Source organism: Lygodium microphyllum, chromosome 16 (genome assembly GCF_053477565.2).
Source record: "Lygodium microphyllum isolate KBCC chromosome 16, Lygodium_microphyllum_v1.1.10, whole genome shotgun sequence".
Taxonomy (NCBI): domain Eukaryota; kingdom Viridiplantae; phylum Streptophyta; class Polypodiopsida; order Schizaeales; family Lygodiaceae; genus Lygodium; species Lygodium microphyllum.
In genome coordinates, this window is record NC_141150.1 from 80559361 (window position 1) to 80703539 (window position 144179).

General features: G+C 42.3%; 1 protein-coding gene across 2 annotated transcripts; it reads left to right on the forward strand.

Moving 5' to 3' along the window:
- Positions 1-25110: 25110 nt before the first annotated feature.
- LOC148023031 (phospholipid:diacylglycerol acyltransferase 1-like) lies at positions 25111-68002 on the forward strand. 2 transcript variants are annotated; one of them, XM_087696033.1, is made up of 6 exons: positions 25111-25823; positions 51205-51427; positions 51503-51786; positions 65378-65723; positions 65871-66133; positions 66380-68002. In XM_087696033.1, the coding sequence occupies exons 1-6, from the start codon at positions 25156-25158 to the stop codon at positions 66861-66863; spliced, it is 2268 nt and encodes a 755-aa protein (XP_087552159.1). In that variant the 5' UTR covers positions 25111-25155; the 3' UTR covers positions 66864-68002. The 2 variants fall into 2 exon arrangements, with proteins under 2 accessions (XP_087552159.1, XP_087552158.1); XM_087696032.1 differs by having other exon boundaries at positions 25703-25823; positions 51164-51427.
- The last annotated feature ends 76177 nt before the right edge of the window (positions 68003-144179 follow it).

Genomic DNA, 144179 nt, shown 5'->3' on the forward strand with positions numbered 1-144179 from the left:
TGGAGTGGCACTGCCACTATGGAAGGGGCTAATGTTGGTTTAGGAATGGGGATTGAATTTAGCTTTGGTGTGGGTAGAAGACCCTTAGCTTGGAATGAGGTGATTTTGGTTGTGGGTCTAAGATCCTTGGCCTTTGAGTGACAACTATCATCTACATGGCCTAGCTTTTCGAAAAATATACAAAACCTACTCTTTTTATGCAAGAAGTGCCAAGAGGGTCTTTGTGAGGGTGTGAGTGTATTGCTCCCTTTCTCCTTCAAAGAAGGAGGCTGATCATCAGCATCGAAATGTGATATATGTTTAGGGTCAATCAGGAAAGGCAAAATGTGGAGGTGATTCCTTTCCACTCCTTGTTTCCTTCAAAGAAGGAGGTGACTCATTAGCACAAGATGGGGATGGATGCATTTGAGTAATCGAGGAGGGTGATTTTTTTATTTTATTTTTTTGGTGGAGAGGGGGGGGGGGGGTTGCCACATAATAGGACAAGAAGACAAAGAGTAATGCACTTACGAGTATGTGCAAGGCACAATGTTAAAGGGTGGCATTCTTGCTAATGATGTATCAAGGGGTATTTTGCATCTCATATATTCTCCTCCTTTTGTAATTGTTTTTTTGTAAATTGTAGACGTATAAATAGGATTAATGCATGGCCTAATTCCATTAGCTCACCCTTTAAGATCTATGGATAACCCTATATTGATTGTTCATTGTTTCACAAATTATATAGTAAGATTATTATTACGGCTATATGATATTAGTGATAGTAATTGAGATTGTGTAACACCCCTAGGTGGATGAACCATCAAAGTGCTCCTACATTGGCATTTCTGATTGAGAAAAGGCTACGACCTTGGTGGATGATCAAACATATTATCCAAACCGTCAGCTGGTGATAGAATTACTCCAAAGGCCATTGATAGCCCTAAATTGAATTGAATAGGTTGTGATTACATCTTGTTAGTATGACATAGATTCATAAGCATTAGTCTTGTAATTTTCCATAAAAGTGGCTGCAAACCACATAAGTGGCTTAGATTCTATTTGACTATGAAACACATGTGCATGTGATACCAAAGTTAGATGGGATTCTACCCATATTATTAAATAGTATAATAAAAGGTTTGAAACAAGTTTCAAGTGGAAACTCATTGTCCACAAAGATTGGATTTTCAAAAGCATATGAGAATTGGTCAAAATAACACTCAATATCTCTGTTTGGTTAACAGAGTTCCCACATCTTGAGTCTCTATTGCTCCCTTGCTCCATCTGCCATAGCTCACTTTTCCATTGTTTTCGCTTACTCATGCTCTCACTCCTGCTTCTCCCTTGAAATTCCTCGGTGAAAATTTCTAAGAAAATTTTTGAGCCCCTTCGTTAATTATAACCCATAGATAATTTTTGTAAGTGCCAAAATATATTATATGTAGAATATGCAAGCTAGTGATGTAAAGCAAGATGATCAGAATTGCCTAATTGTCAAGCCAACATCTACAATAGATATCCCTAAATACAAACAGAGCTTTATGTTTAACACCTACATGTGGTGGAAGCACAAAAAAGTTGATCAAAGTTGCAAGCTACAAGCTACTCGTGCCCTTTCTTTCACTTTCTCTTGCAGGAAAGCAATAGAGAATATAACAAAGAAACTCAAGTTGAACTTTTGTAAGAGATATACAAATTCTTACCTCTCTTGTTGTACTCTATTTGTAGAGAAGAAGCCTTTGATTGCCTCATGATCTTTTAATACATTCTTTGGAAGGTTGAAGGTACCGTCTCCCCTTCAACCATCTTTGTTGCCACATCAAAAAGCAAGGAGAAGAGGAAGAACAAGGGGAATATGAGATATAGGAGAAGGGAAGCCTCTCCTAGGCTCACACACACGCAATCACTTTTTCTTAATCTCAAATAACATTAACATCTAGGGGGCCCATAGCACCCATAAGAACTGCTTAGTTATTGTGGAGCTAGAATTTAGGGTTATTTATGTAAGTATTATAGTAAGACTCCCAACAACACAAACATAGGGGATCACATCTTTTACAAAACTGCTTGATTAGTGTAAAGCCAGATTGGGAGCTAGAAGTGTATTTATAATTTACTATGTTTTTCATAATTCTATATTAATCTTACCCAATCAAAGGTTAGTAGAGATAATGAGGGGTGTGTGTGTGATGTTCGATATATAAATTTCTATCATAAATTGAATCACATAGGATTATTCAAAACTTTATATATGATCATAAATCCAATAAGTAATTCAAATACATTTAACCTAAAAATAATTTTGAAATTTATTATAAGTCATAATTAGAAAATCTCACTTAAGCATGCAAAAATTAAAATTTATACTTTGGGAAAGTATTTAAACAAAATGTTATTGAAATAAAAATAATATACAAAAATGTTGAATTCCATTGATGATAATTCTTGGGGATAGTCTCTCCAAGACTTGGTAATTGAAGGGTCCAACTCTTACTTAAATCCAAAAAAAAAAAAAGAAGGTTATGACCTTGCCTACGAATGTGTATTACAAGTGTCATTGTGAGACCCAATCATCATCCCACTCACATCTAGAGAGACTAGAAAAAACATATCCCAAGGAAAAGAAGTAAATCTAGCCATGTAGTTTCATTACTACACTCAAAACAAAACGTTAGGGTCCTAAAGCTAGGCTTAACATAAATAGTTGCTACATTCATTATACTAGCATCTCCCACATTAACAAACCATCATCATACAAGGCCAAGAATCAAGGGACTTTGAGTAAGACTTTTCAATTTTAGGGTGACAAACTGGACAATCATTGTAATATATGCAAATGTTTTTGCCATACCATAATGTTTGAAATCAAAGAATTTATAATTGATAGAGAATAGGAGACCATTAGTGACCAAAGAACTATTTGTAACCATACAATTAAAAAAACTAGATAATGCACTATTGATAGGAACCATATTAGTATGGCCAACAACAACATATGCCTCTTACAATTGACCATCTCATATAACTAAACAAAATTAAATCAATGACGTATCACCAAGGGTTACAATCTAATTTTCTAGGGTGTATATGAACGAATTACACAAGCAAGCATATTCAAACCTAGGTTTTTTTTCAAAAGAGCTAAACCATACAAGGATACCTTGAATCATTCAATAACAATAAACTAAACAAAAGTAAGTGTACTACTATGTATATTTGTATTAAAAAAGAGAGCCATACAACTTAAACCTCATCACCTTAGCTATTGAATTCATGTATGTTCATTTGGTCATAGGTTTAGGAGCTTATTTTATGATATTACCCAATTAGAAACATACTTGATACCAAGGTTAACCTAGATGAACTTTGAACTATACTAAGTTAACCAATAAGAGAACTTAAGTTGGAATTCTAGTAACACAAATAAGACAACCCGTTTTTATTTGTAGTATATGCAAGAAATTTTTACTACCATAGCTAAGAAAAAATGTCTCTTTCTATACTAATTAGCATATAACTACCATTTGTATATTACCCAGAGAGTGTGTTATTTTTGCGAGCTTTTGATTTCGTGCTTTTGCAATTGAAATTGATTTTTAGAGCTTTTTGAAACAACATTGGATGCTTTCTACAAATGACATGTCATGCACTACTGCTATTCTTTAACATAAACATATATTGCGCATCATGCATGCATCATCACTTGGGAGCTCCCAAGGAGAATACTAAACCATTCACAATAAAGGGAGCAATGGTGTTGAATAATCACAACAAATAATAACATTCCAAAGTTTTGCATTACCCAAAAGGAGTACAATATCTAGAAAGGTTCCAAGATCTTCATGTAACAAAAAGGACATGTCACACCCTAATGAAGTGCATGATGATGAGTCCTCCAGAACAATGAATGAGCCATGCTTACGTTGGGCTTCCTACATAACAGGGCATATCTTACGTGTTTGCCCTAACACAAAGGCAAGGTCAGTGGGGGTTAGTGCAGGCTTATGTATGACCATGTGCTCCTTGGGTTGAAGGCCAAGTATGTGCATGTACACATAATACATATATTTGCAAGCAAGAAATGCCTTTTGGGTAGATTCTCTTTTTTGAAAATCAAGACAAGTGCACCTAGGCTCTTCTTTGATGTGCATATCATAACAACTCTCTGTCAAGACTCGAAATATTGAATGTTGTCTCTCAAGTTGCACTACCTCCTCCAAGAATGTCACAACCATGCAACCAGCTGCCTCTATTCTCTTTTGTGCATCTTTGGATATTCCATGTCTCCACTTGTGTCTTCTCCCGCTTGAACCACATTCTGTAGAAATAGGAGGTTTGCTCTTCTCGTTCCTTGGTGGTGCTGTAAAGCAGGCAAACTTGAAACCAGCCTGTCTTAGGCTGCTACACTCTTCCTTCGATATATTTGTTCCTATATCAACTGGCCACAAAGATGGAACAATTGGTGATGCTATCACTTGTTTCTGCACAGCGTTTGTATGCTTGACATCATGATTATAGAACCATATCCATTGTGCAATGGCCTTGTTCTTATAGGCTCTCTCAGACCAAAAGCATGGCACGACTAACCCCACTTGCCGACTCTGTAATTTGCTGCTGCAATTCTTTCTACCCTCCATACCAAAACACTTTCTCACATAGTTAGGTGGTGTCCTTCGTAAAGCCCACTCCTCCTATGCCACTTCTACCTCTTCTACGTGGGTTGACATTTCCGCATTTGGTGCACTTACTCCACTTGCAAAGGGCTTGATTGGTATCTCCTCATCCTCTTGGATGCATATCTCTTCCATCTTTCCATCGTCAAACTGTATACTCCGCGGCCTGCCCCTAATTTTCCTTTGCCTTGACTCCATCACGTATCCCGGTCTATGAGAACTTACAGTTGCTCCACCTCCCTTCTTTTTTCTTTGCACAATCTCCCTATCACCTTGCATTATAGGCTCCTCATACAAAGGACTTCTAGCTGCAACGCACGTGCAACAGAGGTGGGATTTGGGGATTCCCTTTTGTTGGCACTAGCCAACAAAGACTCCATAGAAGGCCCAGATCCAATAAACCTCCCTGTGGTATAGCCCAACCTCTTTGCACATTGAATATATGCATTCAAAACATCACTAACACATGCATCATAAAGTGATATCTTTCGTTTTCCACCCTCACCTACTAACCAACTAGCATGGACACTTTCTAATAAGTTTATGCTTGGAATTTGAGCATGTTCCCAAGGACTTTTGTTAGCATGCGTAGTCAAATCCAAAAATAGAATCAGTAGCTCTCCCCATTGCTACATTGTGCAACAAATCTTAATGAGCTGGAAAAAATGTCACACTTACATGAGATTCAATTCCTCCCCAGTGGGCAATTCTTTGCTCCCACCATTTCAACCACCTATCCAAAGCCTTGATGTGTTCCTTGTTTACATTTTGTGCCCACCAATCTCGGATAGCAGAGGCCTGAAGTGAGGCTAGTTGAGTTGTCGTTGCTAGCCTCCATGCTTCACACAATTCAATGTGGTGCATTTGTTTATCCACAGTGACTAATTTCTTGGTATGCTTTTGCAAACTTTGCTCCCAATGAAAAAGACAAGAACGCTCCCTCCCTTCCATTATGTTATGAGGCCCTCCATTGTACACAGCCCTTATTGCCATCCAATTCGCACTTGCCTCATCAGACATAAATCCAGCAAAGTCAGGTGGATCATGGACACATTGAACCATGACAGAATTCAAATTTCTCCAAAACAGGATTTGAGACTCTTCGTCCTCCTCTTTAAATTCACATATTGCAATTACCTGTAATGCTCTCATGCTAGTTCATGATTGATACATTAGTATAGTGTTCATTAACAACAATTTAATTTCAATAAAAGCTTTAATTATGTTGCCACATACCCGTGATCATAAACTGAACAAGACATAGTTGCCCACCCATCAATCCTATGGGTATGATCAAAGTGCACCCATGCACGTCGTAAATCTCCAGTCCCAATTCGCCTCATACGATTCACTAAGTCCACCCCTGATGCTGGTCCCTTGGTGGACATTTTAAACAAGTAGCACTTCTCCTTGGCATCACCTTGTCCCGGAAATCTACTTCCATGGAAAAATGGGAAGACACAACATTTTTGCAAAAGAAGTATGTTGTCATACCCATCACCAACCACCTAACCTTGTTTGGCTCTCTCTTGTGAAACAATGCCTTTGAACCTATGTGTTTATTAGAGGGTTATTTCAAACGCAGGACATACATTGTAAGCAGAAAATAATAATGCACAAGCTTACACTTTATTCTGCACAAGTGGCATCATTTCTTCTAGAAAATGATTAAGGTCCACCTCAGTCGCCTCCGACTTGTCTTATTTTGTTAAAGATTCAAACAACATCTGCCGAGCGACTAGCATCTGTATTTTTCGTGGGCCTCCCTTTTCGATCTTTAGGACCGTGCTCACAAGCCTCCGCACCTTGTCAAGGGTTGCCCTCTTTGTGCCATGTTGAACACTGTGAGCATGCTCCCCAACATGGATCACCAAACGTGTCATTGTAGGATCCAGGGGCAACACATAATAGATCATGCATTTGCAAATGGCTGCACAAGTAGCAACATTTTGACAATAGTGACATGTTATCTTGGAGTTTCCCTCACTTGCAGGATAACCCATGCTCACAGTTCTATCCAAGTGACCATGGAAAAAAATATCATTGTATTTTCCCTCTGTTATGTAGTAAGGACAAGTGATCCTGAGACATTGAAGACTTCCAAGACAATAGCTCAAGCGCACAGTGCACTCAATTGCCATATTTGTTTGTGAGAGCCGCAACCACAGGTGACCATCATATTTTTGTTCCATACCCATCATTCGTTTCTTGCTATGTGTGGCTGGAAGCTCAAAAGCAATTGTGCCATTATACTCGATTGGGAGCTCATCCACCCTTCGTGGAGGTCCACAGAGCGCTAGTAATTTTTTCAATCTACCCGTTCTAGCTTTCTCCTCAATGAAGGCTGCAATGGAGTTATCATAGGAAGATAAGTCCTCGCTTTGGCTGCCCACACATAGGTCCTACCCGACATTTGTGTCATCAACATCCTTCTTGTTATCTGAGGGTACGTCAAGACACACTGGAGTTGATTTGCTACAACCAGGAGTACAATCAATGTAGTTGTCAATCTCATATTCTATTGACTCAATACTATTAGAGATGCACACATAGTCATTTGAGTGCATGATAGAGTAGGTGGCTGATAATGTACTATCAATCAGATAGTGCGCATGCCCTTGATGATCCCATCTTGGAGACACAGTGACGTTGTTTGCTCCACCATCATTCTCTATGATGGCTTGCAACCCCTGGAATTTTTGTGTTGGAGGCAATAGATTCTGTAGGTAGTACTCACTCAAAAGAATCTCTCCATTTCTTAATGAAACCCTGTGCTCTAAGCAATCACTGGCTAGTCTCCATGTCAAAATAGCAAAACTCGACATGTTGTGCCCTCTGGTGGGTTAGTATTTGATGAAGAGAAGAAAACTCTGAATATAGCTCACAGTGTGTATTTGATGAAGAGAAGGCAACAGTTCACCGTCGGAGCTATAGCAACCGTCACTACAAGCAGAGATGACTAAATAATGAATATTTAAGAGTCATTCATCAACATTTAAGAGTAATAACAAATAAGCATAATCATCAGAAATCAAAAGAAAAATTTACGACTCAACCACCCACCATCCTTCACCTTTATGCACTCATAATTTATTTATGTTGTATTAATTATTTAATTATTTAACGGCTAACTAATTACCTAATTACGTAATTAACGGCTAACTTCTTTATTAGGGTTATTAAGTATGGCGAAACTCTCTTCCTCAACTCTCTCCTCTCTTTGCTCTCTCTCTCTCTCTCTCTCTCTCTCTCTCTCTCTCTCTCTCTCTCTCTCTCTCTCTCTCTCTCTCTCTCTCTCTCTCTCTCTCTCTCTCTCTCTCTCTCTCTCCCCCTCTCCCCCTCTCTCTCTCTCCCCCTTCTCTCCCTTCTCTCTTTCTCCCTTCTCTTTCTCCCTTCTCCCTTCTCCCTTCTCTTTCTCCCTTCTCCCTTCTCCCTTCTCCCTTCTCTTTCTCCCTTCTCTTTCTCTTTCTCCCTTCTCTCTTTCTCCCTTCTCTTTCTCCCTTCTCCCTTCTCTGTCTCCCTTCTCTTTCTCCCTTCTCCCTTCTCCCTTCTCTCCCTCTCTCCGTCTCTCTCTCTCGCGACACACAATTCCTGCCCCACAACTCTCGCAACGGTGCCAACTCCTGCCCCACAACTCCTGCGCGACACACAACTCCTGCGTGTGCAGCTCCAAGCGTGCAGCTCCTATGGCTTCGTGCAGCTCCTGCGGCTTCGTGTGGCCTCCAAGGTAACACATTGAAGCCCCCCAATCGTCCGCGTCCACGCGGACGATGGGTGGGCTTATGCTTCATCCCGTGGCTACAAGCGTGTGGCTTCGTCCCGTATGCCGTCCGCGCAACCGTCCCGTATGCTGTCATGATTGCCGTCCCATATGCCGTCCGACGGGCCTCCAAGGTAAGAGATTGAAGCCCCCCAATCATCCGCATCCGCGCGGACGATGGGTGGGCTTATGGTCGCGTCCGCGCAACCCTTGGGTGGGCTTATGCTTCATCCCATGGCTACAAGCGTGTGGCTTCGTCCCGTATGCTTCATGAGAACTCTCTTTCTCTCCCTTATGCTCGCGTCCGCGCAACCGTTGAGTCCGTGCCTCCAAGGTAAGAGATTGAAGCCCCCCAATCATCCGCGTCCGCGCGGACGATGCGTGGGCTTATGCACAAGCGTCTGGCTTCATCCCATGGCTTAAAGAGGTTGATTGTGTTATTAATCTTAAAGAGATTGATTGTGTTGTTAATCTTTAACCTTAAAGAGATTGATTGTGTTGCTAATCTTAAAGAGATTGATTGTGTTGTTAATCTTAAAGAGGTTGATTGTGTATCTATTTGTAAGTGTGTAGAGAAAGTTATGGCACCTAAAAGAGTGCTTAAAAAGAGAAAGAAATGTGTGTCACCTCATAGTAGCCGTGAAGTCTGTATGAAGCTACGTTCAGGATGTGTTCCTGGGCGGATCTTAGAGCAAGAAGCATCATCACATTTGAGATTAGTGGACACTCCTTCAACAAAGAAAGGATGTGGTCCAAAAAGATGTGTCTACATTGATGACGAAGCACAAGTGGATGGGGACTCCAATACAATTGACGGGGTTGCGGAGCACACAGGTAGTCACTTATGTGTCCATTTCATTTACATATGACTCTTTGTTCAGTGTTATGTATTATATATCATTGGTTTAATGCTACTGTTTTTTATTGTTACTTATTAATATCTGCTCCTACAGAGACTAATGTGCAGCATGATAGTCTAGATGACAAAGAAGAGGTGAGTGGTGATAGTGATCAAGGGGAGAATGATGATGAAAAAGAAAAGAAGCACTCAAGGAACTTAGGCAAGCAAGTCTCTCTAGGACTGATGAAGGATGTGCCGAGTCAATTTTATATAAAAAAGAGGACGATGCCTCCTCTTGTGCCTCTTTGCAGATTAGTGGCTCATGAGGCAGTCAGATTTGCTACAGATGATGCCTAGTGGTTGATTCCTTCCTTTGATTCCACTGGTTATCTTCAGACTATGGGACACTTCCTTGTGTCAGTTGAAGGTCCGAGAGGGGAGACCATGTCTGTGACAGCCAGCAGTCTAGATGAATGGGGTCCAATATGGCGTCAAAGAAATGAGGATTTTGAGAGGGCTCTTGGAGGAGAGTGGCAAGACCTTAAGGGTAAAAAGTTCTTGGTTTGGGATGGAAACCACAGGCTTAAAACGTGGTGGAAACGCATCAAAGAAAGTAAGTTGTCCACTATACATGCAAGTATTGAATGTTTGTATCCCATTCTTATGTTTGTTGGTTTTCAATTACAAATTACTCCGACTGTGCTCACTACCATGTTAGTGTACGGTGCCAATTCATTGAGGTGCCAAAGGCGAAGGAAGCAGAGCTACTACTCGCACTAGACACCACCAACGCGTAAGTCTTCTTCCTTTAACTATGCTCCTCTTTGTAATATGTTACACTTACATTCTCATATTATGCTTTTGTTTGTTTTCAATAGTATTTCCAGAGCTCATGTTACTCCAAATATTGCACATGAGGTGTATATGTTTCAAAAGTTTGGTATTGCAAACAAAGACTCCATTCTAGATAGATTGAGTCCGGCCATGAGGAAGTGGACTGAGGTTGAGATGAGTATAGAGGCAAGGTATTATCATGGTGTTGCTCCATGGTATAACTCTCCTTGCCGTTTAATATCTCAGCTTGTATGGAAGGCGATTTTCTTTCTATGGCTCACTTGTATGAGATGTGCTTTTCTATCTCTAATTTAGATATTTTTTTTGGAATGATAGGATGAATTTCATGTCTTCATCTCAAAAGAAATTGCGAAGCTTGAGGCTCTTGGTCTAGATGAGGTAGAGAGGAAGAAACGTTTGGAGAAGGCTACAAGGGTGGAAGAGGAGCGCCTTAAGGATAGGGGTTACAAATACCTATCCATTGCTAATCCCCAAAATGGTGATGAGTTCTTTAAGTTGTTATTTGGGCTAAAGTGGGATGATGCAAGCATGCTCAAGATCACAAGAGACAAGCTGTATTGTCTCACAAGCTCAAAAATCCCTGCGGAAAGGTAATTTGTATATATAACGCAAGTTGTGTGTATGTGATGCTTTTTTCTTCAATGCTTTCTATTTGTGTATATTGTTGTGCATCACAAGAAAAAAATATTGTTGCATCTTATGAGTCTCACAAAGGCCAAAGACCCCCAATACCCGCATTTTGGTGATTATAAGCTCTTTCGGGTTTACATGAAGAAAGAGACATATTGGGCTCACTTGCATTCGGAGGCACTACTTCAGATTGATAGGATACAAGTAGAAGGTCCACAGCTACCGAATTCATTTGAGGAGTTCTTTAAGCTTAACATGAAGAATCATGTCATGCAGGTTGACTCAATGCAGTGCATTCATATTGCTTTCTTAAGTTCTTTCTTAAAATGTATATGTGCTAATGTTAAGCACTTGTGAAACTTGTGTAGGCTTTTGTACACCTCTTGGATGGAGTGAAATCTTCAGATGTTGCAGAGAAGATGCCAGAGCTTACGTTTTCAGCCAAACGTGTGATTTATAGGTTAGCATGCATTTTCATATTAGATTGTGTGTCTGATTTTCATATTAGATTGCATGCATTTGCTTGCGTAATTGGCAAGAATGTTGCAGGTGGATACTACAATGTGTAGAAGAGAAAAGGCTGGATGCAGCTCCGCAATTCACAAGAGAGTGGATTGATGTTCGTGACGAGAACACTATGTATTCTCCATCATTACATGAGAGAAAATTGACGGCATGGGAGGCAAGTGTTTGCCCTTGGTGGCTGGATTACCCTGTGGGGGTTATCCCTAAGCAAGAGAAAGATCTGCATGAGAGTAAGTACTTCAATCTATGTAAACATCTCGTCGCTTTTGTAGCAATAGTTTTTGTGCTCATGCATGGGAATCTAAGGGTGAACGATACTATGTAGGATTCAAGGAGGGAGTTGATACTCATGAACCGCTTACCGCACCCACCACTGTAGAGGAGCAAGCAACCAAGGCTACCAAAGGTGCCACCCAAGGTACTCAAGGTAATCCAGGGAGAAAAAATGTGCCAGAGTCCTCTATGGCGCCCACCACCTCCTTTGTTGCAGATTCATCTCTTGGTCGAGAGGATTGGGAGAGGCGACCTATGACCCGTTTAGTAGGTGATAAGTCTTATATTAACTTGAAATTCATGTGCTTTATTGGTCGCCCATGAAGATAGTCGTGTATGATTATTAAAAATAAATTACTTTGAAATAATTGTTGCAGGGTTCCAGTATCAAACATATGTCGATGCTCTATTAGTGGATGTGACCCAAATTGATAGATTTTCCCTTGATAGGTAGACATGACAACTACATATTGCAAGAACATCAATTTACATGTTGCATATAGCATTGCATCATCGTTTACTTTGCATTAATGACTATTTTGTTTTGTGTATAGTATCAACAAGTTTTTTGCAACACAAAAGATGCATCTTTATAGCAAAGATGGAGTTCCATGTCAAGAGGTGGCTCGATTGATATTTGCGGATTTTCCTACGAGCTTGCTTGTGGATGCTCTAGGTCCCATCCCATTGGGTAAGTTATGCTTTCTATCACACAAGGTTTACATCAAACTCACTTCTCATATATCATAAAGCCAATGTTGTTTCTAGAGGGCACGACTATTCCCAAGTGGAACACATTCTCAAAGGGTCTAGTTATGGGTTGTATGGACCTTGCTCGCGAGTATTTGGCCGACCAGGGATTCTTAGTCACTATGTGCTTAGCAGAGCATATAGGTGAGTTTATTACGGATGCGGCAAGAGTGGGGCTTGTGCTTCACCGCACTTGGACACTCATGTGTGACTCCAAGGCTTATCGACATCCCGTTACTAGAGAGGCGGTAAGATAACAAAGTTGGATACGTTGAACGTATGGTTGTATGTTCTAAATAAAGTTTGTGTTACATGCTTTTAAAAAAAACATGGATCACTTATTCTATTTCCACTCGTGAATAGGTACTTGATCTTACTGTGTGTCTTTGGCATCGTGCTAGTCATGTTGTTCCTTGCTACGACAGAGAGGCTGGGGAGAAGATTTCAGAGAGATTGTTTCCAGCGTATCGTAGCTATATGATGGATGATTGTGTCTTTCCCATGGACGTTGATGGTGTCATTGTCAGAGGCGAAGCAGAGAGGTCTCATCTTTTCTTTCGGTAAGTAGTCTTGCATGTTTTTGCTCTCAGGTTACCTTGTATGGTATTTTCATTGTTTCTACTTGCATGGCCGCAAAGATTCTGTATCTTGATTGGTGATATGTGATTGGTGATATGGTTAGGTGGTTACTAGCTACATTTACGAAACGCTACGACTATGTTTTGGATGTGTTTGCGGGGTGTGGTGGTTTGGCGCGGGCCAGTGCAGAGGAGATGAGACATTGCATGTGTCTAGAAATAGATGATGTACTCTATGGGGAGTGTTTGTCCACCATAGTGTGTGGACCGGTACCATGCTGAGAGAGAGTGTGCTTTTTTTTTCGAGAGACTCTAGACATTTCATTTTGTTACTACTTTTATATGTTTATTATACACTTCGTCATGTGACTATGCCCGATTTTGTCTAAGAGATTACATGCATTGGGATCTTTGATTTGTTTTTAGGAAGAGTGTACCTTGCGACTATTTGACACGAATATATTTTACTAGTTTTCTGTTGGTTTTGTTTTCTTGATGTGTGTTCATGTAAATGCAACGTGTCGTACTCCTTAAGTAAGACTATTTATATGCAGAATGGATACGTTGCACAAAAAAGCTAAAAAAAAAAGAGATTGATTAGAAAAGAACGAAAATGAAAGCCCGCAAAAATAAAATCCCCTTACCCAGATAGCTCTATAGTCTTTGAGATTATGAGCTGACTTTCCAAGCTTAAGATCAAACTAGGAAAGTTACCAAGCCATGATGAAGCATTGTGGAAAGTAGTGGTTATTACACTGTTAATCATATATGAAGCATTAAATGAGATATCCAATACATGCTATCATGGTCCTTTTGATGTTGGCTTGGCCTTAGATGCTAGCATAAAAGAAAAGTCACTGTCATAGTATAGCTAGTGTGTAGGTTGAGGTAATGGCACCACCATTCACAATATAGTTAGTGTGTAGGCCAAGGTACCCAAAATTCTACATTTATTACAAGCATTTTAAATGATCACTAGAGTAAGAGGATGCATACTTTAGAAAATCGTGCACCTTTTTAATGATGGCCTTGAATAGTTTGCCTATTCTATTTGTGGATTATTATATTGATATGCATCAAGATTCTATGCATGCATCTATTGACTAGATAGACTTGTTGAGGATAGAGACCTAGTTGAATTGCATGATAATATGAATATATTCATTGGCATGAATGAGCAAGCATGGGGTTCACAACCATCAAGCCATATGATAATATGAATATACTCATTCACATGAATGAGCAATCATACTACAAGCATGGATTTCACAATCATTAGGCCATATGTTGCTTAGAGTCAAGCCAACCACTACTAACAATTAGAATCAAGCTAGATGAGGAAATCTTCTTTTGAGTAAGTTGATGAATAGGAATCCCAAATATAACACACATGGACACAAATACACACCCACCCATAAGACTCATTGAAAAAGAAAAAAGCTTTTCACCATATTCAAGTGATTGGCTAACACTAGTCTTGTAGTAGAAAAGCCACTTTTGTGGCGATTTGGATCCTCTCCAAAAATTCGATTTCTACACAATAATAAATAAAGATTAAGAAGAACCAACTTAAGGAAAATGTGAATAACATGAGATAATAGTTGAAAAAATACATAAGGGATCAAAATGAGCTAGGAAATATATATCTCTATGTCCAGCTTTTAGACTATTTTAATAGAAAATCAAATGATCAAAATCATATCAAAAATATTTTTATCAAGCTGAAACTGTCATGAAAATTACTACGAATTATATATGACATGCATTGAGAATTACATTTAAATCAAATTTGTTAACTTTTCACCACAGTCCGCAAGGCCACGGGTAGAAGTATTAGCAGCCAAATCTAAGGAGGGGGTAGTGCTCGGCCACCGCCCACCAATTGTTAAGAACCACTACTCATGGTAGCAAAAGCTAAGGCCCAACAGCCTAGGTTTCAATGGAAGCCTAAACAGCCGCAACCGCCACCTAAGAGTCGACGCACACATCCTCATAAGACCCGAAGCTCTAAATCTAGGAAACCAAGGCGTAGTCACAAAAATCAGAGCATGATCAAGCAAAGGTGGGTCCCTAAAGCCCTCTTTCACACGCAAGGCTACTATGAGGGGAATGCTTGGATATGGATCCCTAAAGCCCACAGGTTCAAAGGTACCACTCGTACGCCGCCCTCAAGCTTGATCACCCCAAGTCCCATAGAACCTCAAATCCATAAGCTGCAGCGCTTTCCAATCCCACATCCATCAAGCTCATCCATGCACATTCCCAAGAGAGTCAAACAAGCCTATTGGCCCAAACGACAGACATCTCACATGAGCCATCACCCGCTAGAGCCAATCCGACTACAATGATCCATTCTGAAGGCAGCAATCCATCGAATGTAGCTGATACTTCCCCAGCCCTAATCCAAGAGGTCCAACCGCAATCTCAAGAACACCCGCAACCACAAGTATTCATTGTCAAAGGCTCTAGTGCTATCAAACCCCAACCACTAGCACATCTTAAACCCTCCTATGAGCGAAAATCATTTTTGACACTGGCCTCAAATCTAGCTAAAGATACGAGGGATGACGTGGTTGATTGCATTAGATGACTAGATGCCACTTTCAGAGAGCTAGCTCTGAGCTACGACCGCTTGGACTTAGGCTTGTTGCCCGAACCTTTTGTAACCGAAATTCGTACGATGCCTTGTTCTTGGGAGACGTTTGAACTTGCCTTCACAAAAGCAGCTAAATCCACCTGCTGAATTTCTCAACAGCGAGATCTCTAAAGAGTAAGCCCTCAAACAGCCCCTCATCACGTCATATGATCAGCGAACCACTTCTGCCATCACTAACCAAGAAATTGCAGAATTATCAATACTTGCTGATACTGAATCCCTGTTCTTGAGGCACTGGTACACTCTTAGGTTGCAATGGGAAGTTGAAGGGTGCCAAGTCATGACAAATGCTGAGCAGTGCCACGCAATCAAAACAGTGGAGTACGACCCTACTTACATTGGGCCAACCTCGTATAGAGTGTTAACCACTCTTCGTGACCGACCCTTGGAAGAGCACATCAAAGGACACCCTTACCTTGATCGCCTATTGACTGAGGAAGAGCTACATATTGCTAGTTGCATCGCTTCTAGTGACTTTCTAACAGATGTTCTCACTTACATCACACACGTTGTCTAAGGGGGTTTTGTCGAAAGGTCGAATCCACCGGGGATCAGAAGTAGAAGGAAGTAGAGATAGGAGATGGAAGAGAAGATAGAGAATACCCAAGTGGTAAACACGACAAAAACAAATCACAATGAATTGAATCAATATGTATTGAAAGAACCTGGAATCTTTGCACTACTCAGAAGCAATCTCCAGGCATTAGTTCTCCTGGAGCTCCTTCGTAGACCAAAAACGTGGATCAGAAAAATCAACTCTTTCTCTGCTGCCCGGAACTCGAATCTAATGGCTCCGTTGGCTCCAAAAGGGGGGTAAAACTGTAGGACACCTACTCACGGATCTCCCAGATCACTCCTTCTTCTTTTTTCAGTTCAATTTGCAGTTTTCAGCCTATTTATAGCGATTGCGACGCGTGCGATTTTGTCCATCTATCTTTTTTATGAAAAATCTCCTAATTGGCTGAAAAAGAAACTAGCTTTTTGCATGCCATCCTAATCTAGAAGCTTTTTCTAACTTTTTTGGATTTTTACAATAAATAGTATAAAAAATAGACTAAAATTATCCAAAAATCTAGTATTTTCGGATAATCCATGCAACTCACACTAGTACTAATGGCTCAGATCACATTGACTCTCTAGATCAATATAGAAGTCGGATGATGATGCATTTCATACTTTTTCACACCGTGTCCTCATAACATCACGACATCCACCCTCTCTGAACCTGCACATCCTCCGGTATGTGCCAATATCCTAGTTGTCACCGGATTGTGAGTCCTCCTCATCCTATGCAACCATATCCTTTACTTCTTCATCTTCCATATCTTCCTAGCTAGCCCCTATATCATGGCCACTATTTTCTTCCAATTTTGGCAACTCATAGGCAGTAGATTCCCGCCTTTTGAATAATTTGATTCTTTTCCTTGCTACCGGAAGTTTTATGGCTATCCCATCCAGCTCATTTAATGCATAAGTAGCATTATCAAACACATGTCTTACCACATAGGGTCCAAACCATCTTTTGGAAACTTTATGCATGGCACTATGCTGGTTATCTAAACTGCTATCATAAACCAATACCCAATCCCCATCTTGTATGGTTCTTGGTCTCAATCTATGTCTTTTGTCAAACCGTTTCTTGTTCTGTATCCTTGTTGCCCTTAACTTTCTAGTTGTTGCCTCTATGTCTTCTAACTTTCTTTCCAACTGTCTAATGCGTAAGGCCAACAACTCCTCTCAATTCAACTCCTCCTCCCAAGGTAACACACTTCATGTGACGGTCATCTCTTCTATCGACATGATAGGTTTTTGACCATACATCAACTCTGCAGGCATATATCCTGTAACAACACTATGAGTTGTTCTGTCTACCCACAAAGCATAAGGGAGCAATCGTGGCCACTCTTTTACCTTCTCTCCACATGCTTTTGCCAATGCCTTCACAATAGGTGGATGACCTCTTTCACTTTTTCCATTTCCTTCAGGGTTATAGGCTGAAGTTAAAGCAAGCTTTATCCCCAACCGTGCAAAGAAATCACGAGCTTAATCTGCATCCAACTCACCCCTATCTATTGTAATTTTTCCCACACAGCCATATCAACAAAAGATCTCTTCTAAGAGAAAAGTACATACGGCATTTGTCGTCTTAGTACGTAGAGTTCTCCCTTCCACTTGATAAGTCAAGTCTTCATGAGCAAGCACAAGATACCTCATTTTCCAAAGACCTGTAGGCATTGTGACCAAATCCACCACCCACTTAAAATGAAGAGACAATGGATATGTGGGTTGCAATCCATCTCGATGTCTTACAGTTGAATACATTTGACATGTTGTACATGTTTCCACAAAGTGAGCAACATCCTTATACATACCCTACCACCAATATCTTTCTTTGATTTTTGTAAAAGTACCCCAAACACCTCTATGACCAGCCCACAAGCTTTCATGAAATTCTTGCATTACTTTTACTTGTGAAGCTCTGTCACCCAAAACTCGCAATGGCATACCCTGTTTCTTTTTAGAATGTTTCCATAAGTATCCATCTTTTAAGAAAAATCAATAGGCTTTCCTCTTGATCTTCTTAAACTCCTCATCTGACCATTCATCTCTCTTTGTTAATATACTCAGATATTGACCAATTCTCAGCCACTCTCCTACATATTTGTCTTTCAAAAACACTTCTACACAAGATGCAAAATATCTAAAGTGTCTTCTCTTTGTTGTCCAAGCTTTTGTTAATGCTGTAGCAACACCTTACATTACTAAATTCACTCTTGCAATATCATTTTCAGCCATAAGAAAGTCATCTTCTTCCTCCTCGTCCATCATCCCATCTTCATTCTCATAGTGTGCTCGAGATAACATGTCTACCACTAGGTTATCTCTTCCTGCAATATGCTGAAATTCAGGGTTCAAAGATTTGATGTATGCAATCCATCGGAGTATAGCAATGTCCGGGGTAGCACAACTAGTAATCATACCCAATACCGGCAAACAATCAGTCTCAATGACTACATGAGCACCCATAAAATACTCCTTATCACATTTAAGGGCTGTCACAATTCCCCATAATTCTCTTTTTACTTGTGGATATTTTCTCTGTAGTTCAGTCAATACTTTAGCACCAAAGTGAATTGCATATCTTTGTCCTTCCTCATCATCTTGCCCATTTTCCCATCCAATCCCGATTGGGCTTGTATCAACAGTAATAATGATAGGCTTTCCATGTGAATAGTCAGCCTTTCTCAACATAGGAGCAGATTTTAAGAGTTGCTTCAATTTCTTCATTGCTTTCTGATGCTTCCTTTCCCAATGAAAATTTTGACCTTTCCTTAGAAGCTGATCAAGTAAAGTGAGGAATCCATATCAAATAGAACACACATGCACCCAAGAATCTACGCACCTCTGATGCATTCGTGCATACATCTTGCATTCTATTAATCCCATCTATTTTTGCTGATGATGGCCTTCGCCCATAAGGCCTACACATATGCCCAACAATCAAAACCTCTTCAACTCCAAAGACAGACTTTTGTCCAAAAAAAGTTAAATGCACCTCTTCTAGACGTGTCAAAATCCTCTCACAATCCACAATATGATCTACAACAAATTGTCTGCATCCATGAGCATCCATCTCTTCATTCTTTTCATCCACTGCTAATACAAGACACGTGTCGACCTTCGTATACATCTGTGTAGTCATACGAGTCACCCGAGAAGCACCCATGACACAATAGGTAGAGCATAGACTGACCAAATAGGCTTCATCCCTAGTTATTACATCAATAAATTCACTATCAAAACTAAGTAAATCAGTCCTCAAATGAAGCTCAAAGCCACCCCAAATCATGGGCATATGATATGCCAACGTATTAGCATCAATGGTACACATCAAGAGTACATATAGAACACCCAAATCATAGCTAGAAGAAGCAATAAGGATATAAAATCCATGTTAAAAGAGGTTCGGCCCTACTATATACAATAGTGAATACACTGTCAAACCAAGCTATTTTAGTACCAAAATCAGCTCCAAACACAAGCATAGCATTCCCATACATGTAGATATCACTTTAGCATAACCGGGCATCATAAGACCAACAAAGTTGACCATAGAAGCATCAAATAGAGTGCTACCTTGTATTTCCAGTCAACAAACCTTGGCCAAAATAGAGTAAATGAAGTGGTTAAATTAGTCCAAAATCAACTCCAAGCAATGATATAGCATCCCCAAATATATAAGCATCAATCGGGCATAATCGAGCATCATCCAAACAATGGCAATGAGTGTAGACATCAAACATAAGTGCTACCCTATTTTATGACAGTTTGTGGACTATTATAATAGTCCAAAACTAAAGCTTAGCACTCAAATGGAATGCCAAGAGTGGAAGGATCAATGCCAAGTATCAAAACCAAGTGTATAAGTGTTTGTATGGTTGCCCAATGAAGAAGATATACTGTACGAGATGAAAAACGTGAGCTGATACTAAAAAGGGCCTATTCCACACAATGTGATGCTAGATCAGCAAGGTAAGGGCTATGGGGGCTGCTCCAACTTACTTGAGAAGGCTCAAAGAGTGCCCAAGAAGAATGCAATCGATAGAAAGCTCAAATGGAGTGGCTATGGCTGCCAACAAAGAAATGACTACTGTAAGTATTTGAATGGAAGTTGAGAGTGTGTTGAATCAAGTTGATTGAGCTCACAAAGAAGAAGGCTTTGATACCAATTGAAGGGAGGTGAGCCTTGAGGTGGAAGCACGAGTGTGAGCAAGAGCTATGGTGGAAGGAGCAAGAATAACAAAGAGAGACACACACAATGTGGGAACTCCAATAGTCACAATGTGTGACTAGCCTTCCCTTTAAGACTGAAAAAGAAGCTCTTCGAACCAATGCTCTGATACCAATCGGAGGGAGGAAGCCCTAAGTGGAAGCCCGTGAGCGAAAGCAAGAGCTATGGTGGAGCAAGCAAGAGAGGAAAGAATAAAGAATGAAGTGATGGTGATGGGCATCTACCACATGCAGTGTAGAGGTGTGTAGATATTATCAGTGTAATGAATACACGTGTGGTTAGGCATAGGTGCCTTTACCCCCCAACTAATAGACCTCTTCAACTAAAAAGTGAAGAAGCTACAACCACTTATAGAGACCTTTGAAAAAGCATTAGAGAATAAGGCTTGGCTCATCTTATAAAAAACCAAGACAAACCCCAAATAATTTTAAGGGATTATGGGACAAATTCCACCTTGTTCAATCATAGACCTTATTGTGTACGACAAGTACTTTTGCATACATAGAAATTGCAAGCTTGTGCGGTCTAGGCTGGAGGAGAAAATTGGTTGGGATATCCCTCTTCTTGATTTTGAGGGCTCTAATCCTTAGTGAGACCAGAGTTTTGCTAATCTCGTTGATCTTTTGTAGTTGTTAGCACATGTGATGTACCGTAAGCTGGTATATGATAAAAGATGTGTAACCAAAAAGGCTAATAAGGTGTGCTCATATACAGATGGATGCACAAATGATGGGATAATTTGCTACAATTATGAAAGGCAAGGTTTTTATCTTGAGAATTCTTATTGGATGCCTCCCTATTGGTGACATGTTGTGGTGATGTAAGATTGATGATGGCCATTGCATATTTTCCACTACGAAACTATATGTCCTCTTTTTGTCTCCTGCTTGGTTTTCACATATATTTGGGATTTTATTTCCAAGGTTTGGACTTTGTTGACATCTTGAATGATTACTAATTGCATATGGCTCTTGGAAAAATTATTGTAGATTTTGACACATTGCAACCGCAACATTCCCATTTATTTCATTTTGTGCATTGGATTGGATTTTGGCACATTTGTTGGACTAGAAATGCTTTTATCTTGGACTTTGCTTCTAGAGTTTGTAGTCATATTGGTCTCATTAGAGGCTTATTGTTGTGGTAGGTGGCTTCTAAGATATCAACAGGGGTTGTCATCCACAATATGAATGGTCCATGGTTACATATTATTCACATGACTTCGATCACTACTTGTATGTGATGGTTAGAACCCTTACTATTTAGGGGCTTTAACAAATTCTCCTTTTTCTATTATTACACTTCTTGTGCTTTGTTTTGCTTTTTTTTTTTTAAATGGTGCTTTTGCATGTTGGCAAGGCAACCTTTGGTGCATTTGATTATTCTTCAATTTTAGCAACCTTAGAGAGAGAGAGAGAGAGAGAGAGAGAGAGAGAGAGAGAGAGAGAGAGAGAGAGAGAGAGAGAGAGAGAGAGAGAGAGAGAGAGAGAGAGAGAGAGAGAGAGAGAGAGAGAGAGAGAGAACACGAGAGAACACTTGCTATTTACAAGAGGATGCTACAAAGTGATAGGTATCTTTAAGTATTTTTTTGGTTATATTGATTTTGAAACAAAAAGAGATTTATTAGAAAATATGATAATGGGGAGGTTCAAGATCATCTTTTTACTTCTCGGTAGGCTTGGGTATTTGCTAGGTAGACCTTCTACAATTCGTCTCCTTAGTCTCATCCCTTTTTCCTTGAGTCCTCCCTTACCTTAGCGAGAGAGTTAATTGATGAGTACAATAGAGAACACTTGCTACTTGTGAGAGGATGGTGCAAATTGATAAGTATATTTTACTTTGCTTTTGCTTATACATATTTTTATACAAAAGTGACTTATTCGAAAAAATGGCATTAGAGAGGTTTGGGATCATCCTATTAGTATCGCATAGGCTTGGATATAAGCTAGATGAATCCTTAAATCTTCTATTATTATTAACAAAAGGTTTTGTGTGTGTGGGGGGGGGGGGGGGAAACATGATACACATGGAGCCCCTGCAAAACCTTTTGATAGCACCATGTGGTACTCGTGTGGCATGCCCACCCACTCGACCATTTTGTATAACCCAACTTGTCCACATGACCACCCATGCAAAGCTGCGAAGTGCCTAGTACTCTATTAGATAGATACATATATTAGTATATATTTTAACATTTGATAGGTGAAACTATTGGAATGTTGACCAAGCCACCACATACTTACAAACGTACAAACAAGTTTGAAAAAGTAGTATGTAAGATTATTTAGGAGTTGCTTAGTTAAACCTACGATACTTAGCATTGGGTGGAGAGGCTAATATGTAGCTAACCATCTACAAAAATACATGGTGGATGTAGAATGTTGAAAAACAATCTAAATAAACATATGGTTCAATGATTGAGATGTGTCCCAATCATCTAAACTAGCATTCCACATGCGTTTTGTGTGCACGGAATGCTAGGCCGCTTCATTGCCATGAAGCACCAAGTAAAATCTCTCTCCTCTTTTCCCTATTTGTTTCTAATTTTTGTCTTTCCCCCCAATTCTCTACGTCTAAATTCTCTCTCTCTCTTTGCCTTTTATTTTAGTTTGTTTTATCTCATCACTTTGTCCTCTCTCTCTTTCTCTCTCATCAAATGTAAAACTAAAAGTAAATTATAAAATTTGTAATATAAAATGCCAGATACACATACAATCTCTTTTATGCATCAAACTTATAAAATTTCATCTATACACAATGTTGGTACTAATTGGATCTCACAAAGTTTGAAGTATAAGTCAAACCTTCCTCTCTTTCTCTTCTCACCTCTCTCTCTCTCTCTCTTCTCACCTCTCCCTCTTGATTTTTTCCTCTCTCTCTCTCTCTTATATATATATATATAATTTTTTTCATTTTTCCTTTTCTCACCTCTCTCTCTATTTTTTCTCACTTTCCTCTTTCTCCCTTGATTTTTTTTCTTTCCTCTCCTTTCCAATATTTTCCTCTCTCTCAAGTCTTTTTCTCTTGCTCTCTCTCTTCTCTTTTTCCTCCCTCTCTCTCTCTCTCTCTCCTCTTTTTTCTTTGCCTTTCTCTCCCCTTCTTTCTCTCTCCCCTCATTTTTCTTTTTTATTTTCTCTCTCCTAGTTTTTCCTTCTCTCTTTGCTATTTGTCTTCTTCTTCTCTCTCTTCTCTCTCTTTCCCCAATTTTTTTTCTCTTCTCACCCTTCTCTCTCTTTTCTCTTTCTCTCAATCTTATTTTTCTCTCCTCTTCCCCCCTCTCTCCTCTTTTTTATTTTCTTCTTATTTCTCTCTCTCTCTCTTCTCTTTTTTCTTTTCTTATTCTCTCTCTTCCCCTCTTTTTTTTCTCTCTCTCTCTCTCTCTCGGGTTAATTAAACGCGAAGTGGGAAGAGAGATGGAGAAATTACACGTGAGAGAGAGGGGAGGTTTGGGAAGGGGGGTAGGTTCGGGAAGCCTTCTAGAAACCTATAACATAAATAGTACAATAGTATGCTTAGCTTACAATGTATAAAATGAAACATTGATGTGATTTTTATTCTTTTGGGCGATTGAGAATGGTCTTGTTATAATGTGTGCACCCTGTCTTTTAACAATAAATTTGGTTTTCCAAAAGGATTGTGCAAAATCTTGTATGTGGTGGACTTTATCGATTATTAACCATTTCAATCATTTTCCAACAGCTTCGACATGGTGCTAGCTTTCATGAGTTAGATTGACTTTAACCCTTGTGACTCCTCATTGAGGACCGACTTACACTTTTGCATTTATCTAAGGTGAAAGGGGAAGGTTAATTTTTCTAATGTGAAGGGAAAGCCTAAAGGTCTAAAAAACTCAAGGATCATGCGCTGTATTAATGCAAGAGGAAGAAGGTTAGTTTTTCTAATGTGAAGGGAAAATCTGAAGGTCTAAAAAACTCAAAGATCATGCGCTGTAAGGTTCCAAGGTTAATGCAATAAGGCTAATAAACGGTGTTTGGTGTGAATTGTCCTTTTTTGTTCCGACTACTGCCACGACGACGGCATTGATCACTCCGATTCAGCGAGACATGTCACTACTAAGTAGGTTGCTAGACGTGCGGCCCACTGACACGTGTCTGGGGGCCTCACTTTTTTGAATTGCGCCCCCGTCCTGTGGCCTCTCGCCCTCTCTCGCCCCAGCCCCCATCATTCATTCACGATTGAAGACAAGAAGACCGGAGGATCGATGGGATGGGTTTCACCTTGTCATCGTCATCAGCACCAGTGTCATCATCATCATCTCCTGTCCTTTGAGCTAATCGGTCAGCTCCTGTGCAGAGAAGAACAGAAAGAAGCAGACGAAGTCGAAAGACAGCTTCTATCCCAGTATCATTGCCATTTTCGTCTTCAATCAGGTTGAAGAAGAAGAAGAAGAGGAGGAGGCGGCGGCGGCCGTGGCCGTGGCGGCATCAAGAAAGAGAGGTTTTCTAGGATTTTGTTCTTCAATCAGGTGGAACAAAGAAGAAGAGGAAGAGGAGGGGGAGGAAGAACGTGAGTGAGAAAATATAAATATTTCTCTACATCGTTTGTTATTTTCTGCTTCAATCAGGTTGAAGAGAGAAGCCGCAGCAGCAAGGAAAAAGAAAGCATACGACTCATTTCTTTGTCTTCCGTTCCAGTATTTTCCTTCTTCAATAAGGTCTGTAGAAGAAGAAAAAAGGAGAAAAAGAAAAAGAAGAAGAGGAAGAAGAAGGAGAAGAAGAGCAAGAAGAGGTGGAAGTGCAGGAGGTGGGGAGGAGGAGAAGGGACATCAGAAGATAGAGTTCTGTGTCTCCTACTCCTTCCCTTCTGCATAGGGCTGACAATGAATGTTCTCCGCAGACGGAGTGTGGGTGACCAGAATAGAAGCACTGACCAGCCAGCAGACTCTGCCATTCCGACTCAGGAACTTGAACGCCCTGCAGCTGAAGTAGCAAACCTCTCACTGGACAAATTGAGTGACAATGAGAAGGAGAAGGAGAAGCAGAAGCACAAGCCTAAACAAAAGCCAATGGGAGGGGAGAGAGAAAATCAGAAAGGAGATAAAGGTCAGGGCAGAGATAATGAGAAGAAAGCTGCAGATTCGCCCTCCACCGATAATAAGACTGGCATCAGTGGGGTTTCTCATGATGGAGGAAACTCAACATCATCACCTTCTTCTAAGCCAGCTTCAGCCAAGCACACACCCAAGAAATCCCGGGGCTGGAATTGCATTGACAACTGCTGCTGGCTAATTGGTTACATTTGCTGTGTGTGGTGGATGCTCCTAGTGCTCTATAAGGCCTTGCCTTCCCTGTCTGAGGCCATCACAGGCCCTCTACCAGATCCTCCTGGTGTGACTTTGAAGAAAGAGGGCTTGAAAGCTCGCCATCCTGTTGTTTTTGTGCCTGGCATTGTGACTGGAGGCTTGGAGTTGTGGGAAGGCCATCCTTGTGCTGATGGATTGTTTCGTAAGCGCTTGTGGGGTGGAACATTTGGAGAGGTGTACAAGCGGTGAGTGTACACATTGCATTAAGTAGACTGCTTGTTTTTGTTGGTGATGATTTTGAACATGCACTATCGCATAACTTTTTCCTACTGTTGTTGTTACTGAACTGAAGAACCATTGTTGTTACTCAACTGAAGGACCTGTCCATGACTCAAATTGAAAGTCTCAAAAAAGAGTGGTATCTGCTCAGTTCCTCAAAACAAAAGGGCCTATGTAAATGCAGCAAAGCTTCACGTCAAGTCTGCTGTTTAGTGCATCGTCATGATATTTCTACCTGGATGATCGTACCATTCTTGAAACATTTGACATCATTTATAGATGGCATACCATGAAAAAAGGAAATGTGTGGTTTACCAGTCATTTCTCAGAGACTACAGTTCATGACAATACTTTGACATCCAGAGGTAGAACTTAGAAGTCTTTAGTCAATCCTAAGGATAGTCAAAGTACCTTTGATATTCGTGGTTCTGACTGTTTGCAAGCAGAGGAAAGAACAGGCATTGTCATGGCACTTTAAGAATTGCACGACCTTGGCAAATTGTGTGTGCAATGGCTGCCGCTAGATAGGCAAATATAAACTGACACTCGAGAAATACACGAATTTAAAACTAGACCATAAATGTCCCACAACTTGCAAAGTTGAGATGCACCAGCTCATTGAAATTAGTTCCCATACTGATCAAAAGCCATATGTGTGCCATTTATAGGCTATCATAGGCTCTGCAAGACCAACCCACCAAAGCTTAGGACTTCGCAGTCTACACCTGATGTGACAAGGTAGATGGAAGCATTAGCAGCTTAACAATTCTGGGCTTGATCCATCGTCTCTATGTTTAGCTTATTGGGTCTGCTTGGTAGGTGTGCAGGCTGGACCTAAGTGGGCAATTTAATATGATAAAAAGGCATTCAAACCTACAGTCATTCAATATTTTGCCAGTAATGTATTTACACAAGCAGGATTTTCATGCTATAAACCATTAGAGGGCAGACAAATCCTGTGTTTACAGAAAAAGCTTTCCACAGAGAGACTTCAAATGGTTGGACTGAGTGTCAACTTGTAAAGAAATGGTATGGCAACAGAATCCAAAAGTGTATGACAACATGGAGAACACATTTGGTAGAATGCTGAATGTTAATGAATGAATAATAAGTGTGAAGATGATACACTCAGTGGGCCTCAAACCTTCATGTCTCTAGGAATGGGGCGGAGGTTGCTGAAGGAGTGTATTAGATTGTGTCGTACTCAAATGGATCCTGAAAATGCATCAGCAGTCTTTGAAAATGTCTGAGTGTAGGTAGTAGTAGTGTAGTTGCCCAGATGATTAGAAACATTGATTAACGTGGTAGATAATGAACCCACCTGTTCGGAACAAGCTGTATGCACCTTTTTTGGGATGCCTTGGTTCCTTTGGGGTATGACATCTTGGGGTAAAAAATGGGCTTGAGCTTTTCTTGCAATCCCTTCTTGGTTTTAGTTTTGGGCCCAAGAGGGGGTGTTGAAATGCATTGCAAACTGATCAGCTCTTTAAAACATCCCGAAACACGTACATTACTGAAAGTTTCATTAAATAGTACGTGGTCCTAGAGAGTTTCCATGTCCCATAAGCAAAATCCTAATTTGGGAGGATTCTTTTGCATCTATAAATAGATAGATGGCCCACCATTCAGCCCATCCTTTTGTGCAAGCTTCTCACTCTACGATGCAAATTTCAGCCATCGGCCATCTTCCATCTGTTGTTTGGCGATTAGTGATTGCAACCCATCACCATCTAGCCCCAGGCAACATGTTCCCAGCCATTGTCCTATTTTTTGGAAGTCTCCATTTGCTACGTCATCATAGCATCTGAATAGCTTGTGATTTAAGCATCTCGTGCCGGGCGACAAGTTGTTGCCATCTCTCCCATTAGGTGAGTGTTGTAGTATATGTATTTTGGTTGTCTAGTAGGTGGCCTATGTCAGCACACACCTCTCCTGCTGTTGCTTGACTACTCTCTGTCTTAGGTGATCAGTTCTCAGCTTGTTCGCGTGGTACATTGTTGCGTTTACCAAATTTTAGTCTCTAGACTGCTGGGTTTTGGTGTGATCAGCCTATTGCCCTTTCACATCAAACACTATCTTAGCTCCGATTGGTGGTTATAACACTCGAGATCCGTCTCCGGTGGATGTCACTCTTCGACATCATTCATTGTTTTGCCATTGAGCAATGTGTACACTCTTCCATTCATCCACAACATTGATTCATTCACTTTAGAGTTCTCTTCTCTCTTTGTTTGTGTTTGTGTTTTTGTGTTTTGAGTTTTGCATTTAGGGTTTGTGTTTATTGCATTATTGTCTTGGTTATTGTGTTTCAGTCATGGTTGTACATTTTGTGTTTTCTCTATGCAAACCCTAGCATATCTTAATAGGAGCAATTGGTATAAGGGTTCATTTGATGAACCATGGATGGATTACTTGTGGATCAAATTGAAGACGATGGAAAGGAAGACCACCAATTATTGCGTATAATGAGAAGACCTTCTTAATAATAGTTCTTAATATGAAAATCAACCATACCACTACTATTAGGATATGGGTTGGATTCCAAATGTCCTTAGCTGATTAGGTCTTCAATGATTGGCTATTAGTACAACATTTTTTAGTTGTTGATCATAGACTTCAAGTGACTATGGATTTGGGGATTGGTTTTGGGCTGGACAATTTAGATGCTTGAGGAGAAATTCTCGACTTGCATTTTGCTATCAAAGCATTGCAGCCTTTATCTTCTCCAAATAGATTGTTTCAAACTTTCAGGTGACAAAGGAGCTATAACCTTGTAAGAAACGTTTCTATTCCATGGGTACATGATTGAGTTCTAGACATTAAAATGGCCCTAGATAGTCATTTGATTGGTCAAAAAGTGGATTTCCTTGCTTTCTCTAACTTTGTAATTATTTTTTAAGTTTGGTATACATTGCTTTGGCTCTAAAGTCTTGAGCTACTTAAACCACTCTTGGTTCTCAAGGATCAATCAGTCTTCAACAAGAAGAGGGAGTTGGATGATGACTTTAGGACCAATGTACCATGAGCAGGAGTGTTCGTGGCTGATCAGGGTGCATTGGAAGACTGGATGTAAGCTGGAGTGCTGTGTGAATTTGCCGGTGGCAGCCTTTTAGCCTTGTACACATAATTACTGTTGTTTTATATAATAGGAGTTCTCTTATCTTGTTTGAGTTGTGTCTACTATCTAGATCAATAACTTTCAAGTCCATATGTTGCTGATTAAGCATGATTAAAAATATAATATTTATCTTATCAGCTTTCAGTCATGGCAGCATGTACATGGTGTGAGGTTGGCAGTAGAGGTTTGCTTGTAAGATTATGGCCAACAAAATTCTTTCTTCCAAAGCTCCAAGGGTTGTTAGATGTCTACACTTGGACATGTGAAGCATGTACGTGGCTTGTAATCTAGAATGTTCACTTTATGCCCAACTATTTCAAGGATATTGAAAGAAATAATGATTGAGACCGAAGGTCACAATTAGTAAAGAATGATTATGACCATAGACACATAAAAGACGTGGAGATAAGTTCTGGGTTGAATATAAGCAACTCCCTTTGTATAGTTGCCAAGAAATATGTTTCCTACAAGTACAAAATGTTAGAAACGGCTCCACATTTTTGAAATGTAGGAAATGCTTGAATTGAATTTTCATGTTCAAGTGATAAGAGACCGGCCAAAATTTTCATGTCCATACAAAATTACGATATCATATAGAGATATGGATTGTTATTGCTATTTTGACAATGATTGTACATTGTATGTTTGAGTTGGTTTTAATATATGGCATTATTTTTCTTTTATATTCATGGATGATGGATCGTAAAACATGGTGTATGTAACTTGTTGGTCTATTGGGTGTTCACTTATGTTGTATACAATGTTGAATCTTGTTTAATATGTGTTTTGCTATGGCCCATGGGGCTTGAAGTATATTTATATGTATATAATATTTCATTAATTTTCATCTTGAATGAAATCCGTTTTTCACATTTTATGAAACTTGTATTAAGCCTTCGAAACCTGTTTCATACCTTCCCTTGGCCAACCATGCCCCTTTGAAGGAACATATTTTCGTTTAATTGAAGGCCCTTAGAGCTAGGCTTAGCTACACTCAAATTAAGAGTGAAGAGAAGTATTACCCACTCTCATAGATCATGCAAACTGAAACCGGCATTCCTTCCTGGATAGGGTGGATTTAAAACTATTTACAGCAAGCAAATAAATTCACAAATCTGAAATACATACATCACCATATTAATCTTGGACAGTTGATACCAATTGGCCCCAAAACTAGTGTCGCTTATGGTATTGCTTTAACGTGTGTCCCTTGAAATAGTAGTATGTTATAGACTAATCTCTCTACAAATTCCATTACACTTGGCTTTCACCTATGACCAGTTGCATGAAGATGCAAATTTTCCCTTGATTCTAACATAATTCAGGCACAAATTGAATCACAAACACTTACATGTGGGTCAAGTTCAATGTGGACCTACAATCTCTACAGGTCTGCTGTCATTGCTTCAATTCCAATAGTTGCTCTGATCTTTGGGCTTTTGTTTGATTTGCAAACACTACAAGGTGGTTGAGAAACCCTAATTTTTGTTGTAAATTAGGGTTTTGATAGCATAAATATTGCTTTCCACCTTAAAACAACTGAGCAAAATTGAGAACGGCTGAAATTCAATGGCACATTTCTCTAGATAGCTGGTAAACCGTAATTACAATAGTAATTAGGTTTGAATTCAGTAAAATAGTGTTGAATTATCTTCAGATTTGTGATGCCAAGAAAGTGCTGTGATAGCAATCTCCTCCTATTTTAGAGAGAGAAAATCAAGTCATCTGCTGGTTCTTAGGGTTTTGTTGCTGTTTGAAACCCTAACTTCTTCACCAACAACTATCAATGACCTCGTTTTTAGGGTTTCTTGCTTTTTACAGACCCAAAATCTGCACTAGATCAGGTTGTCCTATTGTCTTGAAGCTTTAGTAACTCTTCCTACTCACCAGTGAGTTCTCCGCCCTTAGATTTGCCTTAAAGCAGCTTAGAATGGGAGAAAACAACTAAACATGGAATATACATTTCCAGCCAAGAACTGATTCAAACTTGACATTTGTCAAATTTCCATTTTCATTGGGGCCTCTACATGCAACAACAAGCTGCCTAATCCTTGGCCTTGTTCTCATTTAAACTAACATGAAATTGTTTCTAGCCTCAATTTTAAATTCTTAACCTTGTTGAACTTGAAAGTCTTGAAACTTTCCACAAACATTAGTTCAGGACATTAAATCATTTAAAACTTGAACACCCATGATAGCAAAAGTCATTTCCAAAGGGAATTTAGTATTCCTAACCAAGATCTTGTCAGTAATGGAGACAACTTATATGTGAGTCTTTGACCTATGTTAGGCGTGGCAAGGGCAGAAATGTATTCACATATCGAAAGATGGAGTTCTTTGGGGTAGCTCAACTTGCATGGAGTCAGTATTTTGTACGAGTCACTGTACATGAATTGAAAGCCCGAGTTATTGAATTATACATGCAGGATGCTGACTGGGTAGCTTTCAAGAAGACACTCAAGGAAGAATTTTACATTGAAGGCACTAGTTTGATTACCCACAAGACTTTCCAAGAGTAGGTTTTACAACCCAATAAGGGTCTTGTGGCTACGGAGTTATTAAGAGAATTTGAAAGTTGATTTGAGCAATTAGATCTTGTAGAACAACAAGCTCTTGCTATTCAGAAAATTGAATTATTTCTACAAGCAATAGATCGTGAGCTTTAAGAGAAGCTTGATGATTTGTTAGAGGATCAGACTATAGAGATAGGGCTTAAAATAGAGTGGAGGCATGTTAAGGAAGCTATTACTGCACTAGTGAAAAAGCAAAGAAGAAGAGAAAGATTGCATGTCTCTAGCTTACCCATTGTTACATGCAAAACAATTGATATATCCAGTAAGCCATCCAATTCTGTGGCTAAACCTATGGCTATATTTGCTGTTCCCACTGTTAGGGAAGATGTATTAGATGAATTGGTCACTAAACCAAGAAAAAGATGTATGTGGTGTGATAGTTGGTAACATGAAAGCAAGGATTGTGCTGCATATCAAGAGGCCTTGGCACGACATCTCATCTTTTGGAAAGATGGCAAGATCCATGTATAAGAAACGGGATTGTCTCTTGCTTTGAACTTTGGAAAGAGAGGTATGCAAAAGTTGTTGAAAGACTTGGTTGTCCGAAATGCTTATGTAGTTGAACATGCTTCTACTTTTGGTCTACAATTGAATAGAATGCATTGCCAAGTGATGGTTGGTCGGAAGGCTGCAATATGGACACATGCTTTTCATACAGCTGAAAAGAGGAAAGTTACTGATAGTGAAATGTTTCATGCAGGGCAAGACATTTATAACATAACTGGCTGGGAATTACTGGTAGATGCATATTCAGCGGATACATATTCAGCAAAAGGGTAAAATGTACTTGTGAAAGAGAAATAGAAGAGAGATGAAGATAATGTAGGGATATCTAACAAAGTGACAAGAAAAACGTGGATCCTCCTAAAGCTACAAATCAACCACCTCCCCCAGCATTGCATCTATAGAAATGTGGAAGAGTCAGCCATTGCATCTATAGATTTTCTTAATGCATCTAAAGAGGTTTACGAAAATCATGTTTTACTTGATGCTAGGACTCAAACGGAGATTGGTGACTTGATATTTATGATGCTTATTTGGAGCATTTTATGCTGGTTGATCTACTTCTATTTTTGCATTGTCTTGTCCTTTATATACCGGCTCCCTACTCAGCCAGTCATATCATCACCTATAGGTTTTGTGGAGAGAGGGAGCCGGTGCTAGTGCCTACGAGCCATTGACTCACTACTGTACGTGTCATTCTTATGCTTGGTATATGGATTCCATTTCTCGAGCATTCTTTTGAGTTCTCTTCTTTGTAATGTTCATTTGTGTTTTTCTCGTGTCCTTATGTTTAGTAGTTTATTATAGCATTTGTTTACGCTTCCATTGCTACATCCACTTTTGACATGGTATCGGATTTGAGGATCTTCGCTTTGCGTGTTGACTATTGCTGATTACAAATCTTCCACTTGCTTCTATTGATCACGCGATTGTTTACTGATGCCAATTGTGCTGGTTTTAGTGGTATAGATCTGTGTTTGTTGCATTTAATGCAGTGCCAATGTGCGTTTTCAGTCTGCCTCCCACTTGCTGCTCAAAATGGCTCCTGACCTGCAAACAACTGCTTAGTCTCTTTGCATTTTGATCATCTACTTATTTGTACAACTTTGGATAGCATCTTTTGGCTTATTAATTGCAATTTTTTTGGATTATAGTGTTGTGTTTTTTTGTGATAAGCTCTTATTCATTGCGTGTGAATTCTGTTGTGTAGTCTATGTTGTTGGTTGGCTATACTCTCTCTCTCTCTCTCTCTCTCTCCTCTTCTTTCCTTTATTTTCTATTCCTATCTTCTTAGATGCCTCCTCCTTCTTGTTTCACTGATGAAAAATTACATGGCCTTGATTATCTCACATGGGTGTGGTAAACAGCATAAATCGGGATCATCTATAACTTAGACTCTAGGTCAACGCTCTTACTGTTCGTGTTCTTTGAACGATCTTCTTGCTGTCCATCATGATTGAGAAAAGTTCCCGGCCAACGGGGACCACCCATCCGTAGGACGGACCTATGGCCACATCCTCCGCACTTTCCTTAGGTTGTTTTAGTTATTTAATTACCTAACACATTTAGTTGGACATGTATCAATCAGCTTCCTGAATTAAGAGGAACACCGATACCCTAACTTTCCTTGGAGGAATGAGTCTCTCTTCTCATTTCAAGCACGTGGAGCTTGTTTGAGGCCATAAATGTAAAGGGCCTTCTTCAACTTGTACACCTTGCCATTGGATGAGGAGAAGCCAGGAGGCTACTCAATATAGTTCTCCTTCTTTAAATCTCCATTAAGGAGAGAAAACTTCACATCAAGTTGATAAACCAGCCATCTCTTATGGCAAGCTAAGGCAATAATGGCCTTAATCGTAGCCATATGAGCTGTAGGTGCAAAGGTGCCATGGAAATTCCCCCTTGGCCACTGTGTGAAGCCCTTTGCAAGGAGCCGTGCCTTGTGTTTATTTAGAGTGCCATCATTGTGGTACTTGGCCTTAAATAAAGACCCATTTGATTTCAATCACCTTTCGATGAGTGGGCCAAGGTACAAGATTCCAAGCGCCATTCAGCTCAATTGCATCCATCTTTTGCTCTATAGCCTTTTTTCAAGGCTAGGATTGTAAAGCCTTCTTCACGGAGGTGGACTCCCTATCTTGAATGGCACGGGACATAAAAAAATAGTTAGTATAAATAAGCTTGGTGAAGTGTTCCGAGTTCCTTCGAGAGCACAATAGGCCATCCTGTGAGTTGCCACTCCTTAGGGACTCCCTTAATCCCTAGATCACAGAGTGTATTTTGTGCCCAAAAAGGGGGAGGCCGATACTTCCCTTGTTACTTTGCCTTTGCCGAAGTCTCAAAATACCCATTGGTGTTGCCAAAATGGGTGAACCAGGTGATAAAGGAGTCTCCTTCTCTACTAAGGGTGGAGCCTTAATAGGTAGAGGCTCCAAAGGAATTGGAGCATGTGCCCAACTATCATTGGGGTCTCCAAGAATGGGATGCTCAACAACCCCCTTAGTAGCTAGAAACTCCACAAATTGAACATCTCGACTCGTGTATACCTCCTGTGAAATGTAATCATAAAGCCTATATGATTGGGATTGCCAGCTATAACCAACGAACATCTGCCATTTAGAAGATGGCTCAAACTTATCCCTCTTTTTCTTTTGGATGTGTGTTGAGCTAAAACATGCATTACTTGCTGATTAGCCTCTTAAATAGCCCAAAGTACACTAAAAAATACTCTTTTAGAGTAAAACCCTTAAACGGGGAGCGGTTTGAGAGAGTTCAATGGAAACCCTAAAATGGGGAGCGGTTCGAGAGAGTTTAGTGGAAACCCTAATTTTTGGGGCGCCCTTCCACATCTATAAAAGATAGGCTACCGCCATTCAGCCTAATTCCGTCTGTGTAGGTTTCTCACTCCACGTGCAGATTTCAGCCATTAGGCTCCTCCCATGTGGCTGTCTAGCCCTCGAGACTGTTGCCACTCCATTCATGTTTGCTCCTGTTGTTGGCGCCTTCATCCATGCTGATGTTAGCTGCTGGCGACATTATCATCTGCTGCGATCTGATCATCCAGCCATTGCCAGTCACATCAGACACTGTTTCAGGCTGCTGTTTACAGAAGACTGTGCACAGTTTCCAGCCTTTGATCGGTGGTACACTGGTGTGTTTACGAGTTTCCAGCCTCCAGATTGCTGCATTTTGGTGACTAGCCTGCTGCCATTCACTATTTAGCACTCCTACACTCCGATTGGTGGTCACAGACTTGGGATCTGTCTCCGGTGGATGTCACATTCCGACATTGCTTTGCCCTTGAGCACACTGTACACTCTTACATTCATTTACAGCATTCATTCACTTCAAAGTTGTGTTCTCTCTCTTCCTTCTTTTGTTTGTGTTTGAGTTTTGAGTTTTGCGTTTAGGGTTTGAGTTTTGCCCTTTATGACAGAAAATGAAAATGCCATGTGTCAACTGATGAATCTTAAGATCGAGGAAGAAGTGAAGGATACCAAGATCAATCATGTCGAACTCCTGCTGCAAGATCTCTCGTGTCCGATCTACCTGATGTGATTCACCTTGTGATAGTCAAGTCATCCACAGACAAGATGACCACAACACACTTGTTACCTTTAATCTTATAATAAACGTTGAGGACATGATCAGATCAATGGAAACCACTATATGTAGAAAGAGCCGATCAACCCATTGACACCAAGTCTTAGGAGCTTACTTTAGGCCATAGAGGGCATTTTGTAACTTGTAGATATGATCCTTTTTCTTTTGCACACAAAAACTAGGAGGTTAATCAACACAAATCTCCTCCCTTAAAACATTGTCCAAGAAGACAAACTTCATATCCATCTAGTAAATTGGCCATTGGTGATGGGTTGCAAGAGCCAAAATAGCCCGAATAGTAGATATATGGGCTGTAGCTTGTAGGTGCAAAGGTGTTTGAATAGTCCAAGTCTGCCCTCTGTGTAAATCCCATGGCAACAAGCCTCGCTTTGTGCTTGCCCAAGGTGCCATCAGCCAAGTATTTGGTTTGGCCTTTTGGTTGTCCTAGGTGCCATCAGCTAGATATTTGATCTTATAGACCCACTTCACACCTTCTACTTGGATGTGAAACCAACTCCCAAGTATGATTACGCTCCATAGAATTGAGCTCCTCCTACATAGCGCGACATTAAACATCTTGTGCAAGAGCCTCATCAATAGTGGTAGGCTCATGATCATGTAACTTCCATGACATAAGAGCATAGCTTACATAGTGGACTACCCTGCTTAGCATGTATCCTGATCGATCTATGTGGGCTTGCTAATGTCCCATGAAAGTGAAGCACTCTTGAATCCTACATAAGGTGTTGATACCAACGTGGAATGACAATGGGATGGTATTGTTGCAAGGGAGACCAAGAGACCTTCGGTACCTATAATGCACTTGTTGAGGATAGGGGCTCTCTCTCATTGGGTAAAGGTCCGTGTCCCCGTCATAAGAAGAAGAGGGCTCCCCCTTGGATGGTTGAATATCCCCTAGAGAAACTAGAGGGGATGGTGGAGTGGACATATTTGAGAAAGGAGAAGGAGCTGAGGGTGGAAGGGGAGAAGAAGGTGGAGGAAGAGGAGGAGGGGAAGGAGTCGCAGATGAAAAAGAGGTGTCAATGGGTAACCTGAGGTTGTAGCCGGGCAAATATCATATCCTTGCTCACTTGTTTGGGTCAGAGAGCTTGTAGTCCTTTGTGGTCATGCTATAACAAATGAAGATTAGCTTCTTTGACTCTAGGTCGAGCTTACTCCATTTCTTCTCGTCCACATGGACATAGATATGACATTTAAAGATGCAAAAGTTGGAGATTGAAGGCTTCTTGCCAAAGAGAGCCTTGACCCGTTGTCGATGTGCATTGCTGTAGGTATCACCTCATCCCAAAGAGAGTGAAAAGGACCTCAACGCTCCAACAGTGATTGGGCCATCTCAAGCATGGTCCTATTGGTATGCTTTACTACACCATTCTTAGATGGTGTGTTCAAATGGGAATACTCCATTTGAATGCCATGCTCCCTATCCCCAGAAGATATGTTGAAAACCTGAATAGCAAAACTCACCACCATGATTAGTTTGTACACCTCGTGTTAGTAAGCACCTTCCACTCACAAAACTTGGAATACACCTTGCTTTTGTATTTCAAAAAATAGAAATGCTTGCTGAAATTAGAGTAATAGCCCTCCAAGAAGCAACTTGTGGGTGAGGTCGCCTATGCTGTTTGCCTCGTAAGGTTCTAGGTCATAATGTGTGAATGGGGGGGCGTGGAATTTGGAAGCCCCCTTGCTAACTTTTTCTAAGAAGCCTGTTTGATGGAATCAAAGTTCAAGTGCCCATAACGAGCATGCCCAAGTAACCCAAAGCTTGTGAGAAGTCCATGTAGCAAGGACGGTGAGCTTGCGGAGCCCAACCTTGTGTGTACTTGTCCAAGGAATAGCACCTATAGAATAATCCTCAATAGTCAGCATCTTGGGTGAAGACCACCATATATCTAGTTGTGTCAACCCATGAACAAAAAGGAGGTTAAAATTCAAATCTGGTATGTAAAAAACTTTGGTGAAAGAATCTTGTCTATTGGGCAAACAAGGAATAGTCTCCATTGTATGAATTGCTATGGAAGAGTCGTTACCAATGGTAATGGAATCCCCTTTGGAATGAAGATCTTGAAGCCAATCTTGTCGGTAAGTCATATGTGAAGAGACTCAACTATCCATGAGTCAGGGCTTCTTCTTAGTGGAAAAAGCAAGTGTTGTATTCTCGACCTTAAACAAATGAATGAAGATCGACTCTGTAGAGTTGAGATACCAAAGTTGTCATGAGGACATGTATTTTTGAAACCTCACTTAACATGTGGGTTACTTTTTAATTACATGATTAGGTGAATGTTGCACATGTGAGGTGCAACTGGGGTTAAAGTAAATTTATGAGTCCGGGACCCGAAGAAATCATGGGATGTCAAAGGCAAAAGTTGCTATAAGTTATGCTGCAGAGGTACTTGGTGGTATTTGGTGCCAGTTGTAGGCCTAGGTCATCCATTTCGCCATAAGTGTCAGTTGGTGACACTAGAGAAGTGGCGTTTAATGGTACCTAGCGCCAATTTGATGGTCAAAGATGGTGTAAAGACACTCGAGAATGGAAGTTGTCTAGCCAATTTAATTATTGTCCAGTCAGATTATTTTTTAGGGTGTCGGAATAATTATTAGATTAATTTTCAGTATTTAAAGGTTGACGGGGAATGTATGGCATAAATCCCAATGGTATGCAGCAACCAATGCATGGTGTGCAAGGCTCAATGTATTCGGGTATGGCTGGAAATATGCAAAACCCTATGTATGACAGTATTGGGTTGATGCCTGGGGCACAAAGAATGCTTATCGGCATCAAGGAATGAATGTTAGTCATGCAAATGCTTCGTTTGGCGCTGGTTTTGATGTAAATTTAGCAAATGCACCCTTTTTGCAGCAGCCAGTGTATGACAACTTGACACCCAAAGGGGCAACAAAAGACTATGATAAGGGTGGAAAAGGAGTGAAGTTTGAGTCCTTTAGCGGTGTACAAGATAGGCTGAAAGCTTTGACTTTCATTCGGCAGTTTGATGCAACCTTTTCAGGGGGGAACTTCACGGAGTCCTCAAAGATTTGAAAGGCAGCCACTTTCTTGAAAGGGAATGCATTACAGTGGTGGTCCACTCTTTTGATGCAAGGTAGAGCACCGTCAACGTGGGTACAAGTCAAGCAAATGTTTGCATCGAATTGGTTGACAAGTACCTTTGAGGTGGACATCATGACAGCTTGGAATAAGCTGGATGCTAAGGAATGTAAGAATTTGGAGCAATATAATAAGAAGTTTTGGGATGCATTGTTGCCTATTACTTCTTATTGCTCTGTACCCCTTCATGAGCAAGTGGAAAAATATGTTTATGGGCTGCCCAAAGAAATCAGGGATTTTTGCATTATATCCACCGTGTCTAGCATGTCTCAGCTTATAGAGACTGCTGCTACAATCGATGCTTTGCTGCATGGGCTTCCTAGAGAGTGAGAAGAAGCCGAATAAAAAGTTGTTTAAGGTTGAGAAAAGAGGCAAATCTGAAAATCAGCCTGAAAAGAGGCCAAAACAACTAAGAAAGGGCTTGAAAACATTGGCACAATGGAGGGAATTGATGGCTGCAAACAAATGCTTTATTTGTGAATAGGAGGGCCACATTGGAAGGGACTGTCCTAATAGGCAGTAAGTTGGAAAATTAGAAAATCAAGGAGATTCTAAAGGAAAGAAGCCCAAAACATCAGTGGGATTGGTGCTCGATGTTGTTAGTGATTAGCCCAATGATGATGCTACTTAGTTGTGCAGAGCATGGGGCAAAAATAGGGATCAACATGCATTGATTTTCTTTGATAATGGTACACGAGCCAACTTCATATCTGTTGACATGGTCGTCCGTCTAGGCATCAAAGAGGATGAGATGGGACCCATGGGGGAAGTTGGAATGACATGTAAAGGCCATGCAAAGCCTGTCACACCTCTCATTGGAAAGCTTTGGTTGCACATACAAGGATATGTGGACAATGAAGAGCTCTTCATTGCTCCACTTGAGGGTTGTGATATATTGCTTGGTATGCCATGGTGTCACCATATGCATGCAGTGATTGATTCTCATGCAAAAAAGATCACTATTCAGCATAAGAGAAAGGTATTTACACTTGATGTAAAGTTGAAAGGTGAATTTGTCACTGTTGTATTTTGCAGTTGCGATTTCTAAAGTAATGAAAAATCATCTTTCAGCATACTTGGTTTTTACTAAGGATAAAAATGATAATGAGAATGTTGGAAACATGTCTAAGTTAGAGAAGGATCGCATGTTATTTCTGAAAATGTATACTGATTGTTTCTCTCAGTCACTTCTAGGGCAGTTACCGCTTGAAAGGCTAGAAGATCATGGCATAGATCTTATCCCTGGAAGTAGCCCACCTAATAAGCCACCCTACAGAGTCAGTGCAGCCCAACAAGAGGAGATTATGAGTCAGGTAAATGAGCTGTTAGAAAAAGGGTTGATTCAGCCTATTTCTCCTTTTTGTTCTCTAGTGCTTTTGGTGCAGAAAAAGGATGGTTTCATGGCGTATGTGCATTGGTTATCGTGCCCTAAACAAGATCACAATAAAAATCGCTTTTTGACTCCTCGGATCGATGATATTATGGATAGATTGCAAGGGGCAGCCATATTTAGCCGTATAGATTTAAAAAGTGGGTATCATCAGATACGTATTAGACCAGAAGATGTGCCCAAGGCAGCTTTTAGGACATCTTTTGGATTGTATGAGTTTCTTGTTATGCCTTTTGGACTTATGAATGCTCTTGCCACTTTTAATCAGATGATAGATCATATCTTCAGGCCACATAGAGGATTTATAAAGGCTTTCTTTGATAACATGATTGTCTACTCAAAGAACAAGACGGAGCATAGAAAACACTTGGATATTGTGTTCAATGAACTGTGTGATCATAAGCTGGTTATCAATGACAAGAAAAGTGAATTCTACTTGCATGAAATTAACTTTTTGGGGCATATTGTATTGGCTGATGGTATTCGCATGGACCTTGCAAAGGTTGAAGCAATACGATCATGGCCACCTTTGAGGAATGTGCATGAGATCCGCAGTTTCTTGGGTTTATGTTCTTACTACAGGAAATTTCAGCATTTGAAAAGTTGAAGGAAAAGATGACTTCAGATTCTGTGCTTGTGTTGCTTAACCTAAGGAAGTCATTGATAGTTCAATGTGATGCATGTGGTAACAGTATTGGGGCTATTCTTATGTAGGATGGCCGAGTTGTGGCTTATGAGAGTCGAATTCTCCACGGTGTAGAAAAGAATTTGCAGGTCTATGAGAAAGAGCTCTTGGCTGTAATTTATGCACCGTCTACGTGGAAACATTATTTGTTGGGGGCTAATTTTACGGTGCAGACAGACCATCGAACTTTAAGGTACTTTCTGTTAGAGATCAAAGCCTGTCCGGATTGCACAGTCCAGTCGGACTGCCACATGGCAGTCCGACTTACTGCAGTCCATTCGGCTGCATTTAATGCAGCCGACCTGCCTGATTTTTTTGCCCAGATTCTGGCTATTTATACCGAGGTTTTCAGCAGTCTCCCAGACTTCTTTGCTCGCAGATTACAGACTGGTGGCACGCGTAGATTCCGTCTCTGTTCGCAGATTTCAGACAGGAGAGTGCAGATTGCAACGGACTTCGAGGTGAACAGTAGTTTGCATCGTTGAGGTGGAGACACGCAGTCCAGTGCACTGCGCCCGTGTACATATCTGCATATCTTTGTATACAGCACACTTTATACAGCAGATCTTCATCTTCCACTCTCTTTCTCTCTCTTCTTTCTCTGCGTTCTCTCTCTCTCAGTCCTACGCTTCCGCACCGCTGCACTCTGACATGGTATCAGAGCAGTGTTGAAGGGCTGACTGAGTGCAGAACCAACCTGAAGAGGAGTTTCTATCGCAACACAAGGTCGCGTTTTCAGCGTTTGAGGGCAGGCAGGAGGGCTGCGCCTCGGAACAAGGCTGAAGCGAGCGTGGGCGCGCAGGAAAGGAGTCCAGGTGGTGGATTTGCTGCTGTTTACTGGTATTTGACGAGGAGGAAGTTTGAGTTTTCAGCTTTCAAGTGCAGGTTTTGCTTTTTCATCGCCTCCGGTGGGTGAAGCAGTTTCAGGACGCGGAAGAGCCCTAGCAGGCTGAGTTTTCACAGTCAGAGGGGGCTGCTTTTGCGTTTTTGAAGGCATTACAGGTGAAGATGTCTACAGAGATTGACTTGGAGTTCCAGACGATTATGGATCGGAAGTTGCCTGTCTTATCGGCTCTTCCCGTAGATCAGAAGCTCGATGGCGACAACTATCGCATCTGGCGCGTCATGATGTTGGCCATCCTTGAGTCCTATGATTTGGCGGAGCTTGTACAGGAGGAGATCGACCGGCCCTCGGTAAGAGATGAGTCCAAACTCTCTTTCGATGCTCGTACGGAGTTGGCCAAGGCTCAGTCTCACTGGGACAAACTGAATGCCCGGATTCGTTCCTTTCTTTTTCTGTCTTGTACTACAGCCGTGATCGCTCACATCGAGCACTTGACGGTGGCTCGGGAAATATGGCTGGAGCTTGATCAGATGTACAACCGGATGACCCTTATGAAGCGGGTTTCTTTGGAGGTTCAGATGCGGACTTTGTCCGTAAACAAGTCTTCTTCGTTACGGGAGCATATCAACAAGCTTAGACAGCTTCAGATGCAGGTTCAGAATGCGGGGAAGCCGATTTGCTCCGAAGACATGGCGATCACACTATTGTCCCAGTTGCCGCCACGATTCGGTACTTTCTACTCCGCTCTTATTGCTTCGGGATAACAAGTCAAAGAAGGACAAGGACAAGGACAAAGAATCCACATGCCATATTTGTGGAGAGACTGGCCATTGGAAGAAGGATTGCCCTGACAAAGACAAGAAGGACACCAACAAGGACACGAAGGATTCTGGAGCGGTGGCTGCACCCTCATCAGCTGCATTTCTTCATCTAGCTATCATTGAGGACTCTTCACCGAATGCTTCTGATGCTGCAATGACGGCTCCCCAGGCTCGAGAGTGGATCGTTCACAATGGTGCCTCCCGGCATATGACTCCTTCATCAGACGGTGTTGCCCAGTTGCGACCCTTGCGTGGGCAGATTCTCATTGGAGATAGCTCTTCCGTGTCTATTGCAGGACGGGGTAAGATGCAGCTTATTCCCGATGGACGTGGTGGTACCCATACCTTAGAGGTCTTGCATGTACCAGGTTTAGGGTATCATCTCCTGTCAATTCATAAGATTTGCTCCCTTGGACTTTTGGTGGAGTTTGACAGTAACTCGGTGCGAGTCCTTGATCGTGGGTCAAGGAAGGTTCTATCATCCGGATATGAGGAGAACAACATCTATAAATTGAAGTCTTCCACCGCCCTCTCTACTCTTCTTCTTACCTCTCAGACACAGTCAGAGTTATGGCATGCTCGGTTTGGTCACCTCAACTATGATTATCTTCGGAGGGCGTCACGTGGATAGCTTGTTCGAGGGTTGCCGGATATAGTGGTGAGCCAGCAGCCATGTGTCTCCTGAAACTCGTGGGAAGCAGCATAGGGATGCCATTTCCCACAAAGCTTCGCGGCTGTCTACTTCACCGATGGAGCTTGTATCTATGGATCTTTGTGGCCCTATGAGGAACGAGTCCTTGCGAGGGAGCTCGTACTTCATGCTGATCGTAGATGACTACAGCAGGATGACATGGGCCTATTTCTTGGCATTGAAGTCAGACGCTTTCTCCCACTTCAAGGATTGGCTTCTCTTTGAGGAGAACCGATCAGGCCGGAGATTGAAGACCTTGCGATCCGACAAGGGTGGTGAATTTGTTTCTAATGAGTTTGCTCGTTTTTGTGCAGATAAAGGTAATCACCAAGAGTTTGCTAATACCAATACTCCTCAAGAAAATGGCATTCTTGAACGGAAAAACCGCAGTGTGATCGAGATGGCGCGCATCATGATGGAGCACCGACAGACCCCTCAGGTTCTGTGGGCCGAGGCTGTGGCTACTGCAGTCCACATCCTTAATCGATCCCCCACTTCGGCCGTTGATGGGATGATACCTTTTGAGGCTTACTTTGGGACTAAGCCCGATGTTTCTTACTTTAGGGTCTTTGGGTGTGATGCCTATGTTCACATTTTCAAGGCTCATCGTGATAAATTTGAAGCACCTTCCCGAAGACAGGTATTTGTTGGCTACAACTCCCAGTCCCAAGGCTATTGATTGTATGATCCCGTCAAGCGGGATGTGTACACTAGTCGCGATGTGCGGTTTGTGGAGGTTCCGGCCATATCAACGGGTGAGGAGCATCTCGTTCTTGGAGATCCAGGGGAGAGTTGGGCTCTTGCTACAGTTCCTTTGGAGCCCGTGTCTTTTGATTCTGATTCTGTTTCTGACACAGAGTCTACTGTTCCACCGGTCACCCCAGAGGAGTTACCACCGGTGGATATTCCAGAGTCTTCAGCTGATGGAGAGAGACGAGGGGAGGTTCGGCCTCCTCCTCGATGGGCCCGTGACACACTCCGTGATTCAGGGATCGAGGGGGTTTCTGAGGAGTGGGGACGCAGGATGGTCCGCGGTGGCCACGGAGGCACCAGGCACATTCTACGGAGCTTGTTTGCTCTAACTATTGTTTGATGACCCGTGTTATGCAGGATTGAGAGCCCACCTCCGTGAAGGAGGCTTTACAGTCCGCACCATGGAAGAAAGCTATGGAAGCCGAGTTGGAGGCTATTGAGAGGAATGGCACTTGGTCACTCGTGCCACGCCCCTCGAATAAGAAGGTAATTGGCGTCAAATGGGTCTTCAAGACCAAATACCTTAGCGATGGTTCTTTGGACAAGCACAAGGCTCGCCTTGTTGCTAAAGGTTTTGCACAGCGCCCAGGGATTGATTGTCATGATACTTTTGCCCCTACTGCTCGTATGGCGACTATTCGAGCTGTTCTTGCCTTGGCTGGCCATAGGAGATGGCCTGTTTACCAGTTGGATGTGAAGTCGGCCTTCCTCAATGGTGATTTGAAGGAGGAGATCTATGTTGAGCAGCCTTCTAGCTTTGGATCTTCAGATGGGAAAGTCTACAGGTTGAAGAAGGCCTTATATGGCCTCAAGCAGGCTCCGCGTGCATGGAACGAGAAGATTGATTCGTTCCTTTAGTCTCAGTTGGGATATCAGCGTTCTAAGGCCGATCCGTAGCTTTATGTTCACACTTCCGAGGATGGTTGTGTGCTTTTTGTGTTATATGTTTAATGATTTGATTGTCACAGGTGATCATGCACAGCAGGTCCAAGAGACGAAGGCAGCTTTACATCGGACGTTCGAGATGACGGACTTGGGTCTACTCCATTTCTTTTTGGGCCATGAGATTTATCAGTCTCAGAGGGGGATCTTCATCTCTCAGCAGAGATATGTACAGGAGCTCTTGGTTTCTTTTGCGATGGGGGATAGTTGGACCCTTTCTACTCCTATGGATCCGAATTGGAAGGCCACTTCCCATTCAGCTTCTCCCATGGCGGATGCTTCCCGCTATCGTCAGTCTATTGGATCATTGATTTGGCTCCTCAACACTCGTGTTGATCTTTGTTTTGCTGTTGGGCTCTTGGCAGGATTCATGAGTGAACCTCAGACGGTGCATTGACAGGCTGCTCAGAGGCTACTTCGGTATTTGAGGGGGACGTCTGATTTAGGGATTCATTATCCCGCAGGGACAGATGGTTCAGATCTTGTACTTGCAGGTTGGAGCGACTCGGATTGGGCCAGTGATGTGGACCACAAGCGGTCTACTACAGGTTACTGTTTTACCTTGGGTGCAGGTGTTATCTCATGGAGTAGCAAGAAGCAGCCCACGATAGCCCTTTCGTCTACTGAGGCGGAGTATCGGGCCATGTCTTCCACCACATGTGAGGCTGTGTGGCTTCGGAGATTATTGGAGGAGCTTGGCTGCCCCCAGACTCCTCCTACTTTGCTGCAATGTGACAATGAGAGTTGAATTGCCTTGGCATGGAATCTTGTTTTTCATGCCCGGACGAAGCACATAGAGATCCAGTACCACTTCATCAGAGAGAAGCTTCTAGATGAGACCATCACTATGGAGTACTGCAAGACAGAGGACAATCTTGCAGATTTGTTTACGAAGGCACATCCCCAGGCTCTACTTCGGCGACATTCCAGATCCCTCAGGCTTCTGCCCCGCCCAGACTCTGAGAGGGGGTGTTAGAGATCAAAGCCTGTTCGAATTGCACAGTCCAGTCGGACTGTACAGTCGGACTGCCACGTGGCAGTCCGACTGACTGCAGTCCAGTCGGCTGCATTTAATGCAGCCGACCTGCCTGATTTTTTCGCCCAGATTCTGGCTATTTATAGTTGAGGTTTTCAGCAGTCTCCCACACTTCTCTGCTCGCAGATTATAGATTGGTGGCACGCGCAGATTCCGTCTTTGTTCGCAGATTTCAGACAGGAGACAGTGCAGACTGCAACGGACTTCGTGGTGAACAGCAGGTTGCATCGTCGAGGTGGAGACAGGCAGTCCAGCGCACTGCGCCCGTGTACATATCTGCATATCTTTGTATACAACACACTTTATACAGCAAATCTTCATGTTCCACTGTCTCTTTCTCTCTCTTCTTTCTCTACGTTCTCTCTCTCAGTCCTACTCTTCTGCACCGCTGCACTCTGACACTTTCTGACGTAGACAAAGTTGTCAGAGAAGCATATGAGGTGGGCAAACTTTCTCTCTATGTTTCATTTTTAGACTGTACATATTGATGGTAAAAAGAATGTTGTGGCTGTTGCAGTGTCACGTAAGCCACAAATTTTAGCCGTCAGCATGGTTTATCACACTGAGTTCAATGCCATGAAAGATCAATATGTTGCTAATTCGGACTTTGCTAATTTTTATGATCAGCTTTGCAATGGCCAAAGGCATGAACACTTTGTGCTAAGAGATGTATTTTTGATGATGCACGGTCGACTATGTGTCACAATGCAGTTAAGGCCTAGAGTTATCACTGAAAGTCATGTTCCTTTGTATGCAGGACCTAAAGGTATTGATGCCACGGTCAAGGCAGTGGAGCATTGCGTTTATTTGCCACCTTTGACGCATGATGTAGAATAGTTTGTTAAGACATGCATTGTATGCCACAAAGGTAAAGCATGATAGGTAAAATATGCCGGGTTTACAACTACAAGGAATGATGGGATATGGACTATCATTTACAGGTTTAGCAAACAAGCCCATTTCATTCCCGTGAGGAAAAAAATAAAGGCTGATCATATGGCACGATTGTTTTTGTAGCACATCTTTAAGTATCATGGTATGCCAGAGTCGATCATTAGTGATCGAGACCTCCGAATAACTAGTTTATTTTGGAACGACTTGTTTGAGAATATGGGTACCACGTTGAAATTCTCATCATCCTTCCATCTGCAGACAGATAGTCAGTCTGAGGAAGTAAATTCCTCAATGTTAGATTTTTTGAGGTGCTATGTTTTGGACTATAAGACACAGTGGGAGTAGTATTTGCCCTTGGTTGAGTTTGCTTGCAACATAGTGCATAGTTCCACGGGCAAAGCTCCATTTGAGGTGGTTGAGGGTGGCAAGAAGGTACCACCTATTTTGCAAACTAAGGATCAGATCTTTGAGGTTGATTCTTATGTGGAAAATTTGGATGTAGCCTATGCAAAGATAAAATATGCACTTCAGAGATCGCAAGAAAAGCAAAAGAGGGTAGCTGATCGCCACAGGCGTGCTTTGCAGTTTGCAGAGGGGATTATGTATTGTTGCGTTTTGAAAAAGCAAGGCTGAAAAAGATGAAAGTAAGAGAAAGATTGTGTCCGAAGTTGAGTATGAGATACTATGGGCCCTTCCAGGTATTAGAGAAAATAAACGATGTGGCATATTGGTTGAAATCACCTCCACATTGGCGGATACACAATGCCTTTCATGTTAGTTTGTTGAGGCCTTTTCATGGTGATGTGCTATAGGATATGTTTGTTGAAATTCAGCTTGAGGTTGAGGAGCTAGATGAGATTTCGATACGTGAGTAGATTTTGGCACATAAGGAAAGAAAGGTCAAAGATAAAGTTTCCAGGAGATACTTAGTGAAATTTCAGAATTATTCACCAATGGATGCCAAATGGATGGAAGAGGATGACTTGGTAGACCATTCTCAATTGTTGCAGCTTTACCTAGATGCCTTTCAATTAGAGCCGACTTTAGTTCAGGCTCTGTCAGGTTCAGCAGAGCAAGGTCCTCGAGTATTGCCTGATGCTCAAGGGGGAGGTAGCACTTTCCCTCCTCCAGTTATGGACAGCTCTTGTATGTAGTGGATCTCGAATGTACTCAGCATGTATCCAAGGTATTGCGCTGACAGTATGTTTGCCATGAGATTACTACTCAGTGTACTAGTCACTGTAAGATGTATGCAGATGAGTATGAGTTTCATCCGGGCAGTGGAACTATACTTTTGCATTATCTTATGATCAATTTAGCATGAATTTTGCCTCAATTTTGAGGCAAAAATTTTGATAAGTTTCAGCTCAGTTTTTGATAAGCTTGAGAACCGTTTATGGTCACTTTTTGGATTAGTTATGCATCTATTTTTGCACCGATTGTTGGTCGGTTTTTGCAATGAGTTTGTGATTAGTTTGGGGTCATATTTGCAGCAATTTGTGATCAGTTCTCAGATTAACAGGTGATCAGTTTATGATCAGATTATGCATAGTTTTCAATGGTTTACATCTAGTTTTATGGACAACAACATATATTGTGATGCCATTGATGTTTTAGCCATGGTTTATGCTTGGTTATGCTATGCTATGGTTTGGTTTTGCGAGATGAGTTGAGTTATTTTGGCTGGTAATTTTAAGCATATGTTGGGCATAGGAAAGGTTGAACAACAATGTGCAATGTTGTGTTGACTATGATGTTCTATGGAAATTTCAGTGTAGTACTTTGCTTTTGATGCATTTGGAAGTGCAATCGAGGACGATTGCAAGGATTTCAAGGAGGAGGGCTGTCATGAGGACATGTATTTTTGAAATGTCACTTAACACGTGGATTAATTTTTAATCACGTGATTAGGTAAATGTTGCACATGGGAGAGGCAACTGGGGTTAAAGTAAATTTACGAGCCTGGTAGCCGAAGAAATCACGGGATGTCAAAGGCCAAAGTTGCTATAAGTTATGCCGCACAGGTACTTGGTGGTATCTAGTGCCAGTTGTTGGCCTAGGTCATCCATTTGGCCATAAGTGTCAGTTGGTGACACTAGAGAAGTGGCGTTTAATGGTACCTAACGCCAAATTGATGGTCAAAGATGGCGCAGAGACACTCGGAAATGGAATTTGTCTAGCTAATTTAATTATTGTCCAGTCAGATTATTTTTCAGGGTAACAAAATAATTATTAGATTAATTTTCAGTATTTAAAGGCTGAACATTAGTATTTAATTATGAAAAATGTTGGAGAAACCATTTGGAAAGGTTGCCACTTGTCAAAAATGCCCATGCAAGATTGGAAAACGTTTTTAGAGGCTGGAGAGAGGGATTTTTATAAATTCAGCCTGCAAGAGAGAGAAGGAGGGGAGGTTGTTGGTCTAATTTGCAGCCATTGGAGGACCTTTTGAGGCTGCCAAGGGCAGGAGAAGGCCAATCAACACCAGGAGATAACATCTACAGGCTGTTGAGACAGGGCAGCAACAGTAAATGATTGATTTTCTTCAGTTCTTTGTATCTACAAGCTATTGTGGTAGGGCAACAGCTGCAGTTGATTGATTTTTAGTGATTCTTCAGGATAAACTCTGAATTTTCTCTCTCTACAGCTTTCCCTCTCATCTTCCAGCCATTTCATAGCCTTGCTTCAAAGATCTCAGCATTTGGACCCTTGGAGGCTGAGAAATTTCAGATTTCTTTGTTGTAAACCCTAATGTGCAGCAGAAATTAGGGTTTAGCAGCAACCTCTGGAAGAGTGCCAAAAATGGGAAGCTCTAAGACTTGGATTCAACAGGGCTGAAGCTGTTTTTAGCCTATTCAAGTGGAGGGACTAGGAAATAATTGAATTTGGGGCATTTTCCTTCTCCATGAAAGCGGATAAAGGCCAATTGATTGCCCGAATCAAGGGGCCAATCAGATTAAAGACTTGCTGGTGATTCATCACAGCAAGGGGAGTTGGAATACCGAAAGGGATTGGGAGAAATCCCATTGTAAATCAACTTTTTCTTCAATAAAGCTAAAGAGATACCAAAAGGGGCGCCAATTGGGTGTGCATTGTCCAAGATGAGTAGGTAAATTTGTATTTTCAAATTTACATTAATTGTTTGCTGCTGTAATTAAGTTGTAATCAGGGATTTACCACCCATCCACGGAAGCAAGGTTGGTTACAAGTCATTAAGTTTATTGTATTTCATTGGTTCCTACTTTGATTTCCATTTATGGCCCCATAAAGACTTTATTTGTATCATTTATTAGTGTTTGGGTGCCTTTTGAGAGAGTTGGGACACCACCCTAGACAATTTAGTGGCTCATGTGCCTATAAATTTGGCATGGCCATTCATCCATCTTAACTCCACATTTAATTCTCTCGTTCATTCTTCATCATTCCCCCATCATATCTTCAGCCTTAGCCATCTTACCACTGCTGCCCACATCCCTACCAGTGAGAGTGCTCAGCAGAAAGGAAAGCAAACATGGAGAGGAGACCGAAGGAGAATGGAAGTGAGAGAAGGAATAATTTGACTGCAATGGCTGAACGATACAAGGCAGCAACAATCAGCCCCAATATGCAGCTCTCTGTGTCATTGTGGGCGCTAGATGGTAGTGGGGGGTGAGAGAATGGGGGGGGGGCGCGGATGGCTGATCACAAAAGATCAATGATGGATAATGAGAGTGAGAGGGTAGGCTGCCTATAAATAGAAAAACTGGGGCCACAGCTGGTAATAAAGTGGCTAGGCGCATGATGTGGGCACCCATGGCAGCCTACAATGCCAATAAGAAATGCACTAATGTGCCCTCCATCTAAAGTGCCTAATGCACATAAAATGATGGAGGAATACAATGTCAGAGCTCCTAATGTCATTGTCTGACTCGCATTGACTCCGACTAAGGCTCGCAGTAGGCAGGAGATGACAGTACAAGAGACATGTTTGTTAATACCCCCTCTCGGATTCTGGATGTGGCAAAAGACATTTAATAGGAATTACAAACTTGCTTGTTTAGCTGAATCAAGCTTTGCCTAGTGTCCTATGATACTTTAATACTGTTTTTCTTGTCAGCATTTGAGCATTTAACATGGGTCAATCAGTGCATCTGACTTCATGATTGTGATCAATCTGCGGAGGTACTATCTCAATAAAATAGGAGAGATTTTAAGTGCTAATTAATATTCAATAGAGGACAATGTATGCTCGAAAAATACAAACTGAACTTTTAGGCTGTTTGTAACAATTTGGTCAGTCTTCACCATAGAAACACTGTTTCATATTGTTGTGGCTTATGCAGATCCTGGCCATCTGGTCTCATCTTTTTCATCTACTTAACAGGCCTTTATGTTGGCTGGAGCACATGGCATTGGACAATATAACGGGCCTTGACCCTCCAGGTGTGAGGGTGAGACCTGTTTCAGGATTGGTAGCAGCAGACTACTTTGCACCAGGCTATTTTGTGTGGGCTGTTCTTATTGAAAACTTGGCAAAGCTTGGATATGAAGAGAAATCGATGCATATGGCAGCCTATGATTGGCGGCTTTCCTTCCAAAATACAGAGGTGATGATGATTGCTTTCAATGTTACGATCTTTATTGATAGAAATTGCATTTTTTGACCTTTCTTGTTAAAACAGGTGCGTGACAAATCATTGAGCAGGCTGAAAAGCACTATTGAGCTTTTGGTACAAACAAATGAAGGAAACAAAGTGGTGGCAATTCCTCACTCAATGGGAACATTGTACTTTTTACACTTCTTAAAATGGGTTGAGACTCCCTTGCCAATGGGTGGGGGTGGTGGCACTGATTGGTGTGCAAAACACATAAAAGCAGTCATGAACATTGCTGGACCTTTACTTGGTGTTCCTAAAGCAGTTTCTGGGCTGTTCTCTGCGGAGGCCAAAGATATAGCAGTGGCCAGGTAAGCAGCATCTCCTTATGGGTTTGTGGCAGGCTTCTATTTTTTCCCTATGCTTTTTGTGAATGGTGCTAATGTATTGGCTTTATATGATACTTGATGAGGAACCATGGGTGCTAAAAGATGAACTTTTCTGCTTTGGTAAGAGTTTTGTAAAAGATGCTTGGTGAGGACCCATAGATGCTAAAGATGAACCTTTATGCCTTAGTAAGGGTTTTCTATGCTATTATTGTTGATGGTGCTAATGACATGATGTACAAGTGTCAAGGTTTTCCTACTACATTACATCACCACATTGCTCTCTAGTATTATGTCCTAAGAATCAAACATAAACTGATTACCATTACATCACCACCGTGCTCATTAACATTATGTCCTAACAATCCAAGATAAATTGAAGTACAAATATCCAAGGGTTGGCTTGACTAGGAAAGCAATGCATGGGAGTGTAAACAAATCCCTTATAACAAAAGGTCCAAAGAGAAGATCACTCCCAGCATTAGGAAATTTTTTGCTACTCCTTTTTGTATCAAACGTTTTGGGATCTTGAGCTCATGCTTTTTGGCATCTTCTTGGCTAGAGTGGAGTGACCGACTAACGTGACCCTAAATGTGGGTCAACATGCTTGTTAGCACCTATGCAGCATTCCTAACAATATCACGTGGTTCACATGATGTTGTGCTCTCCTCCTCCCTCCGCAACATGCGGCTGTCTTGCTTGACTCACACCATTAGTCATGGTGTCATGGCAACGTGAATTTTTAACTTAGTTCTTTGGAATAATTAAGTTGTGCACATGTGAAGGGGAATGCCGACAGTCAAACCCTAGTTTGGACCAGTGGGGTAACGTATTTCCATTTGGTCTCGACTCTCGTCCTATTCGCTGTTGAAGCAACAAGGTCAAAGTTTGTACTAAATAGATAATGTCTTGTGACACTCTTATTTCTTGGGTCATAACTCTCATGTTGAAGCAAGTAATATCTACTAGATTAACCCTCAATTTGTTATGTATTTTTAGTGACCATACCAAACACCATATTTTAATCAACATTTTTTTGTGTACATTAGTTACTGTTCTAAGTCTGCGGATTGGACAGATCAGATGGATCATACTCAACTACCCTGCTTTGGATGATGTAGACTGACCCTCCTTAGATCATCGATGACAGTAGATTCGTCATGATTCGTGGGAGCTAGATCTGAGCAATGAGAATCAAGATCATGATCATTTTGGTAGTACATTGAACACTGTACTTTGTAGACGTTGATAGTTCATGGATCATTGGCGTTTGGATAATGTTGCATGTGTTAGAAATTTGGTTATTCCCAGGACGGGTGGAGGATGTGTTAGAATAGCTTAGGGAAGAATTACCATTTACCTAGTTTGGAGCAGGTTGCACAGTTTTCTTGCAGTCAACAGCATTTATTATGCAGCTTGGCCAGACTGGGTAGGGTGGACAGGTGCCATGTGGCAGTCAGACAGTGACCACAGCATTTTCTTGATGTTTATTATTGTTTTATTCATCTCGATGCAGTTGGCCAGTTTTCAGCCTGGCTGACCTGCTGTAGTTTTTGTTTTATTTTGGGTTATTTATAGCCAGCCTGCCTGGGGGTCACACACACATTCAGATTTTCAGTTTTCTGTAGATGTAAGAGGGAGTCCTGGTGAAGGGGCGAGTGTACAATGGCGTGCGAGATCAAGGTGTTAGCTGAAGAGTAGAGCTGAGTTGAGAGTTAGAGAGAGTGAATGCAGAGATAGGTGTACCGTTTGCTATGGTACACAAAGAATAAAAGAATGTATTTATATGTTAGGGTACATGAAGGGTGTGTTCACACCTGTAAGTCTATTTACACGGAGACGGAGGGACTTTACATCCAACAACCTCCCACTGAAAGGCCCGAAGTGGTACCTTTAAGCTAACCAACTCCCACTAAACGAATGCAATGCTCATGTTGAAACCAGCCTTCCTTTTCTGATAGGGTGGTTTAACCTCATTAAGCACTTAATTACAGCAATTAGCAAATGAACATAAACTGAAATGCTCACTTTACCTTCATAAACTTGGATAGTGGACACCCTGTTGGCCCCAAAACTTGCGCCCCTTTCGGTATTTCTTTAATTTCAATTGCTGATGGATAAATTTCAAGCCGAGATTTCACGATCTCCTTGTCTGATTCAAAAGCCCCTTGCTGTTCCAATAATCAGCAAAGCATTCGGGCAAATTGCCCCTTGATTTTCACCCAGGGCTTGCTCTAATGGAACCCCAACTGGTCAAATGCTGCCCCAAATTCACAATAGATGGGCTGGCATCTGAAATCCTCACAATTCCATGAATTTCTGGTGCTGGTTTCAGTGTACAATGCCTTTGATTGATGGCACGGGTCCCAAGGTGGCTGTTAAACCCTAATTACTGCTGTAATTTAGGGTTTACAGCAGTAAACTCTCTGTTGTCCACCAAATTTGGCTGTACTCTACTACACATAGCTGAGAATTGTTGAGAATACTTGAGCATAGATTAGAGGAGATGAGAGAATGCTACAGAAAGAGAGAAAATCAGCTGAAATGTATCTTTTGATTCGTAGCTCTGATGACAAATCTGATGGCACCATCAACTTCAAAAGGGGGGTAAAATATGAGCTCACCTGTGAGCCCTCTTCTCCTACCGCCGCCTCTCTTGAGGCGGAAGAGAAAACCTGTTGCCCCCTGTCCTGTCGCCGCGCGCGATTAGTCGTCGTCGCCTCTCAGAGCCAAATCTGATCACCTCCTCTCCCTCTACAAAGCTTTGAATGGCTGCCATTCAGCTTCCACCACCCTCCAACAGCCTTCTCCCTAGTTGCATGGGAAAGTTTTGCCAAGTGGCAGCCTTTCTAATGCATTTTCAGCCATTAAATTAAATTTTCAGAATTAATTAATTCTGAAAATTAATTTCAATCCTTTTGACCCTGCCCAAAATTAAACATGCCCATCTGTAATGAAATTGGCTAGGCCATTTGCAACTTGGAGTGGTTTCCAACATCTGTTGACCCTTAGACTAGCATTAATTAATTAATTAATGCTAGTCCCTAGTGTCACCACTGACACTTAATGGCCAAACAATTGTCCTAGGGTCCAACCTGGCACCAACTGACCACCAAAACCCAATTGGCATAACTTAACACAACTTTTGTCTTAACACCCACTGCATCCTCGGGGTCCTTGGCCCGTTCCCATGAAATAACTGCCATGTGCATCACATGTGCTAAACAACCTTGCACATTTGATCAGTAACTTAATCAAAATGCAATCCAAAGATGGCTGATGTAACCGGCCTGTTCACTGGGAAGGACGGTAGTGTACAACCAAAATAAATAAATGCTTTCACCCAATTTAACAGTCGCCCACTTTACCTGAACTTAAAGACACAGAATCAAGAAGACATACAGGAAGCATAACAGTACAATTACTTTATTTTTAAAAAGAGAGAGAGTACAATGGACTGTCTTTCACCTATTCTGGGTGAAATTTGGCAGCATAACAGTACAATTACTGACCCAAAACAAACTGACCAGGAGGGGAAACTCTGCCCAAGTTTGAATCTTCTGGTTGGAGTGCAGAATTGACCATTTCAGTCTGCTGTAATTACTGGTTCAGACCTGTTCTGAGACCTGTTTACAACACATACTGTTCCCTATACTGTTCTGCCCACTATAATTACTGGTTCAGACCTGTTCTGACACCTGTTCTCAGCTCATATTGTTCCCTGCACTGTCCTGCATCATCTGGGCCAAATGCCCCTTGATTCTGGCATCAATTGGGCTTTGAAATAGCCTTTGAACAGTCCAGAATCAGTTCTGGTTTAGTGCTGTTTCAGACACTTGCTTGGTGAGGTTAACACCCTCACTTGTCCCTACTGGGAACTGCAAACAACTGCTCCTGTTCCTGAAGAAAAGAGGCTCTTGCCTCATGCAAAAACAACATATTCCACACAGCTGTACCTGAATCAGAAGAAAGGCCCTTGATTCTGTAGCATAACCATACTGTCAGGGAGAGAAAGAGAGAGAGTAGGAAGCAAGCTCAGCCTTTTGTGCATCATAGACGGGGTAGGCCAGCTCTCAAGAGCTCTCCATCTGCAGCAATCCATCTCCCTTTCACAAAATGAGCCCCCTATGCATTGAAACTCGTTTTTGTGCTGTCCTCTCTCTCTCTTTTGGGAATTTATGCCCAAATTGTGACACATGGCATACATGTAACAATTTTCTTGTTTAAACCTTTCGGTCTAAAATTCTCCATCCTCGGTTCAAAATTTGACCTCGGCACAGACCAGAGGATTAATCCTCCTACAAAAACGAAGATAATGATGCGAACAGATTCTGGGGTCCAAAAATAGTAACTCCCTAAATTTTAGGAGTTGCTTCCATTGCATCCCCACTAGTCTTCTGACCATCTTTGCAGACTATGGCTACATCCAAATCTGTAATGTAGCTCAACTGAAAGTGAATTTCCACTGATGACCCCACATGGACTAATCTCTTGAAGATTTGTCCATCTTCACTTTGAACTAGTCTCTTCCAGGCTAGTTCTTCAACACACTTGTCCATATACACTTTCACAAGTGTCTTCCAAGCTTGTAAATCTACAGTGCCATCCTGTCTAGTCTTGACTCACTAGACATTCCTGTCCGTTTCACAAACTGGCCATGCAACTCAGACGTTTAGATTTCAAGAGGGATCCTTCCAAAGAGAAAAACCAAATAAAATATGTAATAAAGAAATCAACAAAAAGATAATAGTTGTCATAGTCTTGTGACATACCTCCCTCTCGAAATCGCAAACGTCCTCGTTTGCATGAATGTTATACATGTTTCCAGCTAACCCGGTGAACTTACACCTGGCAGCACATGTACAACACATACATGCTATCAGTCAACATTGTGTACTGAACACACTGTTAACACATGTATGTTCTAACTGTGAAACATGGCAGACTATCATCATGTGACTCCATATCACTGTTTCCAGATATAGTGGCCGGTACACCACAATGATATCCCCATAGTGGCAGATTCTCATTTGATGACTCCACATCACCCTGACTAGAGATCTAGTGGCCGGTACATCAAAATGATATCCTCACTGAGTCAATTCACAAAATACATGCCCAATCGAGTAATCATTGTTACAACATGTATTCAATTCAATAGAAGTAAAAACTGTATTCTTGCAAGCAATACTTGCTTCTTTAGCACTGAGAAAATCATATGGACATAATAAGTGTTAACCTGTACAAAATCTGTTTCTGTACATAATTTCTTTTTTGAGCAATTGCCACTTTGACAATCTATTTCAGCTTAGAGATACAAGGGTCAAGGTAGGTTGCAAGCGAAATGCTTCAAGGTAAAGTTTCAACACATTAGGTGACTCTGCAAGTTCACCTTCATCCATCCACTAAGCATCTATAGCTGGATAGTTCTTGAACTTAACCAAATACCTTCTAGCAACCTTGCCTTTCACTTTCCAATACCTTCTAGCAACCTTGCCTTTCACTTTCCTTTCTTTGTGTGCCAATACCTTTTCTGGAATAAGAATTTCATCAAGTTCCTCAACTTCAGGCTGTTCCTCAGCTGGCATATCTTCTGGCACATCACCCACATAAGGTCTAAGAAGACTTACATGGAAAGCATTATGAATCTTCCAATTATCAGGCAATTTCAGCCTATAGCTGACATCACTAATCTTCTCTGTTACTTGAAAAGGCCCATAGTATCGCATACTAAGCTTAGTGAAAAGACTTTCCTTGCCTTTCCGCTTCTTTAAGCGTGCCTTTTCAAACCGCAACAATACCCAATCACTTAGTGAAAATATCAATTCACGATGGTGATGATCAGCAGCTTTCTTTTGCTTTGCCTGAGTCCTTTCAAGGGCATGCTTAACTTTCTTATACATTTCCCCCATACTCTGCACATACTGATCTGCCTGAAAGATCTTATCCTTTGTATGCAAAATGGGAGGAACCTTTTTACCACCTTCAACAATTTCAAAAGGGGCTTTGCCTGTTGATGAATGCACAGTATTATTGTATGCATACTCGACCAAAGGCAAATACTGCTTCCACTTTGACTTGTGCTCTGATACATAGCACTTAAGCAGATCCAAGACAATAGAATTTGCCTCTTCTGACTGTCCATCAGTCTGTGGATGAAATGACGATGAGAACTTAAGTGTTGTGCCCATGTTCTCAAATATGCCTCTCCAGAATAGACTTGTCATCCGTGGATCACGGTCACTGACAATAGACTGTGGCATACCATGATACTTGAAGACATTGCACATAAACAAATGTGCCATCTGATCTGGTTTTATCTTCTTCCTGACAGGAATGAAATGAGCCTGTTTGCTAAACCTGCAAATAGTAGTCCATATCCCATCATTTCCTGTCTGTGTCCTTGGAAGATCAAAGATAAAATCCATAGCTATGCTTTCCCATGGTTTATCCGAAATAGGCAATGGCTGTAAAAGCCCTGGTGCTTTTTGCCTGTAAAACTTGACATTCTGGCAAATCAAACACTACTGCACAAAAGCATCCACGTCTCTTCTCAAAGTAGGCCAATAAAAGAATGTCTCTATTGCTTTGACTGTTGTATCAATACCACGATGCCCTGCATACGGTGGAGAATGACTCTCTGTCATAACTTTCCGTCTCAATGGCATAGTCACACATAGTCTACCATGCATCAACATGAAACCATCCTTCAGAACATAATGCTCATGATGTTGTCCATTAACAAGTTGATCAAAGATCCTTGTAAAATCTGCATCATCAGCATACTGTTCCTTCATATCATCAAGCTCATGATGATAAGTAATTGACACAGCTGAAACTTGTGGCTTCGTTGACAAAGCATCAGCCACAACATTCTTTTTGCCTTCCACATGCATAATCTGAAAATGGAACATTGACAAAAAGTTTGCCCAACGCATATGCTTTTCTGACAGCTTAGTCTAAGTTAAGAAATAACGCAATGTCTGATGATCTATCTAGACAACAAAATCTGCCCCAAGTAGGTAGTGTTTCCAACAAGAAAGCGCATGAATCACAACCATCAATTCTTTCTTATAGACCTGCATAGTCTTCTTTGGCCCTTGCAAGATTCTGCTTTCATAAGCCACTACCCGGCCATCTTGCATTAGCACTACACCAATGCTATTGCCACAGGCATCACATTGGACAACAAATGTCTTCCTAAGATCTGGCAGGATGATCACTGGACTGGAAGTCATCTTTTCTTTAAGAAGATTAAAAGCTGAAATCTCTTTCTGTGTCCACTGGAAAGAGACTCCTTTCTTCTGTAAAGCATGTAAAGGTGAAGCAATCTCTGCAAAATTGCGAATGAACCTCCTGTAGTAAGAACACAAACCCAAGAAGCTTCTAACATCATGGACAGTCTTCAAATTTGGCCATGTTCTAATTGCTTCAACCTTAGCAAGATCCATTCGGACACCATCCTTTGACACTATTCAGGAACTGGTTTTCTTCCAAGAAGAACTCACTCTTCTTGCCATTGATAAGCAACCTATTACTGCAAAGCTCATCAAAGACTACTTTCAAGTGTTCTTTATGCTCATGTTCATTCTTTGAAAAGACAATCATGTCATCAAAGAATGTACCAACAAACTGCCTGTATGGATGAAAAATCCTGTCCATCATTCGATTAAACGTAGCAAGAGCATTAGTAAGTCCAAATGGCATTACCAAGAACTCATAGAGACCAAACGTGGTCCTAAATGCAGTCTTATGCACATCCTCTGGCTTAATTCTGATCTGATGGTATCCATTCTTCAAATCTATCCTGCTGAAAATTGACGCTCCTTTCATACGGTCAAGGATGTTGTCAATCCTTGGAATGGGGAACCTGTTCTTGATGGTACTCTTGTTCAACGCTCGATAATCTATGCGCATGCGCCAAGAGCCATTCTTCTTCTGCACTAAGAGCACTGGTAAGCAAAAAGGAGATGAACTTGGCTGAATCAGCCCTTTTTCTAAGAGCTCATTCACCTGGCTCAATATCTCTTTCTGTTGGGCTGCACTAACCCTATACGGAGGTCTATTTGGTGGGGTACTGCCTGGCACCAAATCTATTGCATGATCCTTAGACCTCTCTGGTGGCAACAGTGATGGTAATGAGTCAGAAAAACAATCACTGAAGTGAGACAAGAAAGTAGACCTGTCTCTATTTAACATAGAGAAATTTGACTCATCATTATCCTTGACATCATGTGCAAAAATCAAGTACACAGAAAGATGATTCTTTATTACAGATGTAATGGCAGAAGCCGATACAACAGGTACAAACTCTCCTTTAAGCTTCACATCAAGCACGTGAGTCTTTCCCCTATGTTCCAAAGTCAGTGTCTTGTTAAAGGCATCCATCACACCATGCTTTCTGAACATCCATGGCGTTCCCAACAAGACATCACAGCCTTCAAGTGGCATGATATAAAATTCTTCTGCATCAACATAAGACTGTATATGAAGACGCAGCTTCCCAAGAATGGGTGTCACAGACTCTGAGTGACCAGGACATGCCAACCTTGCCTCTGCTGTGTAGCCCATCTCATCTGCTCTGATGCCCAAAGTAGAAGCCAACTCTGGTGAGATAAAGTTTGCCTTAGCTCCAGGATCAAAGAAAATAAGTACATGTTGATCCCTAACTTTACCCCAAGCTCTGCAAAGTTCATTAGCATCCAAGTGTGGCTTGTCTCCCAGCATATCTGACACTAAACCTGCTATAGGTTTGGGCTTCTTTCCTTTCCGGTCCTCTTTATCATCATCAGCTGATCTCTTATTCTTGTCCGGACAATTAGACACAATATGACTAGTCTGCTCACAAATAAAGTATTTCCTCTCAGCCATTAAAGCCTTTCTCTCTTCAAGAGACTACAAAAGGTTTCTTGTGGTCCTTTGGCTGCTATCCAAAGAACTTGGCTGGCTTCTTCTTGAACTGCCAAGATTTACCTGTGCTTTGAGAAATCTGAGAAACCTGTTTACCAAATGGCTTCTTTGCTGAAAATTTTTCAGATTTGTCCAGTTTAATGCTGCTCCCAAAACCACTTGACTGTCCCAACAATAATGCATTTCCTGTGGTAGCATTCTCAATTAACTGAGTCAAAGTGGTGACCTTTGTCTTTGTACAATAATTCCGGAGTTCCTTGGGCAGCCCGTAGCAATATTTCTCTATCTGCTCGGTCAATGGTACAACCCTGTAAGAAGTGACTGGAAGCAAAGCCTCCCAAAACTTCTTGTTTTAATCTTCAAGATCCTTGCACTTAGATGCATCCAAATTGTGCCAAGCTGACATAACATCAATCTCAAATTCATTGGTCAACCAAGCAGAAGCAAATACTTGCTTAAAATAAGTCCAAGTGGCAGGAGCTTGTCCTTGCATCAACAGTGTACTCCACCACTGACTAGCATTGTCCTTAAGAAAAGTGGCAGCTTTCCGGACCTTAGAAGGCTCTGTAAAGTTCCCTCCTGCAAATGCGGCATCAAACTGCTGTAAGAAAGAGAGTGCCTTAGTCCTATCTTCAAACCCTCGAAAGATATCAAACTGTACGGCTGCACCCCCTTCCTTGTATGGCTTTGGCTTCTCATGAGCCATCAAGGGATCCATAGGATATGCCTGTAACATAGGAACACTAACAGATGGCATGGAAGTTGCCGGACCACTGACTACAGGGCTTGTAGACACAATACTTGCTTGCTGGTTTTGATAACCAACCATACCAAAAGTGCCCTGTGGCATGCCAAAACTGCCCTGAACTCCCTGAAATCTAGGCTGCATGCCTATATTACCATACATGGGGTTTGCCATAAAACCCTGTGTACCCCCAAACACTGTTCTTGGTACATACATCTGGTTTCCAGGCGCATAACCAGCCATACTCTGAAATACAGATCCACCTCCAAAGTACCCAGGATGTACAGAGGTCGGTGAGAAAACTTGTGGTAAAGCCTAAAAACAGTTTCCTTGTCCATTTAGGCCAACATTTGGCTGCTGTAAAGTGGCAGGCTGAACTGGCAATGCCTGTGTAACTAGCGTTTCCGCCACCTGTTCCTGGACAGTCGGAACCAATCTTGGAGTCTCCATTGACTCGGCAAGCTGCCTTGGTGTTTCCACTGAATCTGCAGCATGCTTACCCTTATCCTGGACCTCTACTGGATCCGAAATCTTTGCAGATTGCCCCACTTGCTGTAAAGGAAGGGAGGGCTGCAAAAATGCCAAAAACCTTGGATTCTGCATCACTTGAGTAAACATACTCACGGCAGCAACTAATTGAGTCTTGAAAATGTCTTCATCCATAGAAGAAGCCGTAAGAACTTGTGGCTCAACCATAGCAGGAGGAGTAACAAACTGTGGAGGTCTACAAGACTCTCCCACTTCATGAACAATAGGGATCTCCTGTGATGCAGACGCTTCCTCTCTGGTGTCTTCCTTTCTATCAGCCATAATGCACAATTCTGTGTCTTACACCCAAACCAACCCTGGCTCACTCTTTAGGGAAAAAGTGATTCGATCCCGGCAATGGAACCATGTAATTGGCTTGTTCACTGGGAAGGGCGGTAGTGTACAACCAAAATAAATAAATGCTTTCACCCAATTTAACAGTCGCCCACTTTACCTGAACTTAAAGATACAGAATCAAGAAGACATACAGGAAGCTAGAATGCTCCTATTGCAACACATACACCCTGTTGGCCCCTAAGTTAGGCGCCCCTTGCGGTATTTTTTTATTTTTAAAAAGAGAGAGAGTACAATGGGCTGTCTTTCACCTATTCTGGGTGAAATTTGGCAGCATAACAGTACAATTACTGACCCAAAACAAACTGACCAGGAGGGGAAACTCTGCCCAAGTCTGAATCTTCTGGTTGGAGTGTAGAATTGACCATTTCAGTCTGCTGTAATTACTGGTTCAGACCTGTTCTGAGACCTGTTTACAACACATACTGTTCCCTGTACTGTTCTGCCCACTATAATTACTGGTTCAGACCTGTTCTGACACCTATTCTCAGCTCATATTGTTCCCTGCACTGTTCTGCATCATCTGGGCCAAATGCCCCTTGATTCTGGCATCAATTGGGCTTTGAAATAGCCTTTGAACAGTCCAGAATCAGTTCTGGTTTAGTGCTATTTCAGACACTTGCTTGGTGAGGTTAACACCCTCACTTGTCCCTACTGGGAACTGCAAACAACTGCTCCTGTTCCTGAAGAAAAGAGGCTCTTGCCTCATGCAAAAACAACATATTCCACACAGCTGTACGTAAATTAGAAGAAAGGCCCTTGATTCTGCAGCATAACCATACTGTCAGGGAGAGAAAGAGAGAGAGTAGGAAGCAAGCTCAGCCTTTTGTGCATCATAGACAGGGTAGGCCAGCTCTCAAGAGCTCTCCATCTGCAGCAATCCATCTCCCTTTCACAAAATGAGCCCCCCATGCATTGAAACTCGTTTTTGTGCTGCCCTCTCTCTCTCTTTTGGGAATTTATGCCCAAATTGTGACACATGGCATACATGTAACAATTTTCCTGTTTAAACCTTTCGGTCTAAAATTTTCCATCCTCAGTTCAAAATTTGACCTCGGCACAGACCAGAGGATTAATCCTCCTACAAAAACGAAGATAATGACGTGAACAGATTCTGGGGTCCAAAAATAGTAACTCCCTAAATTTTAGGAGTTGCTTCCATTGCATCCCCACTAGTCTTCTGACCATCTTTGCAGACTATGGCTACATCCAAATCTGTAATGTAGCTCAACTGAAAGTGAATTTCCACTGATGACCCCACATGGACTAATCTCTTGAAGATTTGTCCATCTTCACTTTGAACTAGTCTCTTCCAGGCTAGTTCTTCAACACACTTGTCCATATACACTTTCACAAGTCTCTTCCAGGCTTGTCAATCTACAGTGCCATCAGTCTCTTCTAGACTTATACTGGACCTTAACTGTCCAGTCTTGACTCACTAGACATTCTTGTCCATTTCACAAACTAGCCATGCAACTCAGGCGTTTAGATTTCAAGAGGGATTCTTCCAAAAAGAAAAAACCAAATAAAGTATGTAATAAAGAAATCAACAAAAAGGTAATAGTTGTCACAATCTTGTGACAGCTGAAACTTCTATGGTGGCCTTATGACATGTGTAGACCGTATTACCCAATGATTTGTATTATCAGGCATTGGCCTACATCCTGAGGAATGTGCACACCATCACCAAGTGGCTGGTTTTCAGCATTTTCTTGCTGCTGTAATTTGTTTTCAGCATGTTCTTCTTGCTGTCCTATTTCATCCTGTGTATCTATTTGCTGTCCATGATCTTCTGGCTGTAGCACAATAGGTTGCTGCTCATTTTCAGCATCAAAAGGGTCAGAACTTTCAGCTAATGGCTGCTGAATGGCTGGTTGTTCATGCTGAAGTTTGACCTTCTTTTTGTCAAGATCACTATGTGTAGCATTTTTTAGCAACTTTGCCTCATTAAATACTACGTCTTGGCTGCGTACTATCTTCCTGCATTGAGGAAGCCAAACTCTATAACTCATTTCTCCCTCATCTCCATATCCCATGAAGATGCCCTTGATGGATTTCATGTCTAGTTTGGTTCTCTATGTGAGAGAGGACTGCAGGATTGAAGCTCAGCACAGAAAACAGTAGACAGTAGAGAGTGAAGCACCACACTCAATGCAATAGCTGAAAGAGTGTGAGCTGAAAGTACAAGGTAGAACCCTTAAACCTTAGGGTTGTAGGGGGTGTTCACACCTGAACACGGTAAGTGCCCGTAAGTGTGTGTCATAAGCACATACGAAATAATACCATAAGTCCGGGGGAAAAAACCTCTCCTACTGAGAGTAAAATGTGCCCCAGTGTTCTATAACGTCGTCAATCATCATAGGCATGCCATGGTTTTATCTTAATGACCCACTTATTTCAATTGCTCATTTTGAGCACACAGGTCCTATTAATTTAGGCCAGATTAGGATGGCCTCATGTCAAATATAATAGGGAAGAGTTCACTTTACTGCAAAAGATAGGAGCTACCAACTTGCATTGTATATGACATGCTCTGGCCCTTTTAGACTTCATAGTGGATGCATTGAAGGTGCTTTGTAATTACAGGCATTGAATCACGTACGGTTTTGTGGCTTTAATGCTTTCTAAGGGAGACATGCATGATGCCATGACACGAGTTCCTGTCTTTATGCATATGCCATGGGCAGTCTTATTGCTACAGGTATCCAAGAGTGTGCAGTTGTTCAGTAAAACGAGTTTCAGACAATTACCACAAAAATTCTTTATGTTTTGGTGGTTTGGATTTTTCATTCTCCAGAGGGGCCTTTAAATGAAACTAGGCAGACTATCCATGTGCACATGGAGAGAAGCTTATGTTTGGTGTGAAAACATGTCCTCAAGACCAGCTCATAGACGTGATTTTTCACAGAATCTGTTTTTGCACCATTTTTTTCCCAGTGGTCAATGAGTGGAATGTAAGTGTAGTATGATAAATTGAACCATGGAAAGCATGCTAGTGTTGATTGGCCTCTAATAACTGGCAATTCCAAATATTGTCAGAGCTATTGCTCCTGGAGTAATGGATTCAGAAATGTTTGGCTTGCAAACTCTTCTGCACATCATGCGGGTGACTCGAACTTGGGATTCAACCATGTCTATGCTTCCCAAAGGTGGTGAGGTAGTGTGGGGCGGAGTTGACTGGTCACCAGAAGAAGGTTATGAATGCTCATCAAAGAAAACAGTAAAGAATGACAAAGAACCAGAAGATGCGTCACAAAATAACGAGTCTTTGTCAAAATCTATTGGTCCTCATGGGAAGCCCATGGCGCACTACGGAAGATTAATATCATTTGGCAAGGAAGCAGCTGCGCTCCCATCACATAGGATCAAAAGAAATCATTTCAAGGTAGTCTGAATATTTATCCTTAATAAAGTCTGGAGTGGTTTCAAAGTATATGGCTTGTGTTTTCGAAAGGCTGCTACGTTCGTGTGATCTAACTATTTTTGATCAGCAGTATCTTTCCTTGTTTCTGACAAGATTTGCGACTCTTAGAATGCAAGACAGGGGGTTCCAGTCAGTTCAAATCTTTCATGTGGAGATGTATGGACGGAATACCATGAGATAAGCTGGGAGGGCATCCAGGCTGTTGCAGACCACAAAATTTATACTGCAGAAACTATACCTGAACTTTTGAGGTTTGTGGCTCCAAAAATGATTCAACGTGGAGATTTACACTTCTCTCATGGTGTGGCAGAGGACCTGAATGATCCCAAGTATGAGCATTTCAAGTACTGGTCCAACCCTTTAGAGACAAAGTAAGTGAAATTTCCACATAAACAATAACAAATGCCACAAAATAAACGTGCATGCACGTGTATTTGAATTATGTTTGAATGCAAGCATGATATAAGAATGGAATGTACTTGTGTGTGTGTGTCTCTCTCTCTCTCTGTGCATGTGTGATCATTATTGGAGACTGCTAACATGTGGTGCAGATTAACGATGAAGCCTCCCCTCTTTTAAAATTGTCTATTTTGATTCTTCGTATGTGTTGTGTGAAGGCTGCCCAATGCACCAGACATGGAGGTGTACTGCATGTATGGAGTGGGCATATTGACAGAGCGCTCTTACATATACAAGTTATCACCACAGTCTGAGACATGCCACATACCTTTTCGCATTGATACAACTGCAGAGGGGGACTCAGAAGGCTGCTTGAAGGGAGGGGTGCATTTCACGGATGGTGACGAGACGGTGCCGGTGCTGAGCGCGGGCTTCATGTGCGCAAAGGGATGGAGAGGCAAGACGAGGTTCAACCCTGCTGGGGCTGCTACATTTGTGAGGGAGTACAACCACGCCCCACCTGCCAACCTGCTGGAAGGGAGAGGCACCCAGAGTGGTGCCCATGTGGACATCATGGGCAACTTTGCTTTGATTGAGGACATCCTCAGAGTGGCTGCTGGAGCCTCTGGAGAGGACATAGGTGGTAATAAGTTCTTCTCAGACCTCCGCAAATGGGCAGAGCGGATCCCATTGAAGCTGTAGGAAAGCTTCAAAAGACGGCAAAAAGCTCAGAATATGTTTTAAGTGTATTTGATGATCAGCAGCCCTTTTCTGCTTGTCCTCGCTCTCAACGTTCCATATCACGTACAATTGAGCTGATGAGATGTACAGTTAGCAGCAGCGTTTTAGCAGCGGAAATGTGGTTTCAGCTAGGCTAGCTCAGAATGAAATTTATTTATTCATTTATTGTTATTACTATGTGTATTAAACCGAGATGGCAGGTGGGTGCTCTCTGGAGTTCCCAGGTAGGACGTGAAGTTCAGTGGAGAGCTGTAGGGTTCTCTCTGGAGTTCCCAGGTAGGACGTGTGGAAGCAGCTGTAGGCAACACGTGTCGGATGTTCTTTGGCCTGCCCACCTCCCACGTGAGGGCTTATAGCGTTTGATTGTTAGAGGTCAGCCTTTTACTCATTACTTGTTTAACTTGCGTCTGGATGGATCATGGCTGATGTTTAATATTAGCCTGCGCACGTGACTATGGTTGCAAGAGGAGCAACCATGGTGCCCCCTTTTCCACGTGGCAGTGGAAATATCCTGTCCACCATGGTTTCAACTTTCCCCTTTTGGACGTGGCAGTGGAATATCCTGTGCATCAAAGGTTAACTGCAGCAGTGGAAGAGAAAACCAGGGAAGGGTCTGCGTGCATGGTAGGGCGCTGTGGTAAATGGGAAACATTGGGGCACACGTCCTGCACTGATCTCTGCTTGTCAAGACCAGTAACACACAGCAGTTAAGCCAGCAAGCATGTGCACAACCACAGGCACTTCCCGGTCGAACCCTGTGGTTCCCTTTGGGTGCTCAGAAGGCCACCAGCTCTCTGATTGGATCACGAAACGAAGATGTATTTCTTATGCAGAAGGAAGAGTTCATTGTATTCTCTAACGCCATGCCTAAAGGATCGATTTAGACAATGCTCCTTGCTCATGGCCACCCGAGGTCTGAGTAGAACACTGCACACGATCTCACAAAGTTTTAGACTACATTTCTGTTGTTATCGATAGGGACGTGGTCTCGTGGTACCCGGCATACGATCTAAATCATAGTATTGTCAACTCTGCACTCTATTACGTTGCAGTTAAATCGATTAACTCCAATAAACGAATAAGTAAATAAACCTGCCATACTTCTTCTATTTCCATTGTTGAATCATTATTTTTCTTTTGGGGTATATTGTTACATAGTTTTATATGCAAGTCTTTATATTGGGTGGTCGTTAATCATCCCTTGGAAGGGTTGTGGTAACCCTACATTACATTTTGGTCGACTTGCTTTAGCGCCAATTGATGAGAACAATGGGCCAATTTTCACTATGCATGCTTGAAATGTTAGTATGTTTTCGCAAAGTACAAAATTGGCTCAACCTTAATGTTTTTGCAACATCAGCCATTGGTTTACTACAATGCCCTTCAATCTTGAGAATAGTGGGCCGACTTAGAACATGGATGGCTTAAATGTAAAAAACATGTCCTAGCAAACTTTATATTGGCTAGATTTTAACACTTTTGCAATATTATGTAATCAGAGGCAACCATCATGTTGAAGGCGAAATTTCGATTGTAACAAATGTTACAAGACATAAGCATGATAACCATCAATGCAACTTTGGTCGATGCATTGAGGTTATGTGAACTTGAGTGGAATATTGGATTGGTTAAAAAGCTTATAAAGAAAATAAGATCTCTTCAAACTAGCCAAGTCGGTAAATTGGAGAGCTAGTCAATGTCAATCCTTGTAGACTATTAGGAGGAATGAAGTTGGACAAAATAAACTACAGAGTTAGGTCACTAACAAGTACCACAAGTTGCAATGTGCTATTCTCTAATCTAGAATGACCAGTGAAGAACACCATAACATCTAAAGTCTTTATTGACATTTGCATCTTTTAGCCATTTGATTGCCTTCCATACATTGATAACATGAAAACATTACCAAAAAGGTGTCTTTTTGTCTCATCTACATACTCCTAGAAAGGGCAAGAAAGGAAATGCCAAGTATAGATCGATAGAACGCCAATTACATAGATATATACGAATTGCTACAATCAATATGTGGAATCCTTATGCCGTTTGGGCTATTGGATTTATGTTTCTCATATCTTGGAATGCATTGCGGACACAAATGCTTTTTGGCAAATTGAGCTTGTATGTTACTTTGTTCAGGATTTGGGTGATGCGGTAGGGTTCATAGTAGCAGTGATTGAATTTGGGGCTTTTATTCTTTGGGAGAGACATGCTTGGAGCTGACGAGGATCATATCTCCCTTGGCAAAGAGTACCACCTTACGTTTCTTGTTTGCCTGTTCTGTCATGGTGTCATGGTGATTTTGTTATGTTCTATTCTCTTAGCTACTTCGTTGTGACCTCTCAATTTCTTCAAGAATTCTTCTACATCTTGATATTCAGCTTTGGCAGGTTGAAAAGAGACCTAAATAAAATTTATATCACAAATCAATATAATTAATTATAAACAAAGTCATTTAATATTTTTAAAGTGAAAAAGAATTTACCTTATTGCTTGGATTCTTTTACTACAATCACCACCTCCTTGTTTGAGACTTAATATTTTTAAGAGCCCTTTGTTGACTTCGAAGGTTTAAAATAGTTTGCTTTCGTTGACAAGATTTGATACATTTCTCCAATGAATGAATTCTTTGTACAGTCCTCTAGCTTTTGCAAATAACTCATTGTTATGTTCTGATAAAAGATTGTTCTTCAATCTGAGGACATCCATTTTTGCAACCAAGTGTATAGTTTAGAAATCCATTATAACCATCACCAATGAATCTCATCAATGAAGAGCTATTATGGAAAGGTGGACTGCTATTTTTTCTAGGATCTTTGGGATATAGCTACCATAAAACCAAAGATCAAGATTTTTCTTTCATTCAAACTTGAGTATACGTTTCGTAGACTTTGTGATATTAATAGGCTTTGTTCTCTTTCTTGTTGGTTTATACTCACTATCTAACTCAATATGAAGATGATAGAGAGGTCTTTATACTAGAGCTATAGAGATCATTGGATGATTGATCCACAACCAAGGATGTGATTAGAAGATTGGATTGAAAAACTATGTGAATTAGACAAGAAGGAAAACAAAGAAGAAACTAGTAAGGAGGGAAAAGAAAGAAGAGAGTGAGAAAGGAGGGAGGTAATCAAATATCAAACAAAATTCAAATTGAATATTAGTTTTTAATTTAATGAGAATGAGCAAGATCTTCATTATGATAACCTTTGTCACCTTTATGGTGGCCTAGATGTCTAGGTTTAATGTGACCATGAGAATATCACAACAATGACTTATAAATGATTTTTGATATATTTACTTATCAAAATATAAAAGGTTTTAAAAATCTAAAAAATAATCTCATTTTTAAAAATATTTTCTCTCTAGGATCGCTTACAGGGCATTTTCGAGACCTCAAAATTAAGCCACTAAGAAACAAAGGTATTAAAGTTGAGAATATGGATGATGATTATTGGGTTGATTAGGTGCATTATGCAAGTCCACTATCATTTTATCACTCTTTGAAGAGGTCCATAATAATGTTGTTGAAGATAAAGATCAAAGTGCATGGAATCTATGGAAAAAGATTCATGAACTTTATGCAAAGCAGAGCCCTGCTTCGCAGATGTATTAGCTTATTGTCTTAAACAATTGATGGATCTTTGCATGAAGGAGGGAATCCCATTGTTTGCTCACTTTAGCTAGTTTCATTCTATCATGAAGAATCTACTTCAACAAGGTATTGAGTTTCAGGATAATTTATATCCTTTGTTTCTGCTTAACACTTTACTTGAGTCTTTGGATGTATTTCGCATTGCGATTTGTACCAATAAACTTGATGGGCTAAAATTGAAAGATGTAGAGAGTGCTCTTTTGACTGAAGAAAGCAACATGAAAAATAATGATGCTTCGTGCAGTTTACATGATTTATCAACGTTAGAGGTGGCAAAAGTGGCAAGAAAGATAATGATCGTCATGGGAAGGACTCTCCGAAGTCCTGATCTAAGCCACATGGATGCAACAAGTTCCATGGACGTAAGTCTAATCTTACATGCCATTATTGTGGGAAACCAGGACACTTACGGTCGCAATGCCATAAGATGCATGATGACAAGAGCAAAGAAAAGGGGAAAGAAAGTGCATGAGAAATCCAATGATCACAACATAATACTTGCAAAGTCCAACATAAAAATTGAGGAGATAAATGTTATGCGGCTTGAGGAGTTCGATGGTGACTACATCTTAGCATTCTCTTCATGTGATGTCTCTTAACTCAATCTATGCACGCAAAATGTTGGCTCTTGGATTTGAGTGCGTCTTTTCATGCGACTCCTTACTGTGAGTGGTTTCATACATATTGCAGTGTATATGGTACTATGCGCTTAGATAATGATTGGTCTCTTACTATTGCTGGCATTGTTGATGCCACTCTATAGTTTCCCTCTAGTAGCACTTTTGTTTTGCATAATGTACGTCATGCACTCGCATTGACTAAAAGCCTTATGTTTGCTGGGTAGCTTGATGATGTAAGTTATCATATATGCTTTGGTGATTCTATATGGAAGATAACTCGTGGCAGGCTTGTTCTTGCAAGAGGTGTGAAGTCTTATAGCCTTTACCCCTTGGTTGTATTTGGTACTATTGACCATGTTTTGTCAGTGGGCTCTATCTCACACGTATCTCTCTAACATGCTCGTCTTGGGCATATGTTTCTCTTTAAGGGAATGAAAATACTTATTAGTGCTTTGCAGTATCTTCTGTCTTTTGACTACTTGCATTTTGAGTCATGTGATCATTGTTTATATGGCAGACAGACTAAGAATTCATATTAAAAGTTTGGTATTCCACGCATGGATGAGCCTTTGGCTCTTGTGCATTTAGATGTATGTGGATCCATGCCCTATTAGTCATTAGGGGATGGGAAGTACTTTGCCACATTTATTGATGATTATTCATGTAAGGTTTGGGCTTATTTCATAAAGCAGAAATTTGATGTCTTGACCATCTTTTCGCGTTGACTTGCTTTAGCATAGAATTAGTCTAAGCATAAGTTGAAATGCCTAAGGACCGATAACGAGGGTTTGTACGTCTCATATGCCTTTGAGTAGTTTAGTGGACAAGCGGGGTACTAAGTGTCAGTTGACTGCCCCTTACAACCCTTCCTAGAATGGTATGGTTGAGCGTATAAATAGGACTATCTAGGAGAGGGTCTGTAGATGCTTAGCAAAGCAAGCTTACCACAACATTTTTGGGCTGAGGCAATCTCTATTTCCGTGCATCTCATTAACAGGTCACCTTGTTGTGGTATTGACTTCTAGGTTGCAGAGAGGATGTATGAACAAGAAAGCCTCCCTCATATGCTCACTTGCATGTCTTTGGATGTGAGGCCTTCTACTATGTGCCCAAGGATGAACAAAATAAGCTGGATCCTAAAAGTGAAATGTATTTTTCTTGGCTATCTAGATGGGTGAGATGGGATATCGTCTTTGGGATCCATAGACATGTATACTGATCCGCAGCCATGATGTCGTGTTCCATGAGGACAAATGCATATGCAGCCTAAGAAAGTTGTTGAGATACGTAGGATTACCTTTTAGGAGGAGCCCCCTACTCTCACACAACCAGCTAGACATCCTGCACCAACAACCAATCCTCATGGCTAGGATGTTAGATATGATGTTGGACATGTAACATAGCTTGCATTGAGACATTCTACTAGAGAAAGATGACCTCGTGACTGTTATGAGCCCTCCATAAATTGTCTTTGTTACAGATGTATGAGAGCCTCTCACCTATGATAAGGCTATACGCAGGGGGTGATAGTCACTCTTGGGAGAGGGCTATGCAGTCTGAGATTGACTCATTGCATAAGAATCATACGTGGGATTTGGTTTCCTTGCCTAGTGGTGGCAAGCGAGGTTGAAAAGTACCCATGGACACCCCAATCCGGCATACAAGGCAAGATTGGTAGAGCAAAGGGTTTTTAAAGCAGGAGCATGGTGTTGACTTTGATGAGGTCTTCTTTCCTGTCGTTAAGATGACCACCCTACGCTTAGGCTTGGCTTTGGATGCATAGCTTGACTTGGACTTGTATTAGTTGGATGTCAAGATGACTTTCTTACATGGGGACTTGCATAATGAGATATACATGGAGTAGCCTAAAGGCTCTGTAGAGCTTGGCAAGGAACATCTAGTGTACAGATTGAGGAAGAGTCTTTATGGCTTGAAGCAGGCACTTAGGGAATGGTACCACGAATTTGATGCATTCATGCAGTCACAAGGCTATAGTCGTAGTGCTATGGATCCGTGATTGTACACAAAGAAAGCTCATGATGGTTCATTACTGATTTTGATACTCTATGTGGATGACATGCTTTTAATAAGGAAAGCTCATGATGATGAGCTAGATTTTCTTAAGGCTTAACTTAAGAAGAGCTTTGAAATGAAAGATCTGAATAGGCCTCTCATATACATGGTATGCATATTACGCGTGGCAGGTTTGAGAGACCTCTCTATTTGTCATAGAAGGAGTATATCCATAAAGTTCTTGAGCGCTTCCATATGCAGGATGTGAAGCCTATTGACTATCCATTGCCTTCTTATGTGAAGGTATTATAGGCCAATTGACAAATGAGCAGAGGGCTAAGATGGCCAAGATTTCCTGTGCAATAATGGGCAATATTATGTATGTTGTGATATCCACCCATCCAGACATTGCATTTGCAGTTGGTGTTGTGGCACGTTATGTGGCTACACTTGGCAAGAGGCATTGGGATGCCGTGAAGGGTATCATGAGGTACTTGAAGGGCACTGTTTATATGTGGATATGTTATAATAGCTAGGATATAGGAGTTGTGGAATACACTTACTCTAACTATGCAGGACATGCGAATAGTAAGAAGTCCACTTTTGGCTATGTGTTCACTTTTGCTTGAGGTGTTGTTTCATGGATGCCTAGGGTGCAAAAATGCATGGCCCTTTCTACTACAGAGGACGAGTATGTTGTAGACACTGAGGCTTCCAAGGAGGCCATTTGGTTGTGTTGTTTGGTTGCCGACCTTGGTAGTGTAGATGCTATCCCTACAGTGCATTCGAATTCTATGAGTGGTATCCAGTTAGCCAAGAATAGGTCTTCCATGCGAAGACGAAACACATTGAGCTGAGGTATCACTTCATTCATGAGGTCATTGAGGATAGGTCTATTGACCTTGTCAAGATCTCAACTGACCAGAATCTCGCAGAATTGCTCATGAAAAGCCTCTCGATTGAGCGCTTTGCCTTCCTTAGGAGATTGATGGGCGTTGGATGAGATGACATCTTTCCTCATCCTATTGTATCTATGTATATGTTGTACTACCTTTTCTTTTTTTCTTTTTACTCCTCACTAAGGCAGATTCGCCGTTAAGTGGGAGGTTGTTGGGGGTAAAGGCACCTCTGCCTAGTGTTGAGAAATGACAAATGATGTATGCTCTAAGAAGAGATCTCCTGAATCCCATATGCATAGCGAGGAGAAAGGAACAATCCAACTATTTAAAGTTTTGTACTTGACTATCACTTTTAATGTGAGTAATGCAATATCATGATGCTTTGTACTTTTAGTTTAGTGTCATTGTTATTGTCAGCCTCTTACACAAGATTGCGTTTATGAGTCCAAGCTTCCATCTTGGAACCTAATTCACTTGTGTAACAATTGGTTTATTCATTGTCCATGTCATTATGAATATGGTCTTCATCTTCCAACCTCCATAGTTGCCATGCTGTAGATCCATGATCTTTAACAGGGTATCAAAGCTCAGTCGAGCATGACTCAACTCTTCTCTCACTCCTCTCAGCTTTGCTCAACCTCAGGTTAGCTCAGTTTGAATGCATGACTTTAATCCTCACTTGAATCTCACACTCACTGTTTGACAACCATAGCCAGACTGGACCTGTAACACTTGGAGCAGTGAAAGCCCATACCCGAACAGAGACAAACAGAGACCCTAGAACCTCAACGGGCCAATCTAGCCATCAAGGGCAAAAAAGGCCACACCACGAGAACACAAAGACATTGTGTTCACACCATGTCTAGCCGGAGCGAAATGCAACATCAGCAAACTACAAAGGCCAAGATGACTAGACAGGACACTCTTGACGAGAGATGTACCTTGCATAGCACTGCACTGACGATCCAAGACAGCAGTGGAGAATCCACATCTGGTCGTGCAGTCGAGAACTCAAGGGCATCTGTCAGAAGGCTTAAATTTACAAGCCAGGACCCAGAAGATGAAGACATAGTACCACCTGCTTTTCTTAGGGTCAAACTCACCGCAAAAAGAGAGCATACTATTGATGCTCTAATTGATGAAGGAGTAGATTTTAATATCTTGACCTATGAATCATGGACCCTACTAGGCCAACCAGAGCTGACACCGACTAGTGCAACCCTTAGCCCTTATGGGGGACACCCACAAGCACTCATAGGGAAGTGCAAAATCCTTGCGACAATTGAAACGGAAAGCTTGCCTATCCTATTTCATGTTCCTCCCAAAAGTGCTAGCTGCAGGAAAGAAACCCTCCTAGGAAGACCCTTCAAAAGGGCGACCAAATGTGAGGCTGACTATGTAGCACAGAGGATACACCTGACACTACCGGGTGTGAGGATAGTCACCACCTTTAGCAAGGGTGACCTCATTGAACCTCAAGGGAAAGGCAAGGAAGGTGCTGACGTAACAGTCAAGCCTACTAACGTGGGCAAGGACTTGTTGGAAGAGTTGATACAAGCACAGGTCGAACAACGAGGACTAGTGAGTGAGGCCATGCTTGAAACAAAAAGGTCAAGAGACAATGCCAAGGACGGGCTTTGGACTTACAAATATCGTAGAAGACCCCAAAAGAAGCCTAAGCCTTATAGACGGAGGCGTTGATGGAGAGCCAGCACAACGCCACGATGGATAGCCAAGGCGTTGCTTCGGGCTCAAGGGTATTATGCAGGCAACCAATGGATTTGGATGCCAAAACCCCTTGCTAAACCTCCCTGGTCGACTGAAGGCCAGAGTGCATCAAAAGCAACGAAGCACAGGAGGAAATCTAAGAGAAACTCTAGGTCTCGAGGCAAGAAACCAGATATGAGTGTTCGAAAGAAAGAGCCTCAACCTAGCATGCTTAATAAGCAGATGTCATATGTAACCGTTGAGCGTGCACAAAAGTCATCAGTGCCCAATGAGCCTTTGATTTCCCAAGGGGAGAACAAACATCATAGGCATAACATTGCTCATGGCAAGGCTACTCGCTCAACAAAGCAAATGGCACAATCATCTAATAGCCTTGAGAAAATCATTCAGCTAGTGGCACATCCACCTAGGAGTCCTAGATCTCCTACGCCCTCTTCTCCCAAACAGACACAGGAAGAACCACAGCAGTTGTCAAGGGCGACTGCTCAATTCCAACCTCTATCTCCATCTAAGCTTCCAATCGTCAAAGAGGTGGGACATGATGCCATCTGTAGCTCTCAACCCAAGGATATGCCTGAGCCACCTAATGCGAGTAGATCAGCTCATGTTCAATCTACACAAATGAGTGCTCAAAGGCCAACGAAAGACACAACCACTTCTGATTGCCCTAGGGACTTGACACCACAATCCACCAAGGGTAGCCAGCCCACTGAACTAGTTACTACTACTTCCAATCCGCGATCACAGCAGTCACAGCCCTTGGCCGTGACAATGCCCCTTGTGGAACGTGTCCTTAGTAGTTTACCTGTGGAGGAGGTGTCGCAACCAAATCCCTCAACAACTCCAGCACTTTCAAAGTGCCTAAAGCCCAGGACGGAGAAGTCAAACACAAGGGAGTTGGTTGAAAAGCTAGACTCTCCGAAAAGAGCGGCAATTGTGCCCTCACAACCGGGCAAGGCTATTCATCAGACCACGGCTACGTCCCATAAGGACACACTAGAGAAGGGAAATGCTGAGGCCCGACCAAGCACATCAACGGTCGACATAGCCCAGGGTCCTGAGTTGTTGAGAGAGGCACCTTCATTGACCAAGAAAAAGAGGAGAAAGCAGAGAAAACAGCAACATATGCAGGTGGTTTTGGACCCAAAGAACATTGAGACGAAGGGCGCTGGAGAGCTGATGAATAAAGCATCGAGTCCATCCACCAATGAACCCAATGAGGCCTCTCCTAATAGCGGTGAAACCCCAGACACATCCGTGTGTTCTGAGAAACCAAAGCAACCGTTGCCATCAACAGTTGCTTGCAGCACTCTATCCACTGACAATAGAATTCACATTGATAAATCAAGAGTGGATACAACGCTGTCACAACAGGGTGACAAATCTATACCAGTCACATCCGAGAAGAACCATGACGAAATAATAGCAAAACCTTAGGAGAAACGTGAGAACCCCAAGAGCATAAGAAAACCTAGCGTGGACCAATCTTGCTCATCAAGGCCTGAGCCCCCAGCCATGCTAAAGCCTAAGGAAACTCTTAGAACTTTGCATGAGATAGCAACCGAGCAAGACCTCGTTGAATATAGAAGTGTCGCAGAATGCTTAACTGAGTTGGAGGCTAAGCTCAAAGTGGTCGCGCGTGTCTATGTCCTTGCAGATGTGGGCACGATCCCCAAGGAGCAGCTTGGAGATTACTTGACCTTTCCTCTATCATGGGAAGAACAAGAACATCTTAACGGGCACTACGATAGGCTCCTGCATGAACAGATGCGACTCATCCCCGATGAGGAGGCTGACGAACTGCGCTTAACCGTCACGTTCAATGAAGTGCTCTGCCGACTGAATCTCGTAGACATAGAGCTACTTAAGTGACTGTCAGCAGGCTAGAGTCAATTTGAGCAGCGTTGGTGCGAAAGCCGCGTTGTAATGGCCGAACTAGGGGCTCAGATCATGACGGTCTCAGAAGAGCGATTGGCCAAATGGCGGTCTCAAAGAGACCCAACCTACGTGGCACAAACTTCCCTTCGAGTGTTCACTGACATTCGGGGTACGGACTGGGCTGGGACTAGGCTACAGGGCCCTTTGATTGATAAGGTACTCACCGAGGAGGAGTTACATATTGCCAGTAGACTCGGTCAAGGTTCCGTGCTACTCGATGTGGCAAAATATCTATCAGTGTTAAGTCAGCTGCCACGAATACTGGATGTGTGTGCCACGCTGCAGGGAGAAGAGTCGGGTTTGACAGGCTAAGCTCCTCAGGTCCTCCTCACATCACACTTTTAAAAGTCGGGTGACCAGCCCCACCTCCAAGTGAAGGGCATGCAACCCATATTGCCACCATAGGAGACCTTGACCAACAACTATGATGGTGTAGATAGGGTGTAGTCCCTTCCCATACACCTTCCCTTTTGGTCTATCCTCCCGAGGAAGTACCCTGTCCCACTCCACGACAACCAGTCCACGCGACTTAGCATAAACTAATATCCGCTAATGACTGGAGGCAACACGGACATCAGCATGGGGACCATTCCCCTACAACAAACACCGCATGTCTCACCCCTCCCCTTCTTGTCATATGCGCTTCATAAACCACACTAAAATCCCTTCCATGCAAACAGTTGTCTCCTGTATCAAGGTCTAACCCTTGGTTCACACCTTGCAGGGTTCCTTTTTTGGCGGAACGCATGGAGAATCATGGAGAGTTGGCTTGCAAAGATGCTCTTCGCAGAAGGCGGGAGCATGTGGCACGCGCCCCTCCACCAGAGCGCTATGTGCCCACCATCAAGAGGTATGCCAAGAAGCGAGGCCCTAAGCAACATTGCCCAGGGCGAAGGCCGAAGAACCCTCGAGTCAAGAAAGTCGAGACTCGAAACCCACAACAGGCCGCAGCACTAGTAATACGCACTCCCAGCTCCTGCTCAGGCCCCAGATGCTCAAAGGCAGAAAAGGAAGCTCGGGAAAAAGAAGAATTTAATGAATTATTTAAAGAAATTCTGGAGACGGTAGCGAGCCGGGATTACACCATTCATATCCCGGCCGACATGTTCCTTGCTCACCCCCACGGGAGTCCCACACCAGCAGAGCCCCAATCACCCGGCCATCCAAACTCGCCCCGCCTCGTACAAATCGAGTAGCCCATAATGCATAAGGGGGCTTATCAAATGATAACCGGCCAGAACTTTTTGTTTTAAATGGTTGAGTGTTCCCGACTTGTTAAGTGTTGACATGTTCCTGACTTGTATGAACTTATCATATCTGCGTTTAATATATGCTACGCCTTTAGCAAAAGAAAAAGCTAATCAAGCGCAGGTGAGAAATATCTAGTCAACACCATAGAATTCAAATAAGTGATGTCTCCTTGCATTGCACTGGTTTATTATAGTTGCGGCATACACAATGCATATGCTCTCATGAAGCGATAAGTGGATGCAGGATAATACAGGTCCCTGTGTGAAAATGCTCAATGCCAATCACCGCAACACCCACAACCCCACAGCGAGCCGCGGCAAAGCCATGCTGCTGAAAGCACCCTTGCCAATCGCCCACATTGCCATGCCCCCTTTCTGGGTCAGGCTCTATAGTTGGCTCACGTCAGTCGTTACCTCAATTGTACCCACATCGCATGTGCCGCAAGGAGGGTTGCAATATCTCAAGTGTATCTCCCTCTTTCGCCAACTGCTTCTCTAACAGCAAGGCTAGGGCACCATCCTCATTGTCCTATTCATTTTCTGAGCCTTCGAAGCTTGACATTTTCCAGCCCATTGAAAGGCTGATAGCCTCAACATATTATAATGGTTATACTCAGGCAAAAAGAAAAAAAAAAAGAAAAGAAAAAGAAAAGAAAAAGAAAAAGAAAGAAAGAAAGAAAGAAAGAAAGAAAAAAGAAATGACTGGAAAAATAAGAAGCACCCACGATCACAGCACAGCACCTAGGGGTCCTCAAATTAGGTACGTCTGGTGACCTTGGTCGACCGGCTTCGTCCCTAGTCCCCTAGCCCCTTACAATCACCCACAATTGTTCAGGGCACATCAAGGGCAGGACATACCTGGGGAGCTTGTCTCGCCTCGGGTTAGACTTGTCACCCTGACCCACTTGCACAATTTTCTTTTGCACTCTGCCTTAGTACCATTGCAATCAGTGGTGATAAGCACCGCACGATTGGCCATGAAAAGTACACCGTACTCATCAAGCAAGTCCAATAGTTTCCAGCTACTGAAATTGCGGTGTCCCTGTATTCAATTATGCTCCGTCGTGCAGTCACAATGCAAAGGATGTCTCATATACCTTCACGTGTACTTCTTCTCAATACGGACAACTTTGCTTCATCCACACATTGTTATGAGAAACTAGCCCACGGTCTTCTAACTACGTAATATCTAAGTATGCACGAGCACTTATATAATATTTGCACCAAAGTATATGCATAGTTTGGGTCCTCAAGTGCAGGACAATACTCTCAGCTTGCTTAGAGTTCGACCTGTCTCCCAAACTAATCAAATATGTCTTGTGTACGATAAGAAGACTAGCACTACCCCTTAAGGAGAGACCACATGTGAGGTTTTTCAATTGCAGGTATAAGGTGTTGTTTGCTCTTCATCAACACTCAACTTTGATACTTGTCCCTTACCATCCAACAAGCCCACAAGGAATCGTCATGTGCAGAATACCCAACAAACCAACACTCGTACTGGCCATCAATGCAATCCCCAACACAGCATAGCCCTACCACAAACTCCAACAACCTTCCACCAGCCATCTTGGCCACCAACAGGCCCCCGGGACCTTCTGCCACACAACCACTAACACTCCTCCACGGAAACCATAGGCGTCCTTGTCACCCACGTCTTCGGTGCATGCTACAGCCTGCTACCTACGACGGTGAGTGCCATGGGACTGGCACTCGTCTAGGAGGGGGTAATGTTAACCCCAACACGAAGAAAGCAAAAGGAAGTGGAAAAGACGCAGGGCAAAGGCAGAAAAAGGTAGCCCGACTGAAGAAAGAAAAGGAGAAAAGGCCAAAAGCGCAAGGGCAACCTTAAAAGTCCAAGGCAAAGGCAAAAGGGGAAAGGCGCATTTTAAAATAAAAAGGCGCACCCTGAAATCTTGTAAAAGAGCGCCGGGCTCTCACCCATGCAATTTGTAAATGTAGACGGGCGGTGGAAAGGAAGCTAGGAAGATAGAAGGACAATGGGAAAAAGGACCTAGGCTATGGCCGGCTATGTAAAAAGGGGAAAAAGGGGATGAGCGCCCAAAAGGGATTTAGGGTTTTGTATATAAAGTTGAAAAGTGAATGAGAAGCTCATTCTTGTGTGTGGCCAAAAGTAGCTCTCCTCTTCTTCTTCTTCTTCTTGTTCTTGCTTGCTTAAGCTTGTGCTTGAGAGAGGGAGTGTGAGAGTGTGAGGGAGTGAGTGTGTGAGGGTGAGGGACCGAGGAGGAGAAGCTCTCCATCTTCTCCTCTCTTCTTCTTTCTCTTCTCTTCTCTTGTCTTGCTCGCGGCAATGGAGCTTGGAGCGTGGAGCTTGAGGATGGAGCTTGCTTGAAGCTTGCACTTGGATCGTGGAGCTACCGGAGTGCACGGGAGAGGAGGTAACTCGAACGGTATCAAGGTAAGCTCACTATACCCATAGATATGGATGGCGCGTCGGCTATGTGAGAGGTAGCCATTAGTGCTCGGCTTGGAACGCTTGAAACAATAAGCGGTCCGTGGGTCTTGGCGGTTGAGTGAAAGCTCCCACAACCATCTCTGGAGTCTAAGCTCTTGAACCCCCATACATTCTTCTCTTGCCAAACCCCTGTGGTGACCTTCAACACTACGTGCTGCGACATTGGTGAACCCAACGTGAAGGTTGGTGTAAGAGAACTCCAAGATGGGGGATTCTTCAGGAGATAGTCTACAACAATTGGTGCGCATACTACGACAGTCTCAACAATAACAAATCCAAATGTTACAACAACAACAACAAAGGCAAGACAAAGAAAAGATTGACTCCATAGCTATCAAGGCCCTAGAGGAAGTTGGGCGGGAATTAAAACAATTTAATGGTCAAAATGTCTCCGTTTTTATTCACTTGTGTGTTGAAAAAATGCTCTTCTTTGGTGTACCACAACATGCATGGAGTCGCTATTTTGCCAGACTAGCCAAGCATGGTCTTCAAGAGAGAATCCATGGTCTTTTTTAGCAAGATGCAGATTGGGCTGCATTCAAAAAAGCCCTATGCGAAGAATTCTTCTTAGAAGACTCTGGCCTAATGACGAATAAAATTTTCACTGATTGGATTGAGAAACCCAACAAAGGTTTAGCTGCAACAGCTTTATACCATGAATTTGAAAGTAAATTTGGACAACTTGATACTGAAGACCAACAAAGTATGGAAGGTCAGAAGATTGAATTATTCCTTAAGGCTGCAGATCCCATTCTGTAAGAGAAGCGGATGTGACTAAGATTGGGCTCTACTTCAACTTCAACAACTCCATTGATGGAGCTTGTTCCACCTTCAAAATCCCCTATTTCTTTGACTAATCAACCAACTCTTTCTTCTTATGTTCCTTCTAAAAATGATGTCATGGATGAACTCATTAAAAGCATGCGTGACTTCATCTGAATCTTACAGAAATTAGTTATAAGGTGGAGAAGTTGGATGTCAAAGTTGAAGAACGAGGACATTCATCAACTCAAAGACCCATGAGAAAAGGCTTTGAGAGACGCTGTATTTGGTGTGACAGCCAACAACATGACAAGAGGGAGTGTTTTGCCTTCCGTGAGGCTGAAGCACAGAAGCTCATCTTTTGAAAATATGGAAAAATTCATGCAGTTGAAACTGGTATTCCACTGAAGCCAAATTTTGGCAATGTTGAAATGAAGAAAAGATTAGAAGATTTAGCTGTAAAGAATGCCTATGCAGCAATTGATGTAATGACCTATGGGCTGCAAATTGAGCCAACTAAATCAAGTTTGAAAGCATGTAAAGCTAACGTGCAATCTAAAGTATGGATGCACCATTGGGCAAGAACAACAACGGAGACATTTGTCAAAATTGGAGAAAATGAAACACCATGTATTGTACTCTTAGACCATGGCTTGGAGATAAACGTCATTGCAAGGAGTCTCTATGAAAGTGGCGCATGGCCCATAGATGTTAATCCATGTTGGCGAATGAGAGCTGCAAACAACTCTTCTGGAGAGTTATATGCTGCATGTCCTAATATGTAGGTAACTATTGGAGACATAAAATATAATTTTTACTTTTTTGTTCAAGACTCTTGTAGTTACCCTATAATTCTTGGGCAACCCTACATTTCTGAAGCTCGCTTGGAAACAAAAGCTCTTGATGATGGTTCTTCCTATGCTCAAATCCGAAGCAAGGATAATGAACGAGATGTCTAATTTCTTACTGTATGAGTTAACCATAATCGAAACAGAGATTGACTGTGTGATTATCATGTGCCTCCTAATGCCTGAGAATTCAAGGGTTTTCGAGCTACACTGCTATAAAAGGAGGCTATGGCAGTGCGTCATGTAAAAAGATTGAACCTCCTCATGCTAGAGAAACTGTATCTCTAGCAAATCTGTATGTATGTATAGCCAATAGTATGGGCTGTTATAAGTCTCTTCTGGCCATGACTAAAGTTGAAAAAATATATTTATGTCATGTAAAAAGGGAGCTGAAAAATTATGACATGATGGCTGAAAATGAAGATATTTCGGGTATTTTTTTTTGATTGATTACTACTGACACATTGGCTAAAATATATGTAGCTTCTCATATAGAAAATCAAGTTGAAAATCAATCCATCGAAGTATGTACATTGGATTTTGATCAAACAATTCAATAATTTGTTGAGTAGGAAGACATTGGTTTACTCAACAAGGCTAAAGTGCAAGTGGAGACAAAGTACAAGATGGTGGATAAGAAAGTCAAGCCTGTGGTAGTCCCATTGCCTCCTGAAAGTGAATGGCTGGCTGATAGGGCAGCAAATCAGCCAAGTCTTCGTGATCCTTCCAACATTGGTCACAAGTTCACATCTGAAAGTATACAAGAGCTCAAAATAGGTGAAAATTCTTTCCTTTCGCCAGCTGAAAAACAATCTTTTGTGCAAATGCTAATGAAACATAGAAAAGCTTTTGCATTTCAACCAGGTGAAATAGGTTGTGTGGATCCAAATATTGTGGCTCCTATGGTCATTTTTACGATCCCACATGTGCCTTGGAACCTCAAGCCTATTCTTGTTCCAAGGGCGCATTTGCCCAAATTATTGGAACTTCTAAATGAGAAGATCAATTGAAGATTTTAGAACCTTTTTCAGCACCTTACTCAAATTGATGATTTACCATGCCCAAGAAAATGGGATCTTTATGATTCATTCAAAATCTACAGCCTATTAATCGTGTCACAATCCGAAATGTTGGTTCAGGTCCAATTGTTGATGAATTTGCTGAGGCTTTTGCAAGTAGAGCAATTTATTCTATGGGTGACCTATATTCAGGATATGACCAATTTCAGCTTTCGTTAGAAAGCTGAGACATTATCACAATGAAGACACCTCTTGGATTGGTCCGCATGTGCACTCTACCACAAGGTGCAACAAACTCTATAGCCCATATGATGAATGCCATGCACAAAGTCATAAGGAATTCCATTTCTTGATGATGTACCTATCAAGGGATGTGAAGTCAATGAAAAGAATGAGGAGCTCGACGAAGATGGTTGCATGACATTTGTAGTTAGCCATATTCATGATTGTGATAGGATTTTAACAAGGCTAGAAGAGGTACATCCTACCCTTTCTGGAGCTAAGTCGATTTTTGGAGTAGAAGAAGTCCTAGTGGTTGGTCATCTATGTGGCCCCTATGGATGCAAACCTTCTCCAATCAAGATAGATGCCATCAGCAGAATGCAAGAAAAATGCACAAATGTTTCATAAGTAAGAAGATTTCTTGGCACATGCATATTCTATCTCATATGGATATCACATTTTGCTCATGTAGCCGAAAATTTTTATCAATTATTAAGAAAAGGCCAAAGATTCTCTTGGGGTGATGAGCATACTCTCACTATGCGTAAATTAAAGAAGTTGTTAATTTCAGCCCCCACTCTCAAAAGGGCTGATTATTCAAATGGTCAACCCATCATCCTTACTATGGATATAAGTCCCATTGGGATAAGATGGACTGTTGGCCAAGAGGATCTTAAAGGTAACATGTATGCAATTCGTTTTGGGGAAAAAGTTCTCAATGAATGTCAAAAAAGGTATGCACAAGTAAAAAGGGAATTGTGGGGAGTTGTAATAGCATAAAAATGTGATCGTGAATACTTTATAGGTGGTTCCGTAGTGGTAGAAACTGATTGTCTTCCACTCTTGGGCATGATTGCCAACTACTCTACACCCAACATTACTATGCTAAGATGGATTGCATATATTAAATCTCTCAACCCCGAATTAAAGCATATTTTAGGAAAGGAAAATCCAGTTGTTGACATGATATCACGTGCAAGATATGACAATGAAGAAGAGCTGATGGAAAAAGATGAAGCTGAAGAATCTATACTTGCTAAATTTCATTCCATGGCTGCTGAAAATATCTTTTCAGTTATTGCATATATTGGTCCAAAGCTGAAAACAACAAGGTGGTCAACTAGAAGCCAGCATGCTCATTGCATTGCTCAAGTTCTAGTTCATTTCCTTGAAGAAGATGGCTGAAGATCTCGGCCAATATTAGAGCACAATGAAGAAGAAGGGAACTTGGACTAATGAGGAGTTCAAGCATATCAAGAGGAAATCTAATGGATTTTTTCCTAAAGTAGGACATCTATGGAAGCGTGCAAAGAAGAAAAAAGGAGTGCATGTCCAAGTTTTAGGAAACAAAAGATTGCAACAACATGTAATGTAGGAATTTGATGAAAGCATGTGGGCTGTCCATAGAGGCATATGGAGAACCTTTAGTAAAGAAATAAAAATATTAGTGACAAAACATGTATCAGGATATAGCATATCTTGTTGAAACCTGTTATGTGTGTCAGATGTGTTCTATGGTCAAGCATCGAGATGGGTTACAACCAACTTATCCCATGTCTATACATTATAGATGGGTTATTGATCTTGTAACCATGCCTACACAGGAATATGGAATATGCAATATTTAGTGCTTGCAAGAGAGGATCTAACCAATCAAGTTGAAGGCAAAGCTTTAACAACCAAGACCATTGAAGTTGTTTGTTGTTTTTTTCTTGAAGATGTGTTTTGTAGATATGGTTGTGTGGGTAAAGTAACTGCAGATAGAGGAGAATTGGATGTTGATGAGGCACACATCTTCTTTGCTCAATTGGGTATCAAGTTGAATTTGACATTAGCCTACAATCCTAAAGGTAATGGAAAGAGTGAGAGAGGTCATCAACCTATTCTCAAAGCTCTAGCAAAGTCTTGTAGAGGAAAGATCAAAGAATGGCCTAAAATGCTACCTTTTGCATTATGGGCTGACCGGACTACTCACAGTTCAATGACTGGCTATATGCCAGCTAAACTTATGCATGGACAACAACCAATTATGCCAATTGAAGAATCTATTCTCACATGGAGTCTTCTACCTTAGGAGAAAGGCATCAGTAGAGAAGAGTTATTGACTTTGTGCATATGGCAGCTAAAAAGAAGGTTTGAAGATTTTCAATCAGATCGAGAAGCTAAAGACAACAAGACTAAAGAACAAAAGAAGATTTGATAAGCGACATTGACTTTGGCCAAGAGCAATTCAAGAAAATGACTGGGTGCTTGTTTATGATAGCAGCCTAGACAATCGATACAGTGCTTTTAGGAAGATGGTAAAGCATTGGTTTGGCCTGTATGTGGTAAAGGTCATTCATGACAATGCCACATATTCATTGGTTGATTTGGATGGGACCAGCATAAAGATACCCGTAGTTGGAAAAAGAATCAAGCTCTTTAAATGAAGAGAAAGTTCAACGTATGAGTTAGAAGACTTGAATATAATTCAAGAGCATGAAGACATAGAGGAAGAAGAAGAGACAGAAGATGAAGACATTGGCATGGCATAATATACTTCTTCTGACATTGTAAATCCGTAAAACTTTGGCACATGCCAGAGAATGTGCAGGTTAGGAGGGGGTGGATGTCGTGCCACTATGTGCACACCATGTAAAAAAATCTAGAGTGTGGCTTTATTTTAGATTTAGAGAGCCAATGTCACTTTAGGGATTAGTGTTAGTGTCTAAGGTTCAAAGTATTAGATTTTTTTGGACAAGTTTTTAACCAATTTTTGATATTCCAGATATTATCTCTTGTAAAAATCCATAAAACTATAGACAACTTCTAGATTAGGATGACATGTAAAAGAAAGCATGTAGCTTTCAACCAATTTGAGAGGATTTTATGTAAAAAGAGAGTTGGTGAAATCGTGTGATGCGTGATTGCTGTTTTCAGGTAGTGAACATCACTTTGAAGTGGGAGATGAAGAAGGAGTGATATGGTAGAATTTTGGCCAGGTGTCCTGGTATTTAACCCCCCTTTTGGAGTTAATGGAGGGGCGATCTAAGCAGCATAGAGGAAGGTATTATTTTGTACACGTTTTTGTCTATTAGAGTTATATCTTCTCATAATGCTGAAAGAAACTGACAAGCTTCATCTCTGTTAGTATTCTTCTACATTTTCTAATTCCTTTTTTGGAGTATTCTTCTACATCTTCAATTTCTTCAAACCCCTTCTCTTCCGTCTACTCCTTTTCCTAAATCTACCTTCACCCTGCTATCTCTTATCTTCAAGAACTTGGCTTGAAACCTTCAACCCTTCTCTTATCTCTACCATCTTTGGAGTCTAAGCTCTTGAACCCCCATACATTCTTCTCTTGCCAAACCCTTGTGGTGACCTTCAACCCTACGTGTTGTGACAACGTGAGATGCGTTAGACCCGTGCTAAGTCACATGGGAAGGGATTATTGAAAAGGGTAAGTTTATGTCAAGAATCAAAAGATGGAGTTTACGAAGTGTGTGTATCTAGGGAAGTTAGTTGCACGTAGATGTTATGTGACAAATCCATATGTAGTATGAACAGAATGCAAGGTTCCCAGGTATTGTGGACTCTCCCCTTGTGAAAATTATTAGATAAAATATCTTATCACAATGGAAGTACGTAGAGCTTGCACACTTGACAAATCACATGGTAGGCAATCTATCCTAGAGAAAAATCAATATCAAAACTCTAGTGCATAGTTAACACAAACAACGACCATAAGGGTTAGGACTTAGGTGCCTTGAAATTTGTCCAATAGCGGCTATGTTTATTAATACTATTCAGGGTTGAGTTAGATACAACAACAACTCTAGGGTAAGTGAAGAGCTCAAGGATTAGGAAACCCTAAGTCAAAGGAAAGACCGATGCTTATTCATTTATCAATCAAAGTAAGGGATTATTAGAACTTATGTCTTGAGCAATGTTCTAGCTGAATGGAGGAAGTGTTAAGTAATTTTTGCATGGAATCACTTAAATCCAAAGGCAAACACGCGATGGAAGGTTATCACGACTATTCTTGCAATGCTTGAAAAAGAATACCATTTTTTTGTGGATTGATTAGATAACGTCCTAAATGTTTTTGCATTAAATTGATTGTGAGTTGTGAATTGAATGATTATTCCAAGTGCTTGTATTTGATGGCAAATGCATGGCAAGGGTTTGTAATGACAAGTTGCATGGGAATAAAGGATTTTTCTTCTTGGAAGATGATATTAGGCTAATTTTCTTGATTACACTTGGTTATTAATTGGATTAATTAAGGAAGGATATTTTGTGCAGGTGGATCATCTCCAAGGTCATGCCGCATTTCAACCCAAGAGGGTAGTACTTGATTCACGGGCTGAAGGTCGAGTGGCAAAAAGGCCAACCATGGATATTGTGTCTCACTCCTAGGATGCTTGGGGTCAGTGGAGCTCTGGACACCCCTTGCCAAGTCCGGAACGGAGTTGTAGATTGCCGTGAGCCCAATGTCTAGGGCATTGGAAGATCCTATTCTAGATACTGGATGAAATTTATGGTGCCATGTGATTTGGACCAGGTACTCCTGTTGGGTAGAAGGATACATAATTCTTCTGTATAGGTAGGAGACAAAGATTAACTGGAAAATAAGATAAGGAACTTGTTTGTAAAAAGGACCGCTTGTTTTTTTTTCGTATCAGTGCTGTAAATTACATAAACGAATCCTATTCCCTAATAGGCCTAATTGAGGAAGCTGATTTTGAATTTCACACATAAATGTGATAGGGCCTAATTAGAAAACTAAACCTATCAAGGGAAGCGAGTGGGTAGAACCCTGACGGTCTGTCCTATGGTAGGGTGGTCCCAGAGAACTAGGACGCTTCTTACAAGGTTTTTAGCGATGTATGACCTTTAGGTATTGTAGGTTAGAACTCGATTCATACCGTTTTAGGGGGCTAGAATGGGATTGTGCCTTACGGGTAGAGAGGTTGAGTGGTGCATCCCTCTCATTTCCCATTCTCCTTTAACCAAGTGCGGTGTGGGTATGCTTCGGATTGGGTATCTCTACGTAAAGTAGGATGTCCAGAATTTGACACTAGTCAGGAGACCTTGACCTCTAGAAGCCCAGATTTTAGGTCGATCCTAGTGGATTCGGCCGCGAACGTTCCGTCGCAAGGTGGACTTGGGAAACCCTAGGCGACAAACCTCGGAACATTCCATGGAAGTTCCAGGGGGCGACGCTTAGATTTGTTTCTCAATGGACCGCTAAAAACGTGATTGGATAGCCGATAGGCGGGCATGTTACAGTAAGTTTGCATCGACTTGTCACTATTGTGGGAAGCAAGGTTATAATCAACCATAGTGCCATAAAATACATGATGATAAGTGCAAGGAAAAGAGAGAGCATCAAGTGCAAGAAAATAATGATGATCGTAGTATTGTTGCTAGCAAGTCTAGTATTAAGATTGAAGAGATTAAGGTCATGCATACTGATTCTGATGATGATTATATACTTACAATTTCTTCTCTTGATGTTTCACAGTTGATTGATGCCTCGTCCATCTATACTTAGTATTGGGTAATTGATCCAAGGACTTTATTTTATGTCACCCCTCATTGAGAGTGCATCCACTCCTACCACAACATGATAGGAGCTGTCAGATTGGGCAATGACTTGGCATTGTATATTGTTAGTATTGGAGATATCCAGCTACAGCTTTCTTAGGAAGTATGTTTACTTTGCATGATGTATGCTATGTTCTCACTTTGACTAAAAGTCTACTTTCAGTTGGATAGTTAGATGATGTAGGTTATGTTTTATCTTTTGGTGATTCCTCATGGAAGCTTACCCGTGGGAATCTTATCCTAGCACAAAGTGCCAAATTTGGCACTTTTAATCACTTACTTGTATTTGGGTGTATTGGCCATGTTTTGGTAGTGGCTGTAGTATCACATGTATCATTATGGCATCTTCTCCTTGGGCACATGACATTAAAGAGAATGAAAATACGTTTTGGTAGTATCTTCTGTCCCTTAGCTAGAAGTGTTTTGATTCTTGTAATCATTGTCTTTATGGCACACTAACTCATAATTTGCATAAGAAGTTTGGCATTTTGCGATGTGTCGGATGGGTTTTAGTCAAAAGGTCAGATGACTACATGCATAACATTTGGGCATATCCCATAAAGTATAAATCAAAAGTCTTAGCTACATTTTAGCATTGGCTTGCTTTGTTGAGAACCAGTGTGGGTATAGACTGAAGTGCTTACAATATGAAAATGGCGATAAATATGTATCTAAAGCCTTTGAGAAGTTTTGTGATGACAGGGGTATTAAGCATCAATTGATGACCTTATGCACCCCATCCCAAAATGGTATGACTGAGCACATGAATAGGGCGATTTAGGAGTGCGTCCATAGTATGCTTAGCCAGACAAGCTTATTGTAGCACTTTTGGACTGAGGCAATTACTACTTCTATACATTTGATTAATTGATTCCCACATGCACTACTCTTGACTATCATGTTATAGAGGAGTTAGTCTAAAAAACCTCCATCATATGCTCATTTGTGTGTATTTGGTTGTGAGGCTTTCTGCCATGTTTCGAAGGACAAGTGCAATAAGCTAGATCCTAAGTCCATGAAATGCATCTTTCTTGATTATGGGGATACAAGTGAGACGGGGGCTATCTTCTATGGGATAATTTGCACTCTCAGACACTCATTTGTAAAGTCATGATGTTTTCCATGAGGAGAAAATGCATAAGCAACTTGAGCAAGTTATTGAGGTATATAGGGTGATATTTCAAGAGGAGGCTCTTGTTATTGTATAGCACTTAGATAGCCTACAACAATAGTTGATCCTCCACTGACCTAGGACCATGATGTTAGACAAGAGGTATAGGTCCCTCTATGGATTATGTTACAGTGACAAAAATCATACATGGGATTTGATTTCTTTGCCCAGTGAAAACGTGCTTTGCCATGCAAGAGGGTATACAAGTTGAAAATTACCCTTGGATGCTCCCAGCTAGCCTATAAGGTGAGATTGGTTGCTAAGGGTTTTAAGCAAGAGCATGGTGTTGACTTCTATGAAGTCTTCTCTCCTATAGTCAAGATAACAACCCTATGCTTGGTATTGGCCTTGGTTGCACAACTAGATCTAGACCTCTATGAGATGGATATCAAGATAGATTTCTTTCATGGGGGCTTGCACGATGAGATTGATATGTAGTAGCCTAGGGGCTATGAGGAAAAAGACAGGGAACACCTAGTATGCAAGTTGAGAAAGAGTCTTTATGGCCTTAAGCAAGCACCTAGGGAATGGTACCACAAGTTTAATGCTTTTATGCATTCATGCGAATATACCCATAGTAATATGAATTTGTGTTTATACATAAAGAAGACCCATGATGGTAGCCTTATGATTTTGGTACTCTATGTGGATGATATGTTGATTGCTGGGAGTGCTCATGATGAATTGGATGCCTTGAAAGGTCAACTCAATAAGAGAATTGAGATTTAGGACATGGGCTAGGCCTCACATATTCTTGGGCCGTGCATCACATGTAATTACTTTAAGGGGTTCCTTTACTTGTCATGGAAGGAGTATATCTAGAAGATCCTTGAGTTGTTTCATATGCAGGTTGTTAAGCCTATTGGACAGAGCATTTTTCCTTTCTTAGAAAGCTAATAGGCGTTGGATGAGATGATGTATTTCCTCATCCTGTTGTCCTTTATATACATTTGTACTTTGTTACTTTTTTCTTGTTCTCTCCTCACTAGGGACACATTCACCTTTAAGTGAGAAGTTGTTAGGGGTAAAGACACTTGTGTCTAACTGCATAAGGCGAGAACCTTCAAGTATATTATGATGTCACATCTCATGATTGATTAAGAAATAATAATAGTGATGAATGGAAGATTACAACTATATTTTCTAGTTGGGCCTTCTTATAAGTAGTAGCCCTCAATCTCCAAATCTCAAGGAAAGTGTTGGCACTTGGATGTTGAGGTCTCAATCTCTAGATCTCAAGAAAAGAGCATTAGCACTTGGATTTTGGGCCATGTTCAATTTGCTTCAACTTGGAGTATTGTTGCTTGGCTTGAGGAAGCACTAGGAATGTTGAGTTGAGTCGATTCACTAAGGAAAGTGCTTGTGCCTGGATGTTGAGCTTAGTTCAATTCCACTCATCTTAGAGAAGTGTTGGCACTTCAATATAAAGTATTGAGGTTTGGATCATCTTGGAGTGTGAGTGTACTATCTACCTCATCTTAGCATTTCGGCTTGGAGTATGTGCGTAGTATCTACTTTAGCTCAGCTTGGATTGTGAGCTTCAATTTAGTATTCTAGTTTTTTAGCTCTCTCTAACCCTTTGTCATGTTGTTGAGGGGTCCTTCTCAAATATATTATTTGCTTTTTCTTAATCCATTATTATTCTCATTTTACAACCTATCTCATTTTCCAATTAGTCATCACAACCATGTCTTCTTGTTAGATTATCACTTGTTAAATGAATGATCATGTGTAAGGGGAATAATCTAAGGGACATAATAACGAATGTGTCACGTCATTATTAGAGAATGGATGACAAGTGATAAACCATTATTATTTTAATTTGGATATATCACTTGTTAGCTTAGTGGAGCTCTTAAGGAGCATGTGATATATACTGTCCTTGTTATCATGTTATTATATCCTAGTTAGATTATCGTGTCCTTATTATTCTGTCATTTTTGGATTATCATGTTAGATTATTACCCGTTGTTAGATGAATAATCATGTGTGACAAGAACAATTGCGGAACAATCTAAGGGACATAATACTATATGTATATAATGTCATTTGTAGTGGGAGCTCACTCCTATCCTCCAAGACCCATGGAAAACTTATTGCTTCAAGCATTTCAAGTGAGCACAAATGGCTATCTCTCACCTAGCCAATGTGCCTTCAATCCTACAGTGGTGTAGTGAGCTTTCCTTGATGCCCGAATGAGTAGCCTCCTTCCTCAAGCAGCTCGGTAGCTCCACAATTCAAGATGCAATCTCAAGCAACCTCAAGCCTCCACCTCCAAGCTCCATCCTCCATAGTTGTGAGTGAGACAAGAGAAGAGAAGAGAGGAGAAGAAGAGGAGAGGAGATGATGGATAGCTTCTTCTCCAAGATCCCTTACCCTCACACACTCACTCCCTCACACCCTCACACTCCCTCTCCAAGCACACACTGTTGGGGGTAAAGGCACCTCCTCGTGCCGCCCCGTGTATTACTACACTGACAGTACCCGCCACTGCACACTGCAGGTGGCGGGCGCCCATCACGTCACTTTATTCTTTATTCTTTTAGTGACAGTTTGAATAAAGGAAGGCCCGGTCACACATTGTGACCGTTGGAGTTCCCATTTCTTGTCTCTCTCTTTCTTGCTCTTGCTCTCCCGCCATAGCTCGCGTGCAAGCTTCGATCCTTCTCACCTTTCAACTGGTATCAAAGCTTGGCATTCTCTTGCTCGAGCTCGACTCGGTGCTTCCCGACCTTCGCATCGACTCGCTTCATGCATTGGGTCTCTATCTCGGCAGCCATAGCCGACCTCTTGAGCTCCCGATTCTCCCCGGCTTCCCGAGCTCCATCCCGGTCTTCTTGAGCTTCATCAGGGCCTTGCCCTTGAGGTATTGCTTCAGCATTTGCAGGCATTTGAGTGTATTCTCAGTTTGAAACAGGGCAGGAACAAAGGGCAGCCACTCTTCTTGAGCTCCATAGCTCATATCTTCCCTCCCCTTTGCATTGGGCCTTCATGGCTTGGTATGTGCCTACCTTGGGCCATCATTGAGCCCCCCCACACTCAACATTCAGCCACGTGATTAAAGCAGCACTCTAGGCCTCAACACACTGAATATGGCACCCATTTTCAGACTTTGACCTCCATGTTTTACAGCTGAATGCTTTGTTGCTCATGGAGCACTCATCATTGGCCTATTTGGAGGGCATTTGAGCCATTTTTTGATGTCATTTTGATGCTTTGGCTTGACATTGAGGTTGGGAGCTGATCATTCTCAGTTTTGAAACTGTCATTCACTGCATAACAGTGCTGGAAATAGGGTAGCACCCCTGACACTGACATTTGTTGCTTATGCCTCATTCCATTGGAGCTATTTGATGCTCGTATGCGGTCTACTTCCTACCCGGATGTATTGGGGATGTATGCATTTGGTTTGACCATGATTTTGGCTTGAATTCGGGGCTGAAATCTACTGTTTAGAACAGTAAATACATGCTGGAATAACAGTGGGCTGAAGGTACTTTACATGCTTTGGCACTTACCTACCGATACCGGATGTATGCTTTGAGCTTTGGCATGATGTCTCTGACATTTGGGGACGACTTGGAGCGATTTTGGCTTGAATATGGGGCTGAAATCTACTGTTTAGAACAGTAAATACATGCTGGAATAACAGTGGGCTGAAGGTACTTTACATGCTTTGGCACTTACCTACCGATACCGGATGTATGCTTTGAGCTTTGGCATGATGTCTCTGACATTTGGGGACGACTTGGAGCATATGTATGAGATTATGGGATGCTTTTGAGTTTCGCATTAGCTCCGTCTTCACTGACATTTGGACCGACTTGGCATGCTCGTGGACCGCCTATGCCTCATATCTCTGCTTGACAGTTAGGCTTTTGCATTACATGCTTTGGTTCGTGACATATGCTATTTGGTTCGTGTATGCCATACCGACATTTGGAGCTTGGATTTGGATGTATTTGAGCATTCCCGACTTACTTGATCACTGATCTTGGTTGCTATTTGGATGTCATTGAGTTGACCGAGAGCTTATTTGGGCTTATGTATTGCTTCATGGTTAATACGACCGGTGCTTCATGTATGTCATGCTCTCTTGGATGCGCTTGATGCATTGACAGGGTCACTTATCACTGGTGCTTTCTCTTGGGTTGTTTGAGCTTCTGAGCTTGCTTTGTACGCCTTTTGTGCCAGTGGGAGCATTTTACATGCTTGCTTGACCTTTGACAGTTGCATGCTATTGGAGCACTTACATGTATTTGGAGCAGTTTATGTCTTGAGCAGCTACATACGCATTGAGACTTTGGGATCATACTCCGATCTTTATGGATATGCATTGATGTACTCTTGGTTCACAGGATGCTTATGAGCTGAGTCTCATATTTGGATCTTTCTCTTTGAGCAGACACCTATTTGTGTCAGGTTTTGGCAGTTACAGGAACACCTTGCCTAGAGTGTCTGGGGGTGTGCCTTTCACTGGCAGATGTTATTTTGATATGCTTCGGTGTTGAGCTCATGTTCTTTTCACTGTCATTGGCCTTGCTTATGTCCGTTTCATGCCGGCTTTGGACCTAGCATTATTTGCTTGACATTGGATCCTATTTTGGGACAGTTTGCTCTCTAGACTGCATACCTGCAATTTATTACAGCAATCAGTTATTGGTGGACTGAGGTGTACTTTTCATGCTGAAATATCCTGATTTGGTGTACCGCACCTAGTACTAAGTGGGCAGCAACTTTTGGCACACTTTGCTCGCCCTTTGGACCCCGTTTTGGTCATTTTTGGGCAGTTTCTGCAGTAAAACAGCAAGCAGTTTTGGACTGTTTGGGCATTTCCAGCCTGCATAATGGCGTCATCTTCACATGATAGTGCCATCTTTAACATTACAAAGTTGGATGGTACCAACTACTCTTACTGGAAGAGTCAAATATGGCAGGTTTTGGTGCAGAAATCTCAGATTAAGCCACTTCGGTTGAGTGGGGAGCAGCCTGAAACTATGGACAATGACGACTGGCTTGAACTTGATGAGCTATGCAAGTCCACGATTGTATTGTCTCTCACTGAACAAGTACATTATAATGTATTTGAGGAAGCACAGAGTGCATGGGATCTATGGAATAAGATCAAGAATCTTTATGATAAGAAAAGTCCGGCGAGTCAGATGTACTGGTTGAAGCAGCTTATGGATCTGCGCATGAAGGATAATGCGACTATGTCTGCTTACTTGAGCCAGTTCCATGCTATACTGAAGAACCTGACTTCGCAGGATATCACCTTTGGAGAGGAAGTAACTCCTCTTTTCTTGCTTGGGACTCTGAATGAGTCATGGGATGTATTCCGCACTGCTCTTTGTGCCTCTAGTGCTACTCTAAAATTGGCAGATGTTGAGAGTGCTCTTCTTCAGGAAGAGGTGAATCGCAAAAACTTGGATGCCTCTCGTGGTAGTCATGCTTTGACAGTTAGAGGCAGGAATGACAGGTATGATCGTGGTAATGGCCGAGGCCGTGACTCGCAGAAGGGTCGGTCTAAATCTCGTGGCAAGTCGCGTAGTAAGTCGCGTGGGCGCAATGCAAATGTCACTTGTCATCATTGTGGGAAAAAGGGCCATATTAGACCACAGTGTCATGAGTTGCGCAATGAGAAGCGCAAGGATAAGGGGAAAGATAAAGTGCAGGAGAAGTCCTCTGATCGCAGCATAGTACCTGCGAAGTCCAGCGTCAAGATTGAGGAAATTAATGTCACGCAAACTAAGGAGTCCGATGGTGGTGATGAGTTTATACTTGCAGCTAGTTCTTCTGATGCTTCACACTTGACTGAGACATCTAGTATGTATGCACAGTGCTGGTTATTGGATTCAGGTGCATCCTTCCATGTGACGCCTTACCGTGAGTGGTTTCACTCTTACCGTACTGTATCTGGATCAGTCAGACTTGGAGATGACAGGTCTCTTGATATTGTGGACTGTGGAGATATTTAGTTGCAGTTTTCCACTGGCAGTTCCTTTTTGCTCAGGGATGTACATCATGTACCTACGCTTACGTGCAGTCTTATGTCTGCAGGACAGTTGGATGATGCAGGGTTTCATGTCTGTTTTGGGGATTCTGCCTGGAAGATTACCAAAGGCAGACTTGTGCTTGCTAGAGGCGCCAAGGTTGGCAGCCTCTATCCTCTTGTTGTATCTGGGTCTTCTGTAGACCATGTTTTGGCAGTGGGCTCTATCCCACATGTATCACTTTGGCATGCCCGTTTGGGGCATATGTCTTTGAAGGGAATGAAAATGTTATCTGGTTTGCAGTATCTTCCGCCTTTGGACTATGCACATTTTGACTCGTGTGATCATTGTCTTTATGGTAAGAAGAATAGGTCTATGCATAAGAAATCGGGTAGGCCACGCATGAGTGAGCCCTTGGCATTGGTGCATTCCGATGTTTGTGGGCCTATGCCTTGCATGTCTATGGGTGGCGCGAAGTACTTTGTTACCTTCATTGATGATTTTTCTAGGAAAGTGTGGGCTTATCCCATAAAGCAAAAGTCCGATGTCTTGGCAGTCTTTCAGCGTTGGCTTGCTCTTGTTGAGAACCAGACTGGGTATAGGCTGAAATGCCTTAGGACTGACAATGGGGGAGAATATGTCTCACGTGCTTTTGAGCAGTTTTGTGATGACAGGGGTATTAAGCGTCAGTTGACCGCCCCTTACACCCCACCCCAGAATGGTTTGGCTGAGCGCATGAACAAGACTATTCAGGAGCGTGTGCGCTCTATGCTTAGCCATGCAGGCCTACCCCAGAGTTTTTGGGCTGAGGCAGTTAGTACGGCAATGCATGTCATAAACCGATCGCCTTCCAGTGGATTGGATTTCCAGGTTGCAGAGGAAGTTTGGGCTGGTAAGCCACCCTCTTATGCGCATCTCCGTGTCTTTGGATGTGAGGCATTCTGCCATGTGCCCAAGGACAAGATGAGTAAATTGGATCCAAAGAGCATTAAATGCATATTCCTTGGCTATGGTGAGTCAGGAGAGATGGGCTATCGCTTATGGGATCCGCAGGCACGGAAAATAGTACGCAGCCATGATGTCGTCTTCCATGAAGACAAGATGCACAGGCAGCCTGAGAAGGTGGCTGAGATCCGTATAGTGATCTTTCAGGAGGAGCCTAGAGCTCCAGCACAGCCAGTAGTACAGCCTGCAGTAGTTCCTCCATAGGGCCAGGGTGTTGGACAGGCAGTTAGACAGGCAGCAGAGCCTGCGGTGAGATGGTCTGCTAGAGACAGACGTCCACCTGACAGATTTCAGCCCTCTATGCATTATGTTTTGGTTACAGATGAGAGCCTTTCACTTATGATGAGGCTATGCGCAGGGGTGACAGTCACTCCTGGGAGAGGGCTATGCAGTCTGAGATAGACTCCCTGCATAAGAATGAGACTTGGGATTTGGTTGACTTGCCTAAGGGCAAGAAGGCTTTGCCATGCAAGTGGGTGTACAAGCTGAAAAGTACCCCTGGACACCCCAAGCCGGCATACAAGGCTAGATTGGTAGCAAAGGGTTTTAAGCAGGAACATGGTGTGGACTTTGATGAGGTCTTCTCTCCTGTGGTTAAGATGACCACTCTGCGCTTAGTCTTGGCTTTGGTTGCACAGCTTGACTTAGATCTATATCAGATGGATGTCAAGACGGCTTTTCTACATGGGGACTTGCATGATGAGATCTATATGGATCAGCCTAAGAGCTTTGCAGAACCTGGCAGGGAGCACCTAGTGTGCAAGTTGAAGAAGAGCTTGTATGGCTTGAAGCAGGCACCTAGGGAATGGTATCATAAGTTTGATGCCTTTATGCAGTCACAGGGCTACAGCAGGAGTGCTATGGATCCGTGTCTTTACAGGAAGAAAGCCCGTGATGGCAGTTTGCTTATCTTGGTACTCTATGTTGATGATATGCTGATAGCAGGGAAAGATCATGATGAGGTAGATGCTCTTAAATCTCAGCTGAAGAAGAGCTTTGAGATGAAGGATTTGGGACAGGCCTCACATATACTTGGGATGCGCATTAAGCGCGATAGGCATCAAGGGATTTTGTATCTCTCACAGCGGGAGTACATTCATAAAGTCCTTGAGCGCTTCCGCATGCAGGACGTAAAGCTATTGGCTGTCCATTACCTTCTTATGTGAAGGTATCACAGGCCGATTGTCCGCAGACAGATGAGCAGAGGGCCGAGATGGCCAAGATCCCTTATGCTTCAGCCGTGGGCAGTTTGATGTATGCCATGATAGCCACTCGTCCAGATATTGCGCATGCAGTTGGTGTTGTGGCACGCTATATGGCTACACCTGGCAGCAGACATTGGGATGCCGTGAAGGGTATCATGAGGTACCTGAAGGGCACAGCAGATATGTGTATTTGCTATGGCAGCCAGGATACAGGGGTCGTGGGGTACACTGACTCCGATTATGCAGGACATGCAGATAGTAGGAAGTCCACTTCTGGCTATGTATTCACCTATGCTGGAGGGGCTGTCTCTTGGATGTCCAGGGTTCAGAAGTGTACGGCTTTGTCTACCACTGAGGCCGAGTACGTTGCAGCCACTGAGGCTTGCAAGGAGGCCATATGGTTAGGCCGTCTAGTTGCTGACCTTGGGATTGATGCTACACCTACACTGCATTCGGATTCTATGAGTGCCATTCAGTTGGCTAAGAATCCGATCTTCCATGCGAAGACGAAACACATTGAGGTGAGGTATCACTTCATACGTGGTGTCGTGGAGGACAGGTCTGTTGACCTTGTCAAAATCTCCACTGATGAGAATCCTGTAGATCTGCTCACGAAGAGCCTCACTACTGAGCACTTTGCCTTCCTTAGGAGGTTGATGGGCGTTGGATGAGATGTCGCCTTTCCTCATCCCTTGTACCTATGTACATTTGTACTGTCTTTTCTTTTTTCTTTTCTCTCTCACTAGGGAAGATTCACCTTTAAGTGGGAGGTTGTTGGGGGTAAAGGCGCCTCCGCCGCGCCGCCCCGTGTATTACTACACTGACAGTACCCGCCACTGCACACTGCAGGTGGCGGGTGCCCATCACGTCACTTTATTCTTTATTCTTTTAGTGACAGTTTGAATAAAGGAAGGCCCGGTCACACATTGTGACCGTTGGAGTTCCCATTTCTTGTCTCTCTCTTTCTTGCTCTTGCTCTCCTGCCATAGCTCGCGTGCAAGCTTCGATCCTTCTCACCTTTCACACACAAGCAAGCAAGAAGGAGAGAAGAAGAGAAGAAGAGAAGAAGAAGAGACCACTTTTTCCACACACCAAAAGAATGAGCTTCTCATTCACTTTTTGGGTTTATATACAAGCCCTAAATCCCTTGGGCATCCATCCCCTTTTTTTACATGATCGGGCATTTTACCAAGGTCCTCTTTCCCTATTCCCTTCTAGTTTTCTTATCCCTTCACCTATGTCTGTTTAGACTTTACAATTTATATAGGAGGGAGCTTAATGCTCTTATAAAATGAATTACATTGTGCCCTATGCTTTCCTTATTAAAGCCTTTTGAGCACCTTGCTAGAATCTTTGGTGCACTCCCATGTTTTTTTTGAGCACCTTGCTAGAATCTTTGGTTCTCTCCCATGTTCTTTTGGAGCACCTTGCCAGAATATTCGATGCTCTCCTTTGTTCTTTTTGAGCATCTTGCTAGAATATTCGATGCTCTCCCACGTTTTTTCTGAGCTTGCCTTCTCCTCCACTTTTCTTGCATGGGCAAAATGAGCTTCTTTATTCACTTTTTGACTTGGGCTTTCTTGGTCTTCCTCTACTTCTTTTTGGACTGCATGGTCTGTAACACTACCCCCACCTAGATGAGTGCTAGTCCCATGGCACTTGTTGGGGGTCTGCGGGCTGATGAGGGTATGGTGATTTGAAAGGCGGTCATGTGAGTCGATGATGATGAGGCATCTTGGGGATTGGTCCTCAGGAGAAGCTAATTACATGATTAAGGTGGTGGAGGTCGAGAGTGGATTGAGTGGATGACGGGGCCTCTGAAGTTGGTAGATTGTATTGTTTGCAATTACCTATGTAAAGAAAAGAAGATGCACTACCTGGGGGTGTGTCTACCTTACCGTGTGGTCCATTGTGCTCATGCTAGAGGAACTGAGAGTTGGGCCAAGTCCCACACTTGAGGACCCAGTGCTTGCTTAAGGGGGTGTGGTGAGTGTGGCTTAGGGAGATAGGTCCTAACTATAGGCGAGGGTGACCTCCCTAGGTGTGTCCTGCCCTTGATGTGCCCTAAGCATGATGTGGAGAATCAAAATGGGCTAGGGGGTTAGGGATAGAGCCGACCGACTCTGAAGCCACCGAATGTGCCTAGCTTGAGGAACCTTAGGTGCAGTGACTATGGCCTACATGTAGTGAGATGATTTGGTTTCTTTCTCCTGTGATTTTTTTCTTGTGATCTCTTATTCTTTTTTTAAAAAAAGAGACTAGAATCTAGTCATAGAGGAAGGAGTTGGAAACTTAAGAGATTTGTTAAGGAATCTCAAGCTTTACATGTATCCTTTGATATTCATTCGTGCTTGGAGAGGAATAGTGGAAAGAAATGGATGATTATAGTGAGTGAAGCGGCTATCATTCATATATTCTAAGAGAGCTAAGAAAAAAGAGGGAAGGAGGGTAGCTCACATCATTAACCTAGTCATAGCATAGCTATTACTGCCATTTGCATAAAAAATGAGTGGCGGTAGGCGGTACTCTTGTGATGTAGGCTCTTGCTTTAATAATACCATAACTAACTAAGATAATTACATATTGTTAGGAAGGCTAGATCTGGGCATGAAGTGAATTCATTAAGGAAGTGGGCTATGGAGTTGTATAAATCTTGCATCGTGAAAGTGAGGGCTTCCTCAGGCTTGGTGGCATTGACATTGTATATTCTAGGGAAGTCATATCGACCGTGGAAGTCTAGATTGTAATCGACTTTTGCCCTTCTTAGATATGGCATGAAAGTAGGTTTATTTATTTTGAAGGGTAGGGTGTTACAAAATGACATCTAGGCATCTAGGTTGCCTTCCAAATGTGCCTCCTCGACTTCAGTTTGACAATCATAGCCCTTCACTACTTTGGGCACTTCAAAAACCTTGTTCTCCTAGTAGTCTTGGAGCCTTTGTTCCCCATTGGGTAGGATTTCTCTCTCTCTCAGAGGTCCATCTATCTCCCAACCTCCTTCTGACATCAATCACCTCTTCCACCATCTTGGTTGATAATATCTTGCTCAATGCGGTGGGGAATTGGAAATCAAAGTTGAATGGTTCACGATTATTCTCTCTCTGCTCCCAAAATATGAGTTCAATGTTATAGTTCACTGGGAAGTAGTCTTCTCTCAGTGGGATGGGCGCTGCTGACACCGGTTGAGCATTCAACCTTCTTCATGCTTGCTCTAGCATTTGCTTCCTCTTCTTTTTGAGCTTGGCTTTCTTGGCAATAGGGGCGTCCACCTGTTGTTGCTCTTTAGGTCATGGGAAAGGAGGTTGTGGGATTAGCTCCTCCTCTTATTCTCCCATTCCAAAGTGTTTTGTCTCTTCCTCCTCCTTGTGTTCTTATGGTGATCTTTTGGTGAATCCTAGGGTATCCACTTGCCCTCAGTAAATAGTTCCTTTGGTCTTGTAGGCTTAGGTTGACTCTTGCTGCTTGTGCTAGCATGTATAGTCCTTGTCTCAAGGATCTTCGGGAAATCCCCAACTTTCTATTCAATGAATCAATGACCTCCCCTTCTTCCATTTGGGTGACATCCATGATAGTGTTGAGCAAGGCGCGTTGTTGGGTCTCTAGCTCAATTGTGCAGCCTCTGCCTTGCTCTTTGCGAGCACCTTGTCCCCTTCTACAAGAGCTAGATGGATTGCTAAGTCTTGTACTCGTCTCTTACTTCTAGTTGTCCATTCCTTTGCCATCTTTTTCATTTCTTTGAAGCTTTTCCCCTGCCCGTTGAGCTAGGATCATCAGGGCACTGCCCTTGTTTCTCAATTCCCCTTTCTAATCTCCTTTGCTCCTCACTTAGGAGACCTTAGTATTCAAAATTTCTATGTCTTTTTGATACCTTTGTGCTTTCTCCTCTTTCGGTCGCTACTTGCAACAACCCTATGGCATCCTGGACATTTTTCATCTCACCTTGCAGCTCTTTGTATACTATTACTAGCTCTTTATTCAATTTTTGCATGCTCATGAGAGCCTATGTTTCTTCAGCGAGCTTTGCTTGCCACCTTTCTTCTACTCCTTCATTGACCTTGAGCTCCTCTGTTAGCTCATTTATTTCTCTTTGATACATGGCCACTTGTCGAGTTCTCTCTAGTTGAGAGGCTACCATAGTCTCCTTTTCAACCTCTAACTCAACAATAGCAATTTTTTTTCTTCTTTTTCTCTCTCAAGCAGTGACAGGAGTTCCTGAACATAGTTGTTGTAGTTCGTGGGGACAATGACAGTGCGGTGGGGGTAGTGGTTGTGGATGTTTCAACCCTCAAGGGAAGAAGAGTTGGGTGCCATGAGCCCACCCAACTCTTCTTCTTCTTTCCTCTTCAGCCCTCTTGGATTCCTCTTTTATTCTTTTTTCCTCCTTTTCTTTTCTCTTTTTTCTGTCTTCCGCATTTTTTCACTCTCTTCGAGCTCTTTGTAGGTTTGTTCTCTCTTTCTTCCTACTCTCTTATTTGTCATTGTCTGTCCTCTTGCTAGATTGCTCCTATTCTTGGTGGGGAGGGGACATGCCTAGTGTCTCTCCAACTCCCTCATCTTCTTGCATTTTTCCCAAAGCCTCTCTGATGACGGTTGTCAATACCCCTCTAAACCCAATGGTTGAGGCCTTTGATGATGACTTTTTCCTTGCTTTGGAGGGTGGGGATTCTCCACCCATGGGTCTTCCACTTGTGGTAAGTGCTTTTGCTAAAGTTTCTATTGTCTTCTGCATGAAGCCATTAAGGTTTACTTCGTCCCATGGATTCAACTACAATGCTCTCCATAGGTATGTTGATTCGTCTCATCATTGCATTGTACCTATGACTGGAGAACAATGCATGGACCATCTTTGCTTGCAGCTGGACTTCTGGATCTGGGATGTCTGCGAAGTTGATGCCGCCGTTGGTGTGGACTAGGATCTTGTCCATCCCTGGCATATCATATACATCTCTTTTGGGCTGTCTCTCAACCTTATTGGGCAGGCCCAGTGCTCTTTGCACCAACTCGCGATCTCCACCATGTGGGTTTCGTTTTCTTGACACCTCGTTACGGTACTGCAATTCCTGTTGAAATTTTGGAGGAATTCGACACACTTCTTATAGTCCACAGCTTGGTTGATATTCTCCAAGTACTTCTGCAGATTGCATTGCTCCACAATCTGTTTTACATCATGTCCTTCCATGGTCACATCCTCCAAGTTCAGGACATGTCTAAACCTGAACTATTTGAAGGCCTTCGTCTCCACATTGAGAGGCCATATTTAGCTTGTTTCTCTTCTAAGAACAGAAGTTTGCTGCCATTGTGGGTCCTTGTCATAATACCACAACTCACCATTAGTTTTCTTAGATAATGAGTAGAGAGTGATTGTGCGCTTATAGAAAAATGAAAAGCCTAAGTACAGAAAAGAAAATTTTCTTCACAATTCGCACAATCCCCTCCCCCTTGGAAATGAGAAAAATCCTTCATAGGATTAGAGGTTGAAGGGGTTAAGACCATTTAGTGCATGCTCACAGTGTTTCACTTTCGCATGAGCCAAGTGTAGAAGCTCGGGTTGTACTCCATGTTAGCGTAGTGGTCCATGTTGATAGGTCGAATGCTTACATGAGTGATGTAGGCGAGGACATCCATTAGGAAATCACCGGAGCTTGTTCTCCTAGCAATGTGTAACTCCTCCTCTGTCAAAATGTGATCTAGGTAAAGGTGAGTCATGATGTGCTCTTTGAGGGGCTGATTGCGAATGGTGGTCAATACCCTATAGGAGGTTGGAACTATGTAAGTTGGGTGGAATTTAATGGTCTTGATTGCACATCTTTGCTCAGTGTTGGTCATGATTTGGTAGCTCGCTTGCTCCCGTTGAAGTCGAAGAGCATACCATTGTTGCAAGAAAGAGGAGTCATTGGTAGCCAACTATTTCAACTTTGCAATTTCTTGGTCGGTGGTAAGCACAGTGCCCTTATCGCAAGACGTAATGAGGAGTTACGTGGACGCTTATTCGTGGGAAATGTCGGTGACAATGAGTTCCTCAGTTGCTTGGGGAGCCTTAATGAATATAAATTCCTATTCTTCCCATGAGTAAGGCATCGTGCGTACCTCCATTGCTAAAGGCTCGTCTAAAAGACAGAGGTCTAATCAGTTATAGCTTTTAGCAAGTGTTGTAAACATAGCATCCAAATGTTGAAGGCAACAAACCAAGTCATCCTCGTGTTTTCAACTAAGTCTACAGCAGCTAAGGTAAGGATCGATCATCGTTTGTAAGAGGGTTTAAGAACTGTTGGAGGTTTGGGGTTTGATTGGACTCGATAGCTCAATGGCTAACATGTCTACTGTGGTTGTGGTTGCTCTTGAGTGTGTGGTTTGGCCTCTCATGTGCTAAGCGTGGTTTGAAATTCTGACTTTGTGCTGCCAGATGTTTGTGAGGCTTGAGTAGCACTAGCAGTGCTAGGTTGGGTTGGTTTAGAGTTAGTAAGTTGCGGTTTCTATTGATAAACTCATTGAGGCTTTGCAGGCTTAATGGTGTTGGGCTCTATGGGCTTCGCAGCTTAAGCTCTTTATAGCTTTAGTGCTTAATATGTTGTGCAGATTTCTGTGATTGAGTTGTTTGAGGATGGAAATTGAATAGTGCCATTGGCCCTCTTGGTTTTAGGCACCCATATCTAGGCATTGCCTTCGTAATAACCTTGCACTTACAATAAGGTTTTGGGGACCCATCTCGGCTTTTGACCGTTCATTGGTGTCTATAATTTCTCTGTTGCCTCTTAGGTTTTGAGTATGAGTTCCTAGGCTTGCGATGGGTGGTGGTTGCATGCTCCTAGGTAGCAGTCCTTGATGTTTAGGCACCCAATTGAACTGTGGTTGATCACTAACTAGTTCAATGGGGCAACTGAGTTGTGAGTTCACTTATTCCCAAAGGAACTTACAGTGATTCTAGCATCATTTTTTCTCATGGCTCGTGCTTTTGCTCATTTTGTGAGATAGTCTATAGCAATGATGATATACTAGGCTTGTGAATACTATGCCACATGGCTAATCCACCCGATGAAGTCAATTCCCTATTTCTCAAATGGTTGTCTTACAATGATTGGACTTAGCTCCATTTTGTCCTTGCAAATGGGTTCCTTGGTCCGTTGATACTCGTCATAGTGCATCTCAAAAAAGAGTAAGCCACCATACATTAGGAAAAAAATGAACTCACAAATGGGCCTTTTAGCCCCCCTTCTCCTCCTTAAAACAAGGAAAAGAGGAGAGAAGAATAGTAAAATAATCCTCTTCTCTCTCCACTTTTGCAATCTTGTTTTTCCTTTTTTATATTATCTACAAAGATATACTCAGGTTCCTTCTCTCTCCTCATTCAAGAAGTCTTTTTCAACCAAATTTTATATTCAGAAAGGAGTTAGTTACGAGAGTGTGGTGCTTCGTTTTCAATGCAAAATGATTAGTACATATGAGGTAATTGATTTTCTAATCGAGAACAAGGAAAATGAAAATTTGAAAGTTCATTTTAAGATATTTTGGGGATTTTTTATATTTTAGCTTTTGGTCAAAAGATAAACCAACTAGTTAAATTTCGTAATTTTTGGAAATGTTTTTGGAGGTAAAATAGAAATGTCTAAAATACGAAAAGTCTTGGACATCTCTACCCTTTGAGCTATTTTTCCCCATATCTATACTCTCTCATGGCTCTATTGTGACCTCTTCTCTATGTTTATGTAACCTTCATTAATAAAGTGAATTACTTACACCCTCCTTTCCCTTGGCATCTTTGTGTGCCTCTCTGTGCATCTCCACTCTACCTCCTATGACAACCAAGTAGGCTCCACGTTTCTATTAATAGTAAAATGAATATAGGAAAGAAGGAGCTACATATTGAGGTAGAGATTGAATACGCCCCATAATTCAAAAGAACCCAATGTAATAGTGTCAACCCTCAGGTTTTACAGAGTTACAGGAGGCAAATGGGATTGAAACATGTGGACTTATGGGTTGATGGGGGAGTCTATCCAATTGACCCCTTAAACAATAGACCTCCAACTTTCTCAAGAATCACAAATTTGCTAAGTATGTGTGCGAGGGTGAAAATGGATTGCTCAATTACACTAGGTGGCTCAATGATTAGTCATTCAAAGTATTTACAACTTGCCAAGTAGCCATAAGAAATTGTCATGATGTGATCACTACACATCAACTTCATATACAACAGCCCATAAGACAAGTGGTACAACTGAATGACACTATAATTCAACAAAACAATCAAATTATTTCAATGCAAGACACTGTCCATGACATTGGTATCTCATATGAGGAGGCAAAGGCACAATTGGATGACCTGAGAAAGATCAACAACAAGATAACACAAGAGCACAAACGAAAGAAGAAGCCAATCAATGAGTTAATTGTGAACAGCAGCCAGTGGAAGCGACATATCAAAGCATGTAAGGTAGCTCAGAATGAGAACCTAGGTGAGAACCTAGGTGAGGGTGAGGTTGGATCATGTATTAGTAGATTGTTGAAGGCAAGTAAATTGGAAAACACTTTGAGAAATCCTAAGTTTAAGGCTGTGAATGAAAAGTAATTGAGTGCACATTAAATGATATGTCAAATGAGTTCTCAACTGTGGATGCACAATCTATTTGTGATAGGGCCGGTATTAACACACCGACTTACTCAAAGATATTCAAAGGTATGAGGGTTGGGTTTGGTCGTGTGCTGAAGAGAAATAGAATCGTGCCTCTTCCTCAACCTTCAAAGTTAATAGAGGCTCGATGGCAACTTAATACAAAGTTTTGGAGATGATAGGAGATCCCATGCATGTTCAATGCATGGAAATACTTAAGGTTGGGACCACAAACTCATATGAGGTGAAGTTCACTGAACTCATGAATTACTATTTAGATTTGTACAAGGTATAGTTGGCAATGGTAATATACTATAATATATCTATTGAGGAATGTAACAGTAAATTGTAGTTTGTTATAAAATTAGATGAAAGTGAGGTCGTCAAAGGAGTAAAGCTTGAAACAGTTAGTGTAATTCTAATGAATAGAGCTTTACAATTTGACAAGAACAACCCATGGAACTTTAGTCTTCAATCCGAGTGCCATGTGTGGTGGCTTGCTGCATTTGAAGTTCCTAAGGAAACATTTGAGGTGATGCACTTGTTCTTTATGCACACAAGTATTCCAAGCATCATCAATCTCCAGGAATATGGTGAGATGCTCTCGGTTGAAGGGTATGGTCAGTACTTGGTTGAGAATGGCATCTTGCAGGAGACTTAAAAACTTTAAAATGCATGTGTGGAATCTCTAATGGTGCAAATACAAAGAATCCATGCCTATATTGCTTGACAGAGAGGGTGGAAGGAAAGGACGGAAAGAAGAACTGGCAAAGGGTGACAAGTGCTGCACTCACACGCAATAGAGAAAATCCCACTTGAAAGCCCATCTTCAACATTCCATTGGATCATATTCACATTTGTTTATTTCATGCATTTATCATAATCATGGAGAAACTTGTATATGAATACATTTGCTTTTCTTATAGGATGCAACTAGAAAAAGAAGCCATTGCAACGTGTAGGAATGTGGAGTGAGTGCTATCAGAAATTGGACTACACAAGCATCAAGTGATAATTGAAAAAGATGAGAAGAGATCAAGAAAATTTGGTAACTTGCCAAAAAAGCCTTGCTCCTTTGGAGGAGCAAAGGCTAGGAAGTTTCTCTCAGTACTTATCAATGAGGAAGGGAATGTCATGGCTCGTAGGCCATAGGACTATGATGGGTGAAAAAAGTTACATTTTGCAGTTCCTGATCGAAGTAATAGACGAAAAACAAGGTTGGCCAAAGATAAGTTTTGGATAAGTCTTAACAAATTGGCTCCCTTACTTCATAAGATTGTGTTTAACAATGAAGATAAGCAAGAATTTATTGATATTGTGCATAGCTTCTACGAAAACATGGTGGAAGTGTGGGGCAAAAGCTCTATCACACATTACATGGTGCATACTAAGTTAATATTTTAAAATTATATGAATTGTATAAACTATTGAGCATAGTTTTACTCATGTGTGATATGTGTCTTTGTAGCATATCCTTGAGGCATATGGGCTATACTTTGCAAAAAAGGGAAGCATCGGACTTTGGTCCACACAAGGGATGGAAAATTCTCATTGGATAGTGTGTGGTGCATACCAAAGAAAAACCGATCATGGTGGAGGGGTGAATGGTAGCAATCCGATTATCCAATTGCTATCTTGGTGGTATAGGATTATAGTAGCAGATGAAGCTAAACTCTCACAAAAGAGAGAAAATGAAAGTGCTGATGAATCGGCTGCAGGCATGATTGAATCACGTCGTGTCACTAAAAGAGTGCATTATGAATCCTCAAGTGACAAAGAAAACCATGCCAAGTGGTTAGAAACAAGGCTTCGACAAGGTAGAAAATGGGTTCAAAGAGAGCTAAGATAGTAAGAGGACAAATGTGTTATGTGTGAATGCAATTCATAGTTTAAGAGAGAAAGATAGAGTGCACATCTATGTGAATGAGTCTTATAGTTTAGGGTTATATAAAAGAGGGTTTCACTTTCTATCTTATTCATTGAGTTCTCACATCTCTTGTGTAGGAAAGATGGCTAGGTCTAAGAGAGTTGCAAATAAGCTTCTGCTCTTAGAGCCCCATATCGTGTTCAGCCCCTTGGAGCATCTACTAGCTCAGATGCACTCCCTTCTCAACCTAACATAGCTTCCTCAAGACACCCTCACAAGGGCCCTCCTTAGCATCCCCACAAGAAACGCAAGTGGAAGCCAGGTACAGTGGCCCTAAGATAAATTAGGAGGTATCAACACTGTTTTGATCTCATCATTCCAAAGGCAAGCTTCTCGAGACTTGTTCGCAAGATTGTGCAAGACCTCTACCACACAAAAAGCAAGAGGTGGTTTTTGACACAAGGTCAGGATAGACCTGATCATTTCACAAAAGAATATCTTCATACTCTACAGTGTGCTGCAGAGGCCTTTTTAGTTGACTTGATGACTAATGCTCAGCGTTGTGCAATACATGCGAAGTGCATAATTGTAACTCCCAAGGACTTCCAAATTGTAAGAACTAATCTTTATAGTAAACAAACATTAATCTATGAAAGGAACTCGAGATTGTGTTGCGAGAGATGGCACATTATGCATGCTTGTGGTTCCATTTGCAGCTCTTGGATTACCTACTTTAGAGTTTCATCTCTTTGGGGCCATTACAAATAAGGGAGCCTCTAATCAATATGAATATATTGTAGAGATGAAAGGAGTCATTTCATAGATATTATAGATGAGAGGGCCGACAAAGTTTCCACAACTAGAAGTAGCGCTCTCTTATGTGGCAATTTTCGGGGATAATGGACCCTTCTAACTCGTCTCTTTGTGTGGTCTCTTCTCCTTTCCTCTTCTTTCTCCCCTCTTATACTCCTCCCCTCTCTTATTCATGTCTTATTTTATTTGACTCCCCTATCTCTTCCCTTTTTCCCTCCTCTTTCTTTCCTCCTCCTCCTCCTCCTCCTCCTCTCTCTCTCTCTCTCTCTCTCTCTCTCTCTCTCTCTCTCTATGTTTTCAATTATGAATGGTTCACAAAGGCTAGGCTTTATATAGCCTTAACTCAAAGATTTCTTATTCCTTAAGCATGATTGCCTGTAGACCCCTGGTTCGAAGTCTGGTGTCTAGAGTCACTTTCCTGGCCCCTTTTTTTTTGGAAAAAGAAATGCCTGCAGATCCCTGGTCCGAAGTCTGGCGTCTTGTAGAAAAGTAGCTCGAGACACCAGACTTTGGACCAGGGGCCTGTAGGGATTTCTTTTTTCAAAAAAAAGAAATTTAGGCTCTTTGCCACCTAACGAGTGTGCATGTGAAGTTTTATCGCATTCCAATAAAAGGTTATGGATTTATGATCACTCGATGGATAGTGCATATAAAGTTGTATTAACTCGGTTTTGGGATTTAAATAGGTTAAAATTTTATTCTTCTTCTCATTTTCACATGCTTTCTTTGCTTCCTCCATTCTCACACCCCCAACCTTTGTCTCTTTTCCATCTTGCTCTCCTCGAGCTTGCATGGCACACACCAAGGAAGCATGTCGTCATCATTGACCTCACGCCAAGGCCCATCACTTGGAGCACAAGGTGGAGCCTCCTCTAGTGCAACAACAGGTGCTCCCCATAGAGCACAACGACTACCACAAAAGAAGAGGAATCGAAATCGGGCTTTGTCGCCCTTCGAGAGAGATAAGGAGAATCTAATGCGGATACGAGCTTCTCATCCTGAAAAGATCTTTCATAAGGTTGTTCGGGAAGTCATGCAAGATTTGGAGCTAAAAGTGATGGGAAGATTTTGGGCGCGAGTGCGGGATGACCCACCAACAGCAGGAAGGTGGATTGTTGCAGCTATGGAGGCCCTACAAACGGATGTAAAGGGGTTTCTCATCAACTTGTTTGATGATACATTGCTAGCGGCCATCCATGCAAAGGGTGTCACAATCACAGATAAAGACATGAAATTTATCGTTCGGCTTCGACACGGCAAGGGGACTCCTCCATAGGTTATGAGATTAATGATGTAAGGTTTTGTAATGAGTGTTACATCACCATAGCATCTTGAAAGGCCAAAAAATTTTGTATACTCTGTTATATTGGAATATTTATTTATATATAAATAATATCTCATGCGATGAGTACTGAATTCAAATAATTGAGTAAAGTTGTTTTGTTTTGTTTCTTGAAACGCATGACTCTTAACTTTGTTTAATGTACGAATGCACCAAAAGTAGTAATAAGTATGGATACGAGTTGCAGTATTGCTTATGCACAATCGCAAGTGCAATACTATGCATTGACATAATTAAATCGGATTATGTTAACGTATGCAAATATATCATTCACGTACGACACATTATTGTCACACTTACATGAACCACACATTTATTCAATAAATATTTATTTATAGGGACAAAGTAAAATATCTTATATTCATCAAGAAAAATACATGTGATGGCTAATAGTGATTGCATATACAAAAAGCTGCTAGCCAACAAGAACTCTCAATTGTTCCTTGGCTTTTTCATCGGTGGAGAGGAGGGGCCAACTTTTGATGAAAATAGAAGTTCCTTCTTTGCTTAAAAAATGATGAGCTCCCCCTTCAACTCTTTCTCCAAGAGAAGTGGATCTGACACTTTAGCAAGGTCACCTAATGTAGCAAGCACACACATTGCTCCACCATGTGTCTGGTTAAACAAGTAAAGAAGGTTTGATCGCTTGATTAGCACCACCTTCTCCAAGCTAGATGTCACAGCTATCACTAAAAAAGGTACAAAATTTGTCAAAGCTCTAATTTTCATGATTATTTATTACCCTTGTGGTGAGCACTTCTTATGGAAGACCAGCAAGTCTGTAACAAGGTTGCCAATGTTCTCCTTCAAAGCTGAATTCTTACGTCAATCCACATGCCGATGCCTTGATGCAAACTCATCTATATACAGCATGCCCTGAATGACAAAGTTAGATCAAACAATATATTTAGCAACTAACCTAGAGTTATCAAAAAGTGACGAAACTTGATGGTAGGGTGCGTCAAGTCCCCCAGAGTCCACCGGTGAAGTCTTGGCAAAAAATAATACATACAACTACCTTATTCAAAGTCTTGCGTCTGGACCCTCCATGAATGAAAAGGCTCCAAAGGAAGATCCCTTGCTAGGCATTCTCCTAGTTCAGACTCTTGATCTGTGAGGGAACCAGACCAAAAGAGGCTCTTGGCCAGCCTTTCCTTTTCTTTTTCTATCGACTCTTTTGCCTCAAGAGCAAGTGGTTGCTCTTCTCTGACCCTTACCGCCAACTGGAGTAGACGACACCAATGTATTCTACTCCTCAAATCAGGTTTTATGGTTGGTCTGTGACCCGCGGATGATTTTGGCATCCCCTAGAATGATCTTGTAGTTCTTATGGGATGGGATCGATGGGGTCCGATCCATGGATCTTCTTTCTGCCACATCATGCTCAGGTAGTTGAAGAGAGATAGTTCATCAAGCTATTCACAAGGGCCAACTCGATTCTCTTCCACGGGGATCTTTACGAGATCCGGGAGAGCTTCCAACTCCAACCAATGCCCATGTACGACCCATATCAGTGGATCTAACCAACCACCCATCCTACTCCCCAAATGCCATACTTTGGACAGGGCAACTGCATGCATCATTTTTTGCCAAGATTTCATAGGTGGACTCAGGGGACTCGACACACCCTACCGTCAAGTTTCATCACATAAAAATATATGGTAGTTAGAAATCTCACCTTCTCCAGATCATCTTTTATCTTCATTTCCTCGTGTATCAGCGAGACACCTCTTTGGGTAGAGGGATCTATAAACTCCTTGGTAGGAAGCTAGGGCCTTTGTTCGAACAACACATATCATGCTGTAGTGCTTCAGCATCCGACACACGGTAATCTTCTTCAACCGAGGTAATATGCTCTTGTGTTGCTATGATGGCACTCACTGTATCTAAGCTTATGCCATCATATCTTCCAATCTCTTCCATCGTTGGATGCACATCCATGTAATCATAATTGATTAGGTCTTCCATCAAATCCCTGACTAAGATGGAAAACAACTCTTTTTCCTTCATTTCCAAGTATTGCAGCACATCTAATAGAAGCAAGTATTGTACACCATGTCCTTCAATAGGCCTTGCTTTGCCACCACCTGATGTTCCTCTTCAACATTTATGAGCTCTTCAATTGGTTCTTCTCCCGTGTATGTGATAGCAACAAGCCGTGGAGTTCTATCTTCATCGCTCTCCTCCTCTAGGGGTGTATCCAATGCAAGGATGTAAATTGCCAATGAGCAATCACACTCCATGAGATCCAAAGGTATTGTACTTGGTGCATGGAAACAGTACATACTCTATACGAAGGATCTACGTGGTCCAAACACCTATTCATCACTTGTTGGTGATTCTTCCCTACTTAAAATACCATATGTTGTTCCAGAGGCACCCACAGATCCCTCGATGGAATATGTGCAGGTAGCAATGGTGCTCATAAAGTCTTCCAAAACCGGAAGGGGGGGGGGGGGAATCCAGCGATGAGAGCACGCTTTCAAGGTTGAAGTTCTTAGAGAAAACCTGAAATATGTTGTCAGCCTGGCTGGCAAAGATAGTCTCGTGGATCCACTCATTAAAGTGTGCGTGAGCATCCATCATAGCAGGTAGGAGGGATGTGGTGGATATAAAGAGATGAGAGAGAAAGTGTGAAACGAAACAATGAAACAAGAACTAAACTAGTTCTACCTTAAAAACCTTAAGTTTTAAACCATTAAGGGCTGTTTGCATACGATATTTGGTTAAGGATTTACTTATGTCTTTGTAAAATTTACATGCATACGTAAATGTGTTGATGTGGAAAGTGTATAACAAGTGTATGATTTTGCATAAATATAATTTTTAAATATAGCAAGTTTGCAAGTGACAATATTCTATTGGCCAAAAAAATCTAAAAATTTATAGGTGTTGAATATTACAATTTGTGGTGTTGGGATTTTTAGGGAGACTCTACAATTTCTAAAATATGTCAAGCCATACATTTTCCACTGGTAATAGTATCCTCAGCTCGGCTTTGAATTTTCCTACCATATAGTTTAAAATAGAAGCTAATAAGTGATTTCTGCATTAACATTGTAATTTCCTAGCACATTATACTCAAGGGCCAATCATCCTCCATTTACAACACTTGGGGCTCGCGGCCCTCACAAATGATAGTAACATCCACAACTGCACTTTCACGCATGTCTTAATCAAGGCACAACCATTTACCCTTGAGCATCCTCCATCTACGATACTTGACCACAAGGCATAAAGTCCAAACACAGGGGATTCACTACTAGTATGTTGAGGCAAACGCACCAACAATCGGGACTTTGGACGGACTTCTATTCTTTCAGAAGCTGCAACTCACGTTGGCGACAATCTCTCACCTTGTCTCTCACGCTCCGCTCTAACTAACCAAGCATTCTCCTCTCCAACCCAAGGAAGCAATAGGGTTTGCACCCCTTTTGCGTTTAGGGTTTCCACAACTGTGAATTAGGGTTTGCACCCTCTTTGGGCATCCTACCCACATAGTGGGCTTTAGGCCGGTCAATCCTTGAAACATGCTTGAACCTTAGCCTAAATAGACCAAGCCTACACTATTCTAATCACAATTACATGTGCGCAACCCACGCAACACATGCGGGTGCGACAAATACAACTATGGGTGATAAATACAATGTGCACGGGAGTGAGCGCGGCTCTCACAAAATAATACAACCATGATAGTCTGATGATGTCCATGAGTAAAAAGTAATACACAAGTGCCCAAAGTAATACAATGAAGCTCCAAAAAATAGTAATCCACCAAAAAATAGTATCCAGCACTTGCGCTTTCTGCAGCCTTCTCAAAATACCGTTAACATTTATTTCCCCCCTAGACGAGTGCCAGTCCCAGGGCACTCACGTCGTAGGTAGCATGCTGTAGCTTGCACCGAAGACGCGGAATGCTGGGAACAGTCCTGATCAAGTAGTAGTCCTGATGGAGAAGAAATGGATGTGGCTGATGAAGAACGGTGGTTGTTGAAGATGAGGATGTTGCCTGCTGTGGGTGGTACAAATGATGTTGCTCAAATTGTGGTAGATGGTGAGACTGATGGTGTTGCTGGTGACAAATCCTGTAAAAGTTGGCTATGCTAAAGATACACTTGACTGTTGATCCTTCTGATGAATAGAACTTGAATGTTCATTGGAAAATGGAATAGAGGTCGTAGAAGATGGGAGATGCAATGTTGATGTAGAAGTGATGTGTATGATTCTCCACAACTCGAATACCTGCAAAGTAAAACCTCACGTGCAGTCAGTCCCTAGGGGAAAAGTGCTAGTCTTCTGATCGTGCACATGACATATGATGATGTTGGTTTGGGAGATGGGTCGAACTCCAGGCAAGCCTGAAGTGTTGTCCCACACTTGAGGACCCAAAACCGTGAATAGATTATGGTGCAAATACTATAGTGTGTGCACGTGCATACATAGTCTAATACATAGGTAGAAGACTTCTCCATGGGTGCTTCTATTGATGATGATGCTCGATGATGAGGAAGCAAGGGAGCTTGATCTGATGAAGATGGAAAGAATGGTAGATACTGAGAGAAAAAAAAGGTTGTTGTTGAAGATGCAAGGGAGACACCTAAGTGGGATAGATAAAGGAATTCTTGAAGCGCATGGTTCTCCAGTGGATCAACCACATGTGGTAGGTGACCTGAGGTGATGTGGTGTTACTGAGATAAATGAAGTAGAAATGAAAAGTGCACGTGACTCAGGGAGACAGGTCTAACCTAGGCGAGCCGAGACTCCCTAGGTATGTCCTGACCTTGATGTGCCCTAAGCAAATGTGTGGGGAAATGGAAAAAGGGCTAGGGGGTTAGAGACGGAGCCAGCCGACCAAAGCCACTGGACGCATCCAACTTGAGGACCCCTAGGTGCAGTGCAGTGCATGTGAGTGCATATATATATATATATATATATATATAATTTTCTTTTTTTTTACTTTCTCTTTTTTTGGTTTTTTTTCCTCTTTTTTTTTTCATCATATGATGCACAAGGGAGTCACTCCTCAGGAAGTGGCTACAAGGTAAGTGAAAGACACCCTTTGCTCAAAAGATATGGCTTAAGAAAGGTTTGGAGATAAATGGGTGATTCTGGATAAAAAGGATGGGTACACCAAGCAAATCTGCTATCCACCATATCCTCAAGCAAGGCTACGCAGTAAGAGGGGAATAATACAGCTCGAAGAAGAAGTCTTGCCATGGCAATGCGGTCAATCCCTGTGTTGATGTTGAAGAATAAGGGTGGCAGGCCATCCTCATAGGGAGTCGGTGGTTGCTGTAAGAGCTTGACTATGAGGCGGAGATAATTGCAAGTGACTATGAAGGCAGGATCGGGGCAATTTGAGTAGAGTTTAAGGAAACTGTCAAAAGAGGGTAGCAGATCACGCAACTGGAAGTAATAGATATCACTCTCATGCGGAGCATTGATATTGGGAATTTTGGGAAAGTTATGCCTGCCATGCTTCTCAGCATCATAGTTTCTGCCATACCTTCTCGGATAGGGGCAATGGAGTACATCTGTCTTCCGATTTGAGTAGCAAAAGGCGGAATGGGCCATTTCATCCGCTTCAAGGATAGGATATCGCCATTCTGGTTGAAGCTTCCACACCTCTCGTGGCTTCTCGGTGAGATACTCCCTCTTGTTCTTCTCCTTGGGAATCTTACAAGCTCCTTTCAAAGCCGACCTATCTTGTTTCTTCAACCACTTCTTAGCAATCTTCTCTCCCACTTTAATAAGCTTTTGCACTGTACTGACTGGTAAGGGTGTTCTGAATTTGGCATCTCCATAGACATTGAAATAAAAAATGATGGTCTCCTCCCTCGTCTGCTTCTCATGATAGGTCTTAATGGGCTCATCTAGATCCTCTCTCTGTGCCTCAATGCCTTGCATGTCAATGGAATACTTTGGCACATCCTGAGGGGTAGCCCTAAGAACTTGAACCATCCTATCAAAGTGCTCTTGGACCTCAAGTTCCTTGTCCGACACTGTTGGGGGTACCTGTATTTCCTCAGTAGCTCCATCTTCCTGCTCAACAAAATCTTGAGGATCCATATAATCCTCAGAAGGAACCATATCTTCAAAAGGCTCTACTGCAATAGGGTCTTCAACAAGTGTCTCATATTGTAAGTCACATGGCTCAGTAGATGTTGGCCGCATCATTTCTACATCCCTCAATTCTTGATCATTATAGCCCATGTCATGCAAATGATCAATCATCTGGCTACTAGTTGGGTCTGAGGTCAACAACATGAGCTCCTTACCCTGGTCAAAAGCGGCTAAGGCACCGGTAGCAATTCCCAACTGAGCTTTGAGTTCCTCCACATCATCGGTGCTTTTGGATGATAAAGTGCAAATGGCCTAATGATAAAGCCCCTGCTGTAATGATAGTGCATGTTGATAGGCAGTTGCATGAAGCTTAAACTGGCATTCCTTGTGAAGGGAATGAGCCAAGCCTGTGAGTAGCTGTTGTAACATCTCCTCGTAAGCTCTGTTAGCTTTTTCCTCAACTTGATTGACAGCAGTAGTCAGACTCATTGCAATTGTATCTTGCAACCCTGTAAAGGCTATCTTCATCTGCGTCTGAGTCCGATGTGCTTCTAACAACTCTCTGGTGAGAGTTGATGTCCTTGCCTTTTCCTCCTTTAACTGAACCACAAGATCTGCAACCTGAGCACAGAGAATTTCTTCCCTTTTCCTCAGGACCTCAACTTCTTGCAACTGTTCCCTTAGCCCGTCCATCTCCTTATTGTTCTCCACAATCTGAGTCTGTAAGTCGTGCAACTGCTGGGCTGAGTGTTTCAAAAATTCTTGATGAGATGATCTCTCTGCCTCATACTTCTTTTGTAATTCCAATTTTTCCAGAATTGCTTGATCCTTGTCCTGTTTCAACTCTTCACATAAGAGCTCTAATGTGGTAAGACCATCCAAATTCGCTGATGTCCTTCTTGTGCAAACTTTTGAACTAGTGGTAGTCTCATCCGGTCGCAGCTTCTCTACACTAGAAGTGACTGTAATTTCTTCATTCTGTCTACCATGTTCCAACATGTTTATCTGGGCTTGCATGGTTTGTAAAGTGGTCATGAGCATCTGAAAATCTCCTGGACCAATCACCGATTGTTTTCCTTGAGTCTTTCCCTTTCCTTTGTCAGAATCTCCAGGTTTCCTAGCAACATCTTCTTCAACTTCCTGTGGAGCGGAGGCTTCCTTCCCTCTCATGTCCTTAATGGATGATTCCTGTATGGTTGTGGCTTGATTCTCCTTTTCCTTGTGGAGAGCTTCCCCCAAGTGTTGTGCATTCTCTAGCGACTCCTCGATCGCTACGTGGTGCTCTGTCTTAAATTTTACTTTCTTACTCTTTTTTTGACCCATCTTCTTTAGTGAACTCTCAACACTTGGCTCTTGTTCCTCCCTTGGTCGTTTGTCCTTCAGTTGACCCATCTCAGCAACTGTGGGTGTCACCTGAAAGGGCTCGGAGAGTCCCAAGCTGTGGTGATGACCTTACTGAGTGCACCACCGTAATTTATCATGCATATCTTGGCCTCAGTAGTGGTGAATCTCCCTTTAGGAGTTTTAGGAAGAGTCTCATGTGCCTTGGCAAGGGATTCACAAATCTGATCCATCCAAAACTTATTTAAATCCTCATCAAGTATCCTGTCTGATAAGATATCTTCCATGAAGCCCTTGGGTATTCTCCCTGCACGAGTGTTGGTTTTGTTGTAGGTAAACAAATGGTGAAACACCTGTGCAGTGGCTCTAAGATCCAACTCCTCAATGGCAGAGAACAATAGACCACCAGTAGTAACATTAGGCTTACCCTCCCACCTTTGATCCACTAGATGAGTTTTACTAGATTTACCATGCCCTCTTGACCCTTGACAAAGACCTAAGGCTTGTTCTATCAGCTTAGAAGTAAGTGCTACCTCCCCAAATTTTTGCTATTTTTCATCCCAGTAGCTCATCCTACTTGTTTTAGTCTTAGGATCGTAGTTTTGAACAAAGTTGTAGCAATTGGAAAAGTGAATAGGCCCATTGGTTGCTCTAATATAGTCGGTTAGCCCACATTTAGCCACCAACTCCCCAATTTTAGGATACCTGTTGACAATATTCTCCAAGTTGGTAAGTTGACGAAACTTCAAGGCCCCAAAACTCCATATGATGGTCTCTAGACCAAACTCCTTGCATTGCTCCATAGTGAATACTCCCCTGTCCTCATAATGATGATCCTTGATAGCCACCAATGTCGACATTGTAGACATTTCAAACTGTGAACCTGTCATCTGCTTAATCAAAAGATAAGACCACATCTTGAGAAATTTCTACTAACCATCACACAAAATATAAAAGTCAAACTATACCTTTGCCTTTTTATAAAAATAATGCCAAAATGGATTGCCAATTGCCCTCCTGCAACAAAAAGACCTAGCAAGCTTCCTAACTTGCAGGGGTAAGCGACAAAGGACGGAAAAGATGAAAGGGCAACACAAAAAGGAAAAAGAAAAAGAAGATGAAGTATGGACAAAGAAAATGGAAAGACAACTAGGTGGACGGGGAAAATGAAGGAAGGATGGACATCCACCAAGCCTAAAAGTTGGGGTTATACTCCAATTCCGCAAATGTATCAAGGTCAAATGGGCGCATAGCCAAACCACACAAATAAGTGGTAATATCTGTGAGGAGACATGGACCAGCAAAGCGACTAGCCACATGTAGTTCTTCCGCCGTTAGAATTTTATTAAACAGGGGATGGTGTTGCAAATTGGAAGGCATTTCTAGGTCACGAGCCAAAATGATGGCATGGAGTGAAACAGGAGAATGATATGTAGGATCAGATCGAAGGTTACTAATGGCGCGCCGTTGCTCGGCAGTGGTCATCAAACGACTGCCAGCCTAAGCAATCTCAAGCCGATGGTTATACCAGAGGCGTAAGAAAATACTAGAAGTGGTTTGTTTGGTGGTAAGAGCTGCAAGCTCGGCAGAATCAACACATTTGGTCACTGGAGCATAAGAAGAGATTAATCGGGAGGACTGGAGACGCTTTTGAGGAAGAGTCTTGACGTACTCAGCCTGCACCAAGAGACTTTTGCGGAAAAGATGTTCATGCTCCTCCCACGTGGGATTCCATCGAGTAGCAAGTTCAAGTGCCTCATTGTCGGCAAGGCCGAGGTCAATCATAGAAAACAATTTCGCAAAGGTGGTAAACATAGAATCGAATTGGAGTAACCAACTAGCGTCGGAGGAGTTGTCCTTCGTGGCCAAGTCCGTAGCCATGCCACTAAGAGAGCGGCAAATGAGTAGAGGTTTTAAACCAGAAGGGGGATCAGGAGTGGTGGAACTAATCTGAAGATGAGGTGGAACCGGGTCCCCGCGTTCATGTTGGAGTTTAGCTTGGGCTACCTGATCCAACTGGTGGACTGGCCGAGAGAGATTGGAAGAGGAGGATGCCTCAAAGGAAGTTGAGGGCCCAAGGGAAGGTGTGAGAAGAGGGTCAAGAGGGGGTTCTGGAGCGAAAGATGGAGATGAGGAGACAGAGGAAGGTAGTGGAAATGACTTCTTATTAGGAGGTGGTTGGTTAAGGGAAGCGGAATGGGGCGTAGACTCTGACTCATCATGAGACGGGGTGACTGGAGGTAGGAAGGAATGAGAAACCCGCGGATAAGACATTCGGTGCTTCGAGCAGCCTGGAGGAACGGTGACGAAGCCCAAGAAAAAGGGATAGATGAGAAGTTAGATCATTTGGGAATCCAAATGTAGGTGTTACCCTGGTAATAGCCCTGAGCCTCCAAGAGAGCCCGTGCCACCCAACACAAGGAAATTGTGGGCTTTGGAGGAGTTCGACGACATCGACTCGGTTGCCGATGCAACGGCTTTGAGGGTGGTGAAGGTGGAAATGGAGGTGGTGAGGGGAGGCGAGGTCGCCACTGGAAGTGAGGAAACTTCATAGGCGTGGGTTTTGAGGTGTGACTAACAAGAGTAGCATGGTGATGTTGGGCTTGCAGCAACTGATGAAATAAGGAACTACCGGACTGAGAAGGGGTGGGAAGAGGAATTGGCGTTGGCCCCGCAGAAAGATCCCCTTTACTGAAAGCAGAAACTACATGGGCACCTGGAAATTGCAATGTAATGCACTGATCAACATAGTTGATAGTGCATGGAACCTGATACTTGAAAGGTCGGCCCAAGAGAAGTTCCTTGCCCACATCTTCGCGGTTCGGAAGAACATAAAAAAGAAGAGGGATGCTCTCAGTTGCAATAGTAAGCAAAAGCTTACATTTACCCAAGAGCGAGTAAGGTTGGCCACCATAGGGGTTAATCTTAGTGTGAGTGGGTGTCAAGGTGGGTTGGCCCAAATCCATCCAGAGGTTATATGGAAGGGTGTTGAAGTCAGAACCTTCATCAATGAGAGCGTCAGTAGTGACCTGCTTAGCAGCAGTCAACTGGATTCGAAGGAAAGCCGGGGGAATGACAAGGTCATCCTCAGGGTCAAGTAAAGAAATGGAAACAACTCGTACATTAAAAAATGAAGAGGAATTCTGTGTGGTGCTAGGTGAAGCCAACTTATGAGCATCTGCCTTCTGCTCAAGTTGCTCATACCAGGTTTGTTCAGCCACCATGACCGCACTGACAGGAACATCAGGAGGGTGCATGGGGCGTTCATGCAAATAATGGTTTGGGGGGTAATACTTCTTAATGCGGCTGCCATTGAAATGTCCTATGCCTTCCCCCTCTAGGGTTTCAAGTTCAACATTGCCCATCCTGCTAATTTGACGAACGCGATACGGTCCTAGGCCGCGAAGTTTCAATTTCTGTTTATGGCCCTTAAGAGAATACAAGAGCACCAGGTCACCTTTATCAAAGGAACGCTGTTGCACATGTCGATCAAACCAGGCCTTACGTCGGGCCTTTTCAGCAAGGAGAGCATGTGTGGCCAAAAGGCGAGTTTCGGTGAGACGTTCCAACTCCACAAGGCAGTTGGTCCAAGCACTAGTGCCTTCCCAACGCTCCTGTACTACAATGCGAAGACTGGGGATGAGAAACTCAACTGGCATAACAGCGTCAGTACCATAGGTGAGTCGAAATGGAGTCTGGCCAGTTGCAGTCTTGAAGGCAGTGCAGTAAGCCCAAAGGGCAGCCATAAGCTTATTATCCCAATCAGAGCGTGAAGCAGAAACAGTCTTGGTGCAAGTGATAATTAGGGTTTGTGAGGGATTAGGGTTGGGGTGGTACTAGTGAGTGATAAGAGGTGGTGCGAGTGAATAAGGTGCTAGGTGGGTGCGAATGAGGTGGTGCGAATGAGTATGACCTAGGTGGTGCGAATGAGGTGGTGCGAATGCGAATGAGGTGGTGCGAATGAGTGTGACCTAGGTGCTGCGAATGAGGTGGTGCGAATGAGTATGACCTAGGTGGTGCAAATGAGGTGGTGCGAATGCGAATGAGATGGTGCGAATGAGTGTGACCTAGGTGGTGCGAATGAGGTGGTGCGAATGAGTATGACCTAGGTGGTGCGAATGAGGTGGTGCGAATGAGTGTGACCTAGGTGGTGCGAATGAGGTGGTGCGAATGAGTATGACCTAGTGCAAATGAGGTGGTGCGAGTTGTAAGATTGTGCAAACCCTAGGCGGTTCAAGGATGGTGGTGCGAGTAAGTGAGGTGGTGCGAGTTGATGTGTTAGAGCAAGGGTGAGAAAAAAAAAAGAGAAATATATATATATATATATATCTCTTTCCTATTCCCCTACCGATCTTTCTGGCTGACTTCCCTACTTATTCTCGTTAATCCGCTTCTCCTTCTCAACTGCTTCCACTTCCCTTCTCTCCTAGTCTTCTTCCTCAACTTCTCATATTTTCCTATGCTTCCTCTTCTTCGTACTCTTATCTTCTTCTATCCCCTTCTTCTTATTCTTCTTATTCACCTTCTTTTTCTTACTCTTGGAACACTTCTCTTCTTCTATCCCCTTCACCTTCTACTTACACCTCTTTTTCCCTTCATCTACCTCACCTTCTTCCCCTCTTTCTTCCACTTCTCTTATTCTTCTTCCTCACTCCTTCTTACTTTCTTCTTCTCTTGTTTTTCTATCCTCCTCTTCTTCTTCTTCTTCTATCGTTCTTCTATCTCAATCCTTGCATCTTCTTCTTCTTCTTGTATTCTTCTTCTCTTCTTCTTACTCTTCTTCTTCTAGCTCTCTTCCTCACTACCTCTTGCCCTTCCCTTTTCTCTATTTCACCCTTTTTTTCATCTATCTCTTCTTCTTCCCAACCATCTTCTATCTACTTCTTCTTGGCCTTCTTTGCTTTCTCCTTCCTCTACCTCACAAGCCAAGAACTTTAGAAGACGAGTACAAAGGCAAGCAGTATATTTGGTTAGATCTCAACCATAAACATGTATGTAACCAATGACAAAAGCAAGAACGATGAACCCTCATCTCCCAACGTTCCCACACAAGATGTCCAACAACAAGAAGAGCGCTTTGAGTTTTGAGTTTTGAGTTTTGTATTTTCTTGTGTTTTTGTGTTTTTGAGTTTATGGTTTGTGTTTTCTTCTATTCTACCCTATTCCAATCTCAATCCAACAAACCGGTTCCTTCCGATTTGGCCTTTCCTAACCTAACCGCATGGGTTTCGGAAGCTAGCCACAAATGCGGACGATCGGAACCACATCGATCCTATCCATGCCCATGCACAAGCCTCCTATTCCGCCACACGGTGGGAGTGTGAGAACCTTGGCGGTTGCACCATCCTAGGTCCCAGCAACGGAATCAAAATGTTGAGGCAAACGCACCAACAGTCGGGACTTTGGACGGACTTCTATTCTTTCAGAAGCTGCAACTCACGTTGGCGACAATCTCTCACCTTGTCTCTCACGCTCCGCTCTAACTAACCAAGCATTCTTCTCTCCAACCCAAGGAAGCAAGAACACAAGACTAGCTCGAGCTGTAGTGAACTCACCTAACTTACCTTTCGAAGGCTCGAAGATAGTTCCACGACCACGATCAACACGATCCGATGCCGTCGCTCCTTCGCATCCACCACCAAGCACACCAACGAGTCGAAGAGCTAGTAGAGATGACGAGAAAAGCAAGAAGACGACGAAGAGCTTCACCTTCCCTCAGTCCCTCGCTCAACACACCTCTCACTCTCTCCCTCTCAGTCACTCTCAACACAATGGAAGCAATATGATAGAATAGAAAGATTGAATGGTTGCACTAACAGAGCTTCCGCAGCATGAATGTGCCAAAAGGGGTGAATACAACTGAGACCTCCCACCCTTATATAGACATAGAATTAGGGTTTGCGTCCCTTTTGCGTTTAGGGTTTGCGCCCCTTTTGCGTTTAGGGTTTCCACAACTGTGAATTAGGGTTTACACCCTCTTTGGGCATCCTACCCACATAGTGGGCTTTAGGCCGGTCAATCCTTGAAACATGCTTGAACCTTAGCCTAAATAGACCAAGCCTACACTATTCTAATCACAATTACATGTGCGCAACCCATGCAACACATGCGGGTGCGACAAATACAACTACGGGTGATAAATACAATGTGCATGGGAGTGACCCGGCTCTCACAAAATAATACAACCATGATAGTCTGATGATGTCCATGAGTAAAAAGTAATACACAAGTGCCCAAAGTAATACAATGAAGCTCCACAAAATAGTAATCCACCAAAAAATAGTATCCAGTACTTGCGCTTTCTGCAGCCTTCTCAAAATACCGTTAACATAGTAATAAAGAGATATCACCTGCATGCAATAAATATATGAAAATACCTCTTATCTATCCCCTATTTATGGGGCCTTACCTTATAAAATGTATATTCCTTCCCTTAAATAACCCCCCTCCCGTACACTCACGTGGTACCATACGGTAAACCCTAGTGGACCCCCTGAGGTGACAAACTACCTGTATTTGGAAAGAAAAGTTTACCTATTCATCCCAAAGTAAGATAATAGTTAACTAAGAGAGAAAATTTTTACCTGAAAGCCATGTTCCTTATTGTGACTCGACACTCCACTGTTTCAGGACCGTGAGTCATTTTTGATATCCAAGTTTTGCCTAGATCCTTATTACATAATCCTCTAATGCACTTTTTATGATGTACGTGCTTTTGGTACGTCTCAAACCCTTACATTCCTTGAACATGTGTGCAAAAATTGCAATCAGTAAGAACCAACTTAGATGTACATTCTTTGAATCGGTGCTTGGCTTCATAGAATTCAATATGTCTGCTGAAATTGTTGTGCTACACAGTGCAAAATATCGCTACTACACAATGGCCATTCTATGCTATTGAGATTTGATAAGTGCATAGACTCAAGGGTTCCATATTCTCAACCCCCCTTGGGCAATATGTACTTGGAGTCATAGAAAAAAAAAGGTCCTCTGTGAGATGCTTAGTTGTATGCCCCTCAAAGAGCAATCTACCAATTTTGAGGTGGTAACACTTAAAAGAACTAGTGAAACTCTCAACATTTTTCCACTCACAGCAATCTGAAAGGTATACTTCTGTAAATATGAGACAAGTAGTTACATCGATATCATGAAATTTCTCATTCTCAATGAGTTGCAAATACTTACTGTTTGCAATGTTTTGTTGAACGGGCACGGTAGACGCAATATGTATTTGTTTTTGCATGAATAAATATTGTACAAACGCCTCTATTATAAGGTGAGAATCAACATTCCTTTGTCTGAGAGCTAAAATTTTACCCTTCCAGTGCTTTGATACATCTGCAATTGCAGATGCTTTCACCCTGAAAGCTCCCTTCATACTTGGATGCATGTGTACCCAAGACGAGCAATGATACATATCAGTGATCCAGCTCCCTTCTTCATATTTTCTGTTACGCACTTCTATCGAGAGAACGCTTGCACTTCTCTCAGGCATTATAACCTATGCATTACATGTAAAGAAGTATGTATTAACCCCTAAATAATAAGTGTTTTAAGTCTGTCTAGTAATCACCAATATGCCATACAAATCAACATGGCATTAAGAGCTGTTTACACCTTTGTAAACAGACACAAACATTGACATCGAAATGCATGTGGATGTGTACATCGACACAAAGTATAGATTCAATTTCAAGGCATCACTTTAATCATATCATTTACATAAAATATAATGAGAAGAATAGCATAAGGATACTTAGATAATTTTGCCAAAATAAATTTTATTATAATGAATAGGAGTTTCATTTGACTCAATACATTATATGAAATATGGGTATTATAGAGTAGTTGTTACAAGGATAGCAACCACATGGAATGCAAATCTTAATAGGCACATTGGATTGACACCTGAGATATTCTATGACTCAACACATTGTGTGTTATATGGATGATATGATACAAGAATTTCATGGATCATTGCCAATTGGCATGGAGATCCGAATGGATACACATGACCAATGTTAACCCCAAGTCAAGAAGGCGAAAAAATGAATGAAAAAGCGAAAGAGGATGGAAAAAGAGCAAAGACACGTAGGTGGCCTCTAAAGCTAAGCTGGGGCCAAAAGCACACTTTTAAATGAAAGGCGCCTCAAAAAACTCCAAAAACTTGTGTAAAAGAGCGCCAGGCTCCCTCCTGTGCCAATTGTAAAGTATTAGACGGGTGTAGGCTAGAGGCATAATGCTAGAAGAGGAAAATAGAGAAAGGACCTTGCCACAATGGCCGGTCATGTAAAAAAAAGAGATGGGTGTCCATGGGATTTTAGGGCTTGTATATAAAGTTCAAAAAGTGAATGGAAACTCATTCTTTGGTGTGTGGCTAACAAGAGTCCTCTTCTTCTTCCCTTCTTCTCTTCTCCTTGCTTGTGTGTGTGCTCTTGAGAGAGGGAGTGTGAGAGTGTGAGAGTGTGAGTGTGTGGGAGTCAGGGATCAAGAGAGTGATGCTCTTCACCATCTCCTCTTCTCTTCTTCTCTTCTGTTCTCTTCTATTCTCTTCTCTTTCGCACGTGGCTATGGTGAATGGAGCTTGGAGATGGAGGTGGCTTGAGGATGCTTGAGCTAGCATCTAGGATTGTGGAGCTACTGGTGTGTGTGAGAGAGGAGGCAACTCATATCGGCATCAAGGTAGCCTCACTACACTTGTAGGATCGACGGCGTGTCGACTAGGTGAGAGATAGCCATTAGAGCTCGCTTGGAATGCTTGAAGCAATAAGCGGTCCATCGGGTCTTGGTGGTTAAGTGAAAGCTCCTACATTTTAGTTCCGTTGCCGGGACCAACAAATTCAAGCTTGAGCGCTTGTACGCCTCATATCGAGCATCAAAGTAAGGGATTCATCCCCGAAATGGAGCTTGAGATAGGTAGGAAGTTTGGGTGTTTTGATCTTTGAAACAAGTAAGTATTTTGGGTTAGTTAGTTAGTTTGATGATTGGAAAACATGGAAAAATAATTTCAGTTTTTTGCTTTCAATTCGTGTTGCATTTAGCATAGGATAGGATTAGGAAATCGAATCTAGAAAGGGTAGGGTTTACTGTTGCAAAACATGACAAAACAGGGCATAAATCACGCAAAAAATGGCAAAAAGCTTGCTTGGGATGCTTAATGTCGGCAAGTGAGTGATTGGGAGTGTCAAAACCTTACCCGGGAAGGGGTTTTAAGAGCCAAGAGACCAAGGGAGAGCTCATTTGCAACCATTGCAGAGAGAGAGAGAGAGAGAGAGAGAAGAGAGAGAGAGAGAGAGAGAGAGAGAGAGAGAGAGAGAGAGAGAGAGAGAGAGAGAGAGAGAGAGAGAGAGAGCCCATAAAGATTCGATTCGATCTCATCATCGGACAGCCTATCGCTCGCCTCATGTATACCAATCACTTCCCTTGGCACCCTAGTTAGGATTTGGAAGTTTGTGCTTGGAGTGATTGCCTAAATCATGAGATTCAATTAAAATCGTCATTGCACTACATTCATTGCGCCACGTTAGGCTCGTCCGAGTGGCCATTTCTGGGCCGAGTCCCAGACTCGGCCCTTGGCCCTTGCCTTCGGTCGACTCGGCCTGAAAACCCTAATTGGCCCTCGGCCCAAAGTCTACTCGGCTCCATTGACCAACTCGGCCCATTCGACTCGGACGCCCACTGCTCGGCCATCCGAGCGACCCGATTCAGCCCTCGGCTTGTGCAAAACTCGGCCCCAAACCTGATTCGGCCCTCCTCCCTTGTGCCTCGGCCCGTCCCAGTGACCCTATCTGAGTGGATCTTTTCGGCCCGTCGAAATCAGTACCTCAGCCCGTCGGAGTCCACCTTGTCCGATTCGTCCATTCGGCCCTCAGCCCCTGCAATTCGGACGATGATGGGACCTAAAATGGGCCAGCACTGGCTATGGCACTAGCTGGACCTCATGCATACGATAGACAATCCCAACACACGGCCTCGCGGACCAGGAGTGTCTAAAACTTACTTTGCACTAAATGCTTATGACTATTTTGCGTTTATATCCAATATGTAGTCCAACGTTTACCTTCACTTCTCCTCAGAGGGAGATCCCATAACAATAGGCATAATGCCTCGTAATACACACATAGGGAAGCACCTCTCAGCTGATTGCCGCGGCTCCACTGCGACCCTCCTACACCTCGGAAATTGGCCCCAAGATATGTCGCTTCAACATATATAACATTCCCATAAACTCCACTCTTTCATAATTCAGTGTTCCAAGAGATTTTGATTTACCTCACAAAACTTTCCCCAATGGAAGCACCCGTTTAACTGACGACTTAGGTTTCCTGTCCTCTCAGCATTGGTCAAAGTTTATCAATCAATTGCAATGCATTCCAGGAGATACCATGTGACATGCTTGATGCAAGGTGTATGACAATTGTGCACAACCATTTTATAATTTAAAAAACTAGCCATGTGAGGTGCGAAAAATAATCATTTTATGAATTTTAACTAAGCGTTACGTGCTGCGCTGCTTTAGGAACTAGCACCGAAACTTCCATGCTACTAGTTGCCTATATTTAATTATGGAACGATCCCTAAATGCTATGCACAAAGAGGAAAATCAGAATTTGTATCTTTTCAACAATCAGATCGTCGCACAAACTTCATCTCCCCCTCACCGTTTAGGTGTTGCTGCGGTGTATAGGTGTAAATGGTTGTTTTGTGTCATTTTTGTATGTAAAAAATAATAAACACATACTATAACACAAAGGACGAGGCCAAACTTAGGCTTGACCTCATGCTTTAATCTCGCCAAACATTCACGCACATAAATCTTATTTTTTAATATTTTTTGAGCGTGAAAACCCTAATTTTCTCTATTTTTTGATTTTTTTCATATTTATTATTCATAGAAAATAGGTATTTAAAAAAAAATTGTGTTAGCTTATTATTTTGACTAAACCTTAACATTTTCTCTGATTTTATCCCATTTCCTTTCCTTTTTTCCAACTCAAAATCGGAAAAAACCACTAATTTTCATTAAAAATGACATTTTGCGGGTTTTAAAGAATTAATAGCGGCTCTAAATCATTACAGGTTCTACATTTTTGTAGTTACAACCCTCAAACATGATCCAAACAAGATTCAAACAAACATTCATTGCATATGAACAACATTTGGACCATGAAACAATAAAAACAATCAAATTTCTTTGTAAAATTGGAGCATACCGCGTGTCTTGCATGTTGCGGGTTTTTTAGTAATTATTCCAGGCAGCCCACAGACCAACCAACAACCATTCTTCAGTGTTGAGCCTCTTTCCTTAGCCTCCTCTTCATCTTGAAGTAATCTGATCACAGCCGGACAAGCATCCTTCAGCCCCTCTTCTTCTTGATTTCTTGTATGCAAACCACCGCTTAGAGGAGAGAGATGGAGGAGAAAGAAAGACTAGATTCTGATCTCTTTGCTCAGTGCATCATTTGACGGGCGAAGGCTGGCGATAGGAAGCGTGAAAAGTCTTTAGTTTGCTGCTGCCTTCAGATGGTACGGGTATATGGAGGCTCTCCTATGGCTATGGAGCCCCCCCTTCACCATTTCGTTGTTCTGTGCCTTCTTCCTTATCCATTTTTGCACCACGTGAAAAAAATGCCCCCTCCCCCCCCCCCCCCCCCCCCCCCCTTCATTTCATAATTTTTTGGGGGCCAAAGGGGCCCCCTAAGGGTCACACCCTTTGGCTTCTCATTCTTTGGCCCTTTTTCTGGCCTATCTCCCGCATTCGAGGTCCAAACTATGAGCCAAAAATTCATGCACGTCCATCTTGAGATCCCGCACTGTCATGCAGCTCTTAGGGTCTCATCTGTCATGCCAAGAAATTATGAAAATTCCCCGACCGTCATCCAATGGCTCTTTTAAGCACTTTCCGGGCATTGCTACTTAAGATCGTACTGATTGCCACCACCGCCTTCGACGAAGTCTATTTTTCTCCTGAAATTCGTAATTTTTGGCTATTTTTAAGCACTTCTCAGCATAAAAAATTATCTTTCATTGGCGACCACGGGATAGGGCAACTCAGCCCATCAAATCCCATGAATAGATCTGCACATAAACAATAAAAAGGAGCATCAAGCCGATACAAAATAGATACACAACAAAACACATCACAACTCTCACCCTACCCCCTATCAAATCCAAGGCATGAAATCCACGAGGAGTAGGCCCAGCATAATCTGATAGAAGGCCCGAAGCTAGTAACCAACCAATTGCTCGAACACGACCAGACTAAAAAGAACTATCAAAGAGGTCACCCGAAGTGGTGGTCTGACCTACCTTCCTAACTAAGGACAACTCAACCAGGAGGTCCTACTAGGGGAGGACTCCTATAGCTTGATCAAGAAATATTTTCTTTTAGCCCATTTCTTCTTTTAGGCTTTTATTTTTCCATACTCGGGCGTGTAAAAAGGAGGGAGCTGAGCGTAGTGACCCAAGGAGAACAGGGTATCGGCCTCAGGTCCTATCTCGGTACCCAAGAACCTACCAAGCCCTCGCAAGGCAACACTTAATCCTTTTCTAATGCTCACTTTTATTTTCGCTCCAACCTTCCTTTCTTTTCTTCTTTTCAGCTAGTTGCCACCCCTAGGAAGGGCAAGGCATCGGCCCCAGATCTTGTCTCATCCTCAGGAACCTACCAGGCCTTTGCAAGGCGATAAACAACAGCTCAAGGATTTTTCTTTCTTTTATTTTCTATTTTTATAGGGGTTAAAACCCCTTTTTACACACCTCCGTATATTCATATATTGTTTTTCAGAGCTTTAGGGTTTTGTCTCTTTCCATCATTATTTTAGTAGGCTTCTCTAAAACTACCTCGCAACTAGCAGGAACTCCTAGAACGACTGCCTAGCAGGTCAACAAAACAAGGCTACTAGAACTTCCATCTAAAACAAGTCTTTCAATGCCAGACAATGCCTTGCAGGAGGCAATGACTACTCAGACCTCCCCCAGACATACAGAGCCTAAACCTGGGACTTCATGCCTCAAGTGCTGGTCCCCAACAAACAAAAGAAAGTAACCCTCACCCGCACATATATCATTAATTTCTTAAGGGAAAAAACTCGAAGAGGGGACAAAACCACCTGGAATGGCCACAAGAAGCTCCTTTGCAGCAACGCCTCCCTCTAGCGACTTCGTCAACCTGTATGGTGCAATCACTAAAACAACAAAGCATTAAACGTACTTGCACCAAATAGAGATAGGGCCCTCTTGGCCTAAAGAAATAGCACATTTAACTGCAAATTAATTGGCCCTCTTAGCCTAAAGAGATAGATTATTAAAACCTAAAAACAACTGGCCCTCTTGGACTAAAGAAATCATACATTAACTACTTAAAGCAACTGGCCCTCTTGGCCTAACGGAATTAAACAAAACAGCTCGTAGAGATCCCTCCTTGGAAGAAGGCAGATATATGCAAATACGCTCCATTCCAAGGGAAAAAATAGGGCTCTCATCCCTAAACTAAATGCATCAAATTATGGCCCATACCTCCTGCATATGTAGCAAGAGGCGTACGCATAACATGTCGTCGGATCAACCTATGGGTCCAGGATAACAACGGTAGGTGGGTCTCGGCTACTCTTTGCATCACCCATATCAACCTTCACCTGCCATATAACACGTGGTTTGATAACATTCCCCACAAGTGACCAGGTCATGTCTCATTATCAATATCAACATCCGGACTAGGACCACAGTTGAAGAAGAGGTCCTCTTCATAAGAAAAATTAGCTAAGGAATCTGCAAACTGATTCCAATAACGTGGAATCAGCTGAAGAGATATGCTCTCAAATTCATCAAGTAGGGTTATAGCAGTTCGATGATACATACGAAGGAGAGGATTCCGGACTGTATATGTCCCATTGAGCTGATTTAAGATCAGCTAGGAATCCCCTTTTATTAACAACCGCCTAATACCACCTTTCTTAGCAAAATATTCAATCCCATAATCAGAGCTTTATACTCAGCCATGTTGTTAGTGAATCCTACCCCGAGATAAGCAGCTAATTTCATTGTAACTCTACGTCGGGGATCTTGGATAACTCCTCCAACACTTCCTTTTCTATTAGGGCCCCTGGACGCTCCATCAAAATATAATGTATACGTCCATAATGGGTTTACACAGCCAACCATCAAGAACTCCCCTATTCGTAATTATGATGGTCAAAGTTCAACATATTTAGAGGATGAACTGATGGCTCCATCGCACCTTCTTCATTAAACTCAACAGGGATGCTTGTCAAGATTTGTAAGCAATGATATAAAAAAACTTTAATTTTTCACACAAAGGTACCGTCTTCTTGCTCAATCACTTTATATCCCTTGCTCCACTAGATAAGCCTCCCCTGATGATATCTTTGCTCGAGATATGGGTGCTCCAAATGAGAGATTAACTGCCCCGTCAACCAATTTAAGCTCTCCTGCAGGTCTCCAATCAACCCCAGCATGGACCTGCAATGCATTTAGCGCGTTAGCATATTTGAGAAATAATAAGGTTTAATCTTATTAAGATTAACCTTATTCTTAAATTCCACTCCTTGTAGATCAGCTAATAGAACTGTGGACTTATTTTTACCTATCCGAACTATCTTGTAAGGGCCATCCCATCAAGGTTCCAAATTTCCTGGAAATAGCTCCCTACGCGCATCGTAATATAAGACTAACTGCCCCTTTTTAAAAGTGCAACCGTTTCATCCGATGTTTAGCTATCTCCTGGTGCAACAAACTCTGCAATTTGAGCTCGTCCAAGTGGGCTATAGTCGTAAACCGCTCAAATAGGGCATCTTCATCACCTAGAGAATGATTGATTGCGAATCTAATGGTTGGCAACTCAATTTTTAAGGGCAAGACACACTCCTCCCCGTAAACTAATTTGAATGGGGTGTGGCCGGTGGCTCGTTTAAACATCGTATTATATGCCCAAACCGCCACATATAATTTTGTATCCCAGTGCCGCTTCTTTTCGGAGACTATCTTGGATAGGATACCCGTGAGCTGCTTATTGGTACTTTCGACTTGTCCATTTGCTTGCGGATTATAGGGGGTCGTCTTGTTATGCATAATTTTCCATGCTTCAGTCAGGCTTCTAATTACCTTATTAAAAAAATGGGTTCCACGGTCCAATACTATTTCTTTTGGCGGACCAAAACGACAGATAATTTGCTCAAGTAGGAAACTGGTAGTCTCTTTTGCATTGTCCTGCCTTGTCGCCCGTGCTTCTGACCACTTTGTAAAATAATTAGTTGCTACTATAATATACCTCTTATGAGTAGTAGACGACGGGGTGATAGGACCCACAAAATCGATGCCCTAGTTCTCAAATGGAAGGATAGCCATGATAGGCATAAGTGGACGCTTCCTATTCTCTCGACTATCATGTCTTTGACATGTATCACATCTCTTGATGTACTCAAAAGAATCTTAGAAGATGGACGGCCACCAATATCCAACTCTTAAAGCTTTCTGTGCCGTTAACCACCCAGCGAAGTGCCCTCCATAAGCGGAGTCATGGCACTCTTCCAAAATAAAGGGAACCTCGTCAGGCATCACACATTGGCGATAAATATCATCAACACCCTCTCGATATAATGTGCTTGCGATCAAGGAAAGTTTTAATGCCTATTGTTTAAAGTAGCTCCAATCTCTCCCGTAAAAAGATAGTGCATTATAGTAGCATACCGGGAGGGAATAGATGCCGTATCAATCTTGAACAAAGTCTCCATGTCACTTCCTTCAACCATGACCTCTTTTGGCTCTTTGAAATCCACAAGACACTCTACAATGCCCTGAAGCTTCGACGGCTTGCTCTTAATCTCATAATCAAATTCCTGCAAAGTGATTAACCACTTTGCTAAACAGTTAGGCAATTGTAACTTGTTCAACAACAATCGAAGCCCTTCCACCTTCATATAAAAACCCACCCTCTCATAAAGAATGTAGTGCCTAAACTTCTTGGTTGCAACTGGCCTGCTATCAATTGGTAGGGTTGGATCTTGAAAATGAGTCGCCTAAGTCTTGCCTTCTCTATCGGTCGCTTAGGTAGTCCGTGCTCAAGCACTTGGACTACGTCATCTGCCCAATATGGCGTTAGATCAGCCTTGAATAAATCTCTCTCACTGGAAAGGTTAAAGAGATGGGCGTCTGGCAATTCATCAGCAATGCCTTTCCCAGCGGCTTCTCCTGTGGGGATGCGTGACATATGGTCAGCCATGTAATGTTGTTTTCCCTTCCGTACAACCACGAAGAAGTCAAACTTCAAAAGAAAAAGGAGCCACCGAGCGATGCGCCTTATAGCGCAAGGTTTATTCACTAGATATAGCAAGGCTTAATGGTCCACGAAAAAGGTAAAGGGTGTAGCCAATAGATAATGCCGGAATTTTTTCACAGCAAACACCATGGCCAAGCCCTCTCTTTCTGTCGTTGAGTAGTTCATTTCCATCTTAGTGAGTTGTCTGCTAGCAAAGCTCACTGGATAGTCTAGGTTGTGCTCACCAGGTTGGCACAACACTGCCCCCACAACAAATTTAGAAGCATCGATATGCACATGGAAGGTAATGGTCCAATCTGGGACTCATAGAATTGGTGCTGTGGTTAGAGCCTTCTTCAACTCTTCGTATGCTCATTGGCATGCTTCAGTCATTCAAAGACAATCAGCAGCTTGTATAAAGATCTGGCCATCAACGCGTAATTCAGCACAAACCACCGATAGTATCCCGTGGCCTAAGAAGCATTGGACTCCCTTGTAGTTGACTGGGGGTGGAAGGTCAACAATAACCCTGACTTTCGAGAAGTCAGTGGCAGTACCGTTCTTCGACACCACGTGGCCTAGGATGCATCTATACTTCACCCAAATTGGCATTTCAAGGGGTTCAAGGAGAGATGATATAGGTGACATTGCTCAAAGACTGCTTGGAGTTTGTCTAAGTGTTCCATCCAAGTCGAGTGAACACAGAGGTCATTGACAAAGACTTCCAACTCTTTGTGAAGCATGTCTTTAAATATGGTGCACATGAGGCATTGGAAAGTGGTAGGGAAATTAGTCAACCCGAAAGGCATAACTATGTAGGCAAAGACGCCCCACTCAGTGGCGAAGGCTATCGGCAGGATGCACTTGCACCACCTGATTGTATCCTGAGAAGCCATCCAGAAAACTGTAGGCCTCCTTGCATGTTCTCGGTATACGGCAATGGGTAATTGTCCCTCTTAGTAGCAGTGTTCACCTTCTTGTAACTGACACACACTCTGATTTTTCCATTTTTCTTCATCACGATGACTATGGGCGATACCCAGTCTATGTGCTCAATTTCGTAAATGAATCCCACTCTCATCAGCTTATCAATCTCTTCCTTGATAGTATGAGCGTGTTTTGGATTCACAGGGTACGGTCGCTGCTTCATTGGCGTTGCGTCTAGTGTCATGGGTATATTCTGAGTCACTACACTCTGATCTACTCCTTTGAGCTCTTCCAAGGACCAAGCGAATATGTCTACGTACTCTCACAAGAGAGCGACAAGAATCATTTCTTCTTCCTCAGTCAAGTCATTGGCAGTGAAGGCTAGTCGGGGTGTCTTCCCTTCTTGGGATAGGTTCATCTCCTTGACCTTGGCTGGTCCCTCGATTGGTTCACTCGTTTGCCCTTGCCGTTTGGCACCCAACAGGATCACTACCCTATCTCCTTTCTTGAAATTTGTAAATCTTTTAGGGAGGTTTTGCGGTTTTCGTTGTTCGTGTGTCCCTAGATTGTTTCGCCCTTTCCTGCTTCAATCGTCTGCGCCTCAGGTGAATGGGTAGGTCCCCCTTGGTGCGTTGGGTCTTGGGCGGCCTAGGTATTTCTGGGTCGCTATCCGAACTTAACTCCGACTCAGAGTCAGACTCCCCGTCTTCGCTAGAAGAGGTGGTCTCCCCTGGTAGTCGCAATTTAGATGGTGATTCTGTCCTAAGCACTGGTGTCATTCCTAGTTGGGCTAGGCCCGCTTGCTCAAAGTCTATGGCTCCTACGTGTTCTAACTAGGCGTGATCACAATCCATGCGCATGACCCCTTGCTCTATCCTGAGGACACTCTTTTTCTGTGGCTTGGAGTCTGCCCGTATTTGTTCTATTTCATGTCCCTCAGTGTCGTATTCTACGGTATCTATGTCACCCTTACTTTCGTCACTGAAGGATTCTAGTCAGTCGTTGATCAGGGACTAGGGCCCAGTTGTATATAAGGTTTAAGTCATGCACCCTCGTCCATTGCCACTTGGATTCATCCAAGAGATCCTGGAGTGGTTTGAAGTTTTGATGCTGGATTGTCAGCTAGTTTGTCTATTAAGTATTCTAGAATCTCATGGAGTTCTCTTTTGTTGTTTGGCGCTTGGAAGGTGATGGGCTTAGGTCTCCCATGAAGGGTTCCTGCCATCATGCAAACTGGTATGGAGGGCATTGAAAGGTGAGAAGGATCGAAGCTTGCACTCGAGAGCTATGGTGGGAGAGCAAGAGCAAGAAAGAGAGAGGAAAGAAATGGGAACTCCAACAGTCACAATGTGTGACCGGGCCTTTCTTTATTCAAAATGTCACTAAAAGAATAAAGAATAATGTGACGGTGACGGGCGCTCGCCACTTGCAGTGTGCAGTGGCGGTGACTATTAGTGTAGTAATACACGGGCGACTAGGCGGAGGTGCCTTTACCCCCAACAACCTCCCACTTAAAGGCGAATCTTCCCTAGTGAGGAGTGAAAAGAAAAAAGGAAAAGACAGTACGACATGTACACATGTACAACATGATGAGGAAAGACGTAATCTCATCCCATGCCCATCAACCTCCTAAGGAAGGCAAAGCGCTTTGTAGGAAGGCTTTTCGTGAGCAGATCTGCAGGATTCTGGTCAGTCGAGATCTTGACAAGATCAATAGACTTGTCCTCAATGAGCCCACGTATGAAGTGATACCTCACCTCAATGTGTTTTGTCTTTGCATGGAAGACTAGATTCTTGGCTAACTAAATAGCACTCATAGAATCCGAATGCAGTGTAGGGATAGCATCAATACCAAGGTCAGCAACAACCAAATGACCCAACCAAATGGCCTCCTTGCAAGCCTCAGTGGCTGCAACATACTCAGCCTCTGTAATAGAAAGGGCCGTGCATTCCTACACCCTGGACATCGAAGAAACAACACCTCCAGCATATGTGAATATATAGGCGGAAGTGGACTTCCTACTATCTGCATGTCATGCATAATCAGAGTCAGTGTACCCCACGACTCCTATACCATGGCTGCCATAGCATATGCACATATTTGTAGTGCCCTTCAGGTACCTTATGATACCCTTCACGGCATCCCAATGCTTCTTGCTAGGTGTAGCCATATAGAGTGCCACAATACCAACAACTACAAAGGAAATATCTGGATGAGTGGCTATCATGGCATACATAAGGCTGCCCACTGCGAATGCATAGGGAATCTTGGCCATCTGGGCCCTCTGCTCATCTGTCTGCGGACAATCAGCCTGTGATACCTTCATATAAGAAGGCAATGGACAATCAATAGGCTTTACATCCTGTATGCGGAAGCACTCAAGGACTTTATGAATGTACTCCCTCTGTGACAAGTAGAGGAGCCCCTGATGCCTGTCGCATCTAATGCGCATACCAAGTATGTGAGCGGCCTGTCCCAGATCTTTCATCTCAAAGCTCTTTTGAGCTGAGCCCTAAGAGCATCTAGCTCATCATGAGCTTTCCTTCTATCAACATATCATCCACATAGAGGACCAAAATCAATAAAGAACCATCACGGGCTTTCTTCTTGTAAAGACACGGATCCATAGCACTCCTGCTGTAGCCTTGTGACTGCATAAAGGCATCAAACTTATGATACGACTCCCTAGGTTCCTGTTTCAAGCCATAAAGACTTTTCTTCAATTTGCACACTAGGTACTCCCTGCCAGGTTTTGCAAAGCCCTTAGGCTGCTCCATATAAATCTCATCATGCAAGTCCCCATGTAAGAAAGCCATCTTGACATCCATCTGGTATAAATCCAAGTCAAGCTAAGCAACCAAAGCCAAGACTAAGTGTAGGGTGGTCATCTTAACAACAGGAGAAAAGACCTCATCAAAGTCCACACCATGGTCCTGCTTAAAGCCCTTCGCTACCAATCTAGCTATGTATGCCGGCTTGGGGTGTCTAGGGGTACTTTTCAGCTTGTACACCCACTTGTATGGCAAAGCCTTCTTACCCTTAGGCAAGGAAACCAAATCCCAAGTCTCATTCTTATGCAAGGAGTCTATCTCAGACTGCATAGCCCTCTCCTAGGAGTGACTGTCACCCCTGCGCATAGCCTCGTCATAAGTGAAAGGCTCTCCTGCATCTGTAACCAAGACATAATGCATCGAGGGCTGAAATCTATCAAGTGGACGTCTGTCTCTAGTAGACCGTCTCACGGTAGGCTATGCTGCCTACCCAGCTGCCTGTCCAACACCCTGACCATGAGCATCTGCTGCAACTGTAGGCTATTCAACTAGCTGTGCGGGAGCTCTCAGCTCCTCCTGAAATATGACCCTGCGGATCTCAACAACTCTCTCAGGCTACCTATGCATCTTGTCTTCATGGAAGACTACATCATGACTGGGGATGACTTTCTGCACCTACAGATCCCAGAGACGGTAATCCATCTCGCCTGCATCCCCATAACCAAGGAAAATGCATTTGACACTCTTAGGATCCAGCTTACTTCTCTTGTCCCTGGGCACATGGCAAAATGCCTCACATCCAAAGACACAGAGATGTGCATAAAAGGGAGGTTTTTCAGTCTATACCTCCTCGGCAACCTGGAAATCCAAACCACTAGAAGGTGATCTGTTTATGATATGCACAGCTATACTAACTGCCTCAGCCCAAAAGCTCTGTGGTAGGCCTACATGGCTAAGCATACTACGTACACGCTCATGGATGGTTCTATTCATCCTCTCAGCCAAACCATTCTGAAGGGGGGTGTAGGGGGTGGTCAACTGACGCTTAATACCCCTCTCATCACATAACTGCTCAAAAGCATGTGAGACATACTCACCTTCATTATCTGTCCTTAGGCATTTTAGCCTATACCCAGACTGGTTCTCAACCAATGCAAGCCATCTCTGAAACATAGCCAAGACATCAGATTTCAGCTTAATGGGATAAGCCTAAACTTTCCGTGAAAAATCATCTATGAAAGTAACAAAATATTTGGCACCACCCATAGACTGACAAGGCATGGGCACACAAACATCTGAATGTACCAATGCCAAGGGCTCACTCATGCGTGGCCTACCAGACTCTTTATGCGTAGACCTAGTCTGCCTGCCATAAAGACAATGCTCACATGAATCAAAACATGCATAATCAAGGGGCAGTAAGTACTGCAAACTAGAAAGCATTTTCATTCCCTTCAAAGACATATGGCCCAAACGGGCATGCCAAAGAGATACATGTGGGATAGAACCTACAGACAAAACATGATCAAGGGAGGAAGCTGATATAATTAAGGGATAGAGGCTGCCAACATTTGCACCTCTCGCAATCACAAGTCTGCACGAGTGATCTTCCATATAGAGTCTCCAAAAGATACATGATAACATGCATCATCAAGCTGTCCAGCTGACATGAGACTGTGTGTCAAAGCAGATACATGACGTACATCCTACATAACAAAGCTGCTGCCAGAAGGAAACTGCAGCCTAACATCACCAATGCCCACAATATCAAGAGAGTTGTCATCACCCAAGTGCATAGAACCCGAAACAGTACGGTATGAATGAAACCACTCTCCGCAAGGTGTCACATGAAAGGACGCACCTGAGTCTAAGAGCCAACACTGTGCATACATAGAGTGTATCTCTGTCATCTGCGAAGCACTAGAAGAAGCTGCAAGGATATAATCATCATCATCAACATCCTCAGGCTGCATAACATTGATCTCTTCAATTTTAACACTGGACTTTGCAAGCACTATGCTGCGATCAAAAGTCTTATCCTGCACTTTGTCTTTTCCCTTATCTTTGCACATTTCATTGCACAGTTCATGGCATTGTGGCCTAATATGGCCCTTTTTTCCACAATGGTGACAAGTAACATCTGCATTCCTACCATGGGATTTGCTACATGACTTCCCACGAGACTTGGACCGAGATTTCTGAGAATCCCGTCCACGGCCATGGCCACTGCCACTACCATTGCCATTGCCACTACCACTGCCACTGCCACTGCCACTGCCACTGCCACTGCCACTGCCACTGCCACTGCCACTGCCACTGCCACTACCACTACCACTACCACTACCACTACCATGCTTTCCATATCCATCATTCTTGCCTCTAACTGTCATAGCATGCGACACACAAGAGGCATCCAAATTCTTATGGTTAACCTCTTCCTGCAGAAGAGCACTCTCAACATCAGATAATTTCAAGGTAGCAGTAGAGGCACATAATGTAGTGCGGAATACATCCCATGACTCATTAAGAGTACCAAGCAAGAAAAGAGGAGTGACATCCTCTGCAAAAGTGATATCCTACGAAGTCAAGTTCTTGAGTATAGCATGGAACTGGCTCAAGTGAGTAGACATGGTCACATTCTCCTTCATGCGCAGATCCATAAGGTGCTTCAGCCAATACATTTGACTCGCTGGACTTTTCTTGTCATAGAGATTCTTGATTTTATCCCACAATTGCCATGCACTCTATTCTTCCTCAAATACATTGTAATGAACCTATTCTGTGAGAGATAATACAATAGTGGACTTGCATAACTCATCAAGCTCAAGCCATTCCTCATCTGGCATAGTTGCAGGCAGATGCCCACTCAACCTCAAAGGTTTGATATGCGATTTTTGCACCAACACCTGCCAAATCTGGCTCTTCCAATAAGAGTAATTCGTACTATCAAGCTTAGTGATGTTGAAAATAGCATGATCAGTGGACGAACTCGCCATAATGCAGGCTGGAAGACTGTAGATAGTTCAAAACTGCTTACTGTTTATTGCAGAAAATGACCAAAAAATCACCAAAATCGAGAGAAAATGGCGAGAAAAGTATAACCAAAGCTGCTGCCCACCAAGTACTAGTGAAAGTACATCATTTCAGAATATTTCAGCATGAAAAATCCATGTCAGTCCATACATATATGCTTGTTGTAATAAATTACAGATTTTAGTAAATGAGAGCTAACAGTGCCAAAATCGGATCCCAAGTCAATCAGATACTGCCAAGATCAAAGCCGGCATCATGCGGGCATAACATAGGCATATGACAGTCGATAATCATGAATCCAACACCCAAACATATCATACAAACATTTGCTAGTGAGTAGGCATACCCCCCAGTCAACGGGGCAAAGTGTTCCTGCCACTACCAAGACTTGATACAAGTAGGTGTCAACTCACAAAGAGAGGGAACCAAAGTAAAGAGTTAGCTCATAAGCATCAAAGGAACTAAGACATATGAACCATGCATCATCCTGAAGGGTAAAAGATCCCAAATAGTCTCAAAAGCTCAAAGAGCATAGACTGCCTACTCAATGGCTGTCAAGCATCCAAAGACGCTCCCACTGGCACAAAAGCTGTAAATATCAAGCAACAAAGCTCGAACAAAGCGTGTACAAGCACCAGTGACAAGTGTCCAAGATCAAGCATCAATGCCATACATCCCGGACATGTAGGTGATAGAGCATCCGTATGTAGCATCCATAAGCATGTAAGACATCAAGCACATCCCAAGATATAACTCTGGCAAGCCAATAAATAGCTCAAGTAAGCTCTGGGAATCCAAGGTCAAGCTAAGACCGAGCTCTAATAGCAATAGGCTCCAAACAATATAACTAGCATGTAGTAATGGCATAGGCTAAGAATGTCAAGACCGGTCAGACATAAGCAACATGCATGCCATAAGTACATCGAAGACGGAGCATCCAAATGCTTTGCAAAGTGAGCTCAAGCTCAACCAATGATACCGAATCAAAACCAAGCTCTATGTCGAGCCCCAAGTGTCAATACATCACCATATATGCCCGAAACATAGCCCGAAAAGCATAGGCATAAGCATATATGAGTAAAATGACTTCAGCCCAATTGTGTACAATAGTGATTTACTATTCAAAACTAAGAATTTCAGCACCAAAATCAGCTCCAAATGGTTGCCAAACAATAGGCATACATTCGCCTAACATCCGAAAATCAAACGGGACCAACCGAGCATCAAATGACAATGCTAAACAAGCTGTAGCATCAAATGTCAGTGTAACACTATCATAAACTGCCTGTGGACTGTTATGACAGTCCCAAAACAGTGTTAAATTAGTCCAAATGCTATGCCAACACATCAACCATCAAAACCAAGCATACGCCCGAAATGGAGCCTTTCCAAGTGCCAATGGAGGGGGAGAGCTGTTGTTGTGACTGTCAATGCTGAAGACACATATGGGAGGGCTAGGTGATTGCACCAATTATAAATGCTAGTCCTGGGGCTGTAAAAAATGGTGGCCAAGCTTCGAAGGGGTCCGGTTAAAGCCAAGGAAGGCCTCAAACAAGTTCCAGCAAGGGGAGAGCATCCCACATATGAAATGAGAGCTGGGAGTGTAATGGCTGCCTTGTTTCAAGAGGGCTAAAAAGTGAGGTAAACCTTGTAAAGAGTGAAGCAATACCTCTATGTGAATTCCTTGAGGGTGCCCAAAAGGGGCCGGGAAGGTGCTCGGGAAGCTGGGGAGTGACGGGAGCTTGAAGGAGTTGGATATGGCTGCCAGGAAGGAGACCCAATGCGAGTGGGGAGTCGATGGGAAGCTGAGAATGCCACGAACCAAGATCAAGAGTTGGGAAG

Bases quoted from the DNA above. Each gene is read 5' to 3' on its own strand.
- LOC148023031 (XM_087696033.1), top strand. From the start codon at position 25,156: ATGAATGTTCTCCGCAGACGGAGTGTGGGTGACCAGAATAGAAGCACT. The intron at 25,824-51,204 runs GTGAGTGTACAC...TCTACTTAACAG, and splicing joins TTTGGAGAGGTGTACAAGCG to GCCTTTATGTTGGCTGGAGC. The intron at 51,787-65,377 runs GTAAGCAGCATC...AAATATTGTCAG, and splicing joins AAAGATATAGCAGTGGCCAG to AGCTATTGCTCCTGGAGTAA.